The sequence below is a fragment of the Oncorhynchus keta genome, chromosome 27 (assembly GCF_023373465.1).
Source record: "Oncorhynchus keta strain PuntledgeMale-10-30-2019 chromosome 27, Oket_V2, whole genome shotgun sequence".
Taxonomy (NCBI): Eukaryota; Metazoa; Chordata; class Actinopteri; order Salmoniformes; family Salmonidae; genus Oncorhynchus; species Oncorhynchus keta.
Genome location: NC_068447.1, coordinates 40,604,094 through 40,737,301, shown reverse-complemented (window position 1 = coordinate 40,737,301; position 133,208 = coordinate 40,604,094). Strand labels below are relative to the sequence as shown.

General features: G+C 41.5%; 6 protein-coding genes across 13 annotated transcripts; 4 read left to right on the top strand and 2 right to left on the bottom strand.

Annotated features, from left to right (window-relative positions):
* Nucleotides 1-1,484: 1,484 nt before the first annotated feature.
* On the bottom strand, nt 1,485-4,015 carry LOC118360047 (acyl-coenzyme A diphosphatase FITM2). Its single transcript, XM_035739101.2, has 2 exons — nt 3,633-4,015; nt 1,485-3,054 (listed from the first exon to the last, which is right to left on the bottom strand). The coding sequence occupies exons 1-2, from the start codon at nt 3,857-3,859 to the stop codon at nt 2,490-2,492; spliced, it is 792 nt and encodes a 263-aa protein (XP_035594994.1). The 5' UTR covers nt 3,860-4,015; the 3' UTR covers nt 1,485-2,489.
* Nucleotides 4,016-26,230: 22,215 nt separating this feature from the next.
* On the top strand, nt 26,231-31,371 carry LOC118360045 (peptidase inhibitor R3HDML). Of its 2 annotated transcripts, none has more exons than XM_052482431.1 (6): nt 26,231-26,372; nt 29,286-29,627; nt 29,974-30,092; nt 30,253-30,355; nt 30,580-30,695; nt 30,934-31,371. In XM_052482431.1, the coding sequence occupies exons 1-6, from the start codon at nt 26,280-26,282 to the stop codon at nt 31,073-31,075; spliced, it is 915 nt and encodes a 304-aa protein (XP_052338391.1). In that variant the 5' UTR covers nt 26,231-26,279; the 3' UTR covers nt 31,076-31,371. The 2 variants fall into 2 exon arrangements, with proteins under 2 accessions (XP_052338391.1, XP_035594991.1); XM_035739098.2 differs by lacking the exon at nt 26,231-26,372 and adding an exon at nt 28,327-28,623.
* Nucleotides 31,372-32,474: 1,103 nt separating this feature from the next.
* Nucleotides 32,475-61,950, top strand: LOC118360044 (hepatocyte nuclear factor 4-alpha-like). Of its 4 annotated transcripts, none has more exons than XM_052482429.1 (12): nt 32,475-33,469; nt 52,761-52,887; nt 53,761-53,889; nt 55,351-55,525; nt 55,770-55,894; nt 56,541-56,647; nt 56,959-57,114; nt 58,458-58,545; nt 58,722-58,874; nt 59,072-59,308; nt 59,549-59,671; nt 60,157-61,950. In XM_052482429.1, the coding sequence occupies exons 3-12, from the start codon at nt 53,802-53,804 to the stop codon at nt 60,297-60,299; spliced, it is 1,395 nt and encodes a 464-aa protein (XP_052338389.1). In that variant the 5' UTR covers nt 32,475-33,469; nt 52,761-52,887; nt 53,761-53,801; the 3' UTR covers nt 60,300-61,950. The 4 variants fall into 4 exon arrangements, with proteins under 4 accessions (XP_052338389.1, XP_052338390.1, XP_035594990.1 ...); XM_035739096.2 differs by having other exon boundaries at nt 32,483-33,469; nt 55,770-55,864; XM_052482430.1 differs by lacking the exon at nt 53,761-53,889.
* Nucleotides 61,951-62,537: 587 nt separating this feature from the next.
* Nucleotides 62,538-68,179, top strand: LOC118360043 (alpha-tocopherol transfer protein-like). Of its 3 annotated transcripts, none has more exons than XM_035739093.2 (6): nt 62,538-62,639; nt 63,214-63,502; nt 63,775-63,956; nt 64,552-64,745; nt 64,913-65,023; nt 65,565-68,179. In XM_035739093.2, the coding sequence occupies exons 2-6, from the start codon at nt 63,222-63,224 to the stop codon at nt 65,847-65,849; spliced, it is 1,053 nt and encodes a 350-aa protein (XP_035594986.1). In that variant the 5' UTR covers nt 62,538-62,639; nt 63,214-63,221; the 3' UTR covers nt 65,850-68,179. The 3 variants fall into 3 exon arrangements, with proteins under 3 accessions (XP_035594986.1, XP_035594984.1, XP_035594985.1); XM_035739091.2 differs by lacking the exon at nt 62,538-62,639 and adding an exon at nt 62,646-62,850; XM_035739092.2 differs by lacking the exon at nt 62,538-62,639 and adding an exon at nt 62,646-62,919.
* A 3,569-nt stretch (nt 68,180-71,748) lies between these two features.
* On the top strand, nt 71,749-91,304 carry LOC118360041 (cAMP-dependent protein kinase inhibitor gamma). Of its 2 annotated transcripts, XM_035739090.2 has the most exons (5): nt 71,749-72,036; nt 78,741-78,840; nt 88,578-88,641; nt 90,062-90,246; nt 90,662-91,304. In XM_035739090.2, the coding sequence occupies exons 4-5, from the start codon at nt 90,090-90,092 to the stop codon at nt 90,742-90,744; spliced, it is 240 nt and encodes a 79-aa protein (XP_035594983.1). In that variant the 5' UTR covers nt 71,749-72,036; nt 78,741-78,840; nt 88,578-88,641; nt 90,062-90,089; the 3' UTR covers nt 90,745-91,304. The 2 variants fall into 2 exon arrangements, with proteins under 2 accessions (XP_035594983.1, XP_035594982.1); XM_035739089.2 differs by lacking the exon at nt 78,741-78,840 and having other exon boundaries at nt 71,753-72,036.
* Nucleotides 91,305-94,629: 3,325 nt separating this feature from the next.
* On the bottom strand, nt 94,630-122,612 carry LOC118360040 (adenosine deaminase-like). The gene is made up of 11 exons (XM_052482427.1): nt 122,436-122,612; nt 107,452-107,513; nt 106,997-107,119; nt 102,530-102,673; nt 102,145-102,260; nt 101,098-101,222; nt 99,649-99,720; nt 97,199-97,300; nt 96,215-96,282; nt 95,791-95,920; nt 94,630-95,632 (listed from the first exon to the last, which is right to left on the bottom strand). Exons 1-11 carry the CDS (start codon nt 122,580-122,582, stop codon nt 95,501-95,503), a joined length of 1,221 nt encoding a protein of 406 aa, XP_052338387.1. The 5' UTR covers nt 122,583-122,612; the 3' UTR covers nt 94,630-95,500.
* Nucleotides 122,613-133,208: the final 10,596 nt, after the last annotated feature.

Below are 133,208 nucleotides of genomic sequence, written 5' to 3'. Positions count from 1 at the left end.
TCAGAGGGAATCGAGGAGACAGGAGAGCATTGAACGAGAAGAGCTGAGGAATCTTGGATCTTCAGCTCTATTTCAATTGCTTAAACATCCATCCACTCCTTGTCAAGGCATGGGAAACAACTGAGAAATATACTTTTTCTTTTCAAGGTGTTTTGAGGAAGAGAAAATACTTGAGATTGAGTAACTGTGCAGATGGTTGTTAACAGACTGCATGGCTGATTACTACTGAGATGGGGCCTGGAAGAGGATTCTGAACCAAAGACAATGACCAATGTTTCATTAGCAATGTGTCAGCTGTGTGGGATATCTATGTCCTAAATTGCACCCTGTTCGCTATGTAGTGCACTCATGTTGACAAGGGCCCATATGGCTCTGGTCAAAACTAGTGCACTAGGTAAGGAATAGGGTGCAATTTTTGGATTTGGCCCTACCTAATGGTTTCACTTTTATTACTTCTCCTTGTCAAGACACACTTGGGGCCGGTTTCCTCGACACAGATAAAACCTAGTCCCGTACTAAATAGCATACTCAATGGAGAATCTTCATTGAAATAACTGTTTAGTTTAGGACAAGGTTTAGGTTTATTCTTTGTCTGGGAAACCAGACCTACAAGTTTGTCTGAAAACTGGAAGTTGAGAAGTTACAGTTCATCATCACGTTTGTGTTTGTTGGTGACAAAAAAAAATTATGTGCAGAAGAACTGTAAAAACAAAATGAGTCACAATATGTTGAGCTTTGGAGATCTATATAATGGAAAGATGACTCCAGCAGTCACTTGTATAAGAACAATAATATAAAATGGCACAGGTCTGAATATTTTAAGTTGAAGCTGTTTTTAAAGTTGGAAGCAAGGTAACACATTTGACAGTTTGCCTAGTACTCAACTTATACATACATTGTCTTTCATTATTAGCCATACAGTAGTTTAACACAAGTGTCTACAATCCACTTCATTTTGTTGTTTCTTCTTGCACTATTGTGGCTTCTCCTGGGACTTTCACGGACACATAAACTGCAACACTGTCTGGGTGAAATGTCAGAGACCAATTGAGAAATCACTTTTCCATAACCAGCCTATCATTGTCAAGGCTTGTATATGTTTCATTAGAACAAGCAGCATTGTCACCGATAATGATCTACTTCTTACAACTGAAAAATTAATCCCTGCAAATAAGGTCTGTAATTCATATGGCTCACAGAACTCTCGAGACAATGAATTCATCAAGTTGAGTACTCTTAGTCATTATTTGTGGGCATATTACACAATAGTATATCTTATTTTTATAAACATGCATCTATTTAGAGTGCACTGTGTTTGTTCATAAGCCTTAATATCTTCAGTTGCCATCAACAAAAAATGTATTATGAAATTGAAAAATAGAAATTGGAGAATATAAACTTATTTCAACACTTAAATTGAATGTAATGTATTTTCTCTATTATTTTATAACCTTGTTTTCTCACAAACAAATCAGACAATATCCTCATTGTTAAGAAGTTTATTTGAGTGCACAGTCATGCAATCTACTTAAAATCCAATTAAATTTGCAATAAATGTACTTGTACATCATACTCAATATTCCATGTCCCTAGGTAGTGCTGAGAATAAACAAATGCACCTATAGCTAGTAGTAGCATTGATATAATTAGAATCCTTTGGTTCTGGAAAGAATTGTGTATTGTCCTTAATGATTTGTATAACAAAATGAAATAGCTGGGCTACAATTTTGGCTGACTGTATTTCGGCGTTATGAATAAAGCAATGCTGATTGAGAGCTGCTGGACATTTGAGACATCTGGAAATCTGTACAACTAGCTCCAGAACTGATCTCATTTTATTTGGAGGGTTGTGTCTTACAATAACTTTGTAGGCAAACCACAATACCTTACCTTCAAAATACCTTACAGATCAGCCTTATAGTATCTCGTTGTAAATGTAGTGTTCACTACATTTGCCATTGATAAACAAATTAAGCTACTTTATACATTTCTCTACAATAAATATTTCCACACAAATAAAACATTTGAAGCCAAAAACGTAAAACAAAAACTTACACCTTGACCACCAGAGTGGGGTGAATTATTATTATTTTCTTCAGGTTTGGGTGAATTCCTTTTTCAATTCAGGAAGTAATGGTATGGGACCCCAACTCTGGAGAAGACTAGCTAGCTGATAGGCCTGGACCGAGACGTCAACGCCATGCACTGCAATGATCTCAGATTACTTCAGAGTCATTTTAAGAACACCAGCTGCCTACGGCCACATAGGGAGTAGGGACTGCATGCAAACCAACCCCGGACCCCTGTCCAAAATTACCCTTCTGAAGGAAAGACAACTTTAAATAGCAACAACGGTCAACACTGACCCTCAGAAGAATGTCAATGTTTTTAAATGTAATGTTTTGAAGGTGCCAAACGTTGCAGAGCCACACAGGAGTGCGAGAGTAGGATGTTTAGCCTAGTACTAAGTAGTGCTGATTTTAAGTGAGTCAACTCTGCTTTGTGGGCTTAAGTGGAAGACCAGGCGATAAGGGCTTTGGATACCATACCCGATACGTGACAAACCATGCCAGAATTCCAAAAACAGTCCCGAGACCGTTCTGCCAGAAATTATGAAAATACACAGAGGTACACATAAACATCCATATCCAGATGAATACTATTCCATTAAGGGACACGTATAACAGATCAAGAACAATGTTCCGATTCCTCTCCATGGTAGCCATAGGTGCCATTTCTTCAGCAATGATAAGTGCAGAGTACGAGAGAATGAACGAGTGTCCTGAGATGTCATAGCCGTCCCATTGACCCCCAGCATTCCTGCATCTCCACTTTGTGGTGAATTCTTTATGAGGGACTTGATCCCTGTGGCATGTACCTGTGGCATCTTCAATGTAGAAGAAGGTCTCGGTGAAGGTGTACCAAATGGCTGTGGCCACCACCAATGAGCTCATTCGCCGGAGGGCAAAGGTCAAGCTGTCTTTGTAGTATATGAGGAAGATGAATGGGGTCAACAGCAATAAAGTCCAGCCCCAGGACACTTTGACAAAATACCTGAAAGAGATATAGGAAGTGGTCATGTAAGAAGTAGCACAGACCGTTGATAATCAGACTACACAGGCAAACTTGCTTGCTGACAAGTGTCTAGCCGTATGTAGGGTTTTCACCCATTACATTCGCCCACGTTTGGCTCCGTGTAAACTCCAATAATCATTGCTTTCTAAACCTGTGTTGATATGCCCCTTCAAATAAAAAAGCCAGTTACTGTTAATGTTAAGTGTAGGCATCGGGACTATTAACAAAATTCCCCATGTCAGTAGATACTATACTATAGCTATCGCTAAAAGTATTTAACGTTAGTGTTTATGAATGGGGTAAGAGGAATTTGGTAAGTGGTTGTAGTTAACTAACCTCTATGTTGCTCCTCCTTGTATTGTAACATTAAATAAATACGAAAATACGAACTGGGGATATAGTTAGCTAACTCGCCTGTTTAACTGAATAACACTGGCGTTTGGCTCTAGTCGTGGCTGTGCTCGCAAGCAAGGGTTTGACACTTCGCAAGCTAACGTTACCTAGCTAGCGAGCTTTCTATAGTTTGCTAACCGGTAGCGTTAGCTGACTCTACTTACATATTGAGAACATTTCTGCTGTTGCTAAAATATGTCTCCGGGACGAGCTGTGTCGGTTTGACAAGGGATCCCACCATGGAAATAACCAAGAAAGTCCACGGCAATTTAAGACGGACAAACGGTATCCTCCAAAGTGCCACAAACTTGTTGACGATGATATCCACGTCTGCCATGTTGCCACTTGGAACGAGAATGGCTGAGGGGATTGGTATGGTACACCGTGACATCAGCCCTCTGTAGACAATGAACTCTATGAGCGTTGCGTTTCAGCATTTCAGACATATCTCCAAAAGTATACATTGATTTGAATGAGTAGATCATTTGATTAATATCTTGGCAATTGGCAAGCAACGACATTAAATACGTTTAATTGTTTTCATTGTGGTACATGTGACGTTTAATGACTAATGTAGAATGGTGGGAGGGGGAAACAAGTTACTTTTTTTGTAATTTTTCATACATCGCATGTTCAGAGTACGGTTTCAAAGTTACGAAGACAAGGGCAAAAGCTTCTTCTTCTATGAGGTTCAACGGCAGTTGGCATCCAATTTGTTGCATTACCGCCACCTACTGCACTGCAGTACAACTCTATACTTTGCTTGAAAAATAAAAATGTACTAAATAAATACCCTTCTAACACTACACTCACTAATCTCAAAATGATATAAAATACAAATAACACCACCCTCAAATCAAATTTTATTGGTTACATGCACATGGTTAGCAGATTTTCATGGAGGGTAGAAAAAGGCTTGTGCTTCTAGTTCCGACAATGCAGTAATATCTAACAAGTAATGTAACAAATTCACAACATCTACCTTATACACACAAATGTAAGGGATGAATAAGAATATGTACATATAAATATATGGATGAGCGATGGCTGTGCAGCATAGGCAAGATGTTGTAGATGGTATAGCACAGTATATACAGTGGGGCAAAAAAAGTATTTAGTGAGCCACCAATTGTGCAAGTTTTCCCACTTAAAAAGATGAGGCCTGTAATTTTCATCATAGGTACACTTCAACTATGACAGACAAAATGAGAAAAAAAATCCAGAAAATCATATTGTAGGATTTTTAATGAATATATTTGCAAATTATGGTGAAAAATAAGTATTTGGACACCTACAAACAAACAAGCAAGATTTCTGGCTTTCACAGAGCTGTAACTTCTTCTTTAAGAGGTTCCTCTGTCCTCCACTTGTTACCTGTATTAATGGCACCTGTTTGAACTTGTTATCAGTATAAAAAGACACCTGTCCACAACCTCAAACAGTCACACTCCAAACTCCACTCTGGCCAAGACCAAAGAGCTGTCAAAGGACACCAGAAACAAAATTGTAGACCTGCACCAGGCCAGGCTGGGAAGACTGAATCTGCAATAGGTAAGCAGCTAGGTTTGAAGAAATCAACTGTGGGAGCAATTATTAGGAAATGGAAGACATACAAGACCACTGATAATCTCCCTCGATCTGGGGCTCCACGCAAGATCTCAGAACCACACAGGGGGACCTAGTGAATGACCTACAGAGAGCTGGGACCAAAGTAACAAAGCCTACCATCAGCAAGGGCATTGAAGATGAAACGTGGCTGGGTCTTTCAGCATGACAATGATCCCAAACACACCGCCCGGGCAACGACGGAGTGGCTTCGTAAGAAGCATTTCAAGGTCCTGGAGTGGCCTAGCCAGTCTCCAGATCTCAACCCCATAGAAAATCTTTGGAGGGAGTTGAAAGTCCGTGTTGCCCAGCAACAGCCCCAAAACATCACTGCTCTTGAGGAAATCTGCATGGAGGAATGGGCCAAAATACCAGCAACAGTGTGTGAAAACCTTGTGAAGACTTACAGAAAACGTTTGACCTCTGTCATTGCCAACAAAGGGTATATAACAATGTTTTGAGATAAACTTCTGTTATTGACCAAATACTTATTTTCTACCATAATTTGGAAATAAATTCAAATTCAAATAAATTGGTTTAACAATAGGAGCATTTCACACACCCATATGATGGAACAATCAATGCTGTACATCTTTCATTTAATGAATCTGCTGATATCAATCAAATATATTTATCAATCAATCAAATCTATTTTTAAAGCCCTTGTTACATCAGTCGATGTCACAAAGTGCTGTACAGAAACCCAGCCTAAAACCCCAAACAGCAAGCAATGCTGAAGTAGAAACAGTTATGGAAGTAGCAGCAAGTTTATTAATGAATCAAAACAGTGACATGTCAAAAATATATACAGATAAAAATAGCATGCAGGTAAAAGACAATTGGATTGTATAGGCTAGAGCACAAACCTTACACTTTCATGTGTTATTTATACAAATAACACATTCAAGTGTAACAGAACAAGAGGTCTGGGAGCAAGTCAAGTAGTGCAAGGTTCAAATGATTGCAATTTCCCGATATATTGCATCAAACCTTGAGGCGAGCAAATTAAACATTTTTTTTTACACCAATTTAACATTCGTCCTTGTGTATCTGTAAAATTGTCAATAACATCACGCAGATTAATGAAATGTTTTTCCCGTGCTACAGATGGCTATATCGGTCAGCTAATACCGGACTAATAAAGGCCCAGTGCACTATTTTTGTGAGATTTATTTTCTTCAAAAATATATACAGTACCAGTCAAAAGTTTGGACACACCTACTCAGTCAGGGGTTTTTCTTAATTTTTTTTACTATTTTCTACATTGTAGAATAATAATGAAGACATCAAAACTATGAAATAACACATATGGAATCATGTAGTAACCAAAAGTGTTAAACAAACCAAAATATTTTATATTTGAGATTCTTCAAAGTAGCCACCCTTTGGCGTGAATACAGCTTTGCACACTCTTGGCATTCTCTTACACATATTCTGTAAGGTCCTTCAGTCGAGCAGTGAATTTTAAACACAGATTCAACCACAAAGACAAGAGGTTTTCCAATGCATCGGAAATGGCACCTAGTGCCTTCAGAAAGTATTCAACTTCCGGCGCCGACAGAGATGGCCGCCTCGCTTCGCGTTCCTAGGAAACTATGCAGTTTTGTTTTTTTACGTGTTATTTCTTACATTAGTACCCCAGGTCATCTTAGGTTTCATTACATACAGTCGAGAAGAACTACTGAATATAAGATCAGCGTCAACTCACCATCAGTACGACCAAGAATATGTTTTCCGCGACGCGGATCCTGTGTTCTGCCTTACAAACAGGTCAACAGAATGGATCGCATGCAGCGACCCCCCAAAAAAAACACTTCGTAAAAGAGGGAAACGTAGCGGTCTTCTGGTCAGACTCAGGACACGGGCACATCGCGCACCACTACCTAGCATTCTTCTTGCCAATGTCCAGTCTCTTGACAACAAGGTTGATGAAATCCGAGCAAGGGTAGCATTCCAGAGGGACATCAGAGACTGTAACGTCCTCTGCTTCACCGAAACATGGCTCACTGGGAAGACGCTATCCGGGGCGGTGCAGCCAACGGGTTTCTCCACGCATCTCGCCGACAGAAACAAACATCTTTCTGGTAAGAAGAGTGGCGGGGGCGTATGCCTCATGACTAACGAGACATGGTGTGATGAAAGGAACATACAGGAACTCAAATCCTTCTGTTCACCTGATTTAGAATTCCTCACAATCAAATGTAGACCGCATTATCTACCAAGAGAATTCTCTTCGATTATAATCACAGCCGTATATATCCCCCAAGCAGACACATCGATGGCTCTGAACGAACTTTATTTAACTCTTTGCAAACTGGAAACCATTTATCCGGAGGCTACATTCATTGTAGCTGGGGATTTTAACAAAGCTAATCTGAAAACAAGACTCCCTAAATTTTATCAGCATATCGATTGCGCAACCAGGGGTGGTAAAACCTTGGGATCATTGTTACTCTAACTTCCGCGACGCATATAAGGCCCTGCCCCGCCCCCCTTTCGGAAAAGCTGACCACGACTCCATTTTGTTGATCCCTGCCTACAGACAGAAACTTAAAAAAGAGGCTCCCACGCTGAGGTCTGTCCAACGCTGGTCCGACCAAGCTGACTCCACACTCCAAGACTGCTTCCATCACGTGGACTGGGACATGTTTCGTATTGCGTCAGATAAAAATATTGACGAATACGCTGATTCGGTGTGCGAGTTCATTAGAACGTGCGTTGAAGATGTCGTTCCCATAGCAACGATAAAAACATTCCCTAACCAGAAACCGTGGATTGATGGCAGCATTCGCGTGAAACTGAAAGCGCGAACCACTGCTTTTATTCAGGGCAAGGTGTCTGGTAACATGACCGAATATAAACAATGCAGCTATTCCCTCCGCAAGGCTATTAAACAAGCTAAGCGTCAGTACAGAGACAAAGTAGAATCTCAATTCAACGGCTCAGACACAAGAGGCATGTGGCAGGGTCTACAGTCAATCACGGACTACAAGAAGAAACCCAGCCCAGTCACGGACCAGGATGTCTTGCTCCCAGGCAGACTAAATAACTTTTTTTGCCCACTTTGAGGACAATACAGTGCCACTGACACGGCCTGCAACGAAAACATGCGGTCTCTCCTTCACTGCAGCCGAGGTGAGTAAGACATTTAAACGTGTTAACCCTCGCAAGGCTGCAGGCCCAGACGGCATCCCCAGCCGCGCCCTCAGAGCATGCGCAGACCAGCTGGCCGGTGTGTTTACGGACATATTCAATCAATCCCTATACCAGTCTGCTGTTCCCACATGCTTCAAGAGGGCCACCATTGTTCCTGTTCCCAAGAAAGCTAAGGGAACTGAGCTAAAACGACTACCGCCCCGTAGCACTCACTTCCGTCATCATGAAGTGCTTTGAGAGACTAGTCAAGGACCATATCACCTCCACCCTACCTGACACCCTAGACCCACTCCAATTTGCTTACCGCCCAAATAGGTCCACAGACGACGCAATCTCAACCACACTGCCCTAACCCACCTGGACAAGAGGAATACCTATGTGAGAATGCTGTTCATCGACTACAGCTCGGCATTCAATACCATAGTACCCTCCAAGCTCGTCATCAAGCTCGAGACCCTGGGTCTCGACCCCGCCCTGTGCAACTGGGTACTGGACTTCCTGACGGGCCGCTCCCAGGTGGTGAGGGTAGGCAACAACATCTCCTCCCCGCTGATCCTCAACACGGGGGCCCCACAAGGGTGCGTTCTGAGCCCTCTCCTGTACTCCCCGTTCACCCACGACTGCGTGGCCACGCACGCCTCCAACTCAATCATCAAGTTTGCGGACGACACAACAGTGGTAGGCTTGATTACCAACAACGACGAGACGGCCTACAGAGAGGAGGTGAGGGCCCTCGGAGTGTGGTGTCAGGAAAATAACCTCACACTCAACGTCAACAAAACTAAGGAGATGATTGTGGACTTCAGGAAACAGCAGAGGGAACACCCCCCTATCCACATCGATGGAACAGTAGTGGAGAGGGTAGCAAGTTAAGTTCCTCGGCATACACATCACAGACAAACTGAATTGGTCCACTCACACTGACAGCGTCGTGAACCTCAGGAGGCTGAAGAAATTCGGCTTGTCACCAAAAGCACTCAAACTTCTACAGATGCACAATCGAGAGCATCCTGGCGGGCTGTATCACCGCCTGGTACGGCAACTGCTCCGCCCTCAACCGTAAGGCTCTCCAGAGGGTAGTGAGGTCTGCACAACGCATCACCGGGGGCAAACTACCTGCCCTCCAGGACACCTACACCACCCGATGTTACAGGAAGGCCATAAAGATCATCAAGGACATCAACCACCCGAGCCACTGCCTGTTCACCCCGCTATCATCCAGAAGGCGACGTCAGTACAGGTGCATCAAACATGGGACCGAGAGACTGAAAAACAGCTTCCATCTCAAGGCCATCAGACTGTTAAACAGCCACCACTAACATTGAGTGGCTGCTGCCAACACACTGTCATTGACACTGACTCAACTCCAGCCACTTTAATAATGGGAATTGATGGGAAATTATGTAAATATATCACTAGCCACTTTAAACAATGCTACCTTATATAATGTTACTTACCCTACATTATTCTTCTCAATAGGCATACGTATATACTGTACTCTATATCATCGACTGCATCCTTATGTAATACATGTATCACTAGCCACTTTAACTATGCCACTTTGTTTACTTTGTCTACATACTCATCTCATATGTATATACTGTACTCGATACCATCTACTGTATGCTGCCCTGTACCATCACTCATTCATATATCCTTATGTACATATTCTTTATCCCCTTACACTGTGTATAAGACAGTAGTTTTGGAATTGTTAGTTAGATTACTTGTTGGTTATCACTGCATTGTCGGAACTAGAAGCACAAGCATTTCGCTACACTCACATTAACATCTGCTAACCATGTGTATGTGACAAATAAAATTAGATTTTGATTTGATTTGACACCTCTTTACTTTTCCCCCATTTTGTTGTTACAAAGTGCGATTAAAATGGATTTAATTGTAATTTTTATGTCAATGATCTACTCAAAATACTCTTTAATGTCAAAGTGGAAGAATATTAACATTTGTAAAATATATATAAATATATAAAAATATATAAAAATGTATAACCCCTGAGTCAATACAGAATCACTTTTGACAGTGATTACAGCTAGAGCTTTGCACACCTGGATTGTAAAATGTTTAAATTTCAAGTTCTTTCAAGTTGGTTGTTGATCATTGCTAAACAGCCATTTTCAAGTCTTGCCACATATTTTTAAGCCCCTTTAAATCAAAACTGTAACTAATCCACTCAGGAACATTCAATGTCACCTTGGCATGCAATTCCAGGGTATATATGGCCATGTGTTTTAGGTTATTGTCCCGCTGAAAGGTGCATTTGTCTCCCAGTGTCTGTTGGAAAGCAGACAGCCAGATTTTTCTCTAGGATTTTGTCAGTGCTTAGCTCTATTCTGTTTTATTTATCATAAAAAAACTCCCTAGTCCTTGCTGATGGCAAGCACGCAGGAGTGGCTTCGGGACAAGTCTCTGAATGTCCTTGAGAGGCCCAGCCAGAGCCCTGACTTGAACCCGATCGCACATCTCTGGAGAGACCTGAAAATAGCTGTGCAGCGAAACTCTCCATCCAACCTGACAGAGATTGAGAGGACCTGCAGAGAAGATTGGGAGAAACTTCCCAAATACAGTTGTGCCAAGCTGGCAGCATCATACCCAAAGACTCAAGGCTGTAATTGCTGCCAAAAGGTGTTTCAACAAAGTACTGAGTGTCTGAATACTTATGTGAATGTGACATTTCCGCAAACATTTCTAAAAAACTATTTTTGCTTTGTCATTATGAGGTATTGTGTGTAGATTGATGAGGGAAAAAACTGTTAATCCATTTTAGAATAAGGTTGTAATGTAACAAAATGTGGAAAAAGTCAAGGGGTCTGAATGCACTGTATATTAAAACAATTTACTATAAAATGTAGGCCTTTGAAAATAATAATTAAGTACTTGAAAAATGATTTTAAAGTCCTTGAATTTGACTGGCCAATGTCTATATGAACCCTAAAGTCACTGCAGAAGCCACCAGTGAGCACATCTGACCACTTTGCAATTCAGTTGCTTCCAAATTACAAACATAATCTAAAATCAGGATAAGATTAATAAGGAAAGAGCAGTTCAGATATGATCAGAGGAAGCGTCAGAAAACATGCAAGGATGTGTTTCCTGTACCAAATGGTCCTTATTTATTTGTTCATGCAACAGTGGATCAAAATACCTGTTTACATCAAAGATGTGAAAAATATCAAAATAATATCAAGTTCTTGTCTATAATGTCCCCCCCGTGTTGCTCCAAAAATACTAGATATTAAGATAATTTAAAAAAAGGTTATTCCTCTCATTGGGGTTGCCGACCCCTGGTTTAGAAGGTAGAACTGAGGAAACATAGGGTGCGGGGAACATTGGGCAGAGGGAACATGGGGTGAGGGAACATGGGGCTAAGGGAATATGGGGCTGAGTGAACATGGAGTGAGGGAACATAGGACTGAGGGAATTTAGGGCTGTGGGTTTTTGAAGGAACATAGGGCTGAGGGAACATAGGGCTGTGGGAACTGAGGGAATATAGGACTGAGGGACCATAGGGCTGAGGGAACATAGAACTCGGGGAACATAAGGCTGAGAGAACATAGATATGGTCCCATATATGGCTTTAGAGCTAACAGTTTAGTCACTTGTAGTTATTACCAGTATAATGCAGTACAATTTTTAAGTAAAACTATGTGAACAAAATTTAGGCATGCATTTAGTTTTTTTTGTTTGCTAATGTAATACATCTGCTACATTTGTTACAGCATAATATGTTGTTTTATTGTGTAATATTGGCACATTGGGTTGATTGGGGTACATAACAGTATGGGATACAGTATGGGTCCAGGGCAGGCTACATAATCACATGGCCCATAGATGACAATCTAAGCATGAGGGATATTCAACTTTAGAGTTCGGAATTAGGCTATACTTCAATGTAGCTTGATGCACTTTGACTTGGCGAGCAAGCTTCTCTTAGAAATTCCCCCATCATGTCGTGTTTGGCTGTTGTTCTTGAAATCAATTTCAAGTCTCAAGAATCCGTGCCAGACTATGCAGGCTGGGCTGGGCTGGGTTGAGATGAAATATTGGTGTTTTAAATCAAATGGTTACAGATTTCAATCATGTCTGGCAGAGGCAAGCACAGTTTGGAGGAAACATGCTAGTTACATTTGGACGTCCAATTGTAATCTTGAGTCAAATTTCACTGGACTCTACCAGCACACCAACACATACTACAATGACACACACACACACACACACACACACACACACACACACACACACACACTTTAAATACGCTGCTGCTACTCTGTATTTCCTTTTTTATTGTTTTAAAAGTTTTACTTTTCAACTCTGTATTCTTGGGAAAGGGTTCGTAAGTAAGCATTTCACTTAAATCTACACCGTTGTATTTGGCGCATGTGAGAATTTTTTATTTATTTGACAAGCGCTACGGAATATTTTTTTATGTGTTGCACATTACAGCAGAGATTGACATCTCTGTTTAACAGTGAGATTAACCTACTTTACATTTTGCAGAATCTTTGATCCAGAACGATTTACAGGAGACATTAGGGTTAAGTGTCTTGCATCAACAGATTTTTCACCTAGTCAGTTCATGGATTCGAACCAGCAACATTCCGGTTACTGGCTCAATGCTCTTAACTGCTAGGCTACCTGCCACCTTTACTACGCCTACTTTGCAGTTGTTCAGAGGCCATTGTAGTCTAAACTTTTCAGCCACACTCTGTGTCCTTAGCAGAATGATAAAGGTGATACTGATACCTGGCTTGGGTTCAGTTAAGTATTTTCGGATCATTTGTCAATGTAACATTTTCTGGATTGGTGAGCAGCCAGAGTTAACACATGTTGGATGGATCCATATGTTTGCCAAGCAAGAGCAGGCGGCTTCTACAGTATCGTTTGTATCACACCGTGATCTGTTTCACCTGTCATTGTGCTTGTCTCCGGCTGCCCGGAAGTCACTCCAGCGTCGGCAAGACTCCTGCAGTGTGGCAGAATATTCAGTGGATTTCCGCACGTTGGCAGCTGAGTGCCTGGAACACGGAAGCGCTGTTCGACACGTTCCTGCACAGAGTATTGGAGGAAGTAAAAGACGAGCTTGCAGCCCGGGAACTACCAACGGATCTTGACCTGCTCATTGCCTTAACCATTTGGATCGATGGGCGACTATGGGCGCGAAGGAAGGAGAGGAGGTTCGATTTCACTCCTCGCCCAGGGCTTCCACCTCGCCTCCGAGACATCCCGGAAGTCCCCAACGGCTTTGTTGCCGAGAGAACCCGAGGCTACCCGAGTTCCCCCGAGAGTCTCCGAAGTCTGCCAATTCACCTCTTCCTAAGCCGATGCAACTAGGCAGAGCGAGGCTGTCCCCAGCCGAACGGCTATACTGGCTTCACACGAAGAGTTGCCTGTATTGCGGGACTACTGGTCATTTTGTGGCCACCTGTCTACTAAAAGACCAGGCTCACCGATAGGAGCGAGTAATCTGGTGGGCCATTCAGAGAACTTTTATTCTCCCATTACTTATACCCCTTTTCATGCCATCTTGCTCTGGGTGAACCAGTCGAAATCTCTAACAGGAACTCATCAACACTAGGGCCGATGAGAGCTTAATGGATGCTACCCTGGAGTCCGAGCTGGGCATCCCCATTCAGCCCCTCTCCATTCCCATGGACGTTAGAGCACTGGACGGGCGCACTATAGGCTGGGTCACCCACAATACCACCCCCATCAAACTACGTGTATCAGGGAACCACAGCGAGACGATCCAATTCCTGCTTATTAAAGTCTCCTCAGGTTCCCACAGTATTTTCTTGGCTCCAGCGACACAATCCCCTTATTGACTGGTCTGCTGGTGCCATCGTGGGCTGGAGCCGTTCTGCCACGCTCATTGCCTGAAGTCAGCACAGCCTGACCCGGCCCTCTCCGCCATTCCCGCGGAGTGGCCCGGGCCACTTCGTTTCCGCCGCATCAACCCTATGACTGCGGGATTGACCTTCTCCCAGGCACCACTCCGCCCCGGGGACGACCGGGGACGACTGTACTCTCTGTCGGGTCCAGAGACCAAGGCTATGGAGACCTACATTGAGGACTCCCTAGCTGCAGGGTTCGTCCATCCTTCTGTCTACCCTGCCAGCGCAGAGTTCTTATTTGTGCAGAAGAACAAAACCCTGCACCGTGCATCGACTCCCGGGGCCTCAACGACATCACGGTGAAGAACCGCTACCACTCATCTCACCGGCCTTCGAACCTCTCCAGGTGGCCACCGTGTTCTCCAAGCTGGACCTACGGGAACGCCTACCACCTGGTGCGGATACGGGAAGGGGACGAATGGAAGACTGCTTTCAACATGGCCAGTGGTCACTACGAGTATCTGGTCATGCCATTTGGCCTTACCAACGCTGCTGGGCTTCAGGCTCTGGTGAATGACGTACCTCGACAACATCCTCGTTATCTCTCGTTCCACCAAGAACACGTGCTCCACGTCCGACAGGTTCTCCAATGCCTCCCGGAGAACCAGCTTTTTGTGATGCAGAGAAGTGCGAATTCCATCGGTCCACCATCCCCTTCCTGGGTTACACCATCACTGCAGGGAGTGTACAGGTGGATCCCGGGAAGGTGAGAGCAGTGGTGGATTGGAGTTACAGCACCCTGGCTTCCCCCGTCTGCACTCACCTCTCCCAAGGTTCCGCTCACGTGGTCCCCAGCTGCTGACCAGGTGTTCCGGGATCTCAAACACAGTTTCACCACAGCTCCCATCTTGGTTCATCCTGACCCGTCCCGCCAGTTTGTGGTGGAGGCCGATGCTTCGGATGTCGGAATGGGGGCTGTCCTGTCCCAGAGTTGTGCACTGGACCTCAAATTACATACCTGCTCCTTCTTCTCCCATCGCCTCAATGCCATGGAGAGGAACTTCAATGTGGGGAATTGTGAGCTTCTCACGGTGAAGATGGCATGGGAGGAGTGGAGGCACTGGCTGGAGGGGGCAGAACATCCGTTCATTGTGTGCACAGACCACAAGAACCTGGAATAACTCCGCACCGCCAAGCATCTCAATTCCAGGCAAAATTGGTGGGCCCTGCTTTTCACCCTGTTCAACTTCTCCCTCTCATTCCGACCGGGATCCAAGAATGTCAAGCCGGATGTGCTGTCATGCCACTATAGCCCCACGCTACGCCCCCGGAACCCGAGACCATCCTTGCGACGGCACTCAGCAGGGGAATAGAGAAGCATGTTCGTGAGGTGCAGCATTCCCAGCCGAACCCCAGGGGGAGGCTCTGATAACCAGATGTTTGTTCCTGACACTGTCCGCTCCTCGGTCCTGGAGTGGACCCATTCCTCCAAGCTGGCCTGCCACCCGGGCTCCCGTCAGACCCTGGCCTTTTTGCGACCACGCTTTTGGTGGCCTACCATGGTTCCTGATGTCTGCGTTCGTCGCCGCATGCATGATCTGTGTGCAGAACAACTCCCCGGCAAGCTCCGGCTGGTCTCCTTCAACCTCGGCCTGTTCTTCACCGTCCCTGGTTTCAGGGTCCTTCCCCCGTCTGATGGCAACACCGCCATCCTGACAGCAGTGGACCAGTTTTTCAAAGCAGCCCACTTCACTCCTCTCCCCTCCCCAAGCTACCCAAAGAGACAGCCCAGCTCGTGGTGCATCACGTCTTCCAGATCCATGGACTCCCAGTGGACATGGTCTCCAACCGGGGTCCTCAGTTCTCGTCCCGGTTCTGGAAGGCATTCTGCACACTCATCGGGGCCTCGGCCAGCCTGTCTTCCGGGTTCCAACGCCAGTCCAACGGCCAGTCGGAGTGAGCCAACCAAGACCTGGAGATAACGACTCGCTGCCTGGTCTGCGCCAAACCCCACTACCTGGAGCCAGTAACTAGTGTGGGTTGAATATGCCCGCAACACCCTTCCTTGCTCTGGTCTCTCTGGGGTCTCTCGCCCTTTGTGTTCCCTGTGTTATCAGCAGCCCCCTCTCTTCCCTGAGCAAGAGGAAGATGTCGGCATACCCTCGGGTCATATGTTTGTCCACCGCTGTCTTTGTACCTGGAAGAGGTTCCGGTCGGCTCTTCTCAAGACCACCTCCAGGTATCGACGACAGGCGGACTGCCCCGGTATCGTCTCTGGCAGAGGGTATGGCTATCCGAGATCTGCCCCCCGGGTGGAGTCCCGTAAAATTTCCCCCTAATTTATTGGCCCTTGCCTCATCTCTAAGATCATTAGCCCCGTACCCTCCGTATACATCCCACTTTTCATGTGTCTAGGATTAAACCCATGTCTCACAGCCCTTTGTCTCCTGTTTCCAAATCCAGTGCAGGAAGTGAAACATTTGATGCTATCCTGCAGACAACTTGGCCCAATGATTTTAATTTATTTTTTTAACCTTTATTTAACTAGGCAAGTCAGTTAAGAACAAATTCTTATTTACAATGACAGCCTACCAAAAGGCAAAATGCTTCCTGCAGGGAAGGGAGCTGGGATTTAAAAATAAATAAATAAAAATATAGAACAAAACACACATCCCGACAAGAGAGACAACACTACATAAAGAGAGACCTAAGACAACATAGCATGGTAGAAACACATGACAACCCAGCATGGTAGCAACACCAATGATCAAGAGAGTCTGTATGTACAACAGTTTAGGTGAGTTTGTTTAAAAAATTGACTGACTTGACCTCACAGGGTGCCAACTCTAAATGCATTCCCCTACAGGCATGATGGTTACCATCTATTTTACTGTCCATGTGTTTATTGACTTTTTAAAAAAGCATACCACTCTTTGCCTCAGTCTCCCCTGATCTATTTTGTTAAGCAGCAACATGTGTACCCAGTACTACTACCAAGTTTGTTTCTCTATTTGTGCACCTTGATTGGAATATATATTATGCTGTAGGCTACATTCTAGAGACAGTTGAGTGTCTGCTGTGACAGAGGTGGAGCCTTCCCTGAAGGCACCAGCTGCTGATGTAGCCAGGGTGAAGAGGAGAGAGCTGGCTAACATTTGAATGCTGTGGCTAAGGGACCTCAAATACAGTTTTTGTAAGGTTTATTTTATGTTCCCTAAAGGTAAATACGGGGGCCATTCAGTGTGCAGTGATTTTCTGTTCCGTGCCTTTGGCACTACCTAGACACTACGAGGTCACAGTGTGCTTTTGTATGCAAGGCCACAGTCAGCTCTGTCTAGACCCAGACAGATGATGTCATATTGCAAGCCCAGGGGGTGGGATTGTCTCTGGCCTGATTGTTTGGTCTAGGGTTCATCCTCCCAGGCTTCAGGCCGACCCACTTCAAGCTTTCCTGAAGAAAGGTCTGGTCAGATTTATTGGACAGTTAGCCATGCTTCAGCAGAGTTCCAAACCATAAATCACCAGTCCAGACCTGGGTTCAAATAGTATTCAAAATAATTTAAAATACTTGAGCTGTGCTTGATTGAGCTTGTCAGTTGCAATGGAACAGATGGAGAACACCCGAAAGTGCAAACCTCGCCCACCTGCCACTCCAGACAGGCTAAAGTAAACTCAAAGTATTTGAAATATTTCTAATAATTTGGGCCCACGTCTACCAGATTTAGTGTCTGGCATTATTCATTGTTTTTTCAGGTGATCGCCTATTTGACTACTAAATGACACAATCTTTTAAAAGAGTGGTCATTTTAGCCTTAGGGATTGTGTAGTTATATACACAATATATATATATATATATAGTCATTTACATCTGATAGGTGCAGTTTCACAGTGTCAGCTATAGTATTACTGCACCTGTGAAGCTAATTAGGGTAGAGTGTCTTGCTCAAGGGCACATTGACAGATTTTTCACCATGTCAGTTTAGGTACTCGAACCAGCAAACTCACGGTTAATGGCCCATAGCTCCAACCACTAGGCCTCCTGCCGCTCTAGAAGTATTATGTGAGGGGGGCTCGAAACCGCTTTAGCAGTATGTGCCACCTAGAACCGATGATAAATTAATTTCACACTGTTTGAACTTTTGGGACTATTCTGTTGGTTCCATTGTACGAGGCCAACTAAATCAAGCACAGCTCAATTATTTGATGTATTTGACATAATGTATTTGACCTAGGTCTGGTACACATTATAGCCTAAAATTATGCTGATTATTTCAAGTCCATTACAAATGTAGCCTTTAACATAGTTTACTCTCTACAATGTTTGAAACATCCATTTACATTTTTGTGGCCACGACCACACTGTTTTCTACTTGCGGTGTTGGGAATAACAGTGTCTTGTCTTTCTAGAGGTTACTGACGTAGGTAAAACGTAGACAAACGTTCCAGAGGGAGGCCTCATTGTGTGCAATGTTCTATAACATTGTCATTTTTGGACCTTCTTAACACCTGTTAAACCATTCATTGTGGCTAAATGCCTGGCTGAAAGTTTATGTTAGAAAGCAGAGTTTTCAATTCCTTCAATTCCTGTAAATTCCGTCAGGAATGATGTTCCAATTGTCACTGTCTCCCTCAGTCCCTCTATGTATCACCGGTCGGTCCGGGAAAAGCTCACTGCTACATCACTGGGTAAATTTGTTTTCTGGCTGCCAAAACAAAGTTTGGACTAAGTTTGCTGACATGAAAAACCAAACGGCTCATTACATGGCAGCAGCAGGAGTAGCGAGAGCAGGCCTATCTTGTATTTATGCTAAATGACGGGCTTCACGCAGAGACTGCTCATATGTACTGACTGAGGGAATAAGTTTATTGTCTGAGAAGGACTTTTTCCCATAAGCTTGTAGCCTACATTATACACAAACACACCAATAACACCATCCCCCAACATTTCTACTTCCATAGGCTACTACTGCGCAGGTTTGAAGGATCCACTTTATATTGATTCTCAACATTTTTCCTCTCCTTTGATGTGTGATGAGAGAACTGGTAACTAAACTCAGCAAAAATAAAAAAGCGTCCCTTTTTCAGGACCCTGTCCTTCAAAGATAATTCTTAAAAATCCAAATAACTTCACAGAACTTCATTGTAAAAGTTTTAAACTCTGTTTCCCATGCTTGTTCAATGAACCATAAACAATTAATGAACATGCACCCGTGGAACGGTCGTTAAGACACTAACAGCTTACAGACAGTAGGCAATTAAGGTCAGTTATGAAAACTTAGGACACGAAATAGGCCTTTCTACTGACTCTGAAAAACACCAAAGGAAAGATGCACAGGGTCCCTGCTCATCTGCGTGAACGTGCCTTAGGCATGCTGCAAGGAGGCATGAGGACTGCAGATGTGGCCACGGCAATAAATTGCAATGTCCGTACTGTCAGACGCCTAAGACAGAGCTACAGGGAGACAGGACGGACAGCTGATCATCCTCGCAGTGGCAGACCACGTGTAACAACACCTGCACAGGATCGGTACATCCGAACATCACACCTGCGGGACAGGTACAGGATGGAAACAATAACTGCTCGAGTTACACCAGGAACGCACAATCCCTCCATCAGTGCTCAGATTGTCCGCAATAGCATGAGAGAGGCAGGATTGAGGGCTTGTAGGCCTGTTGTAATGGACACAAACCCACTGTCGCTGGACCACAGGACTGGCAAAAAGTGCTCTTCACTGACGAGTTGCGGTTTTGTCTCAACTGGGGTGATGGTCAGATTTGCGTTTATCGTCAAAGGTATGAGCGTTACACTGAGGCCTGTACTCTGGAGCGGGGTCAATTTGGAGGTGGAGGGTTCGTCATGGTCTGGGGCGGTGTGTCACAGCATCATCGGACTGAGCTTGTTGTCATTTCAGGCAATCTCAACGCTGTGCCTTACAGGGAAGGCATCCTCCTTCCTCATGTGGTACCCTTCCTACAGGCTCATCCTGACATGACCCTCCATCATGACAACGCCACCAGCCATACTGCTCGTTCTGTGCGTGATTTCCTGCAAGACAGGAATGTCCGTGTTCTGCCATGGCCAGCGAAGAGCCCGGATCTCAATCCCATTGAGCATGTCTGGGACCTGTTGGATCGGAGGTTGTTGAATCTTGTTATGTTCATACAAATATTTACACATACTTACACATGAAAATAAATGCAGTTGACAGTGAGAGGACGTTTATTTTTCTGCTGAGTTTATGTGGTAGAACTAACATGGGTGTGCTTGTTGCTATATATAAATGTATGTTGTCAATTGTAGACCTGGCACTCCTGTGTACTCATGGTCATCCATCATTCTACCATAACCAACACCAAACAAAATATCAATTGACAAGTATCAACTCTAGATTTGTGTCAGGACTATATCTTGTGGAAGGATGAAATATGTATGAATAAATTCATCAATATAAAACATTTTGAGAAAAATATGTCAATCATTTGAACATGTTCGTAACCAATTGGTAACCCAGGATGTTGAACACATTTCTTCCTGTAAATTAAAACATTTCATAGCGGCAAACGTGTTAAATTATAGCCATGGAATTTAAGTGGTAATGCCGGTGTTGTGCCAGACGATTTGCTTGCCAGTTGAGATTGCTGCTCTTCGCTCAATTGTCAGTTTAGCCTACATTTCACTGATCTTAGTAGCAGAAAGCATTTTTGTCAGCAGTTTTCGGTTTGGCTATTTGTTTCAAGTGTATGTGGCGGTTCTAACTTGTAAGGCGTCCCCTTCAGCGCCCGCGCCCGGGGCGGCAAGATACCCATACCTAAATCCGCTATTGATTTTTGTATGTCTATAAATAATAATCTCTCCCATGTCTTATTCTACTAGTATTTTTGAAAGTGTAAGGATAATAATTCAGCCATAGTTGTTCTGAAATGTTTATTGCTTGCCAACGTTTTACTTCCTCCTTTATGTTTAATATAACACACATACATTAATTATTAATTTCGGTTGCCTATCCTGACGTGAAGTTTGTTCTATAGAAAGTATTTGACTCTAGCCACAAAATTAAGGAAATTAGAGGGGGAGGGGGGATTCTGGCAGGGGGGGAGATTTTTGGCACAATACCTGTTCTCCACTTCATCTCGGGCCTAACAACACCGTGCCAATAGATCCTCCAAACACTGGCTTCTCGGGCATTATCACTTAAATACCATGGATATAATTTAACACGTTTACACTATGAAATGTGTTAATTTACAGGGAGAAATGTGTCGTCTTCCTTTCCTTCTCTTCACCTTTCCACCTCACTCTTCTACACCCTCCTTGCTTCACTCTTTTTACTACCTTAATTTTCCCTTCTCCTTCCTCTCCAGTCTGTATTAATAAATAGCATACTATTAGATAAAATACTTTGGTTAACAGCTTGCCATCGCTTGCTAATTTCTGTATTTTATCTCAAAAAGATTGTTTGTAAAAATAAATTGGCAGGCTCTGTAATCATATCTTTACCTTTCCTCCTCTATCTCCTTCACTCTTCTTCCTATCCAGTCTTCCTCCTCTCCACAGCTAATGTTATCCATAAACATTTCTAACTATTTTTCACACGACTTATTATCATGCCAAACCATTAAAATGTTAATCTACAAAAATATTATCAGAATGAATTGTTCATTCATTTAATACAATCATATTTTTAAAATGGCCCGTCCACTGCATGTTTACATGGGAACGTTTTTTTAACCTAGCTATAACAGTAGCTAGCTAACTTAGTCTACATAGCTAACGTTCGCTAGCATAACATATTTAAAACCTTATAGAGCAGATCATCTATCTATATAATAAATTGTGACATTATAACATCACTAGCTAGTAACGATTGTAACTTACCTGGCTTGAAAAGACGTTTGTGGTGATGTGGATTCACCTGACAAATGCTAGCTTCTGGCCGAGTTTTCCACAGCAGTTTTCTCTAAAACTATCGCGAGCAAGTAATTAGTAGAAGAAGAAGAGTGAATGAAGCTGCTATAGCGAGCAGCCCCCTCTGCTGGACAAAACAAGCACAACGCGATTGAGACGTCAACCGGAAAGCTCTTCTGCCCGGTCTTTCTTGCCAAGTAAAATATTCCACTTTGCGGTCTGTTTTTAACGCACAGCCTGGGACAGGCCACCAAAAACGGGGACGCCTGGTCACCCTACTCCATATAGCTCCACATTGACATGAGTGGGTTGACGGTAGAGGGTCCTGTATAAATACAAACTCACTTCCTTGACAACTTCCTTCATAACAGTGCTGCTCAACAGCTATGCGCTGCTATGCAAAGCGCAAGACGTATGAATGCCCTGCCTTCTGCAGAGGCCGTATTGCAGTAAATGCTGTATTCTGTAGGTCACTACAGACGTCAGACTGACCATGCAAAAACCTTTTACTTGACTCACAAGTACTTCATATATTGGCCACTAGGGGCCGGCACAATAGCAACACATAAATCACATGTTTTATAAGAAAAAGTAGAGAGTAGAAAATAAACGATTTACAATGCTTACACAGGACAAATAGATTTTAACGTAGGAAAATGGAATAGTGGAAATTCTCATTAAACAACCTATCTATTATGAAACATACGGACAATATACTAAACATTTCTTCACACGCATTATCCAAAATTAGAGACATCTATATAGTGCTTCAAAAGGAGAAACACCTATTTTGGGACTAGGGTTTGAGGTGAACCTTGACCCAGATGCGGGCTAATAGCTCTTTGGTGAACTCCTATGCCTTCTTGAGTTTACACTGACTCTTCGAAGGAGCGCACTGAATAAGAGTCTGACAACACTTTACTAGACCGTGATGAGGTATTTCTGAAGGCTTTGAAATTGGGATGTAGGTTATATCTGAGTAATCCGGTTCTAAACACATGAAATGTTTTGCATGTATTTGACCATGGCTGGGGAAAAAAAGAGGAGGAAAATGTAATGAATCAACAGGCAGGGAAATGAATGCACCTTGCTTTTCATAACCTACATACAAACATAAAGGTAAACACAAAAATAAAGGAATCAGCAACATAAAGGGTCTTAATAGGGCCGACGCCATTCTTCCAGTAGAAATTCCATAATTTGGTGTTTTGTTGATGGTGGTGGAAAATGTTGTCTCAGGAGCTGCTCCAGAGTCTCCCATAAGTGTTCAATTAGGGTGAGATCTGGTGACTGTGAGACACACACACACACACACACACACACACACACACACACACACACACACACACACACACACACACATTTGCTCAAGTGTTTCCTTTATTTTGGCAGTTACAGTACCTGCAGATCACAAAAGCATGTAAGATGTAACTCAAAAGAGTAAAAATGCTTGTGTTTCCACTCAGGTGCACACAGAGCAGAGTTCTGGAAATCTCTGCAACCTTATCCAGAACCTAATCAGTCACCATGCTGATCCAGCTGGTCTAAATCAACCTGGAGTTAAGTCTTGATTTACAGAATAAAACATGTAAAAACCTCTGAAGTCAATCGGACTCACAACAAGTCAATGTGTGATGAGAACACTGAATCCAGAATGCTGATTCTGCTTCATACCCTGTGTTTTCATCATCCCACATCTACTATTAATGCCAAAGTTAACAGACATTTAAACTGTCACTTAATTATATAAGCTTTTCATGAGTGACGGCTGTACAATTTAGTGTTTAGATAGTGACCTCAAGTATCTGAAACTTCACCTGGCAGGTTCCAAACATCTTTTGCACATCTGAGGTAGAGAGGTCACAGATGTTCCACAACAGCTTTTCTAAACACCAAAGCTTTGTTTAATAGAAAGGAATTACATGCATACAGTGAATTTGGAAAGTATTCAGACACATTCAATTTTTCCACACTTTGTTGCCTTACAGCCTTATTCTAAAATTGATGAAATAAAAAATAATTGTCATATTTCAGTTGACATTTTTTAAAATAAAATTGTAAACATTTCTAAAAACCTGTTTTTGCTTTGTCATTATGGGTTATTGTGTGTAGATGGATGGGGGGGGGACGACGACGACGATTTAATGCATTTTAGAATAAGGCTGTAATGTAACAGAATGTGGAAAAAGTGAAGGGGTCTGAATGCTTTCTGAATGCACTGTATATTCGCAGTCTATGCTGTCGTGCTACTGTACAGATGGAGTACCTATTTTTATAATACCAAGAATCTTCTTTCTCAAGCTTGTTTTATTGAATTTGACGTCCCATGGACACACACTACTCTCACACTGTCTGGCCTATTCTTTTTGCCAGGTCATTATTTGGGAAAGTATATATCTTCTCACTGACTCTGTGGCCGACGAGAGTTTTTGGATGCTACCCTGGCGTCTGAGCTGAACGTCCCCACTCAGCCCCTCTCCATTCTCATGGACGTTAGAGCGCTGGACTGGCGCTCTACAGGCCGAGTCACTCACAACACCACTCCCATCCACTTACAGGTGTCAGGGAACCCCAGCGAGACGATCCAGTTCCTGCTCATCAAGTCCCCTCTGATTCCCGTGGTATTGGGATTCTCCTGGCTCCAACGACACAATCCCCTCATTAACTGGTCTATTGGTGTCATCATGGGCTAAAGCCCGTTCTGCCAGGCCCATTGCCTAAAGTCAGCACAACCTGCCCTGGGACGTCTTCCTGGGGAATTGGAAGGTGCCCCGGACCTCTCCGCCATTCCCTCGGAGTACCATAACATCCGGAAGGTGTTTAACAAGGCCTGGGCCACATCGTTTCCGCCGCACTATGACTGTGGGATTGACTTTCTCCCTAGCACCACACCGGGGACGTCTGTACTCTCTGTCGGGACCGGAGACCAAGGCTATGGTACCTACATTGGGAACTCCCTAGCTACTGGATTTATCCGTCCCTCTTCCTTTCCCGCCGGAGCAGGCATCTTCTTCGTGGAGAAAAAGGACAAGACCCTGTGCACATGCATTGACTACTGGGGACTCAACGACATTACGGTTAAAAACCGTTACCCTCTACCACTCATCTCTGGCCCTGATAACCGGATGTTCGTTCCAGACACTGTCCATTCCGCAGTCCTGGAGTGGGCCAACTCCTCCAGGCTGGCCTGCCACACAGGCGCCCGTCAGATCTTGGCCTTTGTGCAACAGCGCTTTTGGTGGCCTACCAAGGTCCCTGACATGTCCACATTTGTCACAGCTTGCACAGTTGTGCACAGAATAAGACTCCTCGGCAAACTCCGGCTGGTCTCCTCTAACCTCTGCCTGTCCCCCACCGTCTCTGATCTCACAACTCCCTGGACTTTGTCACAGGTCTTCTCCCATCTGATGGCACCACCGCCATGGATTGGTTCTCCAAAGCCGCCCACTTCATTCCTCTCCCCAAACTACCCTCTGCCAAAGAGACGGTCCAGCTCATGGTGCAGCACGTCTTCCGGATCCATGGACTGCCCGTGGACATGGTCTCCGACCCGGGTCCTCAGTTCTCATCCCAGTTATGGAAGGCGTTCTGCACCCTCATTGGGTCATTGGCCAGCCTGTCCTCCGGGTTCCACCCCCAGTCCAACGGCCTGTCGGAGTGAGCCAACCAGGACCTTGAGACCACCCTGTGCTGCCTGGTCTCTGCCAACCCCACCACCTGGAGCCAGCTGTTTGTGTGGGTCGAATATGCTTGCAACACACTTCCCTGCTCTGCAACGGGCCTATCTCCCTTCGAGTGTTCCCTGGGATATCAGCCCCTGCTCTTCCCTGAGCAGGAAGAGGAGGTCGGCATACCTTCTGTCCAGATGTTTGTCCGCCTACTGGCCCGGTCGGCCCTCCTCAAGACCACCTCCATGTATCAACGACAAGCGGATCGCCATCGGACCCCGGCTCCCCGGTATCATCTCGGACAGAAGGTATAGTTCTCCACCCGGGATCTGCCTGTCCGGATGGAGTTTCGCAAACTGTCCCCCCGGTTTATCAGCCCTTTCCCCATCTCCAAGGTCATTAGCCCCTCTACTGTTCGTCTTCTGTTGCCCCTTACCCTTTGTATATACCCCACCTTTCATGTGTCCTGTATCAAGTCCGTGTCTCACAGTCCCTTGTCTTCCATTTCCAGGCCCACCCCTCCTCCCCGGGTCGTCAATGGCCATCCGGCGTACACAGTGAGACGCCTCCTGAGGGTTCGACCAGGGGGCAGGGGTTTCCAGTACCTAGTTGACTGGGAGAGTTATGGCCCGGAGGAGAGGTGCTGGGTCCCTGCTAGAGCCATCCTGGACCCAGCCCTCGTTGCAGACTTCCACCACTGGCACCCCGGTCAACCAGGTATGCGCCCAGGTAGCCGCCCCCAGGGGGGGTACTGTCACACCCTGATCTGTTTCAGCTGTCCTTGTGCTTGTCTCCACCCCACCCCAGCTGTTGTCCATCTTCCCCATTATCCCGTGTACTTGTACCTCTGCTTTCTGTTTGTCTGTTGCCAATTCGTCTTGTTTGTCAAGCTTACAAGTGGTTGTCCGGCCAGCTCCTGTCTTTTCTCAGCCTCTCTTTTTCTCGCCCTCCTGGTTTTTGAACCTTGCCTGTCCTGACCTTGAACCCGTCCGCCTAACCACTCTGCCTGACCCTGAACCTGCCTGCTGTCCGGTACCATTGCCACTATCTGGATTTCCGACCTCTGCCTGACCTGCCCCTGAGCCTGCCTGCCTGCCGTCCTGTACCTTTGCCTCTGTTGCTGTAATAAACAGTGTTACTTCGACACAGTCTGCATCTGGGTCTTACCTTATCCTGATAAATATGATGTCAAGATGAGCCAATGCGGCCAAAGTTTAGGGAGAGTCAATAATGTCACCACACAGTTCACTGGCATATGTCTGGTTATAGTACCTATAGCAGGCATCAGTATGGTTGTACCTGAATGATTTTGTGGAAGGGGATGTTTATGATACTATAGTGAGTATATAAGCTTTTCAGGAAGTACATTATATTTCCTTGAGATAATTGGGTGACTGACAAAATGATGGGGTTTTATTTGGATTAAAAATCTAAACCTATTTCAGTTTGCATTTAGGCCAATTTGACCGAAATCCTGTGCTTTCCCCATCCACTCAAAGTGAGAGAAAGACTCAATGGAATGCCTTAGTTAAAGAGTGCTGGTCATTCTGTACACAGCAAATCTTTTTCGTTGGGCATGGCATGGGGGTACAGGGTGGATGAGTCTTCCACAAAGTAAAGACTTTTCCATACGATTCCATGGCATACATCCAAGGTATTTCCCAACTGTGACATTCATTATTCATCGCATACATTCAGAGGTTTCGGTGGTCAATGGTTAGACTGTGATGGTGTTTGAAACTGAAGTATTGAAACTAAAGTTATTGAAACGAAAGTGCAGTATAGTGATTCTTGTAAGCAAGCAATTCCATCACACACAATACAGTACTTCATGTACTATATACTGTAGACAGTCTCCTAGAAAGAAATGTAATATGCAAGTGTAACCATTTGACATGCCAACTGTATGTGTGACTATATATGGTATGAAAACCTTTTGATTTAATGCCTAAATACCACTGATTTAATCAGAGTGCTCCCACTGGACAGTTACTGTACCTCTCTTTTGACCCTATATATTATTGCTCCACTGAGGAGGCAAGTGTCTTGGCGATCTCTTTGACCCCACACTGCTGGTAGAGTTTTGACAGTTGGTGCTGTGTACCTTGGCAGTGCTATGGTAGTCGAGAGGTACAGTATATTACAAATGGCAGAGGTTCTAGGAACCTTCATGCCTGGAATCCACTGGGACAGCTGGAGATGAACGCTGACTCCACAGTGTCAGGCACTTTCAAAACCTTTTAATGCTTAATATGCATTCTTCTCTCCATTCATTCCCTGGAAGCATGCTTCTTATTTATTGAAATGTTTTATTGTGTTTTATTAAAACAACTTGGGGATAACTGTGGAGATAGAGGGGCAGCCAAAGCATGTGCTCTACGATTACAAACAGTTCTTTAGGCAGACCTAAGCACTCAAATGAAATATCACTCAAATGTCCCAACCCACAAATTATTTTGATGGAAAACTCTCATTGTATAGTTGATTTAAAGAAAAATCTTTATTATTCAGGGATTAAAAAAAATACAAGTAATATTAGCCATCACGAAAATACAAGAGAAGAAGAGATATTCATGTGCAATGAATTCTATAGAAACAGAATATATAAACACATATACAGTATTTCAATGATTACTAGAAAATATTTATTGTGTTTTTTTACAGGGCTTGGAAGCCAGTGCAGTGAGTTTCCATAATGAGCGTATTAACATATATCAAATTGTTTTCTGGCCCCTGGGTAGAAACCCTCTGTGAGAGAAAAAAAAGGAAGAGGGAGAAAAGACAGGAGGGCTTGTGAGTGCGTCAGATACCCTGTGAGAGAGTTGGCCCAGTTAAAGTTCCCTGCCACATATGTCAAACAGTCTTGTTTGCAAAGGCTAGTGTTTAAGTGTGGATCTGCTGAGCTTCTCATCTCCTAGCTGGCTGCTTTACTCTGCTCTACTCTGCTGGGCTTGAATAACTGATTAAGGTATGTACTGTCTGGGTCAGTGGCATTGCTGCTTTGTGTGCATGGCATTTGTATTTATTAAATATAGTAGAGACTGTGATGAATGTGAGATTAATTAAGCAATAAGAATGGTAATTATACATTTTCATTGATGCTAGTAGAGAATATTACATGTATAACTTTCCATTGTGAATTAGAATGTCAAATTCAATTATTATTATATATTATAATAATAATTTTTCACAGTTTAGGTATGACTATGTGTGTTAAAATGAACAAGTTTCATGACAACATTCTGACTGTACAATTTACATATTAATTAAATATTGATAGTGATTTACGTATATTATTTTGTGACTGTATAAGGTTCTTGCTATCAGTATCTACTGTATATTTTTTTTGCCTAACTACAAACAAACTACAGTTAAGAATGTAACATTTGTATTCTCTTGACCTCTGTAAACTTGATTCTGACTTATAATCATGAATTAATTCATTATACATTGATAAGTATGTTCATAGAGTTCAGACAACACTTTGCACAGGAATTAGAAACATTACTTAATAGAAGCTTTCTCCCCAATAATTGTAGCTCTTTTGACTCCTAATATTGTAGCTTATGACAGTTTCTAAAAACATATATATTTATTCAACATGCTTTCCCTCCTCTCCCCACTCAACAGAAGTCTACTAGAACCATGTGCTATCAAAACTCCATCCAGAGGGTAGAGATGGGTGCTGCTTGCGCTCAGCTCCTCTTCGCTGCCATCTTCTGGTCAATGCCTTACACTAGAGCTGCTGCTGTGCTGTCTCTGTCCAAATCCAACCAGACAGACCTTCTCCAACTAACTAGGTCTGCCTTCGAGGCAGAGTCTGACTGGAGTAATCGGAATCTTACTAGCATCGACATGCCTCGTAGCCGAAGGAGGAGAGCCATCTCCTCCAGAGAAATGAATGCCTTGTTGGATTATCACAACCGTGTTCGCTCCCAGGTCTTCCCTCAAGCTGCCAACATGGAGATCATGGTGAGGCCCCGACATCTACTGTACGGGGCAGGAAAACAAGGGACTGACGCATGACTGCCTGACAAATCTGAAAAAAAATCTTAAACATAATTTTGGAGTTTTTGCTCTACACTAGAGTTAGATTTGACATTTTAGAAATATCTTTTGTCGATGTTTAATCACGTATATTTATTGAGTAAGTCAAGTGTCCCGTAGGTAATGTACACACAAGTATAACAATGTGGCGAGGAGGCGCTAGACAGAGGACCAGCGGACATCTGTAAAGCCTTCCTCATGCTCGGGGCAGGGTTAATGAGTTTTTTATCTTTGAGAGGTGTTGAACTGCTGGTCTCTCTCCATGCTTTAGGTGTGGGATGGGAAACTGGCAAAATCAGCAGATTCCTGGGCTTCCCGTTGCATTTGGGATCATGGACCCTCACAGACCATGAGATATATGGGCCAAAACCTGTCCATCAACTCTGGCAGGTACTGTAGAACTGAACTGTCCCTCTTCTTTCCATGTTGCTTATGTGAATGTTTGGTTCAACAATGGCTGCCTAAATAACACTGTCTTGTTGTATATCTGGTCAAATATGAAGTAGGTTGGTATTTTTGGAAAATCCAAAATGTGTCTTTCTTCTCCTAGATACCGATCAGTCATTGAGCTGGTGAGGTCCTGGCAGGATGAGAAAAACTCATTCTCCTACCCCAACACATGCAGTGGACCAGTTTGTTCCCACTATACACAGGTGTGTGGCTTAGATATTGCACTAAATGGGAATGTATTGACTGGGATGTGTTCTATCCATAGTCTTCTATTTACAGAAGATAAGTACTGTACTGGTATAGTTGATATTTGTATTGTTAAGGAATTGGGTGACTGTGTGTGAGAACTTGTCTGCAATTAGTCATGTTGACTATGAGAACTACACATTGCATCAACAAATTGATACATTACATCTTTCTGTTTCAGATGGTATGGGCCAATACCAATAGGATGGGATGTGCCATCAACAAGTGTTCAAACATGAACGTGTATGGGAGCTCTTGGAGAACAGCAGTGTTCCTGGTTTGCAACTACTCTATCAAGTAAGTAATATACACACAAATCCTTCTCTGTTCATAGAAAAAGTAAGCTGTCTTGTTATGATGAACACAAAAAAAGCCAAATCTATAGAATATACCCACTAGAGATTAATACGTTTCTTTTTCAATGTACAAGATATATTCATCAGAACCTTACATTGAAGTGAATATTCTCTAATCATAAAAGGAAACAAACAAACACACAAGATCAGTAGTTAACCACGTTGTATTGCTCTTCCAGAGGGAACTGGGTTGGAGAGGCTCCCTACAAGAGTGGCAAACCATGCTCTGCTTGTCCATCAAAATATGGAGGTTCGTGTAACAGAAACCAGTGTTCCTCCGCTGGTTCAAAAGTCAAAGCCAAGAGACGAAAAAGATATTAAAACAAGTTGGACGTCAGTCACATTTTCCCTGTTTTAATGGAAGACTTTAAATGATTAACTGTTTCCTGTTGAACCATTCCATTGATCTCATTTAAAAAAAACTGCAAGAGAAGATGTGTGAGATGCGAAGAATTTCAAAATAATAATAGTAATTTAAAAAAACAATAACTGGTTTTGCAAAGTTGGAAGTAACTAAAAATGACAAAAAAGTTTCTGTGATTAAATTACAGTACCACTATTTTTGTGTTTATTATTAACAAGTGTTTGATGCACCACCCACTGGATGTTTAGGCAAGCCCCCCTGGTCATGATGATGCCAATTCCCTCCTCTGCATGGAAATAAGCCTAATTATAAGCCTAAGGAACATAAACTCTTGGGTTGCAAAGCTCCATTTGGGGCCAGGACATACAGAACCCAGCTACCTAAAACCACAAGGGAATTATGTTGTATTCATCTGATTATGTCCTTTATTGAAAATGTTGAGAAGATGAGTTCAATATATTTGTAGGGCTATGCCAACGTGTTTGCTAAGTCCACAAACTGTTTGCACTGTTTTTGGTTGATTATTTGGCTCGAGTGACATTTTGCGAAGCTATTTGTATTGAAAATGAAGCACTTTTATAGTTCACTGTTTTCGTTTTTAAAAAATGGTATAATACATGTTTACTGTAAATTTAGAGACATAGATCATTTTTATGAATTGTTCTGTTGTAGACCAATTATCTTTTATAACATTGTAATTCACTTATTAGATGTCATGATTGGCCTGAAAATGACAACACTGTCAAGCATTCTTTGAATAAAAAAGAAAGGAGTTTACCTCAGTAGTGGGTGTTTTAACGAACCTTACAGTTCCAGGGTGCTTTTTTCACCTGTCTTAAAAGGAGGACTTCAAGAGACTTTTAATAGATTTTCTTCTAATTATCTTTGCATGGCCGTTTGTTACTAGTAACAGCCAATCAATCCCATTTTACATTTACAGTTGTATGATGTCAATTCATGTAGTCTATTCATGTACGCATGAGAACGTAGATATTATCAAATGGACACAGTGACAGGCTTGTTTTGTGCATATTCTCTCAAATGGCTCCCGGCCTGCATCTTTGCTTATTTAACTAGGAGGCCAAAGGAGGCTAGGGGATCTGCTCTGCTGTCATGTTTTTCCACCTCATTGATTCTCCATACTCATCCGGAGAGAGTGTCCGTCTCTGCTATAAAACTGGACTAATGAGGCTTTTATGGTCAGAATCATTGGGATATCTGCGCAATGGACACTCCGGGAACTATACAATTCAATTGGTTCATATCCATTAACAATGAGAGACTGGGAGTCAAATATAAAGTGATTTGTCTCTTTTATTTCATGGCCACAATGGTTCATATTAATACAAAATATTCTACCTTGTAGTATGTGTCACAAATGTACGTTTGATGAATCTGCACTGCATGTGTCATTCCTCTTTACATGTTCATGCTCGTAAAATATTTTGGAGTGAAACTTTATGACACCTAATCAATCAATAAATATTTCAATGTTTTCAGAGGACATCTGATTCCGTGGGAAAACTCCTTTTCAGGAAAAGCAACATGGGAAACTCCTTTTCGGGACAGCAACTGACCCATACATGCGACCAAAAGTGAAAGTCCCCACAAGGAAAACAAATGCTTTATTTTGTAATGATATCAGTGTGAGACCTGTATATGTTGTCACCTTGCTGCCACCCACAGGGATATTTGTATCAAACTGTATTTGTCCAGTGTTTGTCTGTGCATTGCATAACCTGGACAGACTATATGTTTTTTCAACCAAAACGTTAACTTCATTCACACTCAGCGTCTGAAGGTGGGGAGGTATCACCCTCTGTCCATGCTCCAATCCAGCTTTCTCTTTCATGTCCCTCTCTCCGCCTTCCCCCTTTCGCGCCGTGGTTGAACAAATGCAGCCTCCCATTCGTCCTTCCTTCCTTTTTACTCAATGCACACTAATAAAATGTTTGGATATTGAATACAGAAAGAAATACATAACTTGTCTACAGACCGTATTTGAGCTTCTATCATCTAGTTGCTATAGCGACAGCTGCCTGTCATATAGATCTGGTCTCTATACGAGCCTGGTTACTGTTTAACCTCTCCACCCACATTTGCCCAGATTAGGAAAATCAATAAGATAACAGCTAGGAGTACCTACCTACCTACGGCTGGGGCCTTACCTTGCATCAACACTACCTTTCTCACTATAACGCAGGCGGGCGCTAACTTCCATATTTGAAACCCTAGAACTTTAGGAATACAGGAGAAAAAGAAAGACACATTTGAAAGAAACAGGGGGAGGAGAGACATGGTCAATGTAAACTCACAAGTCAGTACAAGCATGGAGATTCCATTCGCTGATGGTGAGTACACAGTTTCGTTTATCGTCTCACGGTTTCGGTGCGTTATGGTGGAGCTCACACCAGCTGTTGACTTTGTTTAAACTGTGGTTGGCAATACACACTGCAGAGGGCTTCTCTTCTGGCAGGCAGGTCCATTCAATGTAGAAAATGTAATCGTCGTCATTTTTGTCTGTGTTTTTGACACGACCGCAATCAAGGAGGTGTGGAGACGATGAGAAGGTTGGTAAAAAGGGCCCCACAATAAGCGGAGACTGACGGATGAGACTCCATTCAGACTGATATGAACCTGGGAAGTCAAAGCTTTGAAGAGTAGAATAATAGGATTTAAGGTCCAATATAGGCAGTGGGTAGTATTTGATGACTGGAAAAGACCGAGTCAGAGTGAATCAGGATGGAATCATAGCCAGGATAGTAGAAAGGTGTGAAGAAGTGAGGCCTGAAACGCTGGGCTTTCACCTGAAAAACACATGGGAACCACCTGGGTAAAACTGGAAAAGCATCCAACCACATCAGCAACCTCTGATCCAATTACAATAAAGTTGCCAAAACATGCCTTTTCAGGGGTGTACTGTGTAAATAGCTTGGGGTTGGTTTTCATTATGTCATTTACCACACATGGTATGATTTACATATGAGTCTGGGAGATGTAAAACTCCCCAACCAAACTAGGGATATTAGTCATCCTAAGAAGGGCACACTAGAGTAGCGTCATTGTTTATTCAAAACTGTTGGGTTCTTTCTGGTTTTATTATACTGTATATCTTTATACTATGTTTCTCTGTGCAGACATAAAAATGCTGCAGATCATAATGTCACAAGGTCACTCCTCCTAATTTGAGGTAGTGCTGACATAATGTCTCATGCATCAGGAGACTTAATAATACTGGCATTAGTATGTCACAGCCATGACCTGCAGTTATGAGTTCTTGTCCCTGGTGGACATTACCTGGGCTGCACCTTATTTCCTAACAGCAGTGTCTTAAACTCCCATCATGTTTGCAAAACATGTTTTGTTTTTTAAAAATCTTGTCTTATCATCCGGTGAATTATAATGGCAAGGACAAGTAAATCAACATTTCAAAATGAATAGATTTGGTAGACAGTTTTTCATGGTTTTGACCTCGCCACATTCTAATTGGAAGAAGTGTCATTTCTAAGATTGCCTATACTAGAAAGGTAACGTGAAACTAGGGCTGTGACGATAATGGAATTTTGGGTAATGATGAATTGTCATGCAAATGAACAGTTTTTTGGCATAATTGTCTTCTTTTTTAAAATATTTTGAGCTTGTAATGCATCATAATGCATATTTGAAAGACATACCTACTGAATACAACAACGACATACAGTACTTAATTAATACAACACAGCTTTGGTTACACCCGTCTCAAAAAATAATAGTTTTGACCACTTAGAACTTTTGGAAAGGAGGCTTCTCCTCCCAACTGTGCCATTCTGCTCATAAAATGATTACCAACTTCATGTAAAAATGAAAAACTGCTATTGGTTAAACTATAAATACTTGAGTATAAAGTTTAAACCCCCCCCCCTTCTCCTAAAATGAATGTATTAAGACGATTACGATGACTATTATACAATAATTGTGCCAGCCCTACTACAAACACATTCGCATATAGCAGCTGTTTAGCTGGTTAAACAATGGTTAGCAATATGTTGGCAAAAATGTATGTCCAAGTCAATAGGTACTGCATCATGAAGGGGCCTCGGCCTACAGTCTGGATTCAGACCTACAGTACCAAGTCACAAGTTTGGACACATTTTATTATTATTTATTTTTACTATTTTCTACATTGTAGAATATTAGTGAAGACATCAAAACTATGAAATAACACATATGGAATCAAGTAGTAACCAAAAAAAAGTGTTCAACGAATGAAAAAACACTACCGTTCAAAAGTTCGGGGCCACTTAGAAATGTCCTTGTTTTTGAAAGAAAAGCAAATTTTTTGTCCATTAAAATGAAATCAAACTGATCAGGAATACTGTGTAGACATTGTTAATGTTGTAAATGACTATTTATGACTACTGATAAATCACTGACAGTGTCACCAGCAAAGCACCCCCACACCATCACACCTCCTCATCCACGCTTCACGGTGGGAAACATTTACATTACATTTAACATTTAAGTCATTTAGCAGACGCTCTTATCCAGAGCGACTTACAAATTGGTGCATACACCTTATGACAACCAGTGGAACAGCCACTTGCATCTAAATCTTGTTGGGGGGGGGGGGTGAGAAGGATTACTTACCCTTACTTACCCTATCCTAGGTATTCCTTGAAGAGGTGGGGTTTCAGGTGTCTCCGGAAGGTGGTGATTGACTCCGCTGTCCTGGCGTCGTGAGGGAGTTTGTTCCACCATTGGGGGGCCAGAGCAGCGAACAGTTTTGACTGGGCTGAGCGGGAACTGTACTTCCTCAGTGGTAGGGAGGCGAGCAGGCCAGAGGTGGATGAACGCAGTGTCCTTGTTTGGGTGTAGGGCCTGATCAGAGCCTGGAGGTACTGAGGTGCCGTTCCCCTCACAGCTCCGTAGGCGAGCACCATGGTCTTGTAGCGGATGCGAGCTTCAACTGGAAGCCAGTGGAGAGAGCGGAGGAGCGGGGTGACGTGAGAGAACTTGGGAAGGTTGAACACCAGACGGGCTGCGGCGTTCTGGATGAGTTGTAGGGGTTTAATGGCACAGGCAGGGAGCCCAGCCAACAGCGAGTTGCAGTAATCAAGACGGGAGATGACAAGTGCCTGGATTAGGACCTGCGCCGCTTCCTGTGTGAGGCAGGGTCGTACTTTGCGGATGTTGTAGAGCATGAACCTACAGGAACGGGACACCGCCTTGATGTTAGTTGAGAACGTCAGGGTGTTGTCCAGGATCACGCCAAGGTTCTTAGCGCTCTGGGAGGAGGACACAATGGAGTTGTCAACCGTGATGGCGAGATCATCTGTTCACCTACTCTGCATCTCAAGGCGGTTGGAATCAAACATTTCAAATTTGGACTCATCAGACCAAAGGACAGATTTCCACTGGCCTAATGTCCATTGCTCATGTTTACTGGCCCAAGCAAGTCTCTTCTTCTTATTGGTGTCCTTTAATAGTGGTTTCTTTGCAGCAATTCAACCTGATTCACAGTCTCCTCTGAATAGTTGATGTTGAGATGTATCTGTTACTTGAACTCCACGAAGAAGTTATTTGGGCTTCAATTTCTGAGGCTGGAACTTCTAATTAACTTATCCTCCTTTCGTTAACTAAGCAAGTCAGTTAAGAACAAATTTCTATTTACAATGACGGCCTACCCCGGCCAAACCCAGATGACGCTGGGCCAATGGTGCGCCGCCCTATGGGATACCCAATCATGGACAGATGTGATTCAGCCTGGATTCAAACCAGGGACTGTAGAGATGCCTTTTGCACTGAGATGCAGTGCTTTAGACTGCTGTGCCACTCGGGAGTCCAGTTGTTATGACTGCACTTGAAGAGTGCACTTGAAGAAATGTTTAAATGTCTTGAACTGTTCCACATTGACTGAACTTCATGTCCTAAGGTAATGATGAACTGTCGTTTCTCTTTGCTTATTTGAGCTAATCTTGCCATTATATGGACTTGATCTTTTACCAAATACGGCTATCTTCTGTATACCACCCGTACCATGTCACAACACAACTGATTGGCTCAAACGCATTAAGAAGGAAATTACACAAATTCACTTTTATAAAGGCACACCTGTTAATTGAAATGGACTCAAGGTGACTACCTCATGAAGCTGGTTGAGAGAATGCCAAGAGTGTGCAAAGGTGTCATCAAGGCAAAGAGTGGCTACTTTGAATAATTTTGTTTTTACACTTTTTTGGTTACTACATGATTCCATGTGTGTTATTTCATAGTTTCGATGTCTGCACTATTATTTTACAGTGTAGAAAATAGTAAAAATAAAAACCCTTCAATGAGTAGGTGTGTCCAAACCTTTGACTGGTACTGTATATATACATTGCCGTCTGAAAGTATTCATACCCCTTGACTTATTTCACATTTTGTTGTGCTCCAGCCTGAATTCAAAATGAATTCAATATATTTATTTTGTGACCCATCAACACACACTAAAATGACAAATTAAATCTTATTTAACTAGGCAAGCCAGTTAAGAACAGTTAAGAACAAATTATTATGAACAAATTATTATTTACAATGACAGGCTACCGGGGAACAGTGGGTTAACTGCCTTGCTCAGGGGCAGAAGGACAGATTTTTACCTTGTCAGCTTGGCGATTCAATCCAGCAACCTTTTGGTTACTGGCCCAACACTCTAACCGCTAGGTCAACTGCCACCCTGACATGTTTATAGAAACGTTAGCACTTTTTAAAAATGAAATACCAAAATATCTCAATAACATAAGTATTCAAACCCCTGAGTCAATACATGTGAGAATAACCTTTGGCAGCAATTATAGCTTTGACTCTTTCTGGATGAATCTCTAAAATCTTTACATACCTGGACTGTAAAATATTTAGGAACATTCAATGTCATCTTGGTAAGCAACTCCAGTATATATTTGGTGTTGTCTTTAAGGTTATTGTCCTGCTGAAAGGTGAATTTGTCTTCCAGTGAAAGCAGACTGAACAAGGTTTCCCTCTAGAATTTTGCCTGTGCTTAGCTCTATTCCGTTTCTTTTTATCCTAAAAAAAAAACCCGTAGTCCTTGCCAATGACAAGTATACTTATAACATGATGCAACCACCACCATGCTTGAAACTATGAAGAGTAGTACTCAGTGATGTGTTGTGTTGGATTTGCCCCAAACATAATGCTTTGTATTCAGGACATAAAGTATATTTCTTTGCCACATTTTTTGCATTTTTACTTTAGTGCCTTATTGCAAACAGGATGCGTGTTTTGGAATATTTTTCTTCTGTGCAGACTTCCTTCTTTTCACTCTGTCATTTATGTTAGTATTATTGAGTACCTACAATGTTGTTAATCCATCCTCAGTTTTCTCCTATCACAGCCATTAAACTCTGTAACTGTTTTAAAGTCACCAAAGGCCTCATGGTGAAATCCCAGAGTGGTTTCGTTATTCTCCAGCAACTGAGTTATGAAGGACACCTGTATCTTTGTAGTGACTGAGTTTATTGAAACACCATCCAAAGTGTAATTAATAACTTCACCATGCTCAAAGGGATTTTCAGTGTCTGCTTTTATTTTATTTTATCCATATACCAATAGGTACCCTTCTTTACAAGGCCTTGGAAAACCTCCCTGGTCTTTGTGGTTGAATCTGTGTTTGAAATTCACTGCTCGACTGAGGTACCTTACAGATAAGCGTATGTGTGGGGTACAGAAATGAGGTAGTAATTCAAAAATCAAGGTAAGGCCTTCTGAGTGGCACAGTGGTCTAAGGCACTGCATTGCAGTGCTAGCTGTGCCACTAGAGATCCTGGTTCAAGTCCAGGCTCTGTCGCAGCCGACCGTGACTTGGAGACCCACGGAGCGGTGCACAATTGGCCCAGCATGGTTAGGGGAGGGTTTGGCCTGCAGGGATGTTCTGTCCATTGCGCACTCGTGACTCCTCTGGCAGGCGGGGTGCGGTTGCCAGGTGTACAGTGTTTCCTCCGACACATTGGTGCAGCTGGTTTTCAGGTTAAGCAGGCATCATGTCAAGAAGCTGTGCAGCTTGGCTGGGTTGTGTTTTGGAGGACTACGGCTCTCGACCTTCGCCTCTCCTGAGTCTGTACGGGAGTTGCAGCAATGAGACAAGACTTTAACTACCAATTGGATACCGCGAAATTGGTGCAAAAAAAAATGTTTCAATAAAAAAATACAAATCAAGCGTTAAATCCTTTTATGGCACAGAGTGAGTCCATGCAACTTATTATGTGACTTGTTAAGCAAATGTTTCATGCAGCGCGATACATCTCCTTCGCATAGAGTTAATCAAACTGTTGATTGTGGCCTGTGGAATGTTGTCCCTCTCCTCTGCAATGGCTGTGCGAAGTTGCTGGATATTGGCAGGAACTGGAACACACTGTCCTAAATGTCAACCCAGAGCATCCCAAACATGCTCAATGGGTGATATGTCTGGTGAGAATGCAAGCCATGGAAGAACTAGGACATTTTTAGCTTCCATGAATTGTGTACATATCCTTGTGACATGGGGTTGTGCATGATCACGCTGAAACATGAGTTGATGGAGGTGGATGAATGGCACAACAATGGGCCTCAGGATCTTGTCATGTTATCTCTGTGCATTCAAATTGCCATTGATAAAAATGGAATTATGTTCATTGTCGGTAACTTATGCCTGCCCATACCATAACCCCACTTCCACAATGGGGCACTCTGTTCACAATGTTGACATCAGCAAAACGCTCACCCATACGCCTGCCATCTGCCTGATACAGATGAAACCGGTTCATCTGTGAAGAGCACCATTCTCTAGCGTGACAGTGGCCATCGAAGGTGAGCATTTGCCCACTGAAGTCGGTTGCGACGCCAAACTGCAGTCAGCTCAAGACCCTGGTCAGAATGATGAGCACGCAGATGAGCTTCCCTGAGACAGTTTCAGACAGTGTGTGCAGAAATGTTTCGGTTGTGCAAACCCACAGTTTCATCAGCTGCCCGGCTGGCTGGTCTCAGACGATCCCACAGGTGAAGAAGCCAGATGTGGAGGTCCTGGGCTGGCATGGTTACATGTGGTCTGCGGTTGTGAGGCCGATTGGACGTACTGTCAAATGATTTTGTACTGCACATTTATAGTGGCCTTTTAGTTTCCCCAGCACAAGGCTCACCTGTGTAATGATCATACTGTTTAATCAACTTCTTGATATGCCACACCTGTCAGGTGGAAGTGTTACCTTGGCAATGAAGAAATGCTCACTAACAAGGATATAAACAAATTTGTGCACCACATTTGAGAGGATTAAGCTTTTTGTGTATATGGAACAATTCTGGGATCTTTTATTTCAGCACATGAAACACGGGACCAACACATTACCTGTTGCATTTGTATTTTTATTCAGTATATTTAGGCTTGCCATAACAAAGGGGTTGAATTCTTATTGACTCAAGACATTTCAGCTTTTCATTTTTAATTCATTTGTAAAAATGTCGACAAACAATTCTACTTTGACATTATGGGGTATTGTGTGTAGGCCAATGATACAAAATCTACATTTAATCCATTTTAAATTCAGGCTGTAACAAAATGTGGAAAAAGTCAATAATAATATATACTGTATATATTCACGGACCCCCAGCAGTATCTCGACCCCTGGTTAAATACCCCTACTTTACAGTATACAGTTCATTACTTTTGACCAGATTTAGTGCACTATATAGGGAATAGGGTGCCAAATCAGAAGCACTATCAGCCATCCTGGGATGTGACTTTTGACATTAACATCCGTTTTTCTGGACTTGGACAGGAGAGATCTGTCATTTGAGATGGAAGGCTATGCCATTATTTATTAACAGTTTATTACACACATAGAGTAAATACAACCATGCTAAAAGCAGTGCAATGATCAAACCGAGAAGTGAATCTACATAGATGTTCCTGTTATTGAACTGAGTTAAGGAGATACGTCTGTAATATAATAATAATAATAATATATGCCGTTTAGCAGACGCTTTTATCCAAAGCGACTTACAGTCATGTGTGCATACATTATATCTGTGATATCTGTGATATGTCTGCGTCTCTATGGGGTTGGACAGAGCTAGTCCCTCCTCAACAGTAATATCAACACTATAAACAATTATCAACAGCCACATAACAATAATAAACAGCTAAGATGGAGGGTTTTCTTGTCATTTATGAACCCTCCTCTCAAACCGATTGTACTGCTGCCTGAGGCAACAAGCCACCATACGTTCAGTGTAAAATTCAAATGTATATTTCACTTAGCTTCAGGTCATATATTGAGATGAATTGCTCAACCGTCACAACTTGGACAAACTACTACTGGCGCTCTGATGCTTGCAGAATCAGTTGGCAAATGTAAACACAACAAAAGCCATAGAACAGCCCTTCAGCGAACGGATCTGTTTACCCAAAATGCTGAATGACTTTGTGGTGGGCTCTGATTGGCTGAACCAGTCAACTTCCTGCCCTATCAGTGACAGGACAAGAATGAACTAAAGCAACTCAAGTAACCTCAAACAGGCCAGCCCTCTCATTTGTTAACATATTTACATTTACATTTAAGTCATTTAGCAGACGCTCTTATCCAGAGCGACTTACAAATTGGACATATAATTAAAGTTAGTGGAATGCAATTTAATTAACCTTTCTATTGCTTAGGACTGGGTGCAATCTGCAATTTCTGTATGTTTACTGTCAGTCAGAATGTAATTTAAAAAATATATATGTATTTAACCTTTATTTAATAAGGTTTGGCGTACGGGCCATATATACAGTACGACCCATATACACCTTTTTTTCTGCTAGGAGGCAGTGCTTGTGAATGCTGATCGTGTCAATCACTTCAGTTTACAGTAGTACATACTGTCATCAATCAAAATGAAAACATATCCCTCTAACGAGAATGACAGGATGTGAATGAAGGGTTTTTGGAAAGAGACACTGGGCACAACACAGTTCTAAAGTGGAGAGAGTTTTCTAATCTGGAGCAGTAGACGTATGCTTTAGGTCACAGACAGACACATCCTGTTTCTCTCTATTCATCATCTCAAAACCATCTCATTCGTCATTCTTCAGCTATTTCATGACAGCTCTCTATGCTTGGACAGTCTACATGCTTGAACTTTTCCTCGCCATGTACACTACCGTTCAAAAGTTCGGGGTCACTTTGAAATGTCCTTGTTTTTGAAAGAAAAGCACATTTCTTGTCCATTAAAATAACATCAAATTGATAAGAAATACAGTATGGACAAAAGAACACAGACACGGGTGTCAAGTGTCAGTTGTGCAGGCGTGAGGACGGAGTCAGGAGCAGGACACAGAACTGAATAAAATAACGTACGTTACTCTGAAAAATAATCAGCCAATAAATCCACGCAGGGATAACAAACCCTAACACAAAAGACTAACACAAAACCAGGAACAATCACGCACAAAACATCATGGGAACCAGAGGCTTAAATAGTGAAATAATAATAACGTAATGAGAACCAGGTAAGTACAATCAAGACATAACAAATGGAAAAAGAAACGTGGATCGGTGGCAGCTAGAAAGCCGGTGACGACGACCGCCGAACGCCGCCTAAACAAGGAGAGGCACCAACTTCGGCGGAAGTCGTGACAACTGGACAGAGGAACTCTGACTAGAAGGCCAGCATCCCAGTCGCCTCATCACTGTTGACGTTTGTTATTTCAAAGGACAAAAAAACGTGCTTTTCTTTCAAAAACAAGGACATTTCTAAGTGACCCCAAACTTTTGAACAGTGGTGCATGCATTAGTTTTATTTATCCTTTATTTTTAACCATAGAAGTCAAATTGAGACTGGCATTTCTTTTTCAAGATCTGTGCTCAACTCATATACTAAGTTAACATGGTCTAGATGTTTTTCTTTCTTTCTGTTATTTTACCTTCATTTGACAAAATTAGTCACATTGAGATTAACAATCTCTTTCACAAGAGAGACCTAGCCAAAATAGCAGCACACAAAATTACAGACACATCTACATTTAGATGTGTGTGTGTTAGTGTTAAAGCCAGGTAAGCAGATCTCCCCATTAGCAGTGTGCATGGATGGGGGGTATTACACTCCAATCAAATCTCATTGTGCCAGGCATTATAAGATTACCTACCCCTACCCCCACCCCCCACACACACACACACACACACACACACACACACACACACACACACACACACACACACACACACACACACACACACACACACACACACACACTTTTCAAAAAAGTTTTCAAAAAAGTTTTCTTTCCTTGTCAGGACATGTGGGTGAATTGTTCGGACACTGGGGTCCTGATATGGTAGAAAAACAAGTACACACACACGCACGCGCACGTACACACACACACTGGGTAAGTGGCTTAGCTTATGGCCCTACATCCCCACCGGCTACAGCCCCATAGCTTCCGTCCCTCACAAACAAACTCCCACACACACTCTTCTTTCACCCTCACTCTGCTCGTGTAGGGCCGGGCAGGGCCTGGGTGAGCACTGTAGTGTGCTCCCAGTGAGAGGGGAGAGGGAGGCTGATTGGTCTACGGTCTCGTCACTGGGCCTGGTCACTGTCAGGGCTCAGCTATCCACAGTCAGGAGGATGTATGGAGAGAAGCATGGAACACTACATGGTCACCTCACCACTCCAGGTACAGTCAGGAACACATGTAACAGACAAGTATTCTGTAGTTCTAGAACTGTTGTGCTATGACTGTAGTACTGTAGCACTATAACTTTCCGACTACAACCGCTCAACAGATATTGACCATATGACCTGTTACACATACTTGTACATAGCTGATGGCTACAGAGAGAGGAATTTAATCAGTGTGTACGGTAGATTAACTCCAACACACAACAAGCAACTTGGCTGTTTGTTTACGTTTCAAACCATGGGACTGTGTTCCAAGAGCAGCCGAAGTAAAGCTGAGGACGGATTGCTCACAGAACGAAGATTCGTATCGTTCGTTAGTTGAATTAACACATTCTGACTTGATCATTTTTGCTGTGTATGAAAATGGACACATTATGATAGGTCAGTAGTTATTGATGTGGTGATACCATATTGGTCATGTAAAAGGTAAAGTTATACAGTGTATTATTGTTGTTGTGTATCATTTTACCTTCTATGTTGAGATTATTCATAAAAAATTGGGAAAACTGCCAATTAACTAATTTGCTTCTTGGGCAACTATCGCCTACAAAAATAATGGGATACTGAATCCTTTGTCCACAAGGTGGCACTGCAACCCAGTGATTCCATTTTCTATTATACAGGTCAGTCTGTGACATCTACTTCATCATTAGGCCTACATTAGGCCTTCTCATCACTAGGCCTCCTTTTTCAACTCCCAATAGAGTTGAACTGTTCATCAAGCTCAGTCAGTAGAATATAGGTGAAAGGGTGATGAACTGTCATAATGGGGCCAATTAGTTTGTTTGAATGTTGAGTTTATGAAAGAGGCACCCAATGTCAGTTGCTGTCTTAGCTTCTGATGCTACTTAGGTATTTGTTCATTTTAAAACAATTCTTGTGAAGATGAAGGATAAGATTGAAATCCTTCTCTTATAGTATCTTGTGTTTTCTTCCTGATCATGAGGTCAAATGACTATTGATTGGTTGATGACAGAAGAAAGAACCTATTACAGCAGACAGAGATAACCGGTCACGGCAGCCATGTGCTGACAGATAGGATTGGGCTAGGAAGAGGCAAAATGAATTCTCAGCAAAACAGTGGTTAATGATTAAAGGGCTTTATCAAGACACTGCAATTGATTTACGCGGAGCATCGCGCTAAATGTTTATTGATGCAATTGTTTACTTATTTAGTGTACAGACATGGGGCTACTTGAGTTTTCCTCTCGCATGGGGGAAAAAAACAACTAGTGGTGGATGTGTAAGAATATATTCCAATGGTGGTCTGTTTTAGTTTCGAAGGTTTTGCGTGTAGACGGTAGTCTACATTTTACATGTCAAATCCTTGACTGTTGAAAGTTATCTACAAACAGAGTGAAGGAGTTTTATAACTTCACCTTTTTTTAATGTTTTATTTTGTAGAGAATCTTGCTTTAACAAATGATTTATGATTACCTAGTGGAAGTCTAAACCTTACTTTTACAATAATATGAGTCTCTTGTATTGTTTAGAGATTTCCAGTGACAAACAAATAGGATTTCTCTGTGGTAAATTGGAGTGTGGGACTGTGAGCAAGGAATACTCTTCCTCAATTTCTAGCTCATTTGAAGCTCTATTTGCAAATGTGTTTATTTCCCAATGCTATTGGGGTTATGGGGGCTGAGCAAAATTAGATCCTGGTAGTTTATCATTACCCTAAGAACAAACAGGCATGGGTCAGGACTATGACAACTTTTCAGTTGTTTCAGATAACTATTTGAACAATCTCAGTTGTTTTTCGTATGAAGATGTATGCATTTTCACTTTTTCTTGCTGTTTCCTCCTCTGTACTTGAATTAATGATAAAGCTCTGGGCCAAATTATACACGTTCAAATCTCTGAAGTTGACCAATGGTGCCACAATCATAACTCTCTGTGGTTCTCTGCTCCAACCTGATGTGGCAGACTAAAAGCTGTCTAAAAACAAAGGCACATTGAAAAGAGTAACATGTTCTTACTGTAGGCCTCTGGGAGTCTACTACCACTGCAAGTTTGAGCTTCAGTGTTGCTCAAGGAATTTGCACAAAATTGTTTTGAGTAAAAACAATATATTTCACCTCAGCATATCTGGAAAAATGAAATGTTTCTTTTCTGATGTACGTTTTAACAAACAAGTCACAAGAGGAATTAGTGTTGGTCAGTGCTAGCTAAAACAGAGGGGAGGAGAATCAAGTCAACATTGTCACCTTCACTTGTAAACACAACATTTCAATTGTATCATCAACACTAAAGCAACCAATAAAACACCAAATATAAGAATAATTTCAACCAATGTCAACATGAAGACATGCAGTCAACTATGTTCCAACAGTACAGACACAGTGATAATCCCACTGGTCAACCGAAGGGGCTTGTAGTTGCACAAGATGTGTGATTTGCAGATAGTTATCATCTGTTGACAAGGTCTTCGCCTGCCATGACACTACTACTACTCACATGGTATCTCCTACATCTAACAGACAGAGGCAGCGCAGGCTCAACACTGGCCTAAAATGTGCTGCTACGAGCACATTGCCTCCTTGTTCTCGCTTCCACTCTTCTTATCAATATCTACAGCACTGTATGGTACACACATCAAAAACACTTACATTTTCCCTGCGCTTGAAGCTCTCCTAAAAATAATATGTTCCCATATAGAGTATATTCCAAATATCATTGACTCTTGGTTTCCCCCGGCTGTTACCTCCAGTTATTTGTTTTTTATCCTCACTAGCTCTTTCCATTGGGATCGGACGTGTGGAATGAAAAAGAGTCATTCAGTGGAAGGTACAAATAGGCAGTGGTTAACAAATGGAGTTTGGTCAGTGGTCGGACTATTCAGATTCCTATTCAGAAGACAGACAGGACTTTGTTCACAAACTGGAGTTTGAAGTTAGCTTCAAAGGGGAGAATTACACTGGTGTTACATCAGGTCTCTCCGGCAGTCAGTCCTTTGACTTTTAGCCCCCGGGCTGTTTGGGCGACTGATTATAAGACTGAGCGACTGATTATAAGACTGACAGGACAAGACTTCCATACACACGTCATAGACAGATGAACATGGCTACTTCATATGCATGTGACGAGGACTGCCTGTGTCAAAAGGGAGCGTGAGGGAACACGTTATGTCATGTTAACCCTTCATAACATTTAAAAAAAAAAAATGGAATAACCTCATTGAAAAAAAATGCCTGTGTGTTTCACAGGAATAAATGACTTGTCTAGAAGAAATTTCACTTTGAGCGTTTATATGGACTTCATGTTACGGCTAAAGATCTAGTCTCCTGACTTTTGTGTTAGGGTCGTTGCCGGGTGCAGGTTAAAACAGGTTAAAGTGAACTGGTTAAATCAGCAGGCTTCTCTGATTACTCTGTGATAAGATACTCACAGGAGGCTCCTTCGGCTGCTCTATGATAACCTCTGCCCATCCCATCGTTGCCATTTCTGTGGCGTGGGAATGTACGGCATACAGGTTAACAGGAACTAATGTTAAACATACGACATCATATAATAGCACTCTCTATATTTGAAAAAGCATGACAGATCATATAGTTACTGAGATGATAAATGATCATTGGCGATTATATTTAGCGTACTATGACATGGAATCGTGTTAGCAGCATGTGAATGACATGAAAATGACATTTCCAGAACTCCCACATTTAGTTAAAAATCTCCCATTTGCACAACATGAGATAAATGATCATTAGTAAAATACTGAAAGTTACTAAAACGTAGACAAGTTATGTCAGTTTAAGGTGAGGATCCAAAAAGTAGCAATCAGTATCTTTCTATACCCGAAGAGTCTGTCACTGCCTGAGTGTGAATAAGAAAACCTTAACCTTGCAGATTACACTTTATAGAGCAGTATATGACTGTTCTTGGACGAGTTCACAGAAAATTTAGATAGGAGCTGGTGATAATAAAGACATTTAATGGCTGAGGAGATAAGATTTATCCTAAGTGACTCATTCCCCTCATTCCGTCACACAGATTTCCCTCTCGCTACCTTCTGGTTCTTCACGATCATTACTGCCGTGGTGATTGAGCAAATATGGCCACTTGAGGGGCGTTCTAACAGTATTTTGCCTGTGGCCCAAATGGCACCCTATTCCCCTGTGCACTACTTTTGACTAGAGCTCTATGGGCCTTGGCCAAGAGTAGTGCACTGTATAGGGAATAGAGTGCTGTTTGGGAACTCAGACGAAGTGCTTCATGATCATTGCTGCCGTGGTGCTCAAGCAAACATGAACAAATATGGGCACTTGAGGGGTGTTCCACTAGAAATCAAATCAAATCAAATTTTATTTGTCACATACACATGGTTAGCAGATGTTAATGCGAGTGTAGCGAAATGCTAGAGTCTGTGTCTACCAAAGATGTGGAGAAGTAATCAATTGTAATGACCTCTGTTCAGACTTACTTGTATGATATACACCTAGTAGCTCTGGCGAGGCCCTAGATTAGTCGCATGTTCTATTTGACCACCTCGTGTCATCCGTTGATAAAACAATTTGTGGCAGGCTACACATCTTCCTATCTCAAGCTCAAAGAAGTGTGAAGATTCTTCAGTGACATTTTCTTTGTGATTCTAAATCAGTGTTCATCCATCTGACCGGTTGTAGTGGACAATCAGCCGGATCACTGTGACCGACTTAACCACAGGAATGTTTTGATTCGGGAGGAGATTTTATTTGCTGAATCCTATATATGCTCTGGGTGGGAAGTTATCAACTTCACCAGTCTGCGTTTTACGGCTCTGAGGTCTCGGCGAACCCAAGATCATTGACCTATCGCTTTGTACTGGCACCTTCCTTCTTCAAATACAACACTGCTGTTTACCATGTCACATTTACTTACACAGTGGGGCCAGCTTATTTGCGTATTCTGCAACATTTCATTTTTCTAAAAATCAGTTGCTTTATATAAGTGTTGACTGTATTAGACCTTTAAAGATGATGTCGTCTTATGAACTTATGATACACTTTCGAGTATTATAATACTTTTCTCGCAGCGCATTCTGTTCTCAAATTCTTGTTAAGCCACTTTAGTTTGGTAAATCCTGCTGAAAGCTTTCTAATACGGTGCTTGCTTTCCCCAAAATGAACCCGTTATGGCTTGAGACTCGTATCCCAATCCCAATGTGGTCCTAAAAACATAGGGTCCTACCAAATCAAATCAAATGTTATTGGTCACATACACATGTTCAGCAGATGTTATTGCGGGTGTAGCGAAATGTTTGTGTTGCAAGCTCCAAAAGTGCAGTAATATCTAACAATACACAAAACTCTAAAAAGTAAAATAGTGGAATTAAGAAATATACAAATATTAGGAGTCCGGAGTATAATATCCACGTATTCTTCAGATATACTATATATTCTATCCACATACTGTCCATAATTTGAATACATCCCATCACACACATACAGTGCATTCAGAAAGTATTCAGACCCTTTGACTTTTTACACATTTTGTTATGCTACAGCCTGATTAAAAAATGTATTAAATAATCATTTTTACTCATCAATCTACACACAATACCCCATAATGACAAAGCAAAAACAGGTTTTCTGGAAATGCTTGCAAATGTATTAAATATAAAAACAAAAATACATTATTTACGTACAATACCAGTCAAAAGTTTGGGCACACCTATTCATTCCAGGGTTTTTCTTTAGTTTTATTATTTTCTACATTGTAGAATAATAGTGAAGACATCAAAACAATGAAATAACACATATGGAATCATGTAGTAACCAAAAAAGTATTAAACAAATCAAAATTGAGATTCTTCAAAGTAGCCACCCTTTGCCTTGATGAAAGCTTTTCACACTCTTGGGATTCTCTCAACCTACTCAAAATGAGTAGGTGTGTCCAAACCTTTGACTGATACTGTGAGTATTCAGACCCTTTGCTATGAGCCTTGAAATTGAGCTCAGGTGCATCCTGTTTCCATTGACAATTCTTGAGATGTTTCCACAACTTGATTGGAGTCCACCTGTGGTAAATTTAATTGATTAGACATGATTTGGAAAGGCACACAACTGTCCATACACGTTCTCACAGTTGATAGTGCATGTCAGAGCAAAAAGCAAGCTATGAGTTCGAAGGAATTGTCCGTAGAGCTCCGAGACAGGATTGTATCGAGGCACAGATCTGGGGAAGGGTACCAAAAAAATGTCTGCTGCATTGAAGGTCCCCAAGAACACAGTGGCTTCCATAATTTTTAAATGGAAGAAGTTTGGAACCACCAAGACTCTTCCTAGAGCTGATCACCCTGCCAAACTCAGCAATCAGGGGGAGAAGGGCCTTTGTCAGGGAGGTGATCAAGAACCCATGATCACTCTGACAGAGCTCCAGAGCTCCCCTGTGGCAATGGGAAACCTTCCAGAAGGACAACCATCTCTGCAGCACTTCACAAATCAGGCCTTTATGGTAGAGTGGCCAGACCAAAGCCACTCCTCAGAAAAGGCACATGACAGCCCGCTTGGAGTTTGCCAAGAGGCACCTAAAGGACTCTCAGACCATGAGAAACAAGATTCTCTGGTCTGATGAAACCAAGACTGAACTCTTTGGCCTGAATGCCAAGTGTTACGTCTGGAGGAAACCTGGCACCATCCCTACGGTGAAGCATGGTGGTGGCAGCATCATGTTGTGGTGGTTTTTCAGCGGCAGGGACAGGGAGACTAGTCAGGATCGAGGGAAAGATGAATGGAGCAAAGTACAGAGAGATCCTTGATAAAAAACCTGCTCCAGAGTGCTCAGGACCTCAGACTGGGGTGACGATTCACCTTCCAACAGGACAACAACCCTAAGCACACAGCCAAGACAACGCAGGCGTGGCTTCGGGACAAGTCTCTGAATGTCCTTGAGTGGCCCAGCTAGAGGCCAGAGGTGAACCCGATCGAACATCTCTGAAGAGACCTGAAAATAGCGGTGCAGAGACACTCCCCGTCCAACCTGACAGAGCTTGAGAGGATCCGCAGAGAAGAATTGGAGAAACTCACCAAATACAGGTGTGCCAAGCTTGTAGCGTCATACCCAAGAAGACTTGAGGCTGTAATCGCTGCCAAAGGTGCTTCAACAATGTACTGAGTAAAGGGTCTGAATACTTATGTAAATGTGTTATTTCAGTTTCTTTATTTAGAATACATTTTACATTTTTTATAAAAACCTGTTTTTGCTTTTTCATTATGGGGTATTGTGTGTAGATTGATGAGCGGAAAGAATAATTTAATCTATTTTTGAATTAGGCTGTAACATAACAAAATGTGGAAAAAGTCAAGGGGTATGAATACTTTCCAAATGCACTGTATATATATATGTACGTGTGTGTGTGTGTGTGATGGGATGGGATGTGAAGACATTATGGACAATATGTGGATAGAATATGTAGTATATCTGAAGAATACGTGGATAGAATACTATATGTACAGCAATAGTTGAATAGGATGGCCTTGACTAGAATACAGTATATACAAATGAAATGGTTACAACAGTATGTAAGTGACCAGTGTTCTATTATTAAAGTGACCAGAGTTCCAAGTCTATGTACATAGGCAGCAGCCTCTAAGGTGCAGGGTTGAGTAACCGGGTGGTAGCCGGCTAGTGACCGTGACTGAAGTTCAGGGCAGGGTACTGGGCGGATGCCGGATAGTGGTGACAAACCAATGACATTAGTGACCAAACAGCGCTCTAAAAAGCATAACATTTGACACTAAGTTTCTTAGAACAAAAAAAGTTTCGGAAGAGTTGGGTCACACTACTTTGTTATGTGCGTACAGAATTTTGTGAAACAATTAACTCTTTTACATAAAGGCAACAAAATAAAATCCAGCAATAGTTATTTATCTGGTTTAATATGCAAGAATGAAGTGAAATTTACCAGAGACATATTACATGTGGACGTACAGTGCCAGTCAAAAGTTTGGACATACCAACTCATTCAAGGGGTTTTCTTTATTTTTTAAAACTATTTTCTACATTGTAGAATAAAAAAGTGTTAAACAAATCAAAATATATTTGAGATTTGAGATTCTTCAAAGTAGACACACTGCCTTGATGACAGCTTTGCACACTCTTGGCAATCTCTCATCCAGCTTCATGAGGCACCTGGAATGCATTTCAGTTAACAGGTGTGATTGTTAAAAGTTAATTTGTGAAATGTCTTTCCTTCTTAATGCGTTTGAGCCAATCAGTTGTGTTGTGACAAGGTAGGGGTGGTATACAGAAGAAGGTATTTGGTAAAAGACCAAGTTCATATCATGGAAAGAACAGCTCAAATAAGCTAATAGAAACAACAGTCCATCATTACTTTAAGACATGAAGGTCAGTCAATACGGAAAAGTTCAAGAACTTTGAACGTTTCTTCGAGTGCAGTTGCAAAAACCATCAAGCACTATGATGAAAATGTCTCATGAGGAACGACACAGGAAAGGAAAAATCAGAGTTACCTCTGCTGCAGAGGATAAGTTCATTAGAGTTACCAGCCTCCGAAATTGCAGCCCAAATAAATGCTTCACAGAGTTCAAGTAACAGACACATCTCAACATCAACTGTTCAGAGGACACTGCGTGAATCAGGCCTCCATGGTCAAATTGCTGCAAAGAAACTTCTACTAAAGGACACCAATAATAATAAGAGACTTGCTTGGGCCAAGAAACACGAGCAATGGACTTTAGACCGGTGGAAATCTGTCCTTTGGTCTGATGAGTCCAAACTTGAGATTTTTGGTTCCAACCGCTGTGTCTTTGTGAGATGCAGAGTTGGTGAACGGATGATCTCTGCATGTGTGGTCCCAACGTGAAGCATGGAGGAGGTGTGATGGTGTTGAGGTTTTTGGTTGGTGACACTGTTGGTGATTTATTTAGAATTCAAGGCACACTTAACCAACATGGCTACCACAGCATTCTGCAGTGATATGCCATCCCATCTGGTTTGTGCTTAGTGGGACTATCATTTGTTTTTCAACAGGACAATGACCCAACACACCCAACACTCCAAGCTGTGTAAGGACTATTTGACCAAGAAGGAGAGTGATGGAGTGCTGCATCAGATGACCTGGTCTCCACAATCCACTGACCTCTACCCAATTGAGATGGTTTGGGATGACTTTAGTTACTACATGATTGCATATGTGTTATTTCATAGTTTTGATTTCTTCACTATTGTTCTACAATGTAGAAAATAGGTCTGTAGGTCTGAATCCAGACTGTAGGCCGAGTCGTCCTCATGATGCAGTACTTCCAGTTGAGCTGCACCTCTCTTCACTTTGAGTATAGATTTGATTAAAACATCTAGCTAAAAGGCAAAATAATCTGTATGCTCTCAGACTGCAATAAGAATTCATATGAAAAGATGCTCTTTGGTGCCCTGATGAAGGAGTTGGCTAAGAGTGCTTTGGCCTAAAATTTGAGCTTCCAATTCTTTGGTCAAAGACATTTAGTTATCTGATGGTTTTAAATGGCAGGAAACAACAAGAGGTGATTTCAAGCAAGTAAAGCACAATGATTTGGCTGAGATTCAACATTCATTTTATGTCTCTCATGATATAATTGTTGATCCATTACTGACAGCAATGTGGAAAGAGAAAGAGGGAAAGAGAGATAGAGCGAGAGAAAGAGAGAGAGAGATGCGGAAAAGAGTGAGAGATCCAATTTATGTTTGAGAGAAAAACAACCATGATTCTCCAATAGAGAAGGAGTCTAGTTAAACATCAACCAGACTTCCACCCCACCCCTCCTGGGAGCCTGGGAGGAAGCTCCTCCTGTCAGTCTGACCCAGGCTTCTCATGGCCTCCTCCTCCAGAGCTCTGGAGGAGAGACTGTCCCCATAGCATAGGGGTATCTCTTTTTACTTTTAGGAGGAGGAGCCTGGCCAAATAATCGGGTGGGCAGGGGGGGTGGGGGGGTGGGGGGGAGTGAGGAGGGAAGGCACTTAGCTTCATGGACAAGTCTTTTTGATCAACTTTCAGGTAGCTGAGAGGGAATTTGTTTGTCCAAAGCACTGGTAGACATGGACATGGCAGACTATAGTGACGCCCTGGACCCAGCCTACACCACATTGGAATTTGAAAACATGCAAGTGCTCTCCATGGGCACAGGTGAGTCAGAGTCATACGTTGCCTGGTTGAACTTTTGAGACTTTTGGCTACTAAACATTTGGACAAAGGGTTTAAGTTGATGTCATCAAAAGTAGCTGTCATTTGTCCAATCTTGTATTGGATGCAAAAGGATGAGAATGTGCTTTTCTGATAATATGATCACCTTTTGTTGCAATAGTAAAACATTCAGGGGTTTTGCACAATACACCCAATGCATCTGGATGATTTGGTGGTGAAACAACTGTTTGGTAGAGAATGACCTTATCCTGTTGTAACTTGTAGACTGTATATTTGACCTAAAATATAGTTACAACGAATAGATATTCATTATATGATTCATGTTCCCACGCATTTCAAGGTCCATACAATAAGAAAAAGCATTTCTCAGAGTTCTTTGACAGCATGATAGCTTTTTTGAAAGTGAAACATTGGCCTTTCTAGTCTCCCATGACATTCGGCTGTGAACTTGATTCTGAAATTAAGGAAGAAGAAAGGAAGAAAAGGCAATGACCCTTGAAAGACAATCGAATTGCATGGCCAATATCATCTTTGTTATTCCTTACTCATTGTACTGGCTTATACACATAAATATTCAAATTTTTAATGATACGTAAACAGCATACAGTACATGGTATTTAGTTTATTTCAACAATAAATGTTTTTACTAGTATAATTACAGTTTTCCTACACAGGTATAACTGTGAGTAACTCAATGTAAAGTGTTGGCAGAAACCTTCCATACTGTATGATCGATTGAACCAGTCATCTCATTGATGACTTTGAGGGAGGGTGAGACTGCCTGTCTCCACTGATTGCCTTTCCAGAGGTAATCAAGCCTGGATCAGTTACTGTTTACCTTGACTGGGATTTCAGCTACTACTCAGATAGACAGTAAATACTACTGTAATAGACCGTAGCCTGATGATAGTCCTATTAGCCCATTTGATTAACAAGCAATGACACTGATCATAATGCAATCATTTGATGCCGGTTGTTCTCACCTTTTAAATTAAACTAATCAAAGTATCTGCTTGCTTTGAAAATATGTTAAGTTAATGACTGAATATAATATTCTGTCATTATATTGACCAATTACTGAGAGAGAGCTAAGAGTCGAACATGACTTTTTCACATTCTGCTAAAAATAACAAATATTTCAGCATCACATAACATTTCCTTTCTAACTCTTTTCAACTAGTCACTCCACACCATCCATCCCTATACTAACAGGCTAACTTCCAAAAAGTTCCAAGCTGTGAATGATTTCATTCAGTCATCAAAAATGTCTAGTAACTACTTATCCCACTGCACACATACATATCCTCTTCCCTAAGTCAAACATTGATGACCCAAAGACCTCCTGACCCGAAGAGGAAGACTGGATTGATATAGCACTTTTCCACAGCTCAAAATGCTTTACATAGTCTAGCACCCACAATATCGCTCTGTCTGTTGTTTCAGACTCCTCGCCGGCTGAGAGTGCCAACATGAACACAGCCAATCACCTCGGTGTGGTCGCCCTGTGTGCCATATGTGGGGACAGGGCCACGGGAAAGCACTACGGGGCCTCCAGCTGTGACGGCTGCAAAGGTTTTTTCCGCCGGAGTGTTCGCAAAAACCACATGTACTCATGCAGGTGAGGATCAGGCTTATAGTACATTATACGCAAGGGCAAACAACAGAGCCACCGTATTCCGGTCCATTTTGCAAGAATAATGACAAAGTTGCAATTGCTGATTTATGCCTCTAGAGCCAGAGATAACAACGAAAGAATGACTAAAACAGACGGTTGCAATAATGACGCTGGCATATTCAACAACAGCGCTCTCTCTACTGCAACACAATTAATCTAAAGCGTTCTTTCTAACTTCCTTCTCCAGGTTCAACAGACAGTGCATTGTGGACAAAGACAAAAGGAATCAATGCAGATACTGTCGATTGAAGAAATGCTTTCGAGCTGGCATGAAAAAAGAAGGTATACAATTCATTCAACTTCATTCAAATGGTAATTTACAAGAGTGAAAGAGTGACAAAATGATTGAGATGATTGAGGCCTATGTGGTCATATTGTGGTAGTACGTATTATGCTCAGTCTCTACTTTTTGTACAAGAACGTGATGAAACTAGCAGTTATTATTTCAAAATCTCTGATAAAGGATATCCTAGAACTAGAACGTCCCATTTTTATCAGCCAGTCCCTATCGTAGCATTGTAGAGCCAAGCAGAGCCATTGGGACTGAGGTATGAGGTATGTTGCAAGAGCCAGGAGACCAGCACTTTGTTAATGTTGACTCCATGATGCACTAAAGTCTATGACCAGCTTATGCTGAGCAAACAGTTCTGTGGGGGAATTATAGCCACACATACTGATAAACACATCAACCTTGGGAGACTTTTGTCTCCCTCGAAAGTCAATGCTAATATGAGTCAATGACAATATCCCCATAATAATTGTTAATGAGTGTCAGATAATGTTGTATGCACCGTTTATTATGAAAAGAATGGCACATTTGAGTTGTATGACTTTGAAGGTTTGTCAAGTTGAGTCAGAATGACAGTATGGGGAGTGCTTTGACTGAACAGTTTCTGGTGAATAATAGACAATCAAGGATCTATTCTCTCCTGATAGCTATGGTTTGTTTGTTTCTCAGCTGTACAGAACGAAAGAGACAGAATCAGCACCAGAAGATCTAGCTATGAAGACAGCAGTTTACCATCTATCAATGCACTCATCCAGGCAGATGTACTCTCAAGACAGGTAAGGCCCATGGATATGGCTATTTCAATCGAAATCATTGTAAGCATTTTAAAGTAATTTTAAATTGCCCCAGAATGGGTTAAAAAAAATTGTATTGAAAGGAATGGAATTGAATTTATTTTGGTTAAATAAGTGGTGTTGATAACTTGTCTATGAATAGGTACACACATGTATTTATTGTGTGTGTGTGTGTGTGTGTGTGTGTGTGTGTGTGTGTGTGTGTGTGTGTGTGTGTGTGTGTGTGTGTGTGTGTGTGTGTGTGTGTGTGTGTGTGTGTGTGTGTGTGTGTGTGTGTGTGTGTGTGTGTGTAGATATCCTCACCTGGGCCCATACTGAATGGTGACATCAGGACGAAAAAGATAGCGACCATCACAGATGTGTGTGAATCAATGAAACAGCAGCTGCTGGTGCTGGTAGAATGGGCCAAGTACATCCCTGCCTTCTGTGATCTGCCTCTGGATGACCAGGTAAGACATTGCACTAGACTTTACAGTGTCTAGTGGACTGGACTAAACTAGGTTGGACTAAACCATACTACTCTTATTCTGGGGTATTGCACTTTATGGGCCATTTTGTCTTGGACTAAAAAACCTGCAATATAGGGCAGGAAACCAGTCTGATAGATAATTCAAGTATTTTATTAAACTTATATTTAACCAGGCAAGTCAATTAAGCACAACAGTTATATTTACAATGGAGGCTTAGCAAGAAGCAAAAGGCCTCCTGTGGGGACGGGGGCTGGGATTTAAAAAAAAATTATGTTGGAGTATTATTGTCATTCCTAAAAAGAACAACTTAAAGCTATGTGTCCAGGGAATATACATCTCTCCAATCAGCATTTTTGAGGAGGGAGTGCTGCTGCTGTTTTTAAAGACCTCTGAATTCAAAGAAGGGGTTAATGTATTTGAATCACCAGTTAGAATATGATGAGCTGGTTTGAAAGTTCTATCCGTGCTCAGAACCATTCCAGAATCATTAACACTGTGATGACCAGGGCTTGGTAACTGATTTGCTGAAATTGAATTAGTGAGGGATCCAACAGGTGTATCTTCACACACTTACTTGACTCTGGTCAGCTCTTCAGTGACCTAAAAGGTGGTGGGAAAGATTCCTTGTTTAATGGTTAGGTATAAGTGGCATAAGAGGTATAATATTTCCAGGGTTGGGTAGGTTACTTTCTAAATGTAATCCTTTACATGTACTAGTTATGTGTCCAAAATTGTAATCAGCAACGTCATCTGATTACTTTTAGTTACTTTTGATTACTTTCCCCTTAAGAGGCATTAGAAGAAGACAAAAATGATCCATCAAACTGTGAAAATATTCTTCCTAAACATAATTACAGGGCTCTTCTGTATGACTCCCTGCTGGTAATGGTTCAATAAAAAATCTCAAATAAATCAAATGCATTTGGTGTGTCTTCATAGTGGACTCGCTCAGGTGGAACAAACTAAAACATTTTTCAATGCTGAATTCAATGTAATTGAGAAAACATAATGTATTTTTTTCGACAAACATCCTTTCTGAATTTAAAAGTAATCCAAGAAGTAATCTAGTTTTTAAAAAGTATTTGTCATCTGATTACAATATTTTTGCTGGTAACAATTGATTACAGTAAGCTATTTTGTAATCAGATGACATGTAATAAGTTACTCCCCAACCCTGAATATTTCCCATGTCTTATCAAATACATGGTTTCATAGAAAAGACAGTTAACATGGAGACTAGCATGTATGCTGGTAAGAGGTGTTTTGCTGCAAGACAGTTTCAAGGTTAAAGCTAATAATGAAATGACTTTACTTTGTTTCAGGTGGCATTGCTACGAGCTCATGCTGGAGAGCATCTTCTGCTTGGAGTTGCAAAGAGGTCTATGTTGTACAAGGACCTCCTGCTATTAGGTAAAGTCAAGATAACATCTTAGCTACAGTACATCACATATGTCATATAACAGACTAGTTATAATTGTCAGAATAGTTTATGATAGCAATAATATGATACTTGTTTGGGGGGGGGGGTCCTCAAACACAGAGTGATCCTACCCTACAAGACAGTTATTGTTTTCTGTTCTTTATAGGAAATGACCACATTATTCCCCGGAACTGCCCCGAGTTGGAAGTGATCCGGGTCGCAGTTAGGATTCTGGACGAGCTAGTGCTGTCCTTCCAGGAGCACCAGATAGACGACAATGAATATGCTTGTTTGAAAGCCATTGTTTTCTTCGATCCAGGTACTACATGAAACACAACATCACTTTTAAAATAAACAGACTATCCTTCGAGGACAGTAACTTTTGTGTTTAAAAATAAAAATAATTTTACCCGTGAGTAATAAAACTATTGACTAGAAATGGTTGTTCTACGAGCAATATGACCAGGCAGTGAGTGACCAAGCTATTGACCAAACACCTACTCTCTCCTGCTCCAGATGCCAAAGGTCTGAGTGACCCCAGTAAGATCAAGCGGATGCGTTACCAGATTCAGGTCAGCCTAGAGGACTACATCAACGACCGGCAGTATGACTCCCGGGGGCGCTTTGGAGAACTGCTCCTGCTGCTGCCCACACTACAGAGCATCACCTGGCAGATGATCGAACAGATACAGTTTGTCAAGCTATTTGGGATGGCCAAGATTGACAACCTGCTCCAAGAGATGCTCTTAGGAGGTTAGCCGTCTTGATATTGTTACTGAGAAACAACCATTCTAAATCTATGGCCAAAAGTAATGCCAAAAGAATTGAGTACAAACTAGTTTCCAGGAGTTCTATTGTCTAAAGAAGTGTACACTCTTCAATAGGATAACATGCTAGTTAGTTATCATACTGTACTACCAATGGACAATGTCACAGTGAATGAGGAAACTAACTTGTTTGTGTGATTTTTGCATGTTTTGTGGTTTCCCTCAGGTTCTGCTAACGAGACAACTCACACACCTCACTCTCTGCATCCACATCTGGTTCAGGAACACCTCAGCAACAATGTCATTGTGGCCAGCAACATGGCTACTCCCATCCATAACGTCCAAATCTGTGAGTATCAATAACCACATATGCCCGACTTTAAATGTCCAACTCTGAGGGCAGGTTCCCCAAAAACAGATTAAGCCTAGTCCTGGATTCAAAAGCACTGAAAGTTGAGTCTGGGACACCGACCACAAAATGTACCTAAAAATGCCTGTGATTCTCAACCAACGATGGGCTCAGTGGCATCAATCCACTCCCATTTGCAACAGTCAGGTAGTTGGAAGGACAAACAAGCTTGGCAGAATAATCCACTAAATTCTTCAGAGAGACTAATCAGGCTTACTTTGTCAAAGAAAACGTCTGTTATTTTTTTCTTAACATTTTTAATGCCCTCAGAAATTTCACAAAAGTGCTTATTCCTTGTATGGAAAAAAAAAGAAGTTTTAATAATGTCATGCCACAAGGTAAATATGCTGCTTTGCTGTGTACCTAACTGACTGCGTAGTTCAGTGCTATTCCTCCACTAACTGATTCTTTCTGGTTTGTTGCAGCCACTCCTGAAACTCCAATTCCCTCTCCTCCCACAGCCTCCAGTTCAGAACACTATAAGATGGCTCAAGGGGTTATAGCCACCGTGCCCAAGCAAACTAGCTCTGTCCCGCAGCCAACCATCACCAAACAAGAAGCCATCTAACACAGAACTGGACCCCACAAACCCCCTCCAACAAAACATTCACAATTTCATAATCTTCGCTAGTATCTCTTATTTCTTTATACATACTCAGTATATAGATGATAAACAATTCATATGTGAGAAACACTTATTCTCAACAAATCTCAGGAGTGTACTGTACAGTTGGGATGCATTAGTCAACTGACCCCCACCAGAGGTACATAAGCCCAATAATATTATTACATGTACAATGTAGTATCAAGCAGACAGATGAGAAATGACATTGTCATGTTTTTAAATAATGTAATAATGTGACAGACATAGCTATATAATAGGTAGTCAATTGGTTCAGAATTATTATTATTTTTTACTTTTTCAAGTTCTATTCAACTTGCCGTATGACAGTTTTGTGTTTCATTGAAACATGTCCCTGTCTAATATGGTTTAATATGTCCCTGTCTATATGTTCTAAAAAAATCGCTATTTAGTTCTGTAGTAACGTGCTTAAATGTTTGAATTAAAACAGCTCAGTCCATTTAATGCTGTATACTTTCTGTGGAGCCACCTCATAAAAGCTTAAAGACAATCACAGGTTGAGGAACTCACAATGTTTTCCCATTTGAAATAAATGCATAGCATTGGTGTTTAGATGTAACAAAATATTTGCAGTTTTACTGTAAAGACCATGTTAGTGTATTTTGTTTGACTATAGAATCCTTTTGTGTCATGGTATTATAACTACTAAATTACAGAATAAACTGTGCCTTTCATTCAATACTGCCTTACACTGGAAAGATGGGCAATATGGTTCACCTTACAATGTGAAGATGAATAAAATGTCAATGTTTATTTTTAAATCACTTTGCACTGCCCCTTATTTAAATTACACAATACAAGTACTTAATGGAACCTTTATTTATATGGTATGAGACCAATACCATCTCAATTAAAAATGTAGAAGGCATAGCCTATCCACTGTTAATAAACCCTGATTTTATGTCAGAAGGAAAAATATAATTTGCTACATTATTTCAGAGGTCTCCTCCTGTCACCCTATATCTATCACACATTTGTCTGGCAAAGTCAATATTGTACAACAAGTTAAGTGAATGAGAAAACTAGATGATTTGTTATCTTCATTTTACTGTTCTTAGTTATTAGTAAGCTATGGTATTGAAGATAGCCTACAATCCTCAAGATGTGTATTTCTCAATTATTATTAGCATGGTATTATGATATGGATAATGGTCAATGACCATAATGATGTTCAATGTTTCTTTATCGAGGACGGGTTAACCCTGGCTAAAGAATTAAAGTGACATTTCAAAACCAGCTTGAATTGATTGTCGGCTGTTTTAGTCTCTGACGAATGAAAAGCCGTGGCCTACGTGGCAGTGCATGGTCAGGATAAATAGTACACGGGGAGTTTCTTCAGGCTGATAACATGTCATAAAGTAATTGCAGATAGCTGTGAAATAAAGCTTCTCATAGATTATTTTTCTACTTGAGTAAGCTAAAGAAAAAGTCAGTAATATCTTCATCGATAGGTTCAAGACAAGGCATTTACATGTTTGTGTTTGTTGGTGCACCCATTTCTTCCAGGCTCTATTGGTAATAGGCCAACATCGAGTTTTGTTTAACAAGTGTAGTGAAATAAAATATTTTACCAGTTCATTGCGGTCCAGTGTGTGGAGTAGTGTTGTCTTACAGGCATGTTTAGGAGCGTGTAGCAGCGACAGTGCAATATAAAAAGCTATTGTCTATTTAGAATTTCTATGACCTGTCAATTGAAGCCAAAATGGGACAACTGTAACGCAAGCGTTCAATCCAATTTGCCCAGTCTCTAGGCCTATCAACCAACGTTTGTGGTGCAATTGCGCCATCTATCGGATCCAATGACCGCAGAAAACCTGCCCATTATCAGGTGCATATCACGCGCATGGACTTTACTTCACATTATAGAAGGCCTAGGTTAACCATTTTATTCTGATGATGATTAAATATAAAGTGTGTATCATACATTTATTTAAATTTCCTCTGTATAAATATGTATCCGAATAAAAAAACTAAAGCCAACACAATTCATAATAGCCTATTTAGGGGGTGATGTATAATTTTGATGATGATTTGTTTTTACAATGTACTATAGCAAGTACTGAATGACGCAGCTCATCACATGCTTCAGAGTAACCAAAGAGAGAAAGAATCTCGCGCCACCCGGAACTCGCCGCGGATTGCGCCAGAAAGAAGGTCGTCACAAGTTATTACAGCCACAAAGTTGTAAACCCCGCCCATTTCTACAATTTACCTTCTCAAAATGTGATTTTAAACCTTACCCTAACAGTAACCACACCGATAACGGTATGCCTAACCCTGACCTTAAGTTAAGACCAAAATGCAAATTTTGTTTTAATTCATTTTTACGATACAGCCTATTTTGTCTGTGGCTGTGGTAACTAGTGGAAACCCAGAAATGTTGGTTTGTTGTGGGCATCTTCTGTTTTGATTTACTAAGCATTCGTCTGGAGGACACTTTTGACTCTGAAAATACAAAAAAAACATCGTCATACTGGTTGGTATTCAGAATCCGCAGTGGCTTGCAAGCACATCTTCTCGAGTGCAGCGCGGTCAAAAGCAGAATGTATGGGAAATACAGGATAGTGTTTACAATACAGTGTTTTCAAGATATTGTCGTGACATTTATGTTGTTTAGGCCACTGCTGTAGGCTAGACTAGAGAATACACACAATTTTGTGGCTACCGTGTATGACTAATTGCTGATAACAACCTTAGAGATGTCCTGTGGTAATTGTGGTATTTCTCATGTGGTTCTACTGTCTTGTAAATGCTCTCCAGTCCAGGTTTTCTTGTACCACGAATATTTCTGCTGTGTTGTTTTATCCAGACATGTATTTAGTATTTGTTTATATTTTAGTGGCCAAAATGATGTCTGAGGAAAGTGCACCTATGAGGCACATTGATCTTGGGTCTCCTCCTGCTCTGGAACCACCAGCGGCTGGTTACAGGTTCCCCGGCCCTCCGCCACCCATCTACTCCTGCACTCTGACCCCTGAGCTGGTAGCCAAAGCCCGGGAGGAGCTACAGGAGAAGCCCGAGTGGAGGCTGAGAGACGTGCAGGCCCTTAGGGACATGGTGCTGAAGGAGCAGCCTAACCTCCGGACCAGGCTGGACGATGCCTTCCTCCTGCGCTTCCTACGGGCCAGGTATGTCATGATGTATTACAGTACCTAGCCACAATTCTCTGGGTAACTGTCCCTAAGCGTCTCAGAGTAGGAGTTCTGATCTAGGATCAGGCCCCCGGTCCATATAATTATGTAATTATGATTTGAAAGTCAAAACTGATCCTAGATCAGCACTCATACTCTAATACTGTTTATGAATATGAGCCCTGGTTTCTTCTTATTGAAGATGTTCTATATTGAAGCTAACATAATGGTGTCCTGTCACCTGTCCCATGTCCTTGTCCAACCACCAGGAAGTTTGACTATGACCGTGCCATGCAGCTTCTCCTTAACTACCATACCAGTCGGCGGGCCTGGCCTGAGGTCTTCCAGGACCTGAAACCTTCCACTATCAAACATGTGTTAGACCTGGGCTTCCTCACTGTCCTGCCCCATCCAGACCCTAATGGACGCTACATCCTCTGTCTCAGACCTGGTCAGTGTGTTAGCTCGCACTATCTAATGTCCAAGAAGGGCTCTAAATTTTTTTTTCATCTTTATTTGGTAACACTTCATATGGACATACTCATCGTAGAAGAATAGAATCTCATTTTATTTAATCCATAGGGGATGGAAATGGATCATTTACAATGCCCTATGGGCTATGTATAATGAAACAATAAGGCACAGGGTGGTGTGGTATATGGCCAATATACCACAGCTAAGGGCTGTTCTTAGGCACGACGCAAAGCGGAGTGGCTGTATACCACAAACCCCCGAGGTGCCTTATTCCTATTATAAACTGGTTACCAATGTAATTAGTAGTAAAAATAAATGTTTTGTAATACCATTGATATCCTGTCTGATATATGACGGCTGTCAGCCCATCAGCATTCAGGGCTCGAACAACCCAGTTTATAATACACTATAATGCATGACATAGGAGCTAATAGCTGCTCATAAACATATACAGCAAAAACAAAAATTGGAATCTTGAAAACATGTCTGCCAATAGCCTTGATATAACAGATTAAAATTGTCCTATGCTTGACCTTCTTTGGTGTTACTAAATACAAATGATTTTACAACAGGAAAATGGAAAGCAAATGATTATCCATTTGAGGACAACATCCGGGCAATTTACCTGACTCTGGAGAAGCTGATTCAGCCAGAGGAGACTCAGGTTAATGGGATCGTCATTTTAGCAGACTACACTGGGGTGGGCTTGTCTCAGGCATCCAATCCGGGCCCATTCCTGGCCAAGAAGGTTGTCAGCATCCTTCAGGTAACCTTATTACTGTTCTGATATTATCACCCATAACAACAAGATCAAAGTACACTCAAATAAGATCTCAAATATTTATCTTATCAAACACCCTTAAGGAAGATACTCTTGGCTTGTGTATTTTGTAAATAATATAAATAGATTTGAATTTCAATGTTGCATTTCAGGATAGCTTCCCAATAAGAATCAAGGCTGTTAACATCATAAATGAGCCCCGGATTTTCAAAGGGATCTTTGCAATAATTAAGCCTTTTTTGAAGGAGAAGATGGCAGAGAGGGTGAGTCTTATCTTCCTTTTTTCTGTACACAGTAGCCTTTTGAATTTTGATCACCGCATTCAGATTTAATTTAATAAAATCACATTTTATTTGTCACATGTGCTGAATACAACAGGTGTAAACCTTACCGTGAAATGCTTACTTCAAGCCCTTAACCATCATTGCAGTTTTAAGAAAATAGAGTTAATGAAATATTTACTAAATAAACTAAAGTAAAAAATTAAATACAAATTAAAAAGTAACACAACAAAAGACAATAACAAGGCTATATACAGGGGTTATACCCTGATGAAGACAGCATGTCTGTCGAAACGTTGGACATAACATTTTTTGCATCTAAGCTCCTAGAGTGTGATGCTCTCCTTTATTTTATTTTTATATACAGGGGTTAACAGTGATATGATTTGAAGTGAATTCAAATGTATTAAAAGCCATGATGAATTAACTTAATCAAATGAACATGAGTACTTGAAGTACTGTATGCTCCTTTGTGATTCTATGACACATCAGCCTAACATAATTCCCTTTATTTTTCATACAGTACGTTCTCCATGGGTCAGACCTGCACTCTCTGCACCGCAACATCCCTCGATCCGTCCTGCCAGAGGAGTATGGTGGGGTAGCCGGCCACCTCGACATGTCAGCCTGGTCGAAGACATTACTGGACTCCGAGGAGGAGTTTATAGTGGAGTTCTGCCAGCCAGATCCTCTAGAGGGCGTAGTTCTCCCAAACTCCATGCTGTATGAAGGGCAGCAGCCTGGTGGTGCTGCCCAGGATGATGACACCTTCAGGGGTCTACGCTCTCAGCTCTACTACTGTTACTGATACTGACCATCACCTCTATCTCGTTTAACTACTGTGAGGACATTAGCCTGGTCCCAGATGTGTTTGTGCTGTCTTACCAATGCCTATAGTCTTTTATGTGACAATGGCCATAGGAGTTGGTTAAACAGCACAACTATATCTGGGACTAGGCTATGAGAACACTACTGTTTCTTTTGAAACATTTATCTATGTTTTATCATGGTCCCATGGGGCAAGTTTTCAATGTTATTTAGTAGAAATCACTACAGGAGGAGCTAAATAGTCGTCTGGGCCCATATTCAAAAAGCGTCTCAGAGTAGGTGTGCTGATATAGGATTGGTTTTTACCTTTGAGATCATAATTAATACAATATATGGACATGGGAGACGCTTTACGAGTTCAGGGCCTGCTACATGGCCAAGCATAAGGCAGCTTCAGGTTCTGGCAAAGAGGCTTAATAGGAGCTGCCTATCGGTTTCAAACCATTTCCAGTGTTACATTTATTTCCTATAGAGGAAGACGATCAACTGTGCCCATTTAAAATGCCACTCACTTCCGCTTTCTCCTTAATTTCTCAGAATACATGTACTGAGGCTGTTCCTGTTAGACTTCCTCTGCATGGTTATATTCAAACACCATGTTGTAGCCTTACCGGATCCATACTTTGCCTTAATCTATTTTCGATAATGATAGATGTGCAAGGGGTTATGAATGGGATTTAATTTGTAACCATGCAAGGTTGCCACTTTTATCCAAAGCAACTTACAGTGCAATGAGTGGATAGCCTACAATTTTAGCATGTGTATGTGATCCCTGCAGGAATTGAAACCAGTGATGAACTTGCGGTGGTGTCACCCTCTTACTAACTGAGCCACTCAAGACCTGTAATGTCTGAGTTACTGAGAGCCCTAGCCTACAGTATGACATGTGCATTCGTTCTTATTAAGACACATTTTACTAGTCCTGATCATTTAATACAGCCTGGCTTCAAGGACGTAACATAGTAAACATAAATCTGTGACACTAGAATTACAGTAGTATGATATGTTACATTTGGTATGGTTACATAAGACAGAAGGTTACTTAAGCCAAAAACTAAAGTGGGGAGGATGGGTGGGCGTATAACGCAAACGTCTAGCAACCCAAAGGTTACGTGTATCGAACCACATCACAGACAATTTTAGCAACTTTGCAACTACTTAGCATGTTAGATAGCTAACCATTCCCCTAAATTTAACCCTAACCTCTAGCCTAGCTAACGTTAGCCACAAAAAAATTGGAATTCGTAACATATCATACGTATCGCCAACTTGTAAGACATTGCACGAATTGCAATTTGTAACATATAAGAAATGGATTGTGGACATCCACAAATTAATACATACCATACATATTTTGTAATTGTTTTTATTTAACTAGGCAAGTCAGTTAAGAATAAATTCTTATTTTACAATGACGACCAAACCGCCGCCCTATGGGACTCACGATCACGGCCGGTTGTGATACAGCCTAGGATCGAACCAGGGTCTGTAGTGACACCTCTAGCACTGAGATGCAGTGCCTTAGACCGCTGCACCACTTGGGAGCCAATATATTAAATGGGGGGAGACAGATTTGTGTTTACTATCTTACATCTACCCCTGAGTCCAGGTTGGTTTTTTCTCGTTCATCTTGATTTGATTTCACCCACTAGCATTGTAGATAGTGGATAGTTCAAAAATAGTAACTACAATATTACATATTAACGTCAACATAGCTGACATTTATCTACATGAAACAGCCTAGTTAATGCATTGTTCTAGATAAGTTTGAATCCACAGACAGATCATTATTTTCATATTTACAGACAGATACCTGCTTTATGTTTTCTTTGCATTATACCAATAGTGACAACACTTCAGGCTGGTTTCCTGCACACAGATTAAGCCTAGTCCTAGACTAAAAAGGATGTTCAATGGAAATTCTCCATTAGTACAGAACTAGGCCTAATCTGTGATTTGAAAACTAGCCCATAATGTTTTGTTTTAATTGCAAACCCAGGGTACAGAAGCCAGTTCTATAGGGGACCCCATCCAGCAACACTGGAGCTATATGTCAGTTTTTGCCAAATATTTTATTATTACCACAGGTCATTTAGAGATTAGGTTATATTGCCACCAAGAATGTGCAAAGCTGTCATCAAGGCAAAGGGTGGCTACTTTGAAGAATCTCAAATATAAAATATATTTTGTTTTGTTTAACAATTTTTGGTTACTACATGATTCCATATGTGTTATTTAATTGTTTTGATGTCTTCACTATTATTCTACAATGTAGAAAATAGTACGAATAAAGGAAAACCCTTAAATGTGTAGGTGTGTCCAAACTTTTGACTGGTACTGGATATATATATATATATATATATAGGCATATTATTCATTATTTTATGAAAGGCCAAAGTATTTTTAAAATATTTTATTTTGTCATTGTTACATTGCACAATTTTATATTGTAATTAGATAAAACATTTATTTTTCTAAGCATGTCTGCAATGCAATGCAGATGTCCTCCCTCAGAGAGTAAACATATATTGTAGAGTAAACATATATTGATCAAAAGATTAATAAACTAATTTCAAATGCAGATGTTATGTATTCTGCAAAACCCTTACATGTCCATTAGGCCTAGAGGAAGGTTGGCACATAGAGATCTTAGGGCAGTGTTCCCCAACTAGCGGCCCACAGGACGAATTTGGCCCAAGGGGGATTTTATTTGGCCCCCCAAGTTTTCTGAGCAAAAATAGTGTTTATTTTATTGTTGGACATAAAAGACTAAAAACACCAGCAAATCGGCTCCAAGTGATTTTAATTTTGGGAATCGGTTCCGAAGTATTCCCACACATAATATGTGATCATATACAAACGTAAGCAAGGTCTAAAATGATTATGTTTTAGTCAAATGTTATATATGCTTGGGCTTCCTGCGGTCAATTTGCAGTCCAGAAATGATTTGTAATGATGTTCTGGCCAAGTAAAAATGGTCCTGGAAATTAATTTAGTTGATGATCCATGTCCTAGGGTATGCATATGAAGACTAGAACATGGACCGGTCTTCCAAATGCATATTAAAACCTCTACGGGATCGGTGTCCCCACGTGGGACGGTTGAGCTAACATAGGCTAATGTGATTAGCATGAGGTTGTAAGTAACAAGAAAATTTCCCAGGACATAGACATATCTGATATGGGCAGAAAGCTTAAAGTCTTGTTAATCTAACTGCACTGCCCAGTTAACAGTATCTATTACAGTGAAAGAATACCATGCTATTGTTTGAGGAGAGTGCACAGTTATGAACTTGAAAATGTATTAATAAACCAATTAGGCACATTTGGGCAGTCTTGATACAACATTTTGAACAGAAATGCACATACACTGCTGCCATCTAATGGCCAAAAGCTAAATTGTGCATAACCTGGAAAAGTACATTATGGCCCTTCTCTCATCAAAGATGATGCAAAAACAAAAATAGTATTTTCTTCATATTATCTTTAACCAGATCTAATGTGTTATATTCTCTTACATTAGCTTCACATTTCCACAAACTTCAATTTTTTTCATTTCAAATGGCATCAAGAATGTGCATACCCTTGCTTCAGGTCCTTAGCTACATGCAGTTAGATTTGGGTATGTCATTTTTGGCAAAAAAAGGGTCAGATCCTTAATTAAGGCTAAATTCATCATTAGAATCTCCATAGTCCCCTCATTAATAAATTGCTGAGATGGTTCCCAAAACCATTATTAACATTGCACTTGAAATGTTCATAATCTAATGAAAACCGAGATGACTGTGTTAAAATATCAACAGTAGACTATAGGCATATTTCAATCATATTGAAATACATTGCATTTTGAATTGACTTCTATTTTAAGTTTCTCATTTTAATGTCAGGTGCACAAGTAGGACACACTGAAATGTCTTTCTTTCTACTTGAAGGCTACTGTCTGTCACTTGTCTCAATAGATTTATTGATGTGTAGCCTAACGTGCGCAATGATGTGCCAAATTGGTAATTTAGTGCATTTGTATTGGGTAAGCATTAGAATAAGACACCTCAATATTTGTAGCTGTAGGTGGTAATATCTCTAGGAGCTAATCCATCGTAAGTATTGTGAAATAATTGTAATGTTAAGGTAAGATCTGAATGGAGAACGCTGATCCGAGAGCAGTAGTCCCTTTCTTTCGATCATATCAGTAGGGTAACTTGGGGGAAACTGTTCCCCTTAAATTAAAACTTCTTAAGGATCGGTGTCCCGTCAACAGGACAGTTGTAAATCATGCAGCATGTTATTTCAAGATCACAGAATTTAGAGAAACAATACATTTCAGTAAGCTGAACGCTTAAATACTTGTTAATATAACTGCACTATTCAATTTACAGTAGCTATTACTGTGAAAAAAATGCCATGTTATTGTTTGAAGAGAGCTCCTAACAACAAAACAGTTTTTCACTGCGATAGGTTTGATAAATTCACCTCTGAAGGTGAAATGTGTACTTACATTCTGAAATCTTGCTCTGATCTATCATCCAAAGGGTCCCAGAGATAACATGAAGTGTCGTTTTGTGAGATAAAATCATTTTTCTTATCCTAAAAAGGTCCATATAGCATGCACAATCGATTTTGTATTTCTACTTGTTCAATTTGCAATGAAAGGAATCTGTGAAAATCTCACCCTAAACATTGTTTTAACGACTAAAATCACATTCGTATCTATTCCTCAGAGATCCTAGAAGGTACCAAGACTTCACTATTTCATTAGGGATGTAGTATATCCTATAGGACACCATATTTGGTCAGAGAGCGACGCCTTCATGGCACGCCGATTACTCGGGCGGCCATCACTTGAATGACTGTATCTTTGTCAAATAAGCACCAATCGGGGCCAAGCAAAGCTAGCTAGATAGTCAATGAGCTGGCTTTATGGAAGTATCTGGACACCATGTATATGTTGTAAAATGTAGCTACTAACATGCCTTTTCATTTTGGATAAAAATTACAAGGACTTTCAGACTTATGAAGTTATGAAAACTGTTTGTTTTGCAAATTTTGAGCTTATGATATGGCTACTAATACTTGGAAAGCTAAATCAAAGTCCAAGTATACTGATTTGACGATATTCTTGCAGAAAAATGTAATATTAATGTGAATGTCTCCTTCACGATTTTTCCAAATGTACCTGGGGACTTCACACTAAAAGTCTTGAGGTTCAGTCACACTTCAAGTTATCCATCTGAAACGTTGCACATGCACTGCTGCCATCTTGTGGACACTTGTGGACAATTACAACCACTATTACCGTGACCTTTCTCTTGCATTTCAAAGATGGTGGTAAAAAAACACTGGTTGTTTTTTTCTTTGTATTTTCTTCTACCAGATCTATTGTGTTATATTCTCCTACATTCACATTTCCACAAACTTCAAAGTGTTTCCTTTCAAATGGTACCAAGTATACGCACATCCTTGCTTCAGGGCCTGAGCTACAGGCCGTTAGATTTGGGTATGTCTTTTAGGCGAAAATTGAAAAAAGGAGGCTAGAAAAAAAAGCTACTTTTGGTAAGATTTAGATATGTGCATACTGGCTATCCTTAGGCAACAACATTTTGAAGGGAAAAAAGTGGACAATTTATGTTGTTATTTGCGCCACTATAAGGGCAAAACGCACCTGTCTATTGGGCAGAATGCCCCCTAAAGATTCGTGTGTTAAATCAATTTTAAACGTTTTATATGTTAAGGAAATATTTTAATCTGAGAGCAGCACTCCATTTATTTCGATCCTGTCAGTATTGACACATGGTCCAACAACGACCGTTTTCTCTGCCTAAATATTTCGGTCCGTTGTAGGAAAGATCACGAAAAGACTAAATTCCATCGATATCGGGAAACCGGGCCCAGAACAGAACACAAGACAATAATACGCCTGAAACACAAGACGGTGTTTGATTGGCTGTGGGGTGGCTAACTCCATTTTGGAAACAGCTGTTTGAGAAGTACCCTTCCCTCATTGTTTCCCTGAGGTTCCCAGAGAAACATCCCGCTTTCGGATACTTTTTTATCACTAATCCAGACCAACGTCCTTATAAGATTTACACTACGTGTTGCAGATGATCCCGGAAACTTAATTGGTGTTTGATCCGATTGTAACAAGTAGACAAGAAAGGCTTGCGAATCAAGGTTAGTAGTGTGTATTTTGGTTACAGTATAACACATTGTTGTGAAAATGATTGTAGCGGCACGACCTCGGCCGATGTGCTTTTAGACTAAGAGCAATTAGCCTACACTTCTTATGTTGATGCAGGCCGTGTGTTCGTCAAAGTGACAAGCATTTGGGGATTTGAGGGACGTTTTATTTGTTTCTTTGCTCATTGGAGTTCCTATCTATAGCGGCTATATTATCTGACCCGAAAGTACTGTCGTCTGGTGAAATAGCCTATCAATGCCTATTATTCTCTCAGTATTCTGGGCGATTTATGTACTCGTCCAATATTTCAACATTCGATTCAGTTTTGCGTATTGCGCACCATAATCAGGTAAACACATAAATAAGTTCAGCTTTCAGCACCGATAAAACTGATCCTGTACAATGACAGATTCAAAAGAATGGGCGTTTTCACACTTGGCACAATCAGCCAATTTGTTTGAAGTCAGTGCAGTTCGAGTCATGTTTTGTGTGCAGTGTGAACATTCCAAATGAACTTCGAAAAAAACGTGTGCTGTTTTGGGATATTGGTTAGCGACTGTCAACTTAGCGCCTGGATGCACAGAAATTCCGAAATATATGTGTCGTTTTGATACATTAATACATTCAGATTATTAGTTTGCACTATGTGTTCTATATGTTAAGCGAGCTTCATAAACTGTTTATGCGATTGTGGGGTTTGAATAGTGTGAGAAGACAACATATTTGGTGAGAGTCACAAAATAGCGTACAAAATAAAGGCAATTGCTATCTGGGATTCCTGGGACCCCATTGAAGTTGACAGTTTAAATGGTTAAGGTAAAGGAACCTAGGAAGAAACCTAGAGGAACCAGGCTCTGAGGGGTGGCCAGTCCTCTTCTGGCTGTGCCGGGTGGAGATTTAGTACATGTTCAAACGTTCATACATGGCCAAGCAGGGTCAAATAATAAGCGCCATCTATTAGCTTCCAAAATGTAAGTAGGTATATCTAGCTGTCCAATAACACGTTCTGACGGAATGGCTTGTCCTGCATTGAGTGAATGTTGGAAACAAAATATTGGTTCCTTTCTAAACATAGTGAATGCAAAGGGGACTCGGACCACAAAATGGTGAAGTAAACTGGGAAAAGAGTTGAGTCCTCTTTCAAAGGCAAGGGCAGCATCAATACAAAGAGAACAGCGTTTTTATTATTTTATTAATTATTTTTGTTTACCCCAAGAGTTCACTTTAAAGAGGATTGCTATTGGTGTTTTCACATAGTCCTCTTTAAAATAACCATTCTCAACAAATACCCTCTGTTAAGATCATGATCATGATAATAATAATAATAATAATAATAATAATAATAATAACATCACATCATCACATTGATCATCACATTTGATCATCACATTTGCATATGCAGTTTACAATTTGCCTTGACAGGGGGATTTCTTGTGAACAGGTACTGCTGTATCTGGTTATCTGTATGAACACATGATTATCATTTGGGTGTATTGGTGTAAATAGAGATGTTGCCTATTGACCCAGTAGTAGATGAAGGGAGGCCCCAGTGAACCTGGGGTGTATTAATTAGTGCGAACTGTAACCAAAAAACAATTTCTTAGTGGACAAGTTCACTTGTCGTTTGGTTTCTAGTGGATACACCCTCTGCATGTTTCTGCTAGCCCTCTTGCTTTGGTCAATGTTCCCTCTTGGATCTGTAGGGATGCCATGTGTATTTGCAGGGTTTTGTACCAAGGCCAGCAGCACAATCACTTGATAAACAAGACCATTAGCTGAATCAGATGATATGAACTTGGACAAAAGCCTGCACACACCTTTAAGACCAGGGGTGAAAAGCATGAGTCATTTTCTATCTTTCAGAGGAAGTTAAGGCTTCATAGATCAACAATAATGCTAATGTGCTGTAAGCCTGTACTGTGTATCTGCAGTAGCACCAGCAGAACCACTCTCTTCTTTCTTTTACAACTCCCACTTCAGCTAATGGATGTCATATCTGTGTGTATGTTGATAGCTGCCAAGGTAACTATAACATTATAAGCCAGGAAAAATTCAGATTGAATCCACTGTAGAGTAGGCCTACTCTGGGCGAGTGTAAAGTACTGTGTGTGTGTGTGTGTGTTTCGTTGGGTTGTTGTGTATGGTTGTTTATCGTTTTGGGTGTGGTGGCCATCACTTTCTTCCCTCAGGAAGCACATCTCTGGTGTAAATCTGGTTACGTGGGTGATCCCACGCCAGGATAGGCTTATTTTTGGTGTCTCTGGTTGTTCTGGCAATTCTCACAGAGGAACCTAATTGGGAGGAAGGACGTTTTACATATTTTTTACATTTGTGTCACAGTGTTTGAGAAAATCATGATGAAAGTGGCCATTTTAGACCCTTTTAGAGCTATACATGCAAGACCCTATGATCTGTGAACTGTACATGATACAGACAACATCTTGGTGTCATTATACTCCTTATCGTGTGCTCTCAAATATGGAGTATGTCCAGATTCTTAAATAACAATTTTCACATACATTTTTTCAACATTAAACATTCATATTACTATCGGAAAAGTACCTTTTTTAGACATATTGTTTGGAACAAAATACTCTTTAGACGTGTTACATTTCCATAGTGGGCTCTCAGGTACTATTAAAGATATTCTACGTATAAAATATGTCATACACCACCGGTCAAAAGTTTTAGAACACCTACTCATTCAAGGGTTTTTCTTTATTGTTGTACTATTTCCTACATTGTAGAATAATAGTCAAGACATCAAAACTATGAAACAACACATATGGAATCATATCGTAACCAAACAAGTGTTAAACAAATCTAAATATATTTGAGATTCTTCAAATAGCCACCCTTTGCCTTGATGACAGCTTTGCACACTTGGCATTCTCTCAACCAGCTTCACCTGGAATGCTTTTCCAACATTCTAGGAGTTCTCACATATGCTGAGCACTTCTTGGCTCCTTTTCCTTTCCACTTTGCGATCCGACTCATCCCAAACTATCTCAATTTGGTTGGTCGGGGGATTGTGGAGGCCAGGTCATCTGATGCAGTACTCCATCACTCTCCTTCTTGGACAAATAGCCCTTACATAGCCTGGAGGTGTGTTGGGTCATTGTCCTGTTGAAAAACAAATGAAAGTCCCACTAAGCCCAATCCAGTTGGGATGGCGTATTGCTGCAGAATGATGTGGTGTGCCTTGAATTCAAAATAAATCACAGACAGTGTCACCAGCAAAGCACCCACACCGCGTCTCACAAAGATGTGGTTGGCACCAAAAATCTTCAATTTGGACTCCAGAACAAAGGACAAATTTCAACCGGTCTAACGTCCATTGTTCTTGTTTCTTGGCCCAAGCAAGTCTCTTCTTCTTATTGGTGTCCTTCAGTAGTGGTTTCTTTGCAGCAATTCTACCATGAACGCCTGACTCACAGTTGATGTTGAGATGTGTCTGTTACTTGAACTCTGAAGCATTTCTTTGGGCTGCAATTTCTGAGGCTGGTAACTCTCATTAACTTATCGTTTGCGGCAGAGGTAACTCTGGTTCCTCCATTCCTGTGGCGATCCTCATGAGTACAATTGATGGTTTTTGCGACTGCACTTGAAGAAGCTTTCGAAGTTCTTAAAATGTTCCGTATTGACTGACCTTCATGTCTTAAAGTAATGGTGGACTCTCGTTTCTCTTTGCTTATTTGATCTGTTCTTGCCATAATATGTACTTGGTCTTTTACCATATAGGGCTATCTTCTGTATACCCCCTACCTTGTCACAACTAGAGGTCGACTTCAAGCTTTCATAACAAATTGGATATCTGTATTTTTGGACAGCGATTTGGCAGATTATTATTTATTTATTTTTTACACCTTTATTTAATCTTTATTTAACTAGGCAAGTCAGTTAACACATTCTTATTTTCAATGACGGCCTAGGAACGGTGGGTTAACTGCCTTGTTCAGGGGCAGAACGACAGATTTTTACCTTGTCAGCTCGGGGTTCCAATCTTGCAACCTTAGTTAACTAGTCCAACGCTTATAACCACCTGCCTCTCGTTGCACTCCATGAGGAGCCTGCCTGTTACGCGAATGCACTAAGCCAAGGTAAGTTGTTAGCCAGCATTAAACTTATCTTATAAAAAACAATCAATCAATCAATCATAATCACTAGTTAACTACACATGGTTGATGATATTACTAGTTTATCTAGCGTGTCCTGCGGTGCATATAATCGATGCGGTGCGTATTCGTGAAAAAGGACTGTCGTTGCTCCAATGTGTACCTAACCATAAACATCAATGCCTTTCTTAAAATCAAAACACAAGTATATATTTTTAAACCTGCATATTTATCTACAAGAAATCCAGGTTAGCAGGCAATATTAACAAGGTGAAATTGTGTCACTTCTCTTGCGTGAATTTCATGCAGAATCAGGGTATATGCAACAGTTTGGGCCGCCTAATTTGCCAGAATATTACGGAATTATGACATAACATTTAACGTTGTGCAATGTAACAGGAATATTTAGACTTATGGATGCCACCCGTTAGATAAAATACGGAACGGTTCCGTATTTCACTGAAAGAATAAACGTCTTGTTTTCGAGATGATAGTTTCTGGATTTGACCATATTAATGACCTAAGGCTCGTATTTCTGTGTGTTGTTATGTTATAATTAAGTCTATGATTTGATAGAGCAGTCTGACTGAGCGGTGGTAGGCAGCAGCAGGCTCGTAAGCATTCATTCAAACAGCACTTTTGTGTGTTTTGCCAGCAGGTCTTTTCTGTGCTTCAAGCATTGCGCTGTTTATGACTTCAAGCCTATCAACTCCCGAGATGAGGCTGGTGTAACCGATGTGAAATGGCTAGCTAGTTAGCGGGGTGCGCGCTAATAGCGTTTCAAACGTCACTTGCTCTGAGACTTTGAGTGGTTGTTCCCCTTGCTCTGCATGGGTAACGCTGCTTCGAGGGTGGCTGTTGTCGATGTGTGCCTGGTTCGAGCCCAGGTAGGAGCGAGGAGAGGGACGGAAGCTATACTGTTACACTGGCAATACTAAAGTGCCTATAAGAACATCTAATAGTCAAAGGTATTTGAAATACAAATCGTATAGAGAGAAATAGTCCTATAATTCCTATAATAACTACAACCTAAAAGTTTTTACCTGGGAATATTGACGACTCATGTTAAAAGGAACCACCAGCTTTCATATGTTCTCATGTTCTGAGCAAGGAACTTAAACGTTAGCTTTCTTACATGGCACATATTGCGCTTTTTCTTTCTTCTCCAACACTTTGTTTTTGCATTATTTAAACAAAATTGAACATGTTTCATTATTTATTTGAGGCTAAACTTATTTTATTGATGTATTATATTGATGTATTATATTAAGTTAAAATAAGTGGTCATTCAGTATTGTTGTAATTGTCATTATTACAAATAAAAAATAAATACAAATCGGCCGATTTTAATCGGTATCAGCTTTTTTTGGGGTCTTCCAATAATCGGTATTGGCTTTGAAAAATCATAATCGGTCGACCTCTAGTCACAACACAACCGATTGGCTCAAACGCATTAAGAAGGAAATAATTTGTGGAATTTAACTTTTAACAAGGCCGACCTGTTAATTGAAATGCATTCCAGAAAGACTACCTCATGAAACTGGTTGAGAGAATACCAAGAGTGTGGAAAGCAGTCATCAAGGCAAAGAAGAATCTCAAATCTTATATATTTTGATTTAACACTTTTTTTTTTCTTTTGGTTTCTGCCTGATTCCATATGTTATTTCGTAGTTTTGATGTCTTCACTATTATTCTACAATGTAGGAAATAGTAAAAATAAAGAAAAACCCTTGAATGAGTAGGTGTTCTAAAACTTTTGACCGGTAGTGTATGTCATTAACCAATCGCAGCCCTCCTTTTAGTAGCGTACATTCAGCAAATCACCAGCAGAGTTCTCTTTGAATCCATTTTCCCATTCACTGTGTTGGTGGTGCTCATAATTTATTTTACCTTCAAAATTACTAGTGAGCCCTCTCTGAAAATTTGATGGACTTGTAGAGCATATGCTCTGTAGTTAGACCAGACTGGAGGACCATTGGTTGTGTGTCTGTTTTTAGCTCCTTCACTTTCTCATGACCAAATGACTGGCAGGAAGATAAATGTATTTTACTGCACAAAGACATCATAGATACGCGTACACACACCTCGTCTGTAGACCAGACTTAAGATTTGTCCGAATGTGCTTGTTTGCTGCTTCTTAAGTCTCTAACTTAATCGTGGCATTACTTTAGTTAAGTTGAGTCATGATTTTCATATTACACATCACTTTGTGTTTTCAAACTTTTTCAGGAAGTCTAGATGCTAATTGGTTTAGCAAAATAACTAGTTAGGCTTAGTCATTAAGAACATGTAAAGGGTTGGTTAGTTAGTGCTAAGCGGGTATGATTGAGGCCCTCTTAGAATAATGCTAATGATTGACTTTAAAAACTCATTAACATGACTGGGTAACCTGAGTAAATAACTAGCAACTAAGATTACATTTCTCAATAATCTTCATGTACTACATTAGTAGTTATTATAGAAAAGAGGTGGTTTGATTACTTCTAACAAACCATAATGGTGACCCGAGTTTGCTGTTTCAAGACTTGCTGCTTACGGGGAATGTTGTGCCTTCACTTCCACCCTCCTCATTCTTTACAAAGCAAATCGAATCACTGGACATCCACATCCTGGTAGATTTGTTGGAGAGGACAAGGCTGTGGCTGCGAGACCTGGTGCAGCTGTGGATATGTTTTAGCCCTGGTAAGTGATTTGAGATGTGTTCAGTTTGGTTGGGGAGGACCTTTATAGTAACAGATGTTGAAAAAAGGCTGCAACCTACTAGTTGTTTTGTGTAGATGCCAGTTCAGTCGCTATACACATGCATGCATAACAGGGTGTTTTCCAGTATGATCCAATAACAGATTGCCTTATTTGGCCACAACCACAATAATAAACATGCATTCTTTCCTCTCTTCCCTCCCCTTGTTTATTCTAAGAAGTAAAGCATGGTGGTCCTGTTCAGTCCCATCCTCTTTTTACTTTTAAGTCTGACGGGGTGGTTTGGAGAAGCCAGTCCATAAACAACTCTAGCAGAGTTGTATGTTAAATATGGGAGCAGAAATATACTTAGTCTGTCACCATGATCCCTTTCTACCACCGTGATAGTGAACAGAGCTAAAGGGAAGTCTAAATATTCCCACTCTCTTGACTCCTTCTCAGAGTTATCTGCTTGTCTCGTCTTTGCAATGTCGCCTGTGTTCGGTTTCCCCCCCAAAAAAACATCTTAAGGCGAACATGCTGACCAGACCGCGTGCGCCATCGTGCGCAATTTGATTTTGTCCACCCACACCGGACGCGATCAGGACATTCGGGTTGAAATATCAAAACAAACTCTGAACCAATTATATTAATTTGGGGACTGGTCGAAAAGCATTAAGCATGTATGGCAATTTAGCTAGCTAGCTTGCTGTCGCTAGCTCATTTGTCCTGGGATATAAACATTGGGTTGTTATTTGACCTAAAATGCACAAGGTCCTCTACTCCGACAATTAATCCACAGATAAAACGGCTTCCAGTCGTCTCTCCTTCCTTCAGGCTTCTTCATATTTTGGACATTATATGGCGGTTGGCCACCAATTTTCGGTGCGTTATCACAACCGACTGGAGTGTGGACCTCAGTTTTTTAAAAAAACCTTTATTTAACTAGGCAAGTCAGTTAAGAAGAATTTCTTATTTACAATGACGGCCTACACCGGCCAAACCCGAATGACGCTGGGCCAATTGTGCGCTGCCCTATTGGACTCCCAATCACGGACGGTTATGATACAGCCTGGATTCAAACCAGGGTGTCTGTAGTGAAGTCTCTAGCACTAAGATGCAGTGCCTTAGACCGCTGCACCATTCAGGAACCTCAGTTCATCTTTCAATTACCCACGTGTGTATGTGCTACTAACAACCAATGAGGAGATGTGAGAGGCCGGACTTTCAGCGCATTGCGCATCACAAATAGAAGCTATTTTAGTGCCTGGCCATGCAGACGCTCGTGAGCAGTGTGGGTGCAATGATTAAATAATATGTATTGTGTGCATTTTATTTTGCAATGCGAGTGGTGTGGTCAGCATGTAAGTTGACCGTTAGAACCTTTCGTAGGAGCATCATTAAATCTCAGAGCTGTTTCCCAAAATCATCGGTATTAAAGGGAAATGTCAGTGTTTCAACTTCATATTCATCATCTCCAGCATCACCCCGACATCAACATGTGTGAAAATGGAGTGTTCCTATGTTTTGTAGTAAAAAAGATAGACGATAAGTGTTTCCAATGACATCTGTGTGCATCCTGTAATTTTAACCAATTATGAGTAGGTATCGCCTGTTAATTGCATACTAATTGCACTACAAAATATAGATGTGCCATTTTCACATACAGTATGTTGATATTCAGGTAGTGATGCAAATAATGAATATGAAGTTGACCATTTTTTAAATTTCCCTTTATCGCTTCACTTGAAAATACTCGTTATCTTACGCCTGCCTCAGTCCACTCATAGAACAGCTGTGCGTCACTAGATGCTTATTTGCCCCCCCCGCTTCACTTCATACACAGAAGATCTCTGCTAAACATAGAATCACATTTAGCCTTCTCTCTGTGACCTCTGATAACTTTAGAACGAAGTTGACTACAAACACACAGTTGCCAATGTCTTTGCAATTTATACAAACAAGCAGCATTTAAAGAGAAGCTTCAAATGAAATCCGATATGACTGCATTGAAATAAACGGTATTGGCCTTTTTCAATCATATTGAAATATATTTCATGTTCAATCACTATTTTGCTACTTGTAGGCTACTGTGTAATTTGTCTCTATTTTTCATGATGTGTGTAGCCTAACGTGCTCAATGATGTGCCAAATCTGTGATTTTGTGCATTTTTATTGAGTAAGAATTAGAATAAGCCACTTCAATATTTGCAGCCGAAGGTGGCAATATCTCTCTAGGAGCTGATCCGTCATTAGTATTGTGAAATAATTATAATGTTAAGGTAAGTTTTGAATAGAGAAAGCTGATCAGAGAGCAGCACTCCTTTTTTTTCTTTCTGTCCTATCAGTAAGGTAACTCGGGGGAAACGGTCCCCCTTAAGGGAAATGTCTGTTTTCTGACAGAAAAAAATTGCACATGTCACTATTAATTTAGTTTGACATTGTTTTTGTCCAAATCATCCTAAAATATCTGTTGATTGTGTAACTCAATGTTACTTAGATGATTTGGACATGATTTGGAAAATGCTAATATAGGTACCATTTGACTTGTGTTGATTGCCCTGGGGGCATTTTGCCCCACTGAACAATTTTTTTTTTAATATATATATAGATTATATTTTTTCTCTGACCATGTGGATTATTTATCTTTAAGCTCCCATACTGATATATATTATTATTATTATTATATCTCTATCTCTCTATATGAGATATAGTGAGAGCTGTGATATATATATATATATTATCAGTATGGGAGCTTAAAGATAAATAATCCACATGGTCAGAGAAAAAAATGTATATATATAAAAATGTTTATGGATATAATTTATTAGATTATATATATGCACCTATGACAAAATATTTTATAAATGTACCTCAAAATCGTTTTGTTTGAGTGACTTAAAAAGTGGAGATGAGACATTTTTAGTTGAACAAGACTAGTGAAAAATAATTGGTAACAAAGTGGTTTCTGCTGTTGAAGGGAAGATGCGTCATTAAAACACTCCTAAATTGTTGTCGTGGAAACCTGGGCTCTGCTTGACACCTATACATGTGCATTCAACTTAAAGTAACAAACGGGGATTATTGGTAAATGTTTGTTAAAAAAAAAACATGTGCAAGAGTAAAGTTGAGTATGACATGTTCAGCATTGTTAGGTAGGCCATATCATATTTCATTTGGCAGAAACAGATCTGTGTTTGTTTAGCTGGCTTAGAAAGATAGCACGATGACATTTACTCTAAAGAAAAGCAGCACAAATTGTACTTTCTGTCACGGTTGTTTTAGTCACTGTTGTTTTAGGAACATTTCTTCAGGAGAACTTCAGAGATTTTTTTTCTATTTCATATCAGAAACATTATCTTCTCCAGTGAGTTTCTGATCGCATCCAAAATGGCACCCTATTTCCCATATAGTGCACTACTTTTGACCAGAGCCGTATGTGGAATAGATTGCCATTTCAGAAGCACCCCTGTGCCTCACCATATGGGTGTCCTGACTCGTTAGCTTTTTCCTATAAACTCATTCTGCAACAGAAAAGAGGAGAGTGTAAGTGATTGTGCCTTTTGCTTATCCTCCCAGTCTGTCTCAAAAGTACATAAAAAATGTTTTAATCCCCATTAAACATTTTGATTTACGATGGTAAATCGATGGTGATTTAGCAGCATGGGGGGGAACCAGTTCCAATATGAATGCAGCTTTTCTATGACGTCCAGAGATGAGTGAGTTCTTTGGACTGTTAACATCAGCAGTTTTCTTCTAAAGCTGTTAACACCTGCTTCTGACTCAGCCTCAGCTGTGATTTGTGGCTGTCCTCCACACGTACACACGGACTGGGGAAGCCCCTTGCTCTATAGGTCTGGCAGGCCATGTTGCTACAGTACACTTATAGAGCTCGCCAGCTTGTAGTCCTAAAAAAACTGAAGTAAAGTTAGTATTTTCTACCTCTGGTTCGTTGGCTATTCCTGTGGGGGAAATTAATGGGGAAAAGAATAGTGTTTTGGGATATACGCCGAAAATAAGGTCTGAGGTTAACACAGGCTTAGAAGATCTTGTATGTTTTGTTCTATGATATATCAGTCAGTTAACATGAACTTTTTATGAATTATGAAGCCTTTATGTGCTCAAGCTATTTACTAATTAGTCGCTAACGGCCAGAGATGGATGGATGGAACTACAACATTAGTCGCGTATTTTTTCACGTTACAACGCGGACCACGCAAACTAGTCTGACAAAAAGCTAGTTAGTTTAGTTAGCTTTCTGCTTACCAGCTTGAACAAAAACGCAAGGATAGTATGTTGATTTACTCCAGGCTGCAACCATATCTCTTCAGGGGGAAGGTGCTCGTTTTATCGCTTCCTGAACAATGTTGTCCAGAGGAGACATTGAGGCCGTCTGATAAGGCAAGCGAAGCCTGTTAGCTAGACGTGAAAGGCATGCAACCAGAATTATAGTTTTATTGTTTAAATGTTAGCACATCGTTAGCGTTTTAATTGTTTAGCTGACGTTAGCCGATAAAGATTATTTTATAGAACACAACTTATAAGATCTCCTCAGCCTGTGTTTACCACAGGCTTTATTTTAGTCATTTAACCTAAACACCTATTATTTTCCCCATAGGCTTTGGACACTGAGCCAGGGTGGAGTTAGCCTCGTTTAGTGCCTACAAAAAGTGGAGCAGGGTTATAGGGTAATCTGCACACGTATCCCTCTAATGTATTCTGGAGAAGAGAATAGAAAAGCTTATTTAATTGTACAGCTCCTTTCTCCTCTCTATTTCCACTCATGGAGGACATTCATTCACCAGAGGTACTATACACTTTCTGCTTTTGTGCTGCTTTGCCCTCAAGATGGAAGTCACTTTATTCCATTGTGGTCATGTGGTGTGGTTGCATTGTGAGAAGACCAACCATTATGCATCTCCACGGGCCCTACATTGTTATAATGCATTAAGGCCGTGGTCCACAGGCACTGATATTGACCTAGCTTTCGGTAGCCTGTAACACACTGAACTAGGCCAACATAGAGAACAGAATGGCCTACTGTAAAGAATGTATTCTACCTGTATTGTGAGACTATTTTATTCTTGTTCATGACCTTAACTTTGCCTTCTGGTTTTGGGCATCAAGGAGGATTCTGAAATGCCTTGAAGAACCTATGAAGCAAGATTAATATTACACTTTGTGTTAGTTTGACGTCCTCAGGATCTTTGGCCTACTAGGATTTTAAAAGATTCAAAAGGCTGTTTAGATGTTAATTAATGTATGAGTTTCCAGGTAGTCAAAATTCCATAACGCGAGTGGATGTCAGGCCTGCCATTGGTGTGTTATAGTAGATGAGGTTGATTTTTATTCAGTGCGCCTGGGAGCAGCAAGTTTTTCAGGGAAGCTGTGTTAGTTGATTAGGCGCCTTGAGAATATGTGGAAGTTATGAAGGACTTCCTGAGATGTGGTGAGTCATGTGAGGGACGACGGGTGAAGCCCAGTGATGTCATCCTCCAGCTGAAGGTCCTAAAGCAGAATGATTGTGTTGTTTGAAACAGTCCCTTTGAAACAGTAAATTACCAGTGGAACTTGTCCAATAAGATCAAAGATTTTGTTTACTGTTGCAAAATGTTTTGCTACAGCGTGCGCTGCTGAACACGAACCAGGCTGCCCACTAGGACTCCACATCCCCTGGGTCTCCTTGTCACTGTTACTCCCTCAGAGCACTGCTCAGCTCACCCCACCACTTATTGCCAACACACAATGATCCAAATGATCGTTCAAGAAATGCTAATTGGATATTGCCAATCAACATGGTTTCTTCAGCATCAAAAGAGGGAGAAAACAGATTGCATTAAGTAGTGTATTATCCCTTAATGATAGGCTAGGTCTGTAGCTATGGGAACGATTTGGCTAAATTTACATAGGGATTTACATAGTGCGCCACAGGGAGCAATGAGGGCAACTGCAGTTGTGAGGTTCTGAAAAAGCCCTTAGTTACTCTTCTAAATTAAACTTGGCAAAGATGTTGGAGCCTAAGCCTCCCTGTGTCAGTCAGGGAATTTGTTACTTCACAAACGCAAACTGCTGCAAGTTCTCCCTCAACTCACACCAGGCTATCTTTCTGATTTAACTTTTATACTTCTCACTACTACCAGGGGAAATGAAGTACTCGCACCAAAGTCCGGCGGCCTCATAAAAAGAGGAAGGATATACAGAGCACATACTCGCCACCAGTTTTCAATAGACACTGTTTTATTGATTTTATTTATTTAAGAAATGGAAGCGCTGTGTAGAACAACAATGCTAACCCTGTTGCTGGAGGAAATACTACAACTCAGTGTTGTGGAATGGGCTGGTAGTCAACACAGGCAGGCAGTAGCTGCTGACGGAATGAGAACGGCCAGCACCCAGACTCCCAGTGTCTCGGTGAAGCCCTGGCTCCGAGGAGGGGAAGGAGAGAGCCTCGATGGACTGCTGTCTGCTTTACACACACTGAGTTTGGAGTTCTAAAACTGGAGTTTGTGGTGCAGTGGTTAAGGGCGCTGTACTGCAGCGCCAGCTGTGCCACCAGAGACTCGGTTCGCGCCCAGGCTCTGTCGTAACCGGCCGTGACCCGGGATAACCCTGGAGGTCATCACGCACCAGCGACTCCTGTGGCGGGGCGGGCCGGGCGCAGTGCACGGTGTTTCCTCCGACACATTGGTGCGGCTGGCTTCCGGGTTGGATGCGCGCTGTGTTAAGAAGCAGTGTGGCTTGGTTGGTTTGTGTTATCGGAGGACACATGACTTTCAACCTTCGTCTCTCCCGAGCCCGTACGGGAGTTGTAGCAATGAGGCAAGATGAGGCTACTAAAAACAATTGGATACCATGAAATTGGGGAGAAAAAGGGGTAAAATTCAAAACATTTTTTTTTTTTTTAATAAAACATGTTTGTTTACTTCAGATTATTTTTGGTAAATTGTAGAACTTTTTCTGTCTGAAAAGTCTGAATGAATGTGACATATGGTTTGATTATAAAGGCTTTTTGGTGTTTGGCTGGACTTGGCATTCCTGTTTTAACAGGAATATTAGGGAAGTTGAGTGTCCTACTCAGCTGGTTGCACATGGTTTCCTATGGTTTCTCATCCCAATATCAGCAAAGCATACCCTTTGTTCTGCTATTTAAAAGTGAAGGGCTCTTGTTTTGATCATTGTTATAGTCTAGCTAACATGTTTAGCCTATAATAATTACACCGTAATTTTTTTTCTCCATTACTCTAGCTTAAATATAATGAACAGATCCCCAAAGCAACCAGGCAGGAGCTAAGAATAGTCACAGAAGATTAGCTTGTTGCTATGAGAGAGTTGGATTAAGTCATGTGTAGCCTAGGCCTTCTCCCCTCTACTCAATAAATGCAGTGAAATAGTTGCCGGACTTCAAATTGGGCAGGAGATTGCCCTAATGGGGTTTAGAAGACAGCAAGGCGGCTTTTCTTTGTGCAGGTTATTGCAGGTAATGTAGAGTTTATTACAGTGATCAGGCTTAAAAGGCTCCGGTGTGATTGGACCAGCATCTCTCCCTAATGGCCAGTGAAAGCACTATGGACATTCTGCTGACTCATATCCATTCGGTTCCCTGGCTGATCTCACAGGATAAAATAACATCTGCTAAATATGTGTATGTGACCAATATAATGTCATTTAATTTGTTGATGATTATTGGTGCATGTGTGTGTGGTGGTGGTCCTATTACATCATGTTGTCTTGTCAGTGATGTTCATATACTGTAAACAAAGCCTTTTATTCAATCAAGAGCCTTCTCTAGCTCCAGCCTGGTTTCAAAGACGTAGCATAGTAAACGTAAAGCCAGGACACTCAGACTGTATGTTACGTTTGGTAAGGGAAAAGGGGAGTACCTAGTCAGTTGTACAACTGAATGCCTTCAACTGAAATGTGTCTTGCGTTTAACCGAACCCCTTTGAATCAGAGTGGTGCAGGGGGCTGCCTTGATCGACATCCACGGCGCCCAGGGAACAGTGGGTTAACTGCCTTGCTCAGGTGCAGAATGACAGATTTTGGCCTTGTCAGCTCGGGGATTGGACTAAGGTTACTTAAGGCCAAAACGAAAGTACGGTTGGTTGGCCGTGTAACGCCAACATCTAGCAACCTAAACATTGCGTGTTCAAATCTCGTCACAACTTTAGCATTTTGTCTAATTAGCAACTTTGCAACAACTTCATCTTACTTCTTTAGTTACGTCGCAACTACTTAGCGTGTTAGCTAACTCTTCCCGTAACCTTAACCCTTTTACCTAACTCCTAATCTTAACCCCTAACCCAGCTAATGTTCGCCACCTAGCTAACAGCTTTAGCCACAACAAATCGGAATTCGTAACATATTATACATTTAGCAAGTTTTGTAACATATTGTACAAATTGCAATTCGTAACAAATACCATACGAAATGAACATCCACAAATTAATATATGCCATGTAAAATGTAACGTATACCAATTAGTCTCTCGGCTTTACGTTTACTATGTTACATCTACCCCTGATTCCAGGTTGCTCTCTCCCCCTCTCACAAATTCAACTAGTGATGTATTGTAAATGGAGCCAATGAAAGCTCCGCCTCTTGTTCCGAGAATCATAGCTTCCTCAGAGATTCACAGAACATTGTAAACACACATTAGTGTCTTGCAGTAGAGCGAGCACTGAGCTAAACTAACAGATCACACTGACTGGTACTGCACTCTACAGTAGTCGTTTCCCGTAGAGAGTTAAGGTGTTTTGTCTGGGCTGAAAGCACACATTTGACCTCTGGTAATGTTAAAAGCTGCAGCTGGGTACAGTTTCCTCTCCTCCCCTGCTCTGCCCTTTCAGGACATAAAGAGAGCCCTTAAGGCTAATGTATTGAGTTACCATTGTGACTTTCAAACTGTGGCACTGGGAAAACAAACTGTTAAGCCATAGACTACAGTAAAAGTGAAGTGGCGAACTGAGGTAGAACTTGGTTACAGTAACAAACTGCTTGCCTCAAGCAGACAGTGCCATGCATTATAATAACACGTCTATGTATACTCTATGTAGATTATGCACACAAACACACACACACACACACACACACAGTAGTTTCAATGAGATGCTGCAGCCTTCTTAAGCCTCCACAGCAGCATGGAACAGAGCAGAGTAAACGTGCTAAAGGGCAGAACATCAGAACATCCCTCCATGGAAACTAGCTTGTTAATGATCGTGTGTGTGTGTGTGTGTGTGTGTGTGTGTGTGAGGCTGAAAAGCAGCATGTGTGGGTAAGTCCTCATGAGACCACAAAAATGGCAATTAGATAAGGTCCCAAACGCTGTTGCGAGGCAGACAACAACGGAACATCTTTCACAGAGAAAGTGCTGCATTAGCAAGTTTTCTAATGTTGATCTAAGGTATATTTTAAACACAATTTCTGTCTGCAGAGAAAATAGATTAGAGGAGGTATTTAGTTTTATTGTTGGATGTTTCTTTGTGAGAAGCATGGTCATGGTACTTAGCTGATGGGTGGATGATGAGTGCTCTGGATCAGCCCAGGGAAGCCCTACACTCAGTGACATTTCCTGGGGTGCTGTCCTCTCCTGGAGGGGAGGACGGATAAAACCTTTCAGACCATGACAATTTGACTAATAAGGTCACCGGTCCACCCATTACAGAGTGTTTACTTGAATGCAAATGTCTGTTCTAGTAATCTAATTCTATTCGTCTCTCTCTCTCTCTCTCTCTCCCCTGCAGCTCATTCCTCTTTTTTCAAGCAGCAGAGACACAGCTGCCCTTGCCCCATACCGACGGACACTGGGTAATTATAATATTTATAATATCTGTAGAGAGGAAGCCGTTCTGAATGAGTTCCTCTGAGTGATACTAAAGGAATGTGAGTGGAGTGTTTGACAACCTCCCGACCCAGGGTTACTGTGTCACTGCTCAAATGGAAGGAGAGAAGGCTGTTGCTGCCAACTTAGTTTTTCTCCAGGAATTCTTCAGGGTTCAATGTTTTGTTGAATCCGTTGACACGTTGTTGTTGTTTTTTGGCAGGCAAAGTTGCTTATTTGTGGCGACCTGACCTTGACTATCAAACTATGTAGAACTTTGTTATGCTCGAGATTGACATTCAGTTCTCTTATCAACTCTTTGTAATGCTGTTTTGAGTGCCACTACGAGGCTCTTGACCATAGGCCAACCATGGCTGATTCTTAATGGTGGTTGGAGGAGGAGGGAAGTGTGGGAGTAGGATAGGTCCACTCGTTCGGCTGCCTGTAATTGTCCGACACACCGGGCCAACAAATTCATAGCTTGGCGTCCACATTTTTTTTTGCTACATGTCACAGTTGTTTCAAACAATGGTGAGTGCAGCGTTCAGTCTGGTTTAACCAGCTCATGGATTCAGTCTCCATCTCTTTTCCAGAGGAAAGGCCCCTCTGAAAAGTAGATGATTGTCTTTTCTTTCTGGAGCAGCTTATTTTCTCCTCCACCCTCCTATTCTCCTAGGAACCACCAGTTGTACAGTGTTGTAGTCCCTGGCAGGATCCATGACCCAATTTAATATGGGCTAAGAAGAAAAAGACCGAGCAGGGAGGAATCGATAGCTAATGTGAGCTGAGCTCAATACGCTCTTTACTTGAACTCATTATTTTCTTTATTTTTTTCTCTCCCCGGCCGGCCACCGCCCTTTTGAATGGCTTTATAAGCACAGTCAGACACTTTGGTTCATATTGATCACTTCTTGTGTTTTTACTTCAATAAAAGCTCCTTATTTCCTATAAAGAGGAACTTCCTGCAAGCTTGCATTGTTTGTGTGGGTAGTTTTTAGACGGCCGAAGTGAGTGATGGGCTTGAAGGTTTGTGTCCCAGATCAGCGCTCCTGTTTTTTTGTTTTTGTAATTAGGTTGGTGAGTTAACACTGACACCAGCTCCATTAGCCACGGTGCAGAAATACAAATGGCAATAATGAACTCCTTCACTGTTGCTACAGAATGGCACAGACCTGTATGGCTCAACATTGACAGAGTCATACCCCTCAGACTAGTGTGTCAACCAGAACCAAACTGTTTATTTTCCGTTTTTACACAGTTCCAGCTGCTATGGTGGATGCATAACCAGGCTACTACTGTGTTTGGCAGGGTAGTAGGACTTTGAAAAGCCCAAGTGTGTATTGATGTCCTTTTGCATCATCTGTGTTCTCTCTCTCATTCCCACTTTCTCTATCCCTCTCTCTGCAGGTGTAATGAGGTTTCTGGTCATGGACAGATGATGGATGTGGAGACAACAACGTCGTACTCTGACTTCATCAATTGTGATCGTACAGGCCGCAGGAACGCAGTACCTGACATCCAGGGACAGGGGGCAGCAGCCAGCACTAGTGAATTAACCAAAGGCATGGAAGGGATGGACCTGAAGGCTGCAGGTGAGCATATATGCTATATAACCAGGAGGTGTCTTTATGGTTTATGATTTTATTAGGATCCCCGTTAGCCGACGCCAATGGCGACATATAATGAAAAATACATTAGACAAAAATACTTTACAATTGACATACCTGTAAAACATGGATATAGATATTAGACTTATACAGTGCATTTGGAAAGTATTCAGACCTCTTCCCCTTTTCCACATTTTGTTACGTTACAGCCTTATTCCAAAATTGCAATACCCCATAATGACAACAGTTTTTGGGAATTTTTTTCACATTTATTACCATTTTTTTTTTAAACGATACCTTATTTGCTTTTCACTTGTGCCGTATGAAACAGTTTATGTGGAAAAATATCCTTTGTGGTTCCTGTGTTTTTTAATGGACCATGTTTCCTCTTGTCTTTCAGAAGGAGAGACTGGTGCATCACCAGCCCCTGAGGGTGACGGGTCAACCAGCCAAGAGGCCCAGGGAGTCAAGGGCCCATCGTAAACCACCTCACAGGAGAGGAGAGAGGGACACCGACAGGAAGGGACAGCAGGAGACACGGAGAGAGGGGATCTACTTGTTGTCCTGCCTGCCTGAATCCTACTCCTCAACAGCGATGACATAATCTCTCACTGTGTAGCTCTGATGGAGCTTTGCTGGTCCAGTTGCATGATACTTCTTCTCCTTTATCAATTGGCATTGTGGGAAATGGAGTTGACAGAACTTGACAGTTGACAAGTAGGACTACATCTGATCCTGGCCTATAGTTGCTGCTGGAATACAGTGGTAAAGGAAATGTTCTCATATGACTATGAGAAAGCACAGAACTTTGGACCGAACTCCCATCAAGAAGAAGAGCTATACAGAATCTATAATCATTTGTTACTCATTTGTTTGTGGCCCAGTTAAAAATGTTCCTTAGTTTACCCTTTCTTTTACAAGGACACATGAAGTTGCAATTACAATGTACTGTAATGGAGGTCATATTTATTTCAAATGGTTCTCTGATATCTTTGTAATTGGAATTTCTTTGTGCAATAAAATGTGTAGTAAGTGCTAGGCTATATGGAATTGTTTTAACAACTTTTTTTTGTCTTTACTGCTATTAGCCCATACAAACTAATTGAATTGCAGATTCACTACAAGGAACAACAGAACAAACTTCCTTTAGATTTTTTGGGGGGGACTGAAGTGCCTATCCTATAACTGAGAGAGATTAAATATATTTTTTAAAATATAATTTTTACGTTGTATTTAACCCCTTATTTTGGGCACTAAACAGTCTCCATTTATACTTCCATTCATTTTTTTCAACTGGTACTTAGGGACCTTAAGACAAGTCTTGTGTGCATCCTAGAACAAAACAACTGACATGTTTGTGAGAGTCTCACCTTTTCACAGAGGGGTCATATTGGTGTGTAGCCCAAACAGTTTGGACGCTACAGACAGAAGTTGGCAGATCAGCTGTACTGAATTCAGACTAGTCCCAAGACACTTATGGGGGTCATAGAGCAAAACGGAGAACCCCATCTCGTTCATGAGTCTCATCTTTCCATAGAAGGGTCATAATAGTTTTGCAGCTCTGCTACCTTTCACCGCAGATGCAGAAGTGTGACATCGGCGGATGCGGTGGATTGAGACACATCCAATGCAAAAAAAAAATGATGTCCACATACTTTTGGTTATGTAGTACATCTACTCCTCGAACATCTCATTCCAAAATCATGGGCATTAATATGGATTTGGTCCCCCCCTTTGCCACTATAACAGTCTCCACTTTTCTGGGGAGGCTTTCCACTAGATGTTGGAACATTTCTGCGAGGACTTGCTTCCACTCAGCCATGAGCATTAGTGAGGTTGGGCGATTAAGCCTGGCTCGCAGTCGGCCTTCCAATTCATCCCAAAGGTGTTCGATGGGGTTGAGGTCAGGCCTCTGTGCAGGCCAGTCAAGTTCTTCAACACCGATCTCGACAAAGCATTTCTGTAAGAACCTCGTGTTGTGCACGGGGAAATTGTCATGCTGAAACAGGATATTGCCATCCCCAAACTTTTACAACAGAATGCTGTAGCATTAAGATTTCCCTTCACGGGAACTAAGGGACCAAGCCTGAACCATGAAAAAGCCCCAGGCCATTATTCCTCCTACACCTAACTTTACAGTTGGCACTATGCTTTGGAGCAGGTAGCGTTCTCCTGGCATCCGCCAAACTCAGATTTCTCCGTCGGACAGATGGTGAAGCGTGACTCATCACTCCAGAGAATGCGTTTCCTACTGCTACAGAGTCCAATGGCGGCAAGCTTTGGCATTGCGCATGGGGATCTTCGGCTTGGCTGCTCGGCCATGGAAACCCATTTCATGGAGCTCCCAACGAAAAGTTATTGTGCTGACATTGCTTCCAGCGGAAGTTTGGAACTCTGTAGTAAGTGTTGCAACTGAGGACAGAAGATTTTTTACACGCTAAGCAATTCAGCACTCGGAGGTTCCGATCTGTGAGCTTGTGTGGGGTACTGCTTCAGGCTGAGCCGTTGTTGCTCCTAGATGTTTCCACTTCACAATAACAGCACTTACAGTTGACTGGGGCAGCAATTTGACAAACTGACTTGATGGAAAGGTCGCATCCTATGACGGTGCCATGTTGAAAGTCACTGAGCTCTTCAGTAAGGCCATTCTATTGCCAATGTTTGAGCAGTGAGATTGCATGGCTGTGTGCTCGATTCTATATACCTTTCAGCAACTGGTGGGGCTGAAATAGCCGAATCCACTAATTTGAAGGGGTCTCCACATCTCTCTTAAATGGACAGATTTTTATGGTGACTTTTGTATTATGCTAATTATACTGAACAAAAATATAAACAACAATTGAAGACTTTAATGAGTTAGTTCATATAAGGAAATCAGCCAATTTAAGTTGTCATTAGGCCCTAAACTATGGATTTCACATGACTGGGAATACAGAAATGCATTTGTTTTTGAGATACCTTTAAAATAAATGGTAGGGGCATGGATCAGAAAACCAGTCAGTATCTGGTGTGACCACCATTTTCCTCATGCAGCGCAACACATCTCATTCACATAGAGTTGATCAGGCTGTAGATTGTGGCTTGTGGAATGTTATCCCACTCTTCAATGGCTGTGCAAAGTTGCTTGATATTGGAGGGAGCTGGAACACGCTGTCGTACACGTCGATCCACAGCATCCCAAACATGCCCCATGGGTGAAATGTCTGGAGGGTATGCAGGCCATGGAAAAAAACTGGGACATTTTCAGCTTCCAGGAATTGTGTACAGATCCTTGCGACATGGGGCAGTACATTATAATGCTGAAACATGAGGTGATGGCAGTAGACGAATTGTACGACAATGGGCCCCCGGATCTCATGGTATCTCTGTGCATTCCCATTGTCATTGATAAAATACAATGGTGTTCATTGTCTGTAGCTTATGCCTGCCCATACCATAACCCCACCGCCACCATGGGGCACTCTGTTCACAAAGTTGACATCAGCAAACCACTTGCCCACACAACGCCATACACTTTGTCTGAGGTTGTGAGGCTGATTGGACGTACTGACAAGTTCTCTAAAACAACGTTCGGAGCAGTTTATCGAAGGGAAATGGAAATTAAATTCTTGCAACCGCTCTGGTGGACATTCCTGCAGTCAGCATTCCAATTGCACGCTCCATCAAAATGCGAAAACTAAATTTGAGTGTCCTTTTATTGGCCCCAGCACAAGGTGCACCAGTGTTATGAGCATGCTCTTTAATCAGCTTCTTGATATGCCACACCTGTAAGGTGGAGGGATTATCTTGGCAAAGGGAAAAGGCTCAGTAAGAGGGATGTAAACACCTTTGTGCACAGAATGAGAGATGTTTTAATTATGGAACATTTCTGGGTTCTTTTATATCAGCTCATGGATCATGGGAACATCACTTTACATGTTGCGTTTATATTTTTGTTTAGTGTATATTTAGGGGGTTCCACTCTTCTTTTTTTAAACAACGGCGTTAGCCCCTTCAAAGAAACACATGACTGGTGGAAGTTTAATATTTGCACTTATAATTATGACCATAAACAGCTTTGTGTGCATTGGAATGGTCACGGGAAGCCAATGGTTACATTTCAGCCAATAGGAAGGAGCACCTGAACTTCCATTTACAGTAAGTCTTTATTCGATGAAGGAGAAGAAGCACGTTTTAGTGAAGTGTTACTCATCAGGAAGCTCTCTAAGTGCCTGGGTCCTGCTGATTCTCCATGTGTGCATTTCCAGTAAGAGATTCAATACAGAGGTTGCCATGAAATGTGGTTTTACATTTGAACTACATTGTGTATAGCGCGGTGATGTCCATCTTGTAGTTTTATTCTGATACGTTTCAAGAATGAAAAGACCATTTGATGCAAAAGTGTTTCATTGTAGACATTGCTTGTATTTTAACACCATTGTCCTCCACAGAATAGATGTATAATACATTGAATTACTTTCAAATTAGTAAAAATGAAAAAATATATAAAATGTGTTACGCTATAAAATCAGAGAAAACATATTACACAAGTTATTCTTAAAACTGGAAGACCACTTTAGTAGGCGGTCTTACAATGAGATGGCTAGTAGATAGTTCGCCACCTAGTGGTCAACTATAACAACATTACATGTTTAGAAAATATTTGGTATAGAGCTGGTAAACCTCATGCATCCCCACATTTTTTTAAAAAGTAAGTTGTGGGCATGGTGATTCAAACGGTCTATTGGCCTAAATCATATATAGTACACAATAGCTTTCCTTTACCACCAGTAGATGAAAAGTACTTACCTTTAAGCATAAATGGATAGTACACATCTATTACATTCAATTAATGATATATGATATATACCGGATGCAAAAAGTACTTTGAGAATTGACTGAGGCATATAAAGTGCTTGTTGTTTGATGAGGCAAGGTAAGTTGTTAGTTTCACATTGAGAATGACCAAACAGATTGTACCGTTTACCATCAGGTTGAAATCAATCATTTAAGAACATCTTTATATATCTCTGCACCAATTCCACAGTAGGCTAAACAACTGCTTTATCAGTGGGATCCACAGTTAGATGGAATACTAATTAACCAGGTTTTTTTCTCCATTGCAATGAGAGCGTTTAAGCTTTGTACAGCAGTACAATAACATATTGCTAGTTCAATGTATGTACACATAGGAGCATAGACATTTCAGAGTGGAAGTAAGAGTTTAAAGTGGTTGGTTCCTGGTTTGTTGTGTTGCCATTTAAGCGGATCTGATCAGTGCTTCATTTGAAAAGACAGTGTTCTCCACCATCCCATAGGCTTCATACAACTCGTTAACAAGATCCTTCTTCTCCTTCTCAGGCAAGAAGCTGGAGTTAGCGGAGTTTATGTTCTGGAAAACAAGGTGAGCGAGAGAGAAACATTCAACCATACAAAGGTGAGTATACTGTAGTATTTGACACGCGTGGTATCATCAACAGTGGTAGATTGTATTTCACGGTATTAAACCACAATGCCAAATTGAAATAAGAGTTCAAATTAGCTTTGTACCAGTCTCTTGAATTCCTCCTCAGTGAAACCCATGTACTCCTGGGCAGTGCTGTAGTCTAAGTGCAGGTTGGAGTTGAAAATCAAAGGGTCATCTGTGTTCAGAGAGTAGTTGGCCTTATCCTTCCTGAATCTACACACACACACACACACACACACACACACACACACACACACACACACACACACACACACACACACACACACACACACACACACACACACACACACACACACACACACACACACACACACACACACACACACACACACACACACACACACACACACGTCATTCCTAGGCGATGAAGTAAACCTTAACGAAAATTAAACAAGCTGAGCCTGTAACTGCGATCTTCATGAATTGGTGAAAACTTGATCCAAAGACGTATCATTCAAATAATATAGGAAGTGAAAGACAGTTTACGTGATGACAGGATGCTCGGTGAAGTCTGGATGACAGGCTCCAGTCAGTCTGCTGGATATGGGACACACCTGAAATCACACAGCATTCCTTCATGTACCTATAGTCGCCAACCTTTTCCAGAAGTGTGCCCTTGCACACTCCCACTCATTGGTAAAAAAAAAAAAAAAAAAACATGATTGGTGTAAGTTTCCACCATTGTTAAATCCATGCCAGAAAGTGTAGAAGTGCACACTTCAAAATAAGGAGTGGGTGAATTGGGACGTAGTCAGATGTACTGCTAGCGGATGAGATGTGTGATGTCTCTCCGTGACCACCAGAGGTCCCTGTGCACTAGCTTGCCATACAGGCCTCCATGGTAGGATATACACAATTAGGAACATGACTGCTCTTTCCATGACAGACTGAGCAAGTGAATCCAGGTGAAAGCTATGATCCCTTATTGATGTCACTTGTTAATCCACTTCAATCAGTGTAGATGAGACAGTTTAAAGAAGGATGTTTAAGCCATGAGAAAATTGAGACATGAATTGTGTGTGTGTGTGTGTGTGTGCCATTCAGAGGGTGAATGGGCATGACAAAAGATTTAAGTGCCTTTGAACAGGGTGTGGTAGTAAGTCCCAGGCACACAGGTTTGAGTGTCAAGAACTGCAACCCTGCTGGGTTTGTCACTCTCAACAGTTTCCTGTGTGTATCAACAATGGTCCACCACCCAAAGGACATCTTGACAACTGTGGGAAGCATTGGAGTCAACATGGGCCAGCATACCTACGGAACACTTTCAACACCTTGTAGAGTCCACGCCCCGACGAATTGAGGCAAAAGGGGGTCCAACTCAATATTAAGGAAGGTGTTTCTAATGTTTTGTACACAGTGTGTATGGCTTGTTTTATGAGATAAAGTGAGTGATACATCATGTAATATACTGTGTCTACAAAGCTCAATGTAACTTTCATTAGAGGTGAAAAGTAACGTGCACATTCTTACCTCAAAATGCATGTTCTGCTCCAGGAGCTGTTTGTACAACACTTGATCCTTCAGTGTGTTGTATCCATGTCCTACTCGCTCTGCTTTCAGGACCTCCACAGCCTGAAGAAGACATCAGATATGGGTCACCAAGCAACTCAAAGGCATGGCAGAGGAATCATGTTAAAGATGTTTTGGGCTGGGGAGGGGTATTTCTCTCCCCGCTCTGCTCTCAAGCACATTGTTATCCGCTCATACGGGAGTAATAAAGACCTAGTGCCCAAATTGTGATTATTATATATATTTTTCTATCATTATTTTTCTATCATTATTTTTTTCATTGTGATATATCAATGGGTGCTACAGAACCCTCATCACCCCTACTTTCCGCGGCTATGCGCAAACAGGTACAAATATTTGTATTTTTCACGTCAACAGAACTACTGGCTGTTGGGTAAATCCATATGATTTAAACGAAACCTTCCTCCCATACATGTTTGCCCATGGAAGAAGTGGTCAGAAAATGACTTTTTGGACCTGAATTTCAAAACATAGAAGTGCTTAAAGTTGACCCATTTTTGCATACCCCACCCTACTAGGAGACATCCATGTCTTCATCACTGGAAAAGATCAATGGTTGATTGATACAGTGCCTTCAGAAAGGATTCAAACCCCTTGACTTGTTCCACATTTTGTTGTGTTACAGCCTAAAATGAAAATTGATTAAATTGCGATTCTTTTTTTGATGTCATTGACCTACACACAAAACCCAATAATGTCAAAGTGAAATTATGTTATTCAACATTTTTACAAATGTATTTAAAATGAAAAGCTGAAATGCCTTGAGTTAATAAGTATTCAACCCCTTTGTTATGGCACGCCTACAGTAAATAAGTTCAGGAGAGAAAATGTGCATGGACGCACTGTGTGCAATAATAGTGTTTAACATGATTTTTGAATGACAATCTCATCTCTGTACCCCACACACACAATTATCTGTAAGGTCCCTCAGACTAGCATTGCATTTAAAACAGATTCAACCACAAAGACCAGAGTGGTTTTCCAATGCCTTACAAAAAAGGACACCTATTGGTAGATGGGTAAAAAAAAAGCAGACAATGAATATCCCTTTGAGCATGTGAGGACCTGCCTTACAACAGGCCTACAAGCCCTCAGTCCAGCTTCTCTCAGCCTATTGCGGACAGTCTGAGCACTGATGGAGGGATTGTGCATCCCTGGTGTAACTCGGGCAGTTGTTGTTGCCATCCTGTACCTGTCCCACAGGTGTGATGTTCGGATGTACCGATCTTGTGCAGGTGTTGTTACAAGTGGTCTGCCACTGCGAGGACGATCAGCTGTCCATCCTGTCTCCCTGTAGCGCTGTCTTAGGCGTCTCACAATACGGACATTGCAATTTATTGCCCTGGCCACATCTGCAGTCCTCATGTCTCCTTGCAGCATGCCTAAGGCACGTTCACGCAGATGAGCAGGGACCCTGGGCATCTTTATTTTGGTGTTTTTCAGAGTCAGTAGAAAGGCCACTTTAGTGTCCTAAGTTTTCATAACTGTGACCTTAATTGCCTACCGTCTGTACGCTGTTAGTGTCTTAACGACCGTTCCACAGGTTCATTAACTGTTTACTGAGCAGCTCATGTTATAGACAGAAGCATGCTACAGGGCAGACCAATCCATCCATTATTTCAGACAATCATGGCTAGAGGGAAGATTCCTGTTTTTTTCTGTGGCTAAACCAACTAGGCTCATAATTTTACAATTTTATTTTTATTTACAGATTGCACACAAGTTTGTTATTAAGGCACATGAAAGTTAACATGTTCCACAAGGCATTTCTGCCCCCAAAAAACACTTTTTCCTCAAATAAATAATGCTAATGTTAGTTAGCATTGCCTCGCAAAACTACCGCCTCATTCTGGACACAGAGACATAAAAATGGTACCCATAAAATCATCTGACTCTGGGGAAGTAGATAAAGGGCCTCATTGCCAAAATTCCGAAGTAACCCTTTAAGGAAAAAAAAGTAACTTTCTGAGCACTTCTACAATGGGCAAATATGTATGGAAGGCTTCGTTCTAATCAAAAAGGGTGCTGTCAAAAAGGGATTGAATTCAAATGAGTTCACCCTACGCCTGGTAATATGCTGTCTTTGGTTGCAACATTTTAAAAGATGGCTTCCATAGAATGGAAGTCACATAGGCTAGTGAAGACTTTCCGGGAGACATGAAATTGGATAGTGTGCTGTGTGTACTGAGTTGTTTAGTTGTTTCCATCTGAAATACATATTTAAGTTGTTATAAAAGGTTTTCACAATGCAATCACTTATAACATAATAACGCTGCTGTGTGTTGAGCAGTAGAGGAAGTCTTGGGTCAAGCTGAACAGCCATTAGACATGTCATTTAAAATTGACATATTTAGTGTTCCCCAAAGACTATAAAGGAAAGGAAAGCTCACCTCTTTCACCACCGAGGCAGGGCCCACCTCTCCTGCGTGGACTGTTCTATGGATCCCACATCTTGCTGCTTCCTGTCAACAAGGTCAATCAGGGTCAATGAAAAGCATCAACACCAAGTTAACCAGAGAACTATCTGGGTTTTACATTAGCAATGCAGTTAGTTCCCGACCTAAATACTTTTCATTGTCTTGAAACTATGTAATTATACATGGATGAGCTACAGTCATAAGATTGTTCCAAGACCTCAGAGATTCCAAGAGCTTGTGCTATTGTCACGAGTAGGGAGATATTTTTTATTTCTTTTTTTTGCCAAGGGCTAGACTGAAAAGGACTACATCTCACCAACAACATTTGAGAAACATCGGATTTTGACAAACCCCAGCAACGCTTCAAAAAAAAGAAAAAATCCATCTAGAGCTTGTTCAGTTATGTTAACAGTCTCTATTAGTGCAGTGCTCTCTTTTAATACTCTCTTAAGGCCAGTTGCCCAGATGCAGATGGAGCTTAGTTCTGGCCTAAAAGGCATCCTTATATTCAATGGAGATTCTCCATTGAAAGTGCCATTTAGTCCAGGACTAGGCTTAATCTGGCTCTGAGATACCAGCCCCTAGTATTTTGCCCTGGCATGTCCAAATTTATCACTCCAGCCTCTGGTCAAACTTACCACAGTGTTTCCAGATATTGTCCTGAGGGAATGATTTAACGGTCTCCTATTCATTTACACCACAAACATGGAAAATAGATCTATGCAAGCAGTACGAACGAAATTCTTGTTGAAATGACATATGTCGACTTTTGGTCGTCTTGTTATTACTACATTTATTACCGACTTATAGTATTTCTAAAGTTGGCCCACTTTACCACAGCGCGAATAGTTTTATTGTTGAAAGTCCTTTGTTATTCTTAAGAACGTTTTTGGGTTTCAAGAAATGGCTCACAGGAATGATCTCGCCATCAAATGTGTCTCTAAAGTGACCGTCATGCCTCTATGTACTGAATGGGTTCTGCTACAGAGCAACTCCATTCATTATAATGACAAGAAAGGTGCAAGTAATTGGCCCGTTAGGAAATACATCAACCAATTGCAGGACTTAAATGTCTGCGGTTCTGCAACATGTCCGGATGTTCTGCAACATCGGTTCTGCAACAATCAAATGTGAATAATTCTTCGTGTTTCCAGTACACCTTCGCTCTATGCTCCCACTCCTTTCAGTTTTGAGAAAGGTGTAGTTTGAGCTCTCACCTTTAAGCCATAAAACCTAGCATGGTATGCTGCATGATAGCAGGACAGTGGTTAACCTCATATCCTGCATACGATGTGCTAAAGACAACTCTAAGTCCTTTAGCATTTCCGTTAACCAGGCATGCTTGCATGACAATGATAAAACAGTTGACTAGAGCACATACAGTATGAATTGGCTAGGAGGGGTTCAAAGTTAGGCAGTTACCTCATAGGCCATCCTGTGTCCTGGGAAGGCCTCACAGTTGAGTGACTCGTCTCCTGCCAGATCAATAGCCACCACTCCGTTCTTCTTATACTTCTTACACAACTCTACCACGTCCATGGACCAGCCTGTGCAACGCAACACACACGTTTATTAGCAGTAGCAACCCAGTAAGGTCAAACAGATAAGATTTTTTTTTTAACACAATGTTTGATTTCTGGGGATGTTTCTGAAATGTTTTCATGCTAGATTTATGACCTAATGGTTATCTAAATGGTCTGCTGCAGTCCACGAATGTGTAATAGGCCAAGCATCTCAGTAAAAGCTAAAAGTATGTATGGAATGTCTGCCTAAAATAGCCACTGACATTTTGTTACATGTAATTACAAATACTATGCTCTGGTAAGTCAGAAAGTTACATCAATCCAGATGACTTAACGAATACCTGCAGCGTTTCCCAAACTCGGTCCTCTGGACCCCAAGGGGTGCCCGTTTTGGTTTTTGCCCTAACACTACACAGCTAATTCAAGTAATAAACTAACCAGCAAACTTTGGTCTTTTGAATCAGCTGTATAGTGTAATATCCAAAACCAAAACGGGCACCCCTTGGGGTCCCGAGGACCGAGTTTGGGAAGCCCTGAAAGGGGATCTTTTGTATGGGAGACAATGCTAGCTCCATTCTGTACTGTAACGTAGGAGATGAGACTTTCAATTGTTCATTCAGTGATACAATACACAAACAAGAGCCCCTTTTTTACTGTCTGCAAATGGTAACATCAGCTAAGGAGAAAAATAAATAAATGTGCACAGCATCACAACCATCGTCAAGTATAGATCAACACAGTTGAGTGGGGATGGAATGAAACGAGAGACAGTCGGAAAATGACGACAACAGAAAGTGTGGGAGGTGTTTTTAAATGTGAAATGTTTTGGCTTGCAACCACCTACAGTGTGATAAGGATCACAGACATTAACTACAGACAACGAGGAGGGAATGAGTCGTGCCAGACAGACAGGACAGGAGCATGAACAGGACAGTGAGGGCATTACTTGGCATGTGGCGCATGCAGCACAGAATGGACCTGGCTTTGATCTTGTACGCCTTCTCTCCCTCGGCCAGTCCCTGGTTCACCAAGTGAACCACCTCATCTGGGCTCAGGTCACCTCTGGGAGAAGAGAGCGAGTGAAATCAAGACCGCGAGAATCCTTGAATGCATTTCTATGTTGAATGTTATACGTTTTGAGCTCTGAGGACAAGAACAGATACCTACAAATGAGATGAACAATACAAAACTCTGCCATTGGAGAGCACAAGGAACTCAAAGAAGTACATGTCCATATATTCAAGTGTGACAATCGCTAATGCGGTATATTTCAAATTCACACTTTTCTGCCAGCTACCTTACCAACTCAGAAACATATCATATCCACTTACTCTTCTTGGTTCCATGGAATGGGTTCCACGTCAGTGTTAGCCAGCAAGTGTGGGCTGTATCTAACTTCAACGTAGATGACCCCTTCTTTGGCTTTGTCCTCCACAAACTCGTAAGCTATCCTCTTGATCGCCTCTCTGTCGCCACTGGAAAGGTAATACAAAATCAGTGGAAGGCCAAGAGAAACAACACGAATATCTAATCAACGATGGCGGGTAAAATGCTAATTGTTAGTCAGCAACAAAAGGCCCTACATTGTTGGGGGATTTCCTCAAATTATGCTCATCCAGATACAAATACAATTTTAAAACAACTTGATTTAGGACACACATAAAACAAAGGAAATGTTCTAGGAACGGCCAACTATTCTTTGCGTCTTTTCCCTCTATGCCTGCAGGGTTAGTAAAAGGGTAGTAGTGTGTCTCTGAATGACAGAAGGGTAATCTGATCGTAGATCCTCAGCACACCACAGCAGGAGGACTATTACTGTCAGAGTCAGAGCATAGCCAGCCGCTGAACCAACCCTCCACGTGACCTCTGAACTGCACTTGAACGTACACTGAGCAATTAACTGCTACTGCCAATAGGACTGACTGTCTGGAGGAGAAAATGACTTATCATTATCCCTGCAATTATCATTATCCCTGCAATGACGATAAAGGGCGTAAGATCAGCCTGTGTACAGTATTTGAAGAATGACATAGGGGATAATAGAATATTATAGTCATTTGTAATAGTAGTTTCATTGGATTTTGAGTGCATATCATTCCGTTATATTGTGCCCATTTCTGCAACAGTCCCTGTGGAGTAATGGGTATGTTGGAGTGGGGGGAAATGTCTGCAAACTCACTCAGATGTTCCTAGCGTCGTTTCCCTCTCTGTTGCTTTTTGACTTCACAACACAGATTCTGTTTCACATCACATGATTGGTCTGAATGTGTGTTGTTCCCCCACCCCCATGCTTATCCATCCACCTACACACACAACTCCTGCATGAGCCAAACGCAGCTAGCAAGTTCCCCCATTTTGTTGTTGTCGTGTAGGGGGGTCGCACCAGACGCAACAACAAAGTTTTCAAGTGAAGGACTTGATAAAGAATGCTTTATTCAGCATAACCGCTAGCTAGCAGCTGCTCTGTCCTGGCTAGAGGCTACGACTACAAACCATTATTGTTTATTTTCATAGTTGTGGGAGGTTGTTGGTTAGTCTGGCAGAGAATTGAAACATCACGTTAGTCTGAGCAGTGGGTGAGGTTTGAGTTTAGATTTTTACTTGGATTGTTGCTTTTTTTCAAAAGTACCATCTGGGGCCCAAAATGTGAAATATGTTGGTACTGTAGATTTTGGGTTAAATATAAAGTCGTGTTGTAATGGGAATGGAATACATAACAACCTTGACTCTGTCTGAGTTCAGTTGGTTGCCAAAGAAACACCTGCTGGCATCATGACGTGCCCCTCTGTGCTGCATGATCGGCATTTCAACTAACTAACCCCCTAGTCTGGCCACCAGAGGAAACATTGTATAATACTGTCTCTGTCTGCGTTACATTCACTCACTAACCAGGAAGAAGACCTATCAAGCACTGGTCTTAAAGCGAAGGTACCCCAATTGGGCTGCTATTTAACTCACACAATTCACAATCATTACAAATGACAGTCCCAATACAAAGCTCCCCCTCACTTTCATATTTTAGCCGTAATTTAACAAATTAGGTGATCACGTGTTCTTTAAAAGCTTGTTGATTGCATTGCGTGTCACGCAAATACATTTAAACTCTTGAATCCTAACACACCGTACAGCAGTTATGATTCTTGCTGAAATAAAACAGGGAAGTAAACAGTACATACAGTACATGTCAGCTCCCTGTCATGGGTCTCTACAGATTGAACTTTCATCTCCATCTAAGAGCCATCTGCAATAATAAAGCTGATTAAAGAGCTTGGTGGAGCACAACCTCCTGTAAACTGAACTTGACACGAACACAAATGAGTTGTGCAGCACCTTGACGTCATCTTGTGCTGTAACACTACCAGCATAAAACAAACTCACCCTAACACTCATTGATCAAGAGATTAATCGAACGTTCACTTTTGAGCAGTGGTCTAAAGTACGTAAGTAAAATTACTTTAAAGTAGTACTTAAGTAGTTTTTTGGGGGGGTATCTGTAATTTGATTTACTATTTATATTTCTGCAAGAGTCCCTGTGGAGTAATGGGTATGTTGGAGTGGGGGGAAATGTCTGCAAACTCACTCAGATGTTCCTAGCGTCGTTTCCCTCTCTGTTGCTTTTTGACTTCACAACACAGATTCTGTTTCACATCACATGATTGGAAAAAAAAAAGACTGCTTCCGGCTTTTACACTGGAAGTGAAAACACGAACGCTTGTTGCTAACTGGCCTGGTCTGAATGCTTTTTGTTCCCCCACCCCCATGCTTATCCATCCATCTAAACACACAAAAATCCTGCATGAGCCAAACGCAGCTATCAAGTTCCCCATTTTGTTGCGTGTGTGTGTGTGCGGGTGGGGGGGGGGGGGGGGGGGGTTCGCACCAGACGCAACAACAAGGTTTTTAAGGGAAGGACTTCATAAAGAATGCTTTATTCAGCATAACCGCTAGCTAGCAGCTGCTCTGTCCTGGCTAGAGGCTACAACTACAAACCATTATTGTTTCTTTTCATAGTTGTGGGAGGTTGTTGATTAGTCTGGCAGAGAATAAAAACATCACGTGTTAAAATCAAATGAAATGTTATTTGTCACATGCGCCGAATACAACAACCTTACAGTGAAATGTTTACCCACAAGCCCTTAACCAACAATACTTTAAGAAGTTAAGATGTAAAAAAAAAAAAGTGTTCAGGAAAAAGTTGAAAATGAAAGTAGAAATAATTAAACAGCAGCAGCAAAATAACAAGCAAGGCTATATACAGGGTGTACCGGTACAGAGTCAACCGGTTAGTTGAGGTAATATGTACATGTAGGTCGAGTTAAAGTGACTACGCAAAGATTATAAACAAAGAGTAGCAGCAGCGTAAAAGAGGAGTCTGGGTAGCCCTTTGATTAGCTGTTCAGGAGTAGAAGCTGTTAAGAAGCCTTTTGGAACCTCGACTTGGCGCTCCGGTACCACCTGCCGTGAGGTAGCAGAAAGAACAGTCTATGACTAGGCTGGCTGGATTCTATGACAATTTTTAGGGCCTTCCTCTGACACCGCCTGATATAGAGGTCCTGGATGGCAGGAAGTTTGGCCCCAGTGATGTACTGGTTTTGAGGTTAGATTTTTACTAGGATTGTTGCTTTTTTCAAAAGTACCATCTGGGGGGCCAAAATGTGAAATATGTTGGTTACGGAAGATTTTGGGTTAAATATAAGGTAGTGTTGTAATGGGAATGGAATACATAACAACCTTGACTCTGAGTTCAGTTGGTTGCCAAAGAAACACCTGCTGGCATCATGACGTGCCCCTCTGTGCTGCATGATCTGCATTTCAACTAACTAACCCCCTAGTCTGGCCACCAGAGGAAACATTGCATAATACTGTCTCTGTCTGCGTTACATTCACTCACTAACCAGGAAGACCTATCAAGTGCTGGTCTTAAAAGTGAAGGTACCTCAATTGGGCTGCTATTTAACTCACACAATTCACAATCATTACAAATGACAGTTCCAAATGACAGTCTTTAAAAGCTTGTTGATTGCATTGTGTGTCATGCAAACACATTTAAACTCTTAACTCCTAACACACTGTACAGCAGTTATGATTGGTAGTTTAGCCCCTTGACACCATCTTGTGCTGTAACACATAAAGTACTTAAGTAAAAACACTTTAAAATACTACTTAAGTCATTTTTTTTGTTATCTGTACTTTGCTTTACTATGTTTTTATTTACTTTCACTACATTCTTTTAAAAAACTATTCAAGTACTAGTTCCATTTTGAATGCTTAGTAGGACAGGAAAATGGTCCAATTCATGCAATTATCAAGAGAACATTCCTGGTCATCCCTACTGCCTCTGATCTGGCGAACTCACTAAACACAAATAATTTGTTTGTAAATTATGTCTCAGTGTTGGATTGGGCCTCTGGCTATCCATACATTTTAAAACAAGAAAACCGTGCCTTTATATTTGCTAAATATAAAGGATTCAAAATTATTTTGATACTTAAGTATATTTTGGCAATTACATTTACTTGTGATACTTAAGTATATTTAAAACCAAATACTTTTAGACTTGAACTCAATAAGTATTTTACTGGGTGACTTTCACTTTTACTTGAGTCATTTTGCATTATGGTATCTTTACTTTTTCTCAAGTATGACAATTGGGTAATTTTTCCACCACTGCTATTGAGTTTGACATCGTGAGACAACTTCTCCCGGTGATAACAACAGTATGAAACCAAAAGCTCAGGGGATTCGTGCAGTAGTCAGCATCTCATTATCTCAGCCATCTTCATGTTCAGGGTACTTACGCAATAACGTGCATGTACTCTGCGAACTTGCTGAGGAACTCTGTGAGGGTGGCAGGCTGGTGTACCACACAGATTCGTCTCATGTCCTCCACTGTGTATGCAGGTAGGGGGATCCCACGTCGCCTGGTACAGACATACAGAAACAGAGGACTTTAAAATTAGAACCAGCAATAGGTAGCCACAGCTGCTCAATGTTCATTTCAATTCATTATATTAATGACTTAAAGGAAATTGCTAGTTTAAAAACAGCCCCATAACTAGGCCTACATGTTCCAAACGAAAGATACTGAAAGAACAATGTGTCACATGAACCTAATAAACCATGTCACTTGAGTCTAATAGCCCTTTTACCAAAGGTAAATTGACAGTTAATGTTTAAAGAGAACTTGCAAAACCTGTAATAAAACACACTATTTAAACAAAATACTAAGAATTCAACAGGTTTATAGACTTACTTGGCAACGTCTAGGATGGTCTCCACTCGGAGAGCGCCATCAAGATGCACATGCAGCTCAATCTGAAGATGAGACAAAATTCAAAATGTAATGTACTTTAACCTAATGACCTATAGAGTAATTTAGCCTGAATTGAAGTACAGACAATCAGGATGAACTCAAACAAATCAATAGACTAAACATTGGCAAATGAGAGAGCATGTGTTGTTGTGTGATGTGGTTCAATGCAATGTGTTGGCTGGACCACATCTATAACGAATGCAGTGTGCATGACTGGGCACCGTAGTTTTTGCAGTCGGTGAAAAGGCCAGGGATGCCAGAGAAGGTTCAAAGAAGAGCAACTGAGTGCTCGGCCCTTATTCCATCAGAGCTGACAGATGAAAGTGCTAAATCTTGCCCAGCTACTCTACACCAGCTGACTACAGGGCATATTGACTGTGGTCACCCCATGCCTCAGTTACAACTAATAAAACATGACCAGAGGATTCGATTGTAAAGGGAAGGTATATAATGTATCGTTTTTGTTATCTTTTGACCGTCTGAGGCACATACTGGATGAGATTGAAAATATAGGTAATGTATTCCTAAGAAATAACAAATCTTCCAAGACGAGCAACAGGAAATAACCTTGAAAAGTTCTAAGCCATCTTTATCATCTTACAGTTTACAGGTGTAGGATCTTAATTTGATTACTCTGTTATTGCTGGGAATTTTCTCTGCACCATAGGATTTACTGAAAACCTGCACTAACAATTGGTTATTTTTACAGTATTGCACTGTTCATGTAGCTTAAATTTTGGCTAGCTAATAGCCTAACCACTGATCAAGCAACATTGCGTTGGCGGAAAGTACATATGGACTAAACGTTCAAATCCTGTTGCTGCAGTACTATTTTGTTACGACAATACTGGTCAAATTAAGATCCTACGGCCTCCTGGGTGGTGCAGTGGTTAAGGGCGCTGTACTGCAGACCCAGCTGTGCCACCAGAGACTCTGGGTTCGCGCCCAGGCTCTGTTGTAACTGGCCGCAACCGGGAGGTCCGTGGGGCAACGCACAATTGGCCTAGCGTCGTCTGGGTTAGGGAGGGTTTGGCTGGTAGGGATATCCTTGTCTCATCATGCACCAGTGACTCCTTTGGCGGGCCGGGCGCAGTGCGCGCTAACCAGGTGCACAGTGTTTCCTCTGACACATTGGTGCGGCTGGCTTCTGGGTTGGATGCGCGTTGTGTTAAGGAGTGTGGCTTGGTTGGGTTGTGTATCGGAGGACGCATGTCTTTCAACCTTCGTCTCTCCCGAGCCCGTACGGGAGTTGTAGCGATGAGACAAGATAGTAGCTACTAAACAATTGGATACCATGAAATTGGGGAGAAAAAGGGGTAAAATTCAACAATAAATTATTTATTTTTTAAATTAAGATCCTACACCTGTCTGACAGGTTGGCTCTTGAAGGGAATACTATTACGGTTATTACATATTGAGTTTAGTACGAGTGTGATAATTATGGTCTGACATGATCCCAGGAAACCAACGCCTTGAAATACTAATATGTTTTCTCTAGGAAATGTGAAGGTAGTCTATTTTAGTATAATTTAATGTATGTAATTAACAGTGCGAAAATCACGGTAGGCCCTATGTGTCCTGACTTTAACATCAATCTGAAGACAGTTATTTATCTAATTAACTAACTATGTTTAATTGTTACCCAATTTTGTATTAATTATGTAACAAGTAACTCATTAGGATCTGGGGCACCACGAGAGTGGTTCTTTAAAGAGTTACCATCTCCCGAATTAAACTCTAAAAAGGCCTTTACCCATCACATCTATAAACAGTCAACTTATCATAACCTTGTATCATATCATTCTGAACAGTCGTAGCCTCCTTGCATCTGCAAAAACCTGAGGCTTACTTATGATTCAGTATGACACAAATTGGTTTAATTATTTATTTACAAGCTAATTAAATGGGAACACAGGATAAACATACACACTCCGTACTGGTTATTGACTGGAGATGTAATACGCTGATAACATGTCCATAGAGGAATGACAACAACATTGACGCTTGTTAAAGAAGAGATGGAGAGGAAAAGGGACAGAGACACTTAACATTGGTACATTCAGAAACTTCTCTCACCTAAAGTAACCATATACTTTGCACACAAACCGTCGCCCGCTTTGAGTAAGAAATCATGAATGTATATACGTGAAATTCCTGGGTTCGGCGGTGAACAGGGCAATATGAATTAGGAAAGTGATTTGGTTAAGAGAGGGATGTGCTTCGTCTATACAAACAGTCTTCCCGCCGAAACCCTAACACGTCCTAAAGCGAATACTGGAACAATATTTCTAACAGACGAATGTGGGGAATGGTGAACTAAAGAATAATCATGTCATATGGGTTGATATTTTGTGATGTCATTAAAAAGGTTATAAAGGAAATACTGTAACTTGAAAAGTATATACACTACATGTATGAAGTCTCCATCCTTAACGTTGTAAATGAAATAACAAAAATACTTTCATCATTTGTCATATGTTTTGAATGTGATTTTAGGAGCCATGAGAATTTGTCTCCTATAAACTTTACACATGGTAAGTAGCCACGCCCCGAGTGAGGTCAGAGAGTGTGTCAGCCTGATGGAACCGCCCCCTTCTACCAGAGTGCATAGAAGGATTGGTAAAGAAGTTAACATTAGACCAGAAAACCGTGAAGTGTTAGCTACACATTTGAAATGATTGGAACTTTGAACCTCAACACGAGGTGAAGAAAATAAACTCAACTCCCAGACCAGAAAAGCGTCGAGCTGCAGCTCACGCCAGAGTGGTTTGAACCCTGAATACCAACATGATTTGGAGAAGAAAACCCTCTCAGACAATCACTGGTACAGCTGATTAGCTGTCCTAAAACAAATATCTAGAAAAGCGAATTTAAGTGGGACCATCCTACTACTCTTCGAACCATTCCACCGTACTACTCTTCTCAAATCAATGTAGTACGCTACTTTCATCACCATCGACACGGCTGGCTATCCTATCTTCCAAGGAGCATCTTCCAGAGTGAACAACAGTAGGAGACGGAAAACGGGGTCCCCTTTTGGACAATCAGAGCCTTACAAGAGTTCCGCTGAAAGGCCAACCCAACATTCTTCCTAAGGAGGGCTGGTTCAGACAGAGATAATAAACGAACGAAGGCATTCACACATAAATACATTCATCTTACTCCAAACGGGCGGCAATTCATGTGCAAAGTATATGATTACTGTGAGAATAGTTTAAACGATGTGTCTCTTTTTCCTCTATCCCTTTCCATGTCGTTGTGTAACAAGCCGCCATATGTTGTTGTGTCAGTCCGCTAGAGACACTTTCTAATGTATTAAAAGTAAGTGTGTATGTTATCCTGCGCTATTATTTAGTTAGCTAATTACCCCCGATCACGCTATGCGATATCCTGGCGACGTTGGCTTGCTAAGCTCACGTGCAGGTATATGTCATCGGTCAAACGGTCGTCTCGCGCCAAACTGCACAGTTTGCAGGCCGTCCAAAAGGCACTCCTTCAATATAAAAGTTGTTTTGACTAAAACACTTTCACAAGGTTGAAGCAATAACATGTTCAACTACTTAAGACATTGGCTCCAATCTAGGTTCTGCCTTTAGATTTAGAGAACATGAACAATTTAAGGAAGAATGTTTCACTTCTCAAACCCTAAACCCCGGCCACATCTGCTTAGTCTGCTTCGCAAGCATTTCTGGAAATCGTGCACCTGGTTTTAGAAACTCTGTGGCTGTTGGGTCACATTGCTGCCTCTGTCACTGGAGGCCTTGAACGTGTGCAGGATATCATGAACTCAAGCAGATTATCAAGATGTTTTGGAGTGCAATGTTCATGATTTTTTTAGGAAAAGTGCAAGGGTGACAATTTATTTGCCCGCGATTGTCCATGCAGTGGAAAAGATAGTTATTTATAATCTGTGCTCTTGCCACTTACATAGATACAGGAACTGAAAGAAAATGTCTATTTCAACTTTATTTTGTTAGCGTGTGTAACAGGCAGGCATGGCAGTAACAGAATTCATAATCAAGACTCATCAAACGATGCAACATGTTATGTAATGCACAGTATATACTTATATCACATGGATAGTTGACCTGTGGTCAATAAGAGAAAGAGTGAATGAGTCAAGTCATTGTCCTGCCCCTTTCTTACGGTCTACCTCCTTACAGTTAGTGTAACATAATAAAATGGACATACAGGGTATATATGGTATACCATTATTAGATATAGGAAGGACAACCCCTGTGTGTACACACACACACACACACACACACACACACACACACACACACACACACAGGGGTTGTCCTACCTATATCTAATAATGGTATACCGGTGTAAAAAAAACTATTGGGTCGCTAAATCTGGCGGAATGAAGGACCATGTAAAAAACTGTTGGTAGCTAAATCCGTCTAGAAGGACCATGTTGAAACGGTTGGCTGGTATGCCCTCACCTTCTGAGCAGTCGGCTATGAATGCCCCCATATTGGTTTTGTTTTCTGCCCACTATAGTACGGTCTGGTCAGAACATGATGTTGAGGCCCATACTGAACACTTGGAAACAGCTATGTGTGTTGGGGACCATTTGAATATGTTTATACACTACAGTCACCAAAGGTATGTGGACACCTGCTCATTGAACAGCTCATTCCAAAGTCATGGGCATTAATATGCTGCCCCCTTTGCTGCTCTAACACCACAAGTGCATTAGTGAGGTCAGGGCTCTGTGCAGGCCAGTATAGTTCTTCCACAAAGATCTCGACAAACCATTTCTGCATGGACCTCGTTTTGTGTTTGTGGGAATTGTCATGCTGAAACAGGAAAGGGCATTCCCTAAACTGTTGCCACAAAATTGGAAGCACAGGATTGTCTAGAATGTCATTGTATGCTGTAGCGTTAAAATTTCCCTCCATTGGAATTATGGGGCCTAGCCCAAACCATGAAAGACAGTCCCAGACAATGATTACTTCTCCACCTAACTTTACAGTTGGCACTATGCATGAGGGCAGGTAGCATTCTCCTGGCATCCGCCAGCCAAGATTCGTCCATCAAACTGCCAGATGGTGAAGCGTGATTCATCACTCCAGAGAACGTGTTTCCACTGCTCCATAGCCCAATGGCGGTGAGCTTTACACGACTCCAGCCGACGCTTGGCATTGAGCATGGTGATCTTAGACTTGTGTGGCTGCTCGGCCATGGAAACCCATTTCATGAAGCTCACTACAAATGGTACTGCGGATGTTGCTTCCAGAGGCAGTTTGGAACTTGGTAATGAGCGTTGCAACCTGAGGACAGACGATTTTTACATGCTCCAGCACTCGGTGGTCCCGTTCTGTGAGCTGGTGTGGCCTACCACTTCGCGGCTGAGCCGTTGTTGCTCGTAGGTAGCATCCTATGACGGTCCCAGGTTGAGTCGCTGAGCTCTTCAGTAAGGTCATTCTACTGCCAATGTTTGTCTATGGCGATTGCATGGCTGTGTGCTGGATTTTGATACACCTATCAGCAACGGGTGTGGCTGAAATAGCCGAATCCATCAATTTGAAGGGTTGTCCACATACTTTGGTATATGTATGATTGTGGTAAATCGAATGACTTGGACTATTATTGTTGTGGTTCTAGAAGACAAATATCTGCACACATGTAAACAGTATTAGTTAAGGGTTATAACTATGCAATATACATACAGTACCAGTCAAAAGTTTGGACACACCTACTCATTCATGGGCATTTCTTTATTTTTACTATTTTCTACATTGTGGAATAATACTGAAGACAAACTACGAAATAACACATCTGGAATCATGTACAGTAGTAAGCAAAAGTATTTTATATTTGAGATTCTTCGAAGTAGCCATCCTTTGACAACTTTGCATACTCTTAGCATTCTCTCAACCAACTTCACCTGGAATGCTTTTCCAACCGTCTTGAAGGAGTCCCACATATGCTGAGCACTTGTTGGCCGCTTTTCCTTCACTCTGCGGTCCAACTCATCCCAAACCATCTCAATTGGGTTAAGGTCCGGTGATTGTGGAGGCCAGATCTGATGAGGCACTCCATCGCTCTCATTCTTGGTCAATTAGCACTTACACAGCCTGGAGGTGTGTTGGGTCATTGTCCTGTTGAAAAACAAATGATAGTCCCACTAAGCGCAAACCAGGTGGGATGGCATATCGCTGCAGAATGTGCCATGAATTCGAAATAAATCACTGACAGTGTCACCATCAAAGCAACCACACACCATAACACCTCCATGCTTCACGGTGGGAACCACACATGCGGAGATCATCTGTAAACCTACTATGCGTCACACAGCGGTTGGAACCAAAAATCTCCAATTTGGACTCATCAGACCAAAGGACAGATTTCCACCGGTCTAATGTCCATTGCTCGTGTTTCTTGGCCCAAGCAAGTCTCTTCTTCTTCTTCTTGTCCTTTAGTAGTGTTTTTTTTGCAGCAATTTGACCATGAAGGCCTGACTCACACAGACTCCTCTGAACAATTGATGTTGAGATGTATCTGTTACTTGAAATCGGTGAAGCATTTATTGGGCTGCAATTTCTGAGGCTGGTAACTCTAATGAATTTATCCTCTGCAGAGGTAAATCTGGGTCTTTCTTTCCTGTGGTGGTCCTCATGAGAACCAGTTTCAACTTTCAAAGTTCTTGAAATGTTCCAGATTGACTGACCTTCATGTCTTAAAGTAACGATGGACTGTCGTTTCTCTTTGCTTATTTGAGCTGTTCTTGCCATAATATGGTCTTTGTATTTTACCAAACAGGGCTATATTCTGTATACCACCCCTACCATGACACATCACAACTGATTGGCTCAAACACATTAAGGAAATAAATTCCGCAAATTAACTTTTAACAAGGCACACCTATTCATTTCAAATGGATTCCAGGTGACTACCTCATGAAGCTGGTTGAGAGAATGCAAAGAGTGTGCAAAGCTGTCATCAAGGCAAAGGGTGGCTATTTGAAGAATCTGAAATATAAAATACAATGTAGAAAATAGTAAAAATTAAGAAGAACCCTTGAATGAGTAGGTGCATGCAAACTTTTGACTGGTACTGTACATGTAGATGATTAATTGACAAACAGCATTAAGCTTACAACATGTCTATAAAGGGCTATAAACACAGCATCAACATAAACATTCACTCTTGGAGAGAGAGAAAAACAAATTACTTGGATTGACAACCTCTCTCCAAGCCTGGTGCGAGAATCTGCAATTTTATCAGATCTGGCAAGGTGCCACAGGGTCATAAATTACTCAGAGCATGAGCAAGCGCCAAGAACAGTCTGTGATGAATTTAGAAGCTCATCCAAAGCAATAAACCTCCTCATTTTTTAAAATTAACTAGGCAAGTCAGATAAGAACAAATTGTTATTTACAATGACAGCCTACGGCGGCCAAACCCGGACGATGCTGGGCCAATTGTGCGCCGCTTTATGGGACAACTCCCAATCATGGCCAGATGTGTTACAGCCTGGATAATAAAAGGCAACTATGGAAAAAGCTGAGATAGCGTGTGCATGCCAAAGACTGTTTGGGGTGAAACGGTTCGTGTATTCTTATCGAACCGTTCGGAACAGGGTCCAGGGTGCACTGTACACACTGCGAACCGAACAATACATTAATCATATAGCTAGGAAAATACATACATATTTAATTGTAATTTAAATGTATTATTGCATAAACCAATGGCGTATAAATTAACGTGGGAAAAATATCCACATAAGTAATAAAGATGTCTTAAAAAAATAAAAAGTTTCGACTTGTAGCTGTATGCAGCTCTGCTCATTAGTCATTTCACTCTAGCGGGAACAGAGCTGAGAGACCGTTGTAGCAGCAATTAGCTTACGAAGGAATTAGCAGTTAGCGACATGCTAGAAGACACCCCAGTATCATTCAGGTCTGCCATCTGGGAACATTTCGGTTTCCCTGTAAACTGTAACAAGGATGGCCAACGAGTGGTGGATTAAACCTCTAACAACATGTAGGCTCTGTTCATTGCCGATAGCCTATTTAAGTGACAATACGAGTAACATGACTACTCATTTGCGCCGGCATCACCCAAAAGTGCCAATCTGTGGGGCTTGGTGAAACACAGCGATAGCTAAATTCATAGCGGCAGATATGAGACCCTTCTCTGTGTTAGAGAATACGGGATTCAGAAACATGTTTAACGTGTATTAATCTAGCATCTCAAAAAGCAATGTCATTGAATCCATTATCCTTCTTTCATAACAGCACAACTGCTGCACATGTTTTCAAGACAACAGGAGATGCTGGAGCTGCCAAACTACAAACTAATTCAAGATGTCCCTACTAGATGGATTTCAAGCCATGACATGGTTGAGAGATACCTTGAGCAGAAAGTTGCAGTGTGTTCTTACACTGACTGATCAAGCTGTGAGGAAGAATGTCAAAGATAGTGACTTTGTCTGAAAATGACATAAGACTAGCAGAGGAGGTTATCAAAGTGTGCAAACGTCTCAAAACAGTCACAACACTGATATGCACCAAGAGCATTTCATCGGTTTCCATGGTCAAGCCTATGAAAAACAATGATCCTGAACTCAACGGTGGCATCCGATGAAGATGAAGGAAGGGATGCAGGAAGGGATGTCAAGACTGTGATCAGAGTTAACCTGGAGCCTAGATATGCTGACCCTGGTGGTGTCTAAGACTTCTTACACAAGAGCACCGCTTTGGACCCCCGGTTCAAGTCCCTGCTGCACCTGGATGCTGCTGCTCGTCTGAGAGTCGACAATGAACTCACAGCAGAGATTGTGACCAATATACAACAGGTATTGTATTTATTTTGTTCACGTGACATTTATTATTTGATTAATTAGTGATTTAACAATTCATTACAAAGTAATAATTGTAATTGTCATAATAGTGTCTGATATATATTTCTAACAACAAATCATATTTTTAAAGGCACTTAAAAGATAGATGAAAATTCCTAATTTAATTCTACAGGGTCAAGCCACAGATACCACACGAGCCAACCCCTCTCCAGAGACTGCAGACGTTCTCCTCCAGAAAAGAAGTCTGCCATGGCGGAGCATTTTGGGGAGTTGTTCACGACCCAGGAGCAGGGAACCAAGTCAAAGGTCAAGGTCATAGAGGAGGAGGTGACCTCATACAGGGAAGTGGACTGTATTCCCCTGGATGCTGATCCACTTACATGGTGGAAGACCAAAGGGTTAACATGTTGCCATGTTAGCAAGGTGCTACCTGGCTGTGCCTGGGACCTCTGTCCCTAGCGAGAGGATATTCTCCACAGCCCCTCTGACATTGTCACAGCAAGCTGATCTGTGCTAACTGCAGATAATGTGGATAGACTAATCTTCTTAAAGAAAATCTTGAAAATCTGATGAAAATGTTGTTATTTTTTCCAAGTAACCAGTCTCAAGTGGTCCTATTTTGTTTAAGACACTGCTATGGGACTTAATTTTGATATATGATGCTTGGACTATGCACTCTGGTTGAAGTTCTGTTTTAAATGACTATTTAATTTCATGTTATAAGGCAGGCACTGCTGTTTTTTGTTGTCCCTTTGTTTCTATCTGCTCCTGGGAATTCAATCTACCCGTGTTTACTATTATAATACATGGAAAATCTAAATACAAATGACATATTTCTCAGGCGTTTATTTTGTCGATGCATTGAAGCCGTACCGAACCTTGACACCACTGTACCGTACCGAACCTTGACACCACTGTACCGTACCGAACCTTGGCACAACTGTACCGTACCGAACCTTGACACCACTGTACCGTACCGTACCTTGACACCACTGTACCATATCGTACCGAACCATGAGAACCGTTTTACCCCTAATGTTTTACCAATACAACAATTAAACCACTTCTACAAAAGTACTTGTGCAATCAATGCAATAAAGACACTTATGGCAATACAAAATAATACTATATTCAATAAACAATACACAAACCAGTATTGGCAACTCTAACATTCAAATAAATGTTACAGCCATCCAGTAGAACATATGGTTGAAACTTATCAAAGTAACATTAAGTAATTAGTGGTAATTATTAAAGCATGCAACACCCCCATTAAAACCCCCCTGCAACTTAAATTTCAATGCAAGCACATCATTCAGAGACATTTGTGTCACTGTCGACAATAAAAAGGTCTCTGAAACATGAGTCTTCTCCCTTCGGAAGACGATAACACTCTGACCTGAATGGGCGGGTGCAAGTCTCTACTAGATGAGCATTTCCAAGCGCTCTAATTGGTTGGGAATGGCAGGGCTAGGATAACTAAGGTAGGCTTAGCAGCCAACCTAACGGGATTTAAGGGAAACTGAAGGGCCTGTGAGGGGAAGTTAGGTAGAGGGGAATTTTTTTACTGGTGTTATATTTTGTTTGTGTTATACTCTACATAAACAGTACATATCCTACTGCCGAACACATTAATCAGTCTGATTCCACCAGTAAAGCACATACCAATTCAACCATCCATCACCACAGTGGCATGTTACCTAATACTCATTATAAACTGGGTGGTTCGAACCCTGAATGCTCGTTGGCTGAAATACCTGATATCAGACCATATACCATGGGTATGACAAAAAAGTGTACTGGTCTAATTACATTGGTAATCTGATAATATTTGTGGAATATAAAAATACTTGCTTAATATATGTTTTACAGTTTCTTTAAATACTTTGAAAATGCAATGTATTTCAATGTGAAAACTGAAATGGTCTGTCTATTTATTATTTTTCCATTTTAGTAGACTCTTATCCAGAGCAACTTAGTGAGTGCATAATTTTTCATACTGGTCCCCCGTGGGAATCAAACTGTCACGGATCCCTCCGGAACTTTCATTACGCACACCTGTCCCCAATTCACACTGATTAGTACTTGTACAAGTGTGCCATTTGGTTTCCATTGGGTGGTCGATTATTGCTCCAATGTTTGTTGGTGCGTGCGAGTACCTGTTTTTGTGCCATTGAGGATTGCGCAGATGATTACGGGTCTCGTCCCGTGTGTTAATCATTGTGCTCGTGTGTTATTTATTCGAGCATACACAAAACAGCCCTCATTGTAAGTGTTTCTAAAATCCCAGATGGGAGAAATGAATAGTGGAAAAACGATTGGAACCATTTCCCTGTTTGCGCAATGGGTTTTATTGGTACAATGACTCATACTGTGGTACTCTGTTGCTTAAGTATACTGCATGCTATGTAAAACCTCAGTAAGTGACTGACAAAATATATCAATAGAAAATGTAGACCATCCAGGCCAGTGGTAGTCATTGCACGGCCCGCAGGCCGAGCCATTCATTTGTGGCTCGCTCTGATTTACCTATTTTCCATTCATAATACATAACAATGACGCAATTTCAATTAAATGTGTTTAATGCAGGCCTGAATCACTTTTGTTGAATATATCTATTGTTCCCTGGACGGAAGATGGATAGCAGTATAGCACAGCTGTGGAACATAAAGGCCGAAATAGAACACAACTGCTCAGCTACAGCGACTGACACATATCAGTTTGCTACTAGCTCATTTTGCAGTCTGGTCGACATGGATCGATTTATTGTAAAAAAAGAAACGTCAATCCATTGACAATGAAAATGAGGGGGAAGCTATGAACGAACAACCGCCGGAGAACCAGGAGAATCAGGAAGATGGCGGCGGGGAAATGAAGCTAGCTAATGCAGCTAACGTAGCTAAGAGAAGTATGCGGTCGATTCAAGAAGAACACAGAAAGTTCCAAGAGAAATGGACAGACAAGTATTGTTTTGTACTGCATGATGGGACTAGCTCACTGTCTTATTTGCCAGAAGGCAGTCAATTGTTTTAAACAAGCACATTTAGAGAGTGACATTTCCAGTCACGTCATGCCCACTTTGACAAAACATGTCCACCGGAAATTCTGTGAGTTGCTGGAGGAATACCAGACAGTATACGGCGACTTGATATTTCACAATGAGGTGAGATGTCTGTCTCCTGGCAGAATTTTGGATAGATTTCTCTCTCCTCCCTCAAAATCTGTGAATTTGTTGCAAGAAAGAGGAGAGGAACTAAAGTGGATGATCCACAGTTGATATTAAAGCTGGCTTTTTTAACTGACATCACCTGCCACCTGAACATGGTGAGTCTCCAGCTCCAAGGGAAAGATAAAACTCTGGACAAAATGCTGCGTGTGGTCACAGCATTTCAAAATAAAAATCACCACACTGTTCATACCTGACAGACAGTTTGTTCATTTCCCAAAACTCAGAGCAGTCACCACATCCAACACAGACATTTTAGATATGATGCATTTGTGCGTGTGTTGGAAGAGTTGAAGTTGGAGTTTGAGTCAAGATTCAAGGATATGATGGAGTACAAGGAGTTTTTCAACTTCATTGAGAACCCCTTCCATGCGCCAATAGCATCTCTGACCCCAGTCATCACAGCCCTCTGTTCTGACCGTGCTGACATAGAGAGTGAGCTGCAGGCAAATTACACATTTCAAAGTGAACTAAGATCAGGTGTTACCCATTTCTGGAGCCTTGTGTAAGACACAGAGTATCTATCCACTTCTGAAGCATCCACTTCTGAAGCAGTGTGTGCAAAAGGTAAACATTTTTGTCAGCACTTATTTATGTGAAGCAAAATGTTCAACAATGTACATTGTGAAACAAAAACAGAGAAACAGACTGACCAATGCACACCTGGATTGCCTCACAAGAATAGCAGCAACATACGATACATTTAGAATTAATTCAGTCAAGGAGCAGAAGGGACATTTTCACTCATCCAACTACTGAGGTAACCCTTAATATGGGTCTTATACATGTGATGTAGCCTATTATATGTGTGTGTGTGTGTGTGTGTGTGTGTGTGTGTGTGTGTGTGTGTGTGTGTGTGTGTGTAAAGTCCCTTTATCAGGACCCTGTCTTTCAAAGATATTCCGTAAAAATCCAAATAACTTCATAGATCTTCATTGTAAAGTGTTTAAACACTGTTTCCCATGCTTGTTCAATGAACCATAAACAATTAATGAACATGCACCTGTGGAACCGTCGTTAAGACAATAACAGCGTACAGACGGTAGGCAATTAAGGTTACAGTTAATAAAACTTAGGACACTAAAGAGGCCTTTCTACTGACTGGAAAATACCAAAAGAAAGATGCACAGTGTTTCTGCTCATCTGCATGAACATGGCTTAGTTATGCTGCAAGGAGGCATGAGGACTGCAGATGTGGCCAAGGCAATAAATTGCAATGTACTGTGAGACGCCTAAGACAGGTAGACAGGACGGACAGCTGATCGTCCTCGTAGTGGCAGACCATGTGTAACAACACCTGCACAGGATCGGTACATCCAAAAATCACACCTGCAGGACAGGTACAGGATGGCAACAACTGCCCGAGTTACACCAGGAACGCACAATCCCTCCATAAGTGCTCAGACAGTCCGCAATAGGCTGAGTGAGGCTGGGCTGAGGGCTTGTAGGCCTGTTGTAAGGCAGGTCCTCACCAGACATCACCGGCAACAACGTTGTCTATGGGCACAAACCCACCATTGCTGGACCAGACAGGACTGGCAAAAAGTGCTCTTCACTGACGAGTCGCGGTTCCAGATTTGCGTTTATCGTCGAAGGAATGAGCGTTACACTGAGGCCTGTACTCTGGAGCGGGATTGATTTGGTCTGGGGCGGAGTGTCACAGCATCATCAGACTGAGCTTGTTGTCATTGTAGGCAATCTGAACGCTCTGCATTACAGGGAAGACATCCTCCTCCCTCATGTGGGAGGCTTCCTGCAGGCTTATCCTGACATGACCCTCCAGCATGACAATGCCACTAGCAATACTGCTCATTCTGTGCATGATTTCCTGTAAGAAGAGAATGTCAGTGTTCTGCCAAGGCCAGCAAAGAGCCCGGATCTCAATGCCACTGTGCACATCTGGGACTTGTTGGATCGGAGGTTGAGGGCTAAGGCCATTCCCCCCAGAAATGTCCGGGAACTTGCAGGTGTCTTGGTGGAAGAATGGGGTAACATCTCACAGCAAGAACTGGCAAATCTGGTGCAGTCCATGAGGCGGAGATGCACTGGAAGTACTTAATGCAGCTGGTGGCCCCACAAGATACTGACTGTTACTTTTGATATGGACCCCCCTCCCCTTGTACAGGGTCACATTCCATTTCTGTTAGTCACACATCTGTTTAACTTGTTCAGTTTATGTCTCAGTTGTTGAATCTTGTTATGTTCATACAAATATTTCCACATGTTAGGACTGCTGAAAATAACGCAGTTGACAGTGAGGACGTGTTTTTTTTACTGAGTTTATATATTTGTGATGTGCTGTAATCAAATGTGCATGTGCTCTATTGCTCCGAATTTGCTCTCAATTGATAATATTGGAAGAAAACGTACAACAAATGTAAGTTCTGTGCCGGCCTCTGAATGATTGTCTCAACCCAAAGTGCCCCCTTACAAAAAATAGTGAGTAACACCGATCTAGGCTATGCATTCTCCATTTAACGTGTTGCTCGGCGAGGCTTGTGCAAATTAATAGGTTAATTGCGCAATGACGGCAGTTCTGCTGTAGTAGTAGACTGGGACTCCTTAAAAACATGCCACTTTGTCCGAAGTGATTTTCGTAGCAGTGTTAGGAAAGCATTTTCGCTAACCTTAACCTAATTCTCCTAACCTGCTGCGTGATTTCTCCTAACCTGTAGACTACCTTTCGTTTCTTCTAACCATGTGCATCCGGGGTTTTAGAATCAAACAGATGAATTAACGAAGTGAAACCTTACCATATAAACAAAGTAGCCGAGTGAACTGGTATATTTCCTAAATACAAGAACGTGGTTGAGTAATACGAGTGAATCATTTACTGCAAAATTCGCTTTGCATGATACATTATGTTCTTCATTTGTAACTTACCTTTGGTTTGTTAAATACTATTTGCTCTGTAAAGTATTCTGCCATTGTGAAAGCTCTCCTGTGACTGCCGATGAATGTGAAACTGCTGATAGCACAGAATGAATGGCGCGACTTCAAGCTTCTCCCGGTCAGGACTAACGTTCCCATTATATAGGCAGGCCTACATGGCTAGCGCGACACGCCTTGATCCAACCCACCACAACACTGAGCACAGACGTGAATTCAACAGCTATTCCACGTCCCAGTCGACATTTGGCATAAACGCGCTCGTAAATCGAGTTACTCCACCTCTATACATCTATTAAGACCTATGGATGCATTTCATGGTGACAATGTTTCCACGATGTAACCAGTAGAATAGTTGTGGTGTGTAGGATTAGCAGCACAGGTTAATCCTATGCTTAGAGGGTTAACAATGACCTAATTAGGCCTATATCCTGTCCAGAGCTACTATAGCCAGGACTGTACTTCTGGTAAGGAAACACATAAAGGCCTAATGATGATGATAAATGTTACATCAAAACCATTACATTTGTATTGGTGGTGCCACACTGGTGTAAGGGACATGGGGACATCCATGGGACCCATGTGTCAGGTCCTCTTACAGGAGCTTGTGGGGCCTGCCCTGGGGCCACTATTGAATGTGCTCTTCTTTGAGTTAAAGATCAGCATGATGAGCATATTATGACAGGTTCCATGTTTGTCAGTCTTAACTGTGAGTTGTGCTTGATAGACTGACTGAGATGTCCATCAAGTGCTGGGCCACTTCCTGTCTCTGGGCAGGAAATAGGTGCATCCTACAGTCAAAATTACAAACAGACATCTTTCTAACATTACATTTACATTTAAGTCATTTAGCAGACGCTCTTATCCAGAGCGACTTACAAATTGCATTGCCATCAGGTACAGTAGGCTATTAATGCCTTACAGACAGTATACACCCTTGCAGTATACACACTGTTAAATTAGTTCTGCCTGTATGGCTCGTTTATAATCATTTGTTTGTTTGTTTTATTTTTTAACCTTTATTTAACTGAACAAGTCAGTTAAGAACACATTCTTGTTTTACAATGACGTCCTACTCCTACCAAACCCGGAAGACGCTGGGCCAATTGTGCGCCGCCCAACGGGACTCCCGATCACTGCCGGTTGTGATACAGCCTGGGATCGAACCGGGGTCTGTAGTGACAACTCTAGCACTGAGATGCAATACCTTAGACCGCTGTGCCACTCGGGGAAAAAACAGTTGCAGTTGCATATTTTTTTGTATAATGCCTATTCTTTGACACAGATTATTTAGATTATAAAAATCAAGTGAAACAGTGTGGTGTGAAATTCACAACACTATTAGGATGTAGCACCCCCCTGTGGTTGTAATCTGAAGGCTGCCTTCAAATATACATGGTTCTATAGTATATCCCGTTAAAAACCGGTGACTGTAGTGTACAATGGGAAACATACACATTTTAAGACACTAGACTGCCAATGACTTCCAACTTCAATCAAACCTCACAATTGTGTTGTTTTTTTCTACTCCGGCACAGGTTGCTTCCTCCACATATTACATTAATGCCCTTGGGACCTACAAGATTCAACCCTTTAGGTTTGCAAGGTATGTTAACATAGATAAGAAAGGTTGTCTAAAAACACAATTTAAATTCCCATGAGTATGCAGTTAAAGGTGGCAATCAGCAGTTGCTACATCCATTTTTGGACTTAATGACACGTGTCTATTGATTCTCGAAGAATATAACTTTTAAATGCCTCATGAGTTTAGTTCAACTGTTGTACCCCATCAGAACCCAAAATATAAACTTGTTTTACTCCAGTGTTTGTTAACAAAGTAAATCTAAACAAATGCTATACAGCCTCAAAGCATTGTTAAAACTATACTTTTGATATCATGTATGGTCAGTCCTTGCAGCCATACCTCTGTCTATGAGTTTAAGAGGGGTTACATTTCTCAGCCCCCATTCCAAAACAGGGGTGGGGAGCATGCTTTGTTATTATTTCTACTGCTGATTGCCACTAATGAAATATTTCTGAATTGTGAACAGGGTTTCAGTCATCTATTAGTTTCAAAGGTATCACCGCCTGGTATGGGGCCAAGCTTCCTGGTGTCCAGGACCTCTATACCAGGCGGTGTCAGAGGAAGGCTCAAAAAATTGCCAAGGACTCCAGCCACCCTAGTTATAGACTGTTCTCTCTGCTACCGCACGGCAGACGGTACCGGAGCGCCAAGTCTAGGTTAAAAAGGCTTCTTAACAGCTTCTACCCCCAGCCATAAGACTCTTGAACAGTTAATCAAATGACTACCCTGACTATTTGCATTGTACCCACCCCATCCCCCATTTTTCCACTGCTGCTACTCTCTGTTTATTATCCATGCATAGTCACTTTACCTCTGCCTACATGTACATATTACCTCAATTACCTCGACTAACCAGCACCCCCGCACATTGACTCTGTACCGGAACCCCCTGTATATAGCCTCGCTACTGTTATTTTATTGTTGCTCCTTAATTATTTGTTATATTTCTATTATACTTTTTTTCTTTTTTTTCTTCTTAAAACTGCATTGTTGGTTAGGGGCTTGTAAAGTATACATTTCACTGTAAGGTATTTGGCGCATGTGACAAATAACATGTGATTTGATTTGATTTTGATTTGAACGTTCAGTCATATTTATTTATGCAAATGTGAAGAGTTCCTGGTAAGATTAATAAGTACTAGTAGTGTTAAATACTACTACTACTTAATACTACTACTTCTTACAGTATTAGTCCTACCAGGAACTCTTTACAGTTGCATAGATACAGTAAGTATGACTGAACTCTATGAGCCTCACTATTATGATCATCTTTAGATGTATTTTATCATTGTAATCTACTGTAGTATTCCTACGTATTTGATATACAGGTAGCACTACTGTATCACATTTTGGCAACATGAACTGATCATCATTGGCTTCATATTCACAGTACATGTTTAACCTGTGTTGTGTGTGATAAATCAAAGTGGCAGTTGTATTAAGTCTCATGTTGTTTTTGTTCTATACAAAACAGAGATTTGTTTTGTGTTCAAGTTGATTGAGTCTGGTCATGTGTGTGACAGTGGTTACCCACAAATAAAAAAATCTAAAATAAACTTTAAAGAAGTGAACTGTCCCTTTAAATAAAAAATGTCACACTTTACAACATGTACACATGTTCTACTCCCTGGAGTGAGGGCTGAGACAAGAAAGAGCCAAAACCGCAAATAATCGGGATATTTAAGTATTATGGTTGTTGATACTAGTTCTGACAATGGTTTTGCCAAATCAAATTGAACAATTTTATGACAAAAGAACTCAAAACATGGCAAGAGACAAGGAACGTCACCTGACCTGGAATTATACGAGGTACTATATTAACTCGAAAGCATTGACTGGCTGTGTCATAGCCTGTTCAGAGTAATAAAACCTTCATAACACAGTGTTGCGGCCCTCATTGAATGCGTATCTTCATTGAGTTCAAATTCACAGTGAATGATTGATATTGCCATTCAAATTGTAAGTTACAAGTTGTAATTCAATGCCAGTTTGTGTCATTCTGGGGCCCTCAGCAACGAAAAGAGGTGTGATCCATCACAAACGTTCCCGAGCTGAGCTTCTCTCACAGCAACTTTGTTGGCTTAAACATTCCCATAACATTCCATGTGCATTGTGTCACACAATATGTCATGCGTTTTCACAGCAGCCCACTACCGTTCACATCTGTCATCACATATTCATTCATTTTAGCAGTGGTTTGCATTGTAATAAAGGCTAAATCTCAATTGAATTCTCAGTGGTTTCAGGGTGTTAGATGTCTTCAGTATGCTGTATGCAGTACAGTACATCTCCACCACTGTAGTAAAGGGCACAGTCTCAGCTAAAAAATATTGACACAGCTCACCACATGTTAGGAAGTGGTCTCACAGATGAATTTGGTCCTTGGACCGTATTTATTTGTTCTCCAGTTATTTGTAGTAACTGCGGCTAGAAATGGATGTGTTGTTGGTTTAGGTGTGTCTGAATGCATTGCACATGGCTATTTTTACAGTATGTTACCTTTCCATAAACAGATGTAATTATCTTTCCATAAGCAGATACCTTTGTGTACTGAAGGTTATTTGCGTAACCCCGGTTCTCTGATATTATGAGTGAGATATCTCACAGTGGGATTCACCGAATCTCTAAGCAGCTTGAATAATCAATCATACATGTCTGTCAGAGACAGACAAGTCAAGTGGCGAATCAGGGAGCCCCTCATCTCATACTAAAGAGCCACTCTTGTGAGTAGGGGAATGTGGTGGGGATATCTCACTCATAATATCATAATATTATCTTTCAGTTATTTGTTTCAATATCTCACATATGGGATATATGGCCAACTCCCGTATCGCACATGCTTTCTGAAGCCAGGTATTCTCAAGGTTTCAATCCTCAAAGGACACTGAGGACACTGCGCCAAAGACTGTGTAGTGATGTCTAGCCGGTATAACCTCAGAAAAGTATGAGGGGATGCCCAACAATCCGCATCGCAAATCTCCTGCAAGGAAATGCCCTTAAACAGGCGAGGCAATGGCAATTGTAATTGCTGCTGACCTTAGGCATAAATGCAGGTACCAACGGTGAGGTGAGCTGACATTGCGGATGGAAGGGCAACCAGTAAAGCAGTCTTAAAGAATAGATATGTTAGCAAAGCTCTCCCTTCACGAAATGACATAACAAGGGGTGTTTACCCACAGTCTTATTGTCGAAGTCGATATGACAGGCCGTGATGGTGACTATGTAGACTTTAACAGTGGAGAACACCCCCCCTCTGTACAAAATGTCCTGCAGAAAGCATATAACCTCAGACACACAGCATTGGAAAGGAATGATCTGTTTTTGGTCACACCGCTTCTCAAAAACGCACCAACATTTTCCATATGGTGAGCTTGGCGAAGTAACCCTTAGCACCCTGGAAAGTCTACATGACAGAGAGATAGGCCTGTCGCATCCAGCATTAAAATTCCCGCTATCCAGAGCTTGCCGTATCATTGTGGGGCTACCAAGATGAGGGATGAGCATTCGTCCCTCACTCTGGCTACAGTGGGGAGTGTGAGGTTGAGGGGAGGAAAAGCGTAAAGCAATACCCTCAGGAAAGGCTGTGCCAGTGCACCCACCCCCATAGGTGTGTCTCCTGCTAGCGCGAAGAACAACGGGGAGTTTTCTTTGCAATGTGAAGAGATCTTTTTTATGTTTTTTTTTTTTTTTTGAGGGTGGATCAGCTTAATATTGGGGAAAGAATGTTGCTTCCAATGTAATTGTCTGCATCATTTCCAATCCCCCATATTTGTTGGGGTAAATATATATATCCATACACGCATGCATATATATACACATATATACATACACATACCTATATAGACATACATACTTTTTTAAAGAATATACCTTTATTATTATTCCCCGCAAACCCTTCCGCCGATCCCCCAATTGGAGTAAACTAATAAACACTTCTGCTTCTACCTTCAATCCATACATCTTATACACACTCTACAGACACAGTCTACTTTTCAACAGTTCTCTCTTGTTTGTTCTTAGTCCTTCCTCTATTTCTGATGTCCATCCAGTTTGATTTCTATTTGTAACTATGCTATTTCACAAAAGCTCCGAACCTATATATACATTCTACAGATCCCTTATGCCCTACATTGTTTATCTTGTTATTAGTCCCACCCTTCTGCTCCACTCAACCCCTCCCATCTGTCTCTCAACATCATCCATTTCGGATTTTTACTTGCCATATATTTTTCAACTGTGCTGTGATACTTCACAAAATAATTGAACCTTCCTATTCTCATAGCTTCTGCAGATTGTAAATTAAAAATAAACATTTTTGCTAAAATAATTATTATATTATTTATTGATTGACTATGGCTTTTCAAATCACCCAGTATTGTTATCTGTAGTGTTAGTTCTAGGCAAATGTTGCAATTCTTCAGCCATTCCTGGACATGTGACCAAAATTGAGCTACATATGGACAATACCAAAATAAACGATCTAATGACTCTGCCTCCTCACAGCAGAATCTGCAGAGCTGGGAAGATTGTATCCCCCCATATATATAACATTCTATTAGTTGCAAGAATTTTGTATAGTAATTTATATTGAAAACTTCTAAGTTTTGAATCCAGCGTTGTTTTGCGTATCAATTCATAAACCATATGCCATGGAATCGGTACATCGAAAATCACTTCCCAACTATTTTGCAATTTATAAGGCACAGCTGTCAGTTTTTTGGTCCTTAAATTAAATTGGTATATGTTTTTATTTATCACACTTTTCTTTAACCATTTATGTTCTTTAATATAGGGCCGACATACAAGTTCCTTACTTTTTCCCCCTTCTACTTGCCTCTTCCATTTTTGTGGTAATGCTGCAATTAATTGGTTGTAATTTTGGGTAGAGCAGATATTTCCATATATCTGTGTTAGCTGCATGTGTGACATAACTCCACCAGTCCTATTTATGATATCATTCACTAAATTTATACCCTTTTTAAACATTTCTTCGATAAATACAGTTTTTTTAATCAATTGGTATATTTGATTTTAACCACAATATTTGTTGTACTGTTCTGTCCTTTCAGGTGGATTAAACTGAAATTGCAACCAACTTTCTAAGGCTTGTTTAAAAAATAAAGATATTTTGGAGATGATTTCCTTTTCAAACTAAAAGTGAGCAGGTGTAATCTGAATAAAGGGGAAAAGGCCCTTCCTGAATATAGGATGAGACATTCGTACCAATTGACTAGAGAACCAGTTTGGATTTAAGTATAACTTTTGTATGACTGATGACTTTAGTGAGAGGTCTAATGCTTTAATATTTAATCATTTCTGCCCACCGAATTCATATTCGTTATATAAATAGGCCCTTTTAATTTTATCTGGTTTGCCGTTCCAAATAAAATTGAATATTTTTTGTTCATATAATTTAAAAAGCAGGTCACTAGGTGTAGGCAAAACTATAAGCAAATAGGTAAACTATTAACTATTAACTAAGGAGTTAATCAGGGTGATTTTTCCACAAGTAGACAGGTATTTTCCTTTCCATGGTTGCAAGATCTTATCTATTTTTGCTAACTTTCTATAAAAAAATTATTGGAGTGAGATCATTTCTTTCCTTAGGGATTTGTATACCGAGTATGTCTACATCTCCGTCAGACCATTTAATTGGTAAACTACATGGTAATGTAAAACGTGAATTTTTTTGTGATCCAATATGTAATATGGTACATTTATCATAATTTGGTTTTAATCCAGAGAGGATAGCAAAAGTATCTAGATCCTCTAAGAGGCCATGGAGAGACTCCAATTGTGGTTTTAAAAGAAAACATGAATCATCAGCGTACAATGACACCTTAGTTTTTAGGCCACGGATTTCTAATCCCTTAATATTATAATTTGATCTAATCTTTGCAGCTAACATTTCGATGGCAATAATAAACAGATACGCCGATAGTGGACAACCTTGTTTTACTCCTCTAGATATTTTAAAACTTTCTGAGATGTAGGCATTATTTATTATTTTACACCTAGGGTTACTATACATAACCTTATTAACCCATTTTATAAGAGATTCCCCAAAATTGAAATATTCTAGGCATTTATATATAAACTCCAGTCGTACATTATCAAAAGCCTTTTCAAAATCAGCTATGAAAACCAGGCCTGGTGTCCCCGATATTTCACAATGTTCTATTGTTTCCTGTACTTGTCTTATATTATCTCCAATGTATCGTCCATGTAAAACAAAACTGTCTGATTAGGATGAATAATATCTGACAATACTTTTTAAATTCTGTGTGCCAAGCATTTTGCTCGGATTTTTGCATCACAAGAAGAGATATATTGATTCTTGTCCATATCTCTCCCAGATTTGTTTCACCACTTGAGGTTGGAATCTCTATTCCCCTTGTTGGAGATTCCCTGTGGACAATAAGTCCACTCCTACGTTAAGTATGCCTGGGACATGAGTCGCGCAGTGTAGTGACAGTAGGTGTGCTTTGCTCAGCAGAATAATTCTGTTTGATGGTCTGTGTAAGCGCAGGGAGAGAGTGCCACCCTAGCGGTTAATGTATGCCACCACAGTCGTATTGTCTGTTTTAATCAAGGTGTGATCATTTCGAAGGGAGGGACGAAAGTGTTTCAGAGTAGGAAACACTGTCAGCAATTCAAGGTAGTTTATATGAGAAATTCAGCATTGTGGGATCCACAGTCCGTTTATTGAATTCCCCTCTTGAACAGCGCCCCAGCCCGTAAGTAACACGTCACCACTATCCCCGTTGCCACTACCCCTAGGGGAGTGCCCAAAACAAAGACCAAGGGGCTCTTCCAGTGACAGAGAGCTGAAAGACAAGCAGAGGTCACCTCTATCTGACGGTTGAGGTGATGCTGTGTACACAGATGCTGGGCAGCACTGGAAGTCTCTCATCCTCAGTAGGCCAAGGGGTACTACTGAGATGGAGGACACCATCAACCCCAGCACTCAGACGCACGTACTGAATGTGACCCGAGCTCCCCCTGTGGAACAGGGAGAGGAAACGTTGGGACGACCCGATGCGGTCGCCAGAGGGTGTTGCCTGATTAGAGAGAGAATCCAGCATCACGCCTAGGTCTTCTATTCCCTGTTTTGGCACAAAACACCTGTTTTTCCAATTGATATTGAACACTGGCTCGGAGACGTGGGATAGTCGTGTCTCGTAACACTTGCTCCCGGGATGGGGAGCAAAGCAGGTGATTGTCTATGTAGACGGAGACTCTCAGCCCCTTGTTTCTCAGTGGTGTGAGAGCTGCCTCCATACACTTAATGAACATTCGGGGAGCTAGCGCCAGCCCGAATTGGACAGCGAGGTATTTGTTGGCTGTGCTTTGAAAAGCAAACCTTAAAAATCTCATGTGTGCTGGCAGGATGCTTATGTGAATTGTCCCACAGGTCAACTGAGAGGAAACAGTTGCTTTGACAAATAGAGAGAGACAGCACGTTGAACGTAAGCATTATGGTGAGAACCCCTCCTCCCTTTTTGGGAACCAGGAAGTACCGGGAGTAGAAGCCGAGGTGGCTCTCGGCGGCTGGTATCACCCTGATAACCCCTTTGTGTAATAAAGAGGAGCCATCCTGCTCTAGTATGCGTGTCAAGTCGCCAGTTGCTACTGGGTGGACTCAGAGAAAACTGCTGTCTCTACCCCTTTATAACCGTGGACCAGATCCAGGGCTGGACTGCACATGAGCGACAGTTCCCAGCTCTGGTGGTGAGTAGCCCACAGGTCGACAGACTCTCGCTCACTAGTGGTGCCGCAGCACCTTTTGTATTTTTGCTCGGTGTCCTTGGCAATACGCTTGAATACAACAGAGGTGTACGCCAGGTAGCCATGATTCCCGGGTCTACAGGGCAGCCAGAAGTTGAAGGGGTCAACCTCCTTCTTTTGAAGTTTTCATTTCTGACACAATGGCAGCGACAGCTGGCCCAAACAGTTCCTTTGGCTCGACAGGAGCGTCAAGGAAGTCTGCTTTCTCCTTGTCAGACAGGCTGGACTAGTGGAGCCACAAGGTTCTCTCCCCTAACACCGCAAGGCTCATCGCACGGCAAAAGCCTTGAATGGCACCACTGGAGGCTCTGAGGTTGAGATCTGTGATGACACAGATCTCATCCCAAATGTCTGGGTTAGGCTTGCCGACAACTAGGAGATTGTGAATCTCTAGCATTAAATCAGCCTGGTAAGCCAGCAGCAGGGATGTAACATTCGACAGCCGTACAGAACGTGCAGCAGAAACGTTGACTTTTTGGTAGAAGGACGCTGAGAAGCGGTCCGTCTTATCAGGGCGAGAATTGCCTGTCGGTGACAAGGCACTAGGGTTGAGGTGGCTGGCCAGTGACAGCTCGACCACCGTTGGCTTGCCGTGGCCCAGCTCCTCCATGTCTTTGACATTCATGCTGTCAAAAAGTCTGATTTGGACCTTGACAGTCAAGGGTTTGTCCCAATTAGGTTTGGCATCTGCCACACAATCTGGAATAGCTGAGAGGAGTTGTTTGCCTGGGAGGGTGCGAGAGGGGAATTACCTCCCATCATACCAGTCCCTCTCTGCACTGCCACCCCTCATGGGTTCAGGTCACTCAACGCTGAGTCTGGCGGCTGCTCGTTTGCAGACATCGATAAGTGAATATCTGTCATCTGCCACAGGTGCCCCGCTAAGGGCAGAAGAGGGTCTAGGGGTAATGGCTTGCGCCTCCTCGTCCTCTTCCTCCTCCGCTGCCTGGAGGGAGTCTTTCATGCCATCGTCATCATTGAGGTCCCCTTCCTATTTACCACCTGAGCTAATAGCCTAGCTAGTTAGCACAGTGCTAGCCAGAGAAGCTAGCACCATGTGGGTCTTGCGATGAACCAAAGTGTGGCTCTCGACTGCTAAGCAGACGGTCAGTCTATTCAATGCGAAACGTCAGTGGGTTGACCTAAATGAGAGAGCGCTAGTAATTCCATCCTTCCAGGTAGAATTTTTTGTTGTTGTAGAATAGCTATCCTTGCAGCTTAGCTAGCCAAGTCTCACGATAGCCACCACAGGAGACAAAAGGAAAAAAGAGCGGAAAAGCTGATTAACCAAATCGAAAAGGTTCCTTTCTGTGAATTCACCCAACACTAAAGACGAAAGCTGAAAAATCTTTGCTCGTTGGCGTAGCCTTCCAGTTGAACAGGAAAACAGATCA

What these genes read in the sequence shown, in the direction of transcription:
- LOC118360047 (XM_035739101.2), bottom strand. Translation starts at nt 3,859, where the DNA reads ATGTCACGGTGTACCATACCAATCCCCTCAGCCATTCTCGTTCCAAGT. An exon ending in AGCAGAAATGTTCTCAATAT is followed by an intron (nt 3,055 to 3,632) that starts GTAAGTAGAGTC and finishes TATCTCTTTCAG; the next exon opens with GTATTTTGTCAAAGTGTCCT.
- LOC118360045 (XM_052482431.1), top strand. Translation starts at nt 26,280, where the DNA reads ATGGCCCGGAGGAGAGGTGCTGGGTCCCTGCTAGAGCCATCCTGGACC. An exon ending in CTGTCCATCAACTCTGGCAG is followed by an intron (nt 30,093 to 30,252) that starts GTACTGTAGAAC and finishes TTCTTCTCCTAG; the next exon opens with ATACCGATCAGTCATTGAGC. An exon ending in GTTTGCAACTACTCTATCAA is followed by an intron (nt 30,696 to 30,933) that starts GTAAGTAATATA and finishes TTGCTCTTCCAG; the next exon opens with AGGGAACTGGGTTGGAGAGG.
- LOC118360044 (XM_052482429.1), top strand. Translation starts at nt 53,802, where the DNA reads ATGGACATGGCAGACTATAGTGACGCCCTGGACCCAGCCTACACCACA. An exon ending in AACCACATGTACTCATGCAG is followed by an intron (nt 55,526 to 55,769) that starts GTGAGGATCAGG and finishes TTCCTTCTCCAG; the next exon opens with GTTCAACAGACAGTGCATTG. An exon ending in CAAGGACCTCCTGCTATTAG is followed by an intron (nt 58,546 to 58,721) that starts GTAAAGTCAAGA and finishes TGTTCTTTATAG; the next exon opens with GAAATGACCACATTATTCCC.
- LOC118360043 (XM_035739093.2), top strand. Translation starts at nt 63,222, where the DNA reads ATGATGTCTGAGGAAAGTGCACCTATGAGGCACATTGATCTTGGGTCT. An exon ending in CTGCGCTTCCTACGGGCCAG is followed by an intron (nt 63,503 to 63,774) that starts GTATGTCATGAT and finishes TCCAACCACCAG; the next exon opens with GAAGTTTGACTATGACCGTG. An exon ending in CATCCTCTGTCTCAGACCTG is followed by an intron (nt 63,957 to 64,551) that starts GTCAGTGTGTTA and finishes ATTTTACAACAG; the next exon opens with GAAAATGGAAAGCAAATGAT.
- LOC118360041 (XM_035739090.2), top strand. Translation starts at nt 90,090, where the DNA reads ATGATGGATGTGGAGACAACAACGTCGTACTCTGACTTCATCAATTGT. An exon ending in GATGGACCTGAAGGCTGCAG is followed by an intron (nt 90,247 to 90,661) that starts GTGAGCATATAT and finishes CTTGTCTTTCAG; the next exon opens with AAGGAGAGACTGGTGCATCA.
- LOC118360040 (XM_052482427.1), bottom strand. Translation starts at nt 122,582, where the DNA reads ATGGGAACGTTAGTCCTGACCGGGAGAAGCTTGAAGTCGCGCCATTCA. An exon ending in CTGCATGCGCCACATGCCAA is followed by an intron (nt 101,223 to 102,144) that starts GTAATGCCCTCA and finishes TGCGTTGCACAG; the next exon opens with GCTGGTCCATGGACGTGGTA. An exon ending in ACCGAGCATCCTGTCATCAC is followed by an intron (nt 95,921 to 96,214) that starts GTAAACTGTCTT and finishes GTGTGTGTGTAG; the next exon opens with ATTCAGGAAGGATAAGGCCA.